The sequence below is a fragment of the Betta splendens genome, chromosome 24, assembly GCF_900634795.4.
Source record: "Betta splendens chromosome 24, fBetSpl5.4, whole genome shotgun sequence".
In the NCBI taxonomy this organism is placed as follows: Eukaryota; Metazoa; Chordata; class Actinopteri; order Anabantiformes; family Osphronemidae; genus Betta; species Betta splendens.
Genome location: NC_040901.2, coordinates 9,873,375 through 9,980,448, shown reverse-complemented (window position 1 = coordinate 9,980,448; position 107,074 = coordinate 9,873,375). Strand labels below are relative to the sequence as shown.

At 46.9% G+C, this 107,074-nt stretch overlaps 6 protein-coding genes across 13 annotated transcripts in view; 2 read left to right on the top strand and 4 right to left on the bottom strand.

Moving 5' to 3' along the window:
- Positions 1–9,051: 9,051 nt before the first annotated feature.
- fndc1 (fibronectin type III domain containing 1) lies at positions 9,052–31,176 on the bottom strand. 6 transcript variants are annotated; one of them, XM_055506175.1, is made up of 22 exons: positions 30,933–31,176; positions 26,144–26,338; positions 25,079–25,147; positions 22,896–23,141; positions 22,569–22,667; positions 22,357–22,474; positions 22,050–22,237; positions 21,478–21,585; positions 21,042–21,230; positions 18,643–20,952; positions 18,413–18,513; positions 18,228–18,339; positions 17,820–18,155; positions 17,033–17,107; positions 15,865–16,047; positions 13,245–13,481; positions 12,126–12,234; positions 11,172–11,251; positions 10,949–10,978; positions 10,689–10,850; positions 10,484–10,606; positions 9,052–9,745 (listed from the first exon to the last, which is right to left on the bottom strand). In XM_055506175.1, exons 1-22 carry the CDS (start codon positions 30,985–30,987, stop codon positions 9,630–9,632), a joined length of 5,241 nt encoding a protein of 1,746 aa, XP_055362150.1. In that variant the 5' UTR covers positions 30,988–31,176; the 3' UTR covers positions 9,052–9,629. The 6 variants fall into 6 exon arrangements, 5 of the variants coding, with proteins under 5 accessions (XP_055362150.1, XP_028997125.1, XP_028997126.1 ...); XM_029141292.3 differs by lacking the exon at positions 30,933–31,176 and adding an exon at positions 29,990–30,373; XM_029141293.3 differs by lacking the exons at positions 17,033–17,107; positions 30,933–31,176 and adding an exon at positions 29,990–30,373.
- A 629-nt stretch (positions 31,177–31,805) lies between these two features.
- On the top strand, positions 31,806–76,714 carry otofa (otoferlin a). Its single transcript, XM_055506174.1, is given in 55 exon segments — positions 31,806–32,168; positions 35,261–35,319; positions 46,301–46,389; positions 51,087–51,186; positions 52,510–52,709; positions 58,077–58,150; positions 58,228–58,354; positions 58,614–58,668; positions 59,560–59,691; positions 60,539–60,601; positions 60,758–60,842; positions 60,970–61,129; positions 61,222–61,408; positions 61,828–62,014; positions 62,137–62,360; positions 62,705–62,813; positions 62,921–63,057; positions 63,059–63,108; positions 63,292–63,412; positions 63,527–63,627; positions 63,856–63,946; positions 64,052–64,168; positions 64,306–64,413; positions 64,415–64,459; positions 64,785–64,826; positions 64,828–64,893; positions 64,895–64,958; positions 64,961–64,978; positions 65,126–65,250; positions 65,604–65,738; positions 66,253–66,366; positions 66,368–66,415; positions 66,766–66,786; positions 66,788–66,826; positions 66,828–66,887; positions 66,955–67,116; positions 67,203–67,365; positions 67,889–68,055; positions 68,194–68,223; positions 68,347–68,484; positions 68,563–68,638; positions 68,998–69,143; positions 69,224–69,358; positions 69,434–69,473; positions 69,476–69,570; positions 69,677–69,804; positions 69,887–70,057; positions 70,212–70,372; positions 70,458–70,600; positions 70,680–70,768; positions 71,305–71,403; positions 73,102–73,343; positions 73,471–73,649; positions 73,727–73,827; positions 74,911–76,714. Coding segments are annotated over 55 exon segments (6,081 nt in total). The 5' UTR covers positions 31,806–32,086; the 3' UTR covers positions 75,092–76,714.
- Positions 76,715–76,803: 89 nt separating this feature from the next.
- Positions 76,804–80,077, bottom strand: drc1 (dynein regulatory complex subunit 1 homolog (Chlamydomonas)). The gene is given in 14 exon segments (XM_029142105.2): positions 76,804–77,061; positions 77,149–77,493; positions 77,586–77,719; positions 77,792–77,863; positions 77,961–78,050; positions 78,149–78,306; positions 78,309–78,448; positions 78,523–78,657; positions 78,803–78,933; positions 79,039–79,158; positions 79,250–79,336; positions 79,436–79,573; positions 79,654–79,837; positions 79,923–80,077. Coding segments are annotated over 13 exon segments (1,701 nt in total). The 3' UTR covers positions 76,804–77,061; positions 77,149–77,336.
- Positions 80,078–84,030: 3,953 nt separating this feature from the next.
- ostm1 (osteoclastogenesis associated transmembrane protein 1) lies at positions 84,031–87,369 on the bottom strand. The gene is made up of 6 exons (XM_029141330.3): positions 86,879–87,369; positions 86,521–86,635; positions 86,313–86,407; positions 86,114–86,224; positions 85,663–85,828; positions 84,031–85,230 (listed from the first exon to the last, which is right to left on the bottom strand). The coding sequence occupies exons 1-6, from the start codon at positions 87,350–87,352 to the stop codon at positions 85,175–85,177; spliced, it is 1,017 nt and encodes a 338-aa protein (XP_028997163.1). The 5' UTR covers positions 87,353–87,369; the 3' UTR covers positions 84,031–85,174.
- A 9,299-nt stretch (positions 87,370–96,668) lies between these two features.
- nr2e1 (nuclear receptor subfamily 2, group E, member 1) lies at positions 96,669–103,917 on the top strand. 2 transcript variants are annotated; one of them, XM_029141328.3, is made up of 9 exons: positions 96,669–97,220; positions 99,695–99,840; positions 100,461–100,548; positions 100,821–101,056; positions 101,444–101,590; positions 101,776–101,872; positions 101,960–102,109; positions 102,206–102,311; positions 102,537–103,917. In XM_029141328.3, exons 1-9 carry the CDS (start codon positions 97,163–97,165, stop codon positions 102,697–102,699), a joined length of 1,191 nt encoding a protein of 396 aa, XP_028997161.1. In that variant the 5' UTR covers positions 96,669–97,162; the 3' UTR covers positions 102,700–103,917. The 2 variants fall into 2 exon arrangements, with proteins under 2 accessions (XP_028997161.1, XP_040925369.1); XM_041069435.2 differs by lacking the exon at positions 101,444–101,590.
- Positions 103,918–104,029: 112 nt separating this feature from the next.
- snx3 (sorting nexin 3) overlaps positions 104,030–107,074 on the bottom strand; it is a 10,396-nt gene continuing 7,351 nt past the window's right edge. For both annotated transcript variants that reach the window (XM_055506172.1, XM_029141344.3), the window contains one exon: positions 104,030–104,837. In XM_055506172.1, the coding sequence (XP_055362147.1) occupies positions 104,732–104,837 (106 nt within the window). In that variant the 3' untranslated portion in view covers positions 104,030–104,731. The remainder of the gene's footprint in view (positions 104,838–107,074) is intronic.

Below are 107,074 nucleotides of genomic sequence, written 5' to 3'. Positions count from 1 at the left end.
AGGAGAGCAGAGTGCTCTCCTTGTTGCCAGAGTAGCTCATACAGGCATTTAGTCTGTAAAGCTGGGAGCCCCGCGTTCACCGAACAGCCTGTAATCGCTACTTATGGATGATGTTACTTGTGAATTTGCGATAGTGTGGCTTCGACGCTTAAAAGTGAAAAGCTCTTTAACCTCGACACCTTGTTTAAAAGATGTTTGGATATCATTTCTTTGCCTGTATTTTCTCCTTCCATACGCGCTTGCCTCTTCCAATTGGCAATTAAGCGCGCTGGACTTCGACTCGGCGTTCCCACTGGATTTAATCAACAGCCTGCATGAGTTTCGCTGTCAGAATTTGGCCGTCTGCTCCCGCCGTTCGGTGAGAGTCGGCACTCAGCAGATGCTCCTTGGCTGCAGCCTCAGGATGTCAGAAGGAAAGAGACTATGAAGGAGTGGGGAGGCGCTGGACGACGCCCAAGGACCAGAATATTTTAGTGCAGTTTGGTGCCTCCGTGCGCAGACCTGACTTCCTGACGAGCACGGAGCCGAGCTCCCCGTGGGCCAAACTGACGAAACAAGTGGACGCATTCAGATGAGAGGCCGCCTGCCTTTCCAGGTGGCCTCTCGCACACAGATAATTTCCACGACCTCATAAAAACATCCTTCTTCCTTAATTTTTCAGGTATCCACGGGAGCGTCTGAAGCTGACAGACAGTAGCGAGGCAGGCAACCCTCTCAGGAAGCCAGGAAAAAGCCAGCGTTGCCATTAATCTACTGGTGCCTGGAGGATTTACTGCTGATCTGCTGAAACACAAGACTAAACTGGATAAATGAGCATTAAGGGGGAGACGTGTGTGTGACGATGCTGCATCTAAAAGGGAGATGTATGCATTCGGACACATCAAACCTGGTCACATCAGTCACGTCTGCGCATACAGAAGCAACTGACTCCCCTGTTTAACATTTGGCCATCTATTAATTCAGCTGGCTCACCTGATGCCAGTGTTGTCAGGAAGGATCAAAAACCTTGAGGAGGAAGACGCATAAATTGTGTCGGCAGCGCTGCCTGTGCCCAAACCCAGGGCTGCGCAGCGGAAAGCTGGCCGTTGGCTGCAGCAGACAGTGTTTTGGGGGGTTTAGGTGGGATGAAGAAACACGGCCCGCTGACAGACGTCTGCGATGGAGAAGCAAGCGGCCGAAGCCTCTGTTCTGGTTTTGTGAGTTTTAGAAGAGGCACAAATCTTCTACTTCACTACAACTACTGCTGTAAATAATAATAACTACAGGTCAAAAGCTACTTACAGGAGATTTTGCAGTGCTGGAGTTTTTATCTCTGGTCTTCAAGGTCTGAAACTGATTAAGAAAGAGATGTTTTCCATGATGGCACCAACAGCAGGTTTTAGTCCTGACTGAGGTATTTGGTGGCTATTTTACTCATTTCCTTTCTTATTCAGTGCTCACCTGCTACAGGCCTGAATCCTGTTTGTAATGGTGATTACACAACAGAGAATAATGCCTGTGTCTCTTTGAATGAATCTGTTTAAACCCTTTTGAATATTGCATGAACTCTTGGTAGGATACAGGATGCGGTGAAAGACGAGGCCTGGACGCACTCAGGAGGCAAATGTTCGGGTCAAAGGTCAAGGGATGTCAACCCAAAATGTACATCCTGAGAGACACGGGTTTATTGTTCATGTTTGTGCGCGCGTGAGACGGAGGGTTTCGCTGCCAGGGGATTTTCCATAGTCGCTGCTGTGTTCAGAAACAGATGCAACATTGGCAATCGGGCCAGTAGTCGGCTGGAGAGCCTTAGAAAAATAAGCCCTCAAAGCATTCTTCCTGCGCTCCCAGCTCGTTTTCCCACTACCAGCGCTCCTGCACTGAACCCAGCTTTAAGCGTGTAGACGCTGTCCGTGCTTTATTTGGATCTTCGTGAAGGGAGGACAGGCATTTCTCCCCCTCAGCTCCCTTACCCGCCTCCCCCCCCCTCTCGCCGCTCATGTGCGGCGATTAAGCATCGGTGGAAGTCTTCAAGGCAGCACGTGAGTGACTTCATCCCCTCGGAGGGGCCGAGGATCCACACACGAGCACGCACAGACGCAGCATTACGTCAGGGCTCCAGCTCCGCGTGTTGGCACGGGCCTGACCCGGTGGAGGCCCCGCCAGCCGACCCGGACGCCTCCCGCGGCGAGGCGACGTTTCCATCCAGAGCTGTGGGCTCGAGAAGAGCCCTCTGTTGTTTCACACCTCCTGGCTCCGCATTCAGGGATGTTTTTGAATGCGGCGTGATTAATAAGACATTATGTAAAATACGGCCTTGGACCCGTCCTCAGGAAACGCCACTCTGAATTTTCCATGTATGACTTCCCTTTGGTATGAAACGGCTTTTCAAGATGTTTTCTGGAGTCTAGATTTACTGGTGTGATGCCATCGCCAAGATAGGAGGAGAGCATATCTTGGGTCCCCTGGTTCACATGTCTGAGACGCTGGGACGTCTGGATCGAGGCCCTCACTTCTGTTCGTAGTCGCGTCTGCGCTCACGGCGCTCTGTTTGAGCTGTTTGCATTAGATGCCTCTTGCAATCGTATGGGTCGCACATGCCGGCGCACAGAAGTACTTGTGTTTTTGTTTATTCCACATCTGCTAGTGTCCCTCTGCGCATAAACAAATCCTGTCCCTGAAGTGCTTTCCAGTGGTTGTTAAATTATAAGTAACAGTGTCTATCATGCGCACAAGGCCCAGGCTTATTACCGATGGCACACACACACACACACACACACACACACACACACACACACACACACACACACACACACACACACACACACACACACACACACACACTGCTTGTAAATCCTGTTGTGCTCTGTGGCCGTCTGTTCTCCAGCCATTAGCAATAGGGTGTAACGTTTACAGCCCCGCAAAGACAGAGGAGGAGAGAGCTTAAAAGGCAGAGGAGAGTAAACTGCAGAGTTCACTAAAGTCTGGGCCACTTTGCAACTTGTCTGGTTGATAAGAACCGGGTTCGGACCCACAGGACAGCGCAGCGCTTCACGAGAGCGTCACCTCATTGGTATCTTTTGAGACTCGACGCTCAACAAGCACGCCGGCCGTACACGTGTTTTAACAAATGCTAATAATTATTTGCAGCAACTGCTTTGGATGAGGCTGATTGACCTCGAAGGATCACAGCAGCTGAGACGCGCTGTGAGAAAGCCCGGAGACATGTGGGGATGAATTCCAAGCGGCTAACGCACATATTCCCCCTTCATCTCACACATGGCAAAGAGGAATAAGTCAACTTGTCAGACTTCTCAGGTCTATAAATGAGCAGAGAGTGAGAGACATAATAAACCAAAGCAGTTTCCATCGCCTCACTTCATACAGAAGCATGTCTGCTTCATGTTACGCCGCTTTTATTGTGCGCTTATATTTAGCATACTCTGTCTCAGCGTGAACACACGGTTGTGATGTAAAGTCTAACCCCAGAAGGTTCTAACACCAATTTTCCGGGGAATTACAGAGTTTGGCTCACGTTGCCTTCAATGCATCAGAACAGGTCACCTGCTAGTTGCAGGGTTTGTTTTTTTTGGCCTCTACTAATTCTGCCTTCTTATATGCAGTATCCAGAAGGTAAAAGCTGTCCTGAAGGAAGAACAGACCACATAGAGATAAATTGTCTGATGATGAATTTCCTGGTTACCTGCTTTTGTACAAAACTAGATTTAAAACCAGTGCTGGTGCAGTTGTGACCTAGGATTCAAGTGCTTCATCCAGTGGATCTCTGGGCATTTACTAAAGTGTTCCTTCGTATGAACCACGGCTGATTGACAAGCTCAGCCTCCACGTCGTTAACGGTAGATTTTCACTCCCCTCAATAAAAGTGTTTCCAAACAGTTACAATGGGATGATAAATGTCTTAGTGATAAAGTTATGCTGGAATAAACTGGATGATTATGTTGAAATCACATATTAAAACCCAACAATAGAGCAAGTGCTGGAAATATAAGATGGAGAATAGTGACTTTTAGAACAATAAAGCTGTCAAAGGCTGAAACCTATGTCAGGGCTGTGTTTTGATTATGGAGACAAGTTGCCCTGGACTTGGCCTTCGCTGAACTTTTCCAATGACGTACTTGTATCTGCTGCAGCGGTGGAGGACATTAATGAAGCAATAGAAAATGTGAGCAGCTCAGCATCAGACAGGATCAGTGTGGGGTGATTTAATGCCGAGGTTCCGATATAGCTCTCGCTCGCAGACCCTCATGATCCAGCTGTTTCTCCTGGTTCCACCGTCTCTAGGAAGCGTCTGCCCACTTTTAGATCCAGTTACAGAAATGATAGCCTTTACTCTGTTTATATCAGTGCTCGTACATTAAAAACAGAGCAACCCGAGTCTCCAACGATGGCCTGATTGTGCGTTAGGTAGAAAGAACTTTAAACAAGCTGTTTTGGCTGGGTTTTGTTTTTCAGCTGTGTTTGTCTGAGCCGGCCTTTGTTTCGGACCGTCCGACCCTTTGGCTGTTTGTGTTTCTTGCTTTGTCAGACCTCTGGTGATGTTTCCCCTGCTCAGCAGTTAAACTGGTGAGCATAGTATCAACAGTACAGTGAACTCAGGCAACGCGCTGCACTAAAATGTTTTTTTTGGTGTAATTTAACATTATGGGCCCTTTTGGGCCTCATTAATCGACCATTGTGCCTAAAACTGTCTTCATCGGGGTTTAACACAGCTTGTGAAGATGCCACAGCTCACTCAGGCCTCTTTATCATCTCTAGTTTGAGCTGACAGTGCAAGATATAGTGACACAGTGGTTTAACTGGAGCCATGAAGAGTTACCCATAATGAACTGGGTCGCTTTGGCTTTGCTTTAGGGCCCCTGTTTGCAGCATGTGGGCACAGGTACAGTGTGTCTGACTCTCATGGACCGCACACACAGCCACCAAGTCTCAGCATCCATCATTAACCATCTGGTTGAGTGAAAAAAGTTAACGATGTCTTAAAATCTCCTGTTTTAGATATCCTGGCCATTAAATGAGCGTAGCTGTTGACAGCGCTGGGGGACGGAGCAGCGCTGTCTCCCAGCGTGACCCGATTACCTGGGAACTAGTTTGCCATAAAAATAAATCCTTATTTTACGGCCGGAGATTGTGACGTGCTGAGCCCATGAACAACCGCCGTTTACTTTCCAAAGACAAGTTCAGTGAACCTCCACTTATCCATTGTATTTCATCAGCGAATCTGCTCTTTTTCCTTCCACTTACATCGCACACCGGGGCGCGTATTTCACATCGGCCCTCCACACATCTGGCGTCGCCCCTACTCGTTAGCGTAGCGACGATAAGAAACCAGGCGCTGATGTTTAGCAAAGATTGCGATGACTTTGGACTCTTACGCTGACGTTTCAGTTCCCGCCGCCGATGTTTCTTAGGCTGGTGCCAGAAGAGTTACATAACCAGTGAGTTCATGAGCTCAGGCTGGTGCACGTAAAACAGCCTCGTCCAGAGCCCATTAAAAGAAGCACAACAACAAGGCTGTGTCTGTCTGTTATGTCATCTTGGAGTTCGGTAAATATTATGTCTCTGAGCAATGGATGATTGATTGTTATGAAGAGCTTGTTCGAAGGACAGGTCACTTGTGTTCAGAGCTCCTGTGTGTGTGATCTGGTCCTGTCCATTCTTTCTTCTGCCCCGACGGCTTCCTTTTCCATCCATCTCATCTGTTTTTACGTTTCCTCAGAGATTGGGCTCGACAGCTTCCTGGTCAATAGCGATTAGCTCGTAGCTGCTCGAAGCAGCAACAGAAGGTGGCGAGACTGACACATCAGATTGTGGGTGAAGTCACTCCCCAGGTTGTAAGTGTGTATCTGTCAGAACGCAGCATTTAAGAGGAGGATGCGAGGAACGGAGTGGAATGGAAAAGCATGTGGCAGCCGCCGAAGGAAGCAGCTGAATGTAGAAGGGGGAACTCGCTTTTTGTGCGTTCGCTTTCATTCTTCCTTCCAAGAAGCTGCACACAAACTCAAACAGTGCTCTGTGGTTGGAAGGCGCTGATGGTTCCCCTCCTGAAGGGACATTGAGAAAACAAGCAACACTCTCAAATCACGTCTCCAAATATTTCCATACGCAAATAGACATGACGTTGTTTGGAGCGTTCCTGGTTTCGAGTGAGATTCTCGTTTTCTTCCTCTTCAACCGTCGGCGGATTCTTCCTGCAATGATATCAGCTCTCCAGAATGAGGCCTAACTTTTTCCAGCCCAAATAGCCTGTGACCCACTTCTATCGGAGCGACACAAGCGAGGCAGCATGTGGAAAACCGCTAGGAGACCTGCATTCTTTCATCCCGATGAAATTTAGATGTTCGTGAAATTTAGCTTTTTTTTTTGCACAGAATTCAAATGGTGAGCACAATAATGAATGCACAGTGACGACTCGCTGGCAATAAGGAGACGGTTTGAAAGGTAGATGATTCTATAACTGAAGATCCACATGCAGATACTCAGCTGGGCCTGGACTCAATCAAGAAGATGTGGCCTTTTGCCCTTTTTATAAAAAAGATGTGCCGTTTGCTCTGCACACAGACCTGAATGAGAACTATTACAAGGTACCTGACAAAGTGAATGTAGCTGACGTGGGTGTGATCCCATCAGCTCGGCTCAATGAGCCCAAACATGAAAAACCATGCGTCTGTGTTATTTAGATGAGCTGGTTGTCATGGTTTCATCCTGACGTCAGCTTTTAGGGCCTGGGTTTAATTTCACACAAGGTCAAAAACACTTTTACACAATTAGAATGAGGAGGCTGTTCAGAGGCCTGAATTGGGTGTGTAGCATCGCAGGCCTTGAGTTTCAGGTGACAACTTGATCGGATATCATTTTAAAATCTTTAAACTTTATTTCGCGCCTTTGTCAGAAGCCCTTCTGTGTTGATGGTTGGAATCTGACTGGCTTCACTGGCAGGAGATCACAGAGCTCTGGTGAAGCTCACGCTCGACTGGGTGGAGGCGTCCAGGTGACAGATGGAGCAGTAGCAGGAAGGCCCCTCAGCTCCTCAGGGCCGTTGGAGGAACATGTTGCTACTGGAGGCCATTAGCTTTGCTCATCGCGGAACCAGTGATCAATCTCGCGGCTGAGGAGTAATATTAAAACACAGAGTAATGATTAATTAGGCATCCTCTATTTTCCAACCGTTTTTTTTCAGGCTGTGGAACCAGTTTAGATTTCTTTCCGTTGCCCGTCTTTAACTTGTCATCGCAGTGAAATCTGAGCACCGTGATGGATTTTGCATGAAACTGAAAAGATTTAATCAGATTTTTTCAGATTCATAAACTAACAAATCTAGCAGGTAATTGGATTAAGTCTTAGCTTCAACTGACCCAGAACACACTAGTTATTATTCTCTCACTACCTTTGTACTGTGGGTCCCTCCAAATCTAACACAACACATCTGGAGCCCATTTTAAACTCTGGTACGAGCATTTAGATTTCAACATGTACCAGTGTAATAAGTAACAATTCAAATACAAATTAATTAAATACATCAAGTTCAAACTCTTTTAGTTGCATGAAAATGATCAACAACATTTACTTAAGGCTTCATTTACTGCTTTCACCCACTGTTTTCCTTGCCTGTGTTGATATGCAAAGATCATTTGTCAGCCCCAGTATGAGAGTTGATCTTTCCATCGCGTGGACCTCTTTGATTGTTTCCATGATTCCCAGCCAGTTACTTACTGTGGGTGGGTCTAATTGGAGCCATTTTTTTTGATTAATTGCCTTTTCCTGTGGTGGAAAATATTGTCAAACGATATCTGTCATTTTCTATTATTTCACAAAATCTTCCAGACACTTTAATAAACATCTTGTATTTTTGGAGATTTTTGGGAGATTTTCCTCAGGATGTTTGATGATTCGGATCATCTGTATTAATAACCATATAATTTATCCAGCCTGTTAATTTCTGGTAATTAAGAACTTATCAAATAATGCACCGACATATTTATGTAATTTATTATTTATTAATTCAGTCATTGGTTTTTAAAATGCAGTCCAGCCACTTATTGACCACCACTTGCTTTTTTTCTGCCTTTATAGTTCTATTCAGAAGCAGCTATGCACGTCCCAGCTGTGACACGGCCTCCGTGATCCTCCACAGATCAGCTTGGATCCATTTGATCCTCGGCAGATCCTTTACGCTTTAGCTTTTCCATAACATTGGTATTTTGGCATGGCGGGAGTTCATAAAGTGTTTTTGGCTGGCGTCGGTTTGCGTCTGCAAATTCCAGCCGCGCTCTCTGATTCTGTGCATCTTGGATTTCTGCTCATAAAGCGGATGGTTCTACCTTCACCCTGCTCCGAAGAAACGCTTGGAGACGTCACGACTGTTGTTTCTACGTTTTTCATCACACCTTGGACCACGCCATCAACTGTTGTTGTTTTTCTTGGCCGTATGTTCTGTGCTTTTTGCTAAGCACACGGTGGTTTGCTCCTTTTTCAGGACATTACAGATCGTTGGATCTGTGATACTCATTATTTTTCCACATGTTTTCTCCTTATCGTTTCAATATGCTTAGCTCTGGTACCTCATGAAGGTCACAGAGTGCTGGAGCCTGGCAGGATAAACTGTGGACAGACTTTAGTTTCACAGGACCACTACTTTCATCTACCTACAGTACCTAAAATATATGCAGTATCAGTAACAACAGTAATAATAATTATTCTACTAATTATAGGATAATTATTCTCATATTTGTGACTTGGTGCCATTTATGCTTGCTCACTTTCCTAAAGCAGATAATAATAACGAGCAGATAAACTGTTTATATCCATCTTTCACTATTTTTCCACACCTGCTTTTTCCCCCAAACTATTATTCTTGACATTTCGTCACGTTTGAGTTGTTTCTGGCTCCAACACGTCTCACGTTACTCACTTCTTCCATTAGGTTGACTTTGACTGAGCACGGCAGACTTAGATCACGTGCCGAGGACGTTTGCTAGGAAACAATGTGGCAGAAGTGATGGTTTGATGTCACTGTGGCTTCCAATATAGCACCTTTATTTAGTGTCGCACAGATCCTGAGCAAATATTTGGTCATTTATTCTTTGTCATTGCAAACACAAAACTTACACAGTAACCTATGAATGAAATGAAAGAGTTCTGGAACATGACAAGTCTTACAAACACTAAAATAAACACTATATAGCCGCCGCTACATCATGAAACAGAACTTAACAGACCTGTACACACAAGTGGCCATTCTTACAGCTTGTTTTGCAGCTTGTTCCCTGGCCCAGCATCACTGGTTGGACCATGTGAGATAAATAACACAGGGCGAGGACCTGTCTTCAGGGTAGTTGAGAACAGCACAAGAACACTGTCAGACAAAAAGGTAAACTAAGCTGGAGCACACATGCTTGTTTTTTCCCTCATATACAGACTGCTTTATAGAAAAAGTGCATTGTAACGATATACATTGGGTTGTTTAAAAGTACTATATTCTCCTTCTGTGAAGCTGTAATACATTTGTAGTGGTGTCCGTTCAAGGTGGCTGGGAAGAGTCTGTTTATTGAGGGCAGGACCAGTGAAGGTGGGAGCCTGCAGCAGGATGCAGAGCGGTTGCCCTTGGAAACGATGTCTCTGCTCCCGCCGGGTTACCACTTCCCGGGGATGGGCACCCCGCATTCATACCAGCCCACGAATGGATGAGGTGTGCGTCGACCGATCACCCCGAAAGCAACCGGCTCCTGCCTGTAGGCGCGATAAAAACCTGCAACAGGAAAGAAAAGCGGCCACGCGCCAGGTTTCCGCTCATATTACTGCTGATTTTAAATGCATTTTCCAGAAAACAGGTAAAATAACATGTATGCTTCCACAGACTACCGTTACACAAATATTAGGATTTGGGGCCAGAACCATAAATTCTGTACTTGAAGTACTGACTAAGTGCTAATAAATTTATGTAAGTACAAAAGTACTTCACCAGGAAACCAGGTGTTTTTACAAATGGTAGTGTTTAAGGTGAAACCATGTTACAGAAACAGCACATTACTCCCCATCTATGTATGTTTGTTAATGAGGGACTAGTTCTGGCTCTGGGCTCTTCATTTAGAAGACAAGTATAAAATAATGCCAACACCCTTCTTTAATTAATTCTAACCGAGCACAAAGAGGCTGAACCTCTGGCCAGATGTCAGTAAACAATCACAACTTCAATATATCAGCGGTTCCAAATATTCTCTATTTAAACTAAAACGACCTGAAACTATTAATTCCCAGAAAATGGGGAGATTAATCTGTTATGGCCTAATTACATAAAGATGAGTGCAGTTATACAAACCATGTGTGACCTGAGCTAAAACTATCTCACATATGTGCTAAAGTGCATTATTAGAACATTATTCGTCATCTTTATTTGGCCTCGGTAAAACCAGAGCAGCTGCTACACTGAATATTTATAACAGGTCAGACTGAAACATCAATAAACTGTCTTCTTGTTCTTATTTACCTTGTGCTGAGGGCAGACTATTGGAGTGGTAGGCCGGGCCTGTCCTTCCATCCCTGTAGGAGTCCACAAACTGGCAGTGGTCCTCTCCCTGGCCCAGTGTGTCCCCTATGCTGTAGAAAGGCTCTGCAGGGAAATATACTTGAATTAATCCTTCATTTAGACCAATTAGCTGATAAATGAAGCTGTAAGTAGAGGAATATGTTACCTCGAAGACCATCACCCATGAAGATCTTGTATCGCAGAGAGTTGCACAGAACCACACCTACGAACTTCCTGTACCACGTGCGCTTGACGTACTGGCTGCCCTTACAGCTGCTGTGGCCGGGGTTGTACTTGAAGGTGAAGGGGATCCAGATCGGTTCCCCTCCTGCGGAGGACGTGGTAGGGATGAAAAATTCACACAGAATAAGATGAAGACAGGCTGAGCCCCCCCTCTGTTTAACAGTAACCAGTGGATGGACTTACCAGGTGGTCTCTCAATGAGGAGAGGATCGTCTGAAAGACAGGATGTGATCATTTTACCAGCGATGTCGCCGACAGCACAGGAATGAAAAGCCTGCCGGTCTCAGTGGATACTGAGCAAACATCTTTTTGACAGTTTCATTTGCCCACCGCACAAAACCATTTGGTACGGTACATAAAACCCCCCACTAGAGCCAGTTCATCCCTGCACCGACTGGATACGCACCTGATTCTGTGACATAGGTGAGCGTGTCGCTGACTGGCCCCAAGCCGAACACATTCTTGGCCTGCACTTTGAAGTAGTACCTGAACGCAACAATGCACAGCACAGCGTTAATAAGGGGCTGTGGGAGTCAGCCTGCCAGAAATGTTAATGCCTTTAGCAGACGACTGACTTAAGAATAGTCTGTTTTATATTTAGATAATTCTTAAGTGGGCGCAGCCCAATAAAATGGCTGTTTACATGAATGCACAGCCAGTTACTGCAGAGTGAAGCTGTGTGGTGACCTCACTTTGGCTCCGGCTGAAATTTCAAGAACTATACTAGAAGCACCTTTAATGCAACTTTGCAGGACTTTTCCACTATAGGTGACTGTAGTGTTCATTTATGTGCTGGGTGCGTGTATAGTTCGGTACGTGTGGCTGCAAGGTCACATACAGTAAGTTCACACTCTGTCAACTCGTAGCCAAAAAACTCATCATGTTCAGCCTTGAGGCCTGGATTTAATTAACAACAGTCACCAGCGTACGTATCGCCGCAGAGCGCGGACGGGAAGGCAGCTGTACAGTGATGATGTAATCGCAGACGAAATGGAAGAAGGCAGAAGAAAGAAGAAATGGCCGAGCCACTGAGGAGCAGCCATTAGTTATGTTGATTACTGAGATCTCGCAGCTTCCATCAGATCTGCGCATTCAGCCTTCATCTTTTAGTTTTCAAATGAAAACTATTGGCTGCTTCCAGATGGGCGCGGCCGAACGTACAGTATCTGCGTAAACCACCATCAACTGCAACCCTGAGAGAAGCTCTATCGTCAATACAAATCTCTGCCAGGACGGGAAATCCCTGTGCAGCTGTTCCACGTCGCCCTGCTGTTTATAGCCATCAGCAGGTGTTTGGCCATTCAGCCCGAGAAATAGCAATCGATTACAATGCCTCACAAGACTTTGACCTCGGGCTTACCTGGAGTTGGGTTTCAGGTTCTCCACAGCCAAGTGCGTCCCACTGGAGGACCTGGAGGACCACCGGTTGTTGAGGACGTCGTCATAAGAAGCGCTGTGGACCATGTAGCCTGGAAGAAACAATGCAGCGTGAAGGGCAGGGCTCCCAGAGAGACTCACTAATGCAACCAGCAACAACCTACTGTACAGTTTATCCTGTGCTAATGACTTGATCTTCCATCAAATATCCCTCTCTCTAAGGAAACACTGTACTACTGGTTTGTCCTGCTGTTTATCCTCATGTGTTCTTCTTCTTCTTCATCTTCTTCTTTATCTTCTTCTTCTTTATTTTCTTCTTTATTTTCTTCTTTTTTATCTTTTTCTTCTTTTTCATCTTTATCTTCTTCTTTATTTTCTTCTTTATTTTCTTCTTCTTTATTTTCTTCTTTATTTTCTTCTTCTTTATCTTCTTCTTCTTTATTTTCTTCTTCTTTATCTTCTTCTTTTTCATCTTTATCTTCTTCTTCTTTATCTTCTTTATTTTCTTCTTCTTCTTTATCTTCTTCTTTTTCATCTTTATCTTCTTCTTCTTCTTCTTTATCTTCTTCTTTAGGATCCAGTAACGTAGCCTGAGGTCCTCCATCATGCCCTTAGAGAACATGAAACTACAAACTGTTTCTATTGGACGGTGGAGTTTTAGGTTGGTATTTTCACTGGAGTCACACCAGCCCAGCTGGCCGCTGACAGGGGAAGGGAAATATCAGCTACTTTGTTTTTCTTCTTTTAACTTTTCATTCCTGAACAAGTCAGCTAGATAGAAGTTAGACTGAAGTAAGGTTGCATAGCACTGCCTTCGGTCTCCTACTCTCCCAAAATGATCCATGAAGTCAGTCAGTGCTTTCATACTCTTCTTAATGCATCACAGCAAAAGTCCTGCACGTGCTAAAAGCTCTTTCCATCTACTTGTTTTGAAACCGTGACCGATAACTCACAAGTCATGGAGAGCAATAACAATAGGAAACCGTGCCTCGTGACTGGATGTGTGTGTCGCCTGGTCACTTTTTCCCCTCTCTCTTTCTACCAATCCGTCTCTGGAGTGGGTCAGACCAGCGCACGGGGCGCGGCGGCGTTCGTGTCTCACCTGACACCATTTGGTTTTGCAGGGGCCGGGCCCAGTCCAGGATGATGAATGAGTGGCAGCCCTCCATGGCGATCACGGTGAGGTTTTTGGGCTTGTCTTTGGGCGGCTGCTTCTGGTTGGCTGTGGCACTGTCGTTGTTCATCAGGCCTTCCAGGATGTCCACCTGCAGGTATTCCAGAGCATCTGTCAAAGAGCAGGGAGCACCGGGATCCTTCTGGATGTAGTTCACATAAGGAGCTGATGACAGGAAAAGGTGGACTTCATCAATCAGGTATTATATATATTGATATTGATTTTCTAGTTATTTATCATTGACACTGTCTCCGTATATGTGGCCTCATCTTGTCCCCACTCAACATCCCTGTCTTTGTTCATTTGTTTTCATTGACTCTGAAAATCCCAGCTGGACTTACAGCTGTGAATACTTCAGTTATCCCACCGTTCCTGTTCTGACTTAGATCTGGAGGGAACCACTGAAGCCTGGAGTTGCTCCCACCTCTCCAGACGATTGGCCCCCTCTGCACAGGGTGCGAGTCCACACATCGACAGACAGACGTGAGGCTTTGTAGGTTTAGACTGCTACAAGCTCCTACTGTATGTGTACATGCAGTCATATATCTCACGCACAGACAACGGAGAGGACAGCTGTGTCTGTGAGCCCACTTGAGCTTTAATATCTGACTATAAGGCACACATTAGCATTTAAATAATACCAAACATCCTGCTACTAAGTTTTTTGTCTGACATGTCAAACTCCATCTGTCTGGAACTTAGCGTTAAATATATTCACACAACTGCTAAGAATTATTAGGTAATACGTTTGTCCCTCGTATGCCTCGGGCTGGTTTGGTTCAAACTAAACCAAACCCGGACCAAAGACACAAGGGGGAAATCTCTGTCAGACGGTTCATGCAAAACATATCTGTGTCCTGGCAAGTGGCTGAAAAGGGACCTGAGATATATTAAACCAATAACTGGGAAAGAGGATGTCTCTTCGTTGAGCCAGCAGTCTCCTCTGTCTCTGAGCTGAGATCAGCACCCTGAACCTTTATGATTTCCACGTCTCTGCTGCGCTAGGCTTTTATCTTTGAACACTGGAGACTAATGGCTTTCAGCTGATGCTAGAAGAATGGGAGAATATTATTGTTTAGAGAAATCCATGGTGTCCAGACTCATCCATCAACAGCAGATAACACTGATAAGGACATACTTTTGATATATATGCCTGTGCAGATGACAATGCTGTAGATGACAGAGGGATGTTGCATTTAATCCGTCAGTAAGTGATAGTGGAGCTATTATTCGGTATTTTATGGTAACCACATGGTTTAAAAGAACAGATCCCTCCTCATCATTTAAAATTAAAGGGCAAGCCACCGTGTACATGTCAAAATCAATTTTCCCGTCAGCAGATTATTATACAGCATGTGAAAACAATTGTCTCACGACTCTGGAGAGAAACTGTCAGCTTAGAAAATGACTGGAGAAGTCATATGTCAGGTATCTCGGCTTGTGAGTTCATAACTTGATTAATACAGCTGAGGTGCATTGATAGAAAAAGGCTCCAAAACACGGTTACAGCCTGTGCTTGTCACCTTTAGAAATACTTCACAGCACTGAATCGTGGTTGATTAAATAAAAACCTAAAAAAGGAATAGAAAATAATTAAAAACTGAGCGATTACATAAGAGGGACTGAAGCACAGTGGGTTGATTTCCTGACTCATTTGATTCCTTGACTCCCAGAAGTTTCATATTGCCTTCACACACTATCGCTTCGCTCCAAAGCCAACATAGTTTACTCCTCTTATCCTGTTAATACTTAAGCAATATTTATTGTGTTGTATGTTAACTATATGACAAATAGGCATCATTAAAGAAAGAAATATTAGAAAGACTTTTGACTTTCGGGTTTTAAGGAGCTCGGAGTCACGTAGATACTTATTTCTGTCAAGAGAATATTTCAGTCTGTTTGTGCAACCAGATGAGCTGATGGGCCAAACCAAGCACACGGGAACAGTAAAAGAGAAACAGGGGGCTGGGATCAAGCCTGGACAACTGCTTACTGTATGGTCAAGTAAAGGTTAGATGGAACCAGTGTGAATGAGTCTGGGGTTTGGCATCTTGTCATTTTCCACATCACAGCACATGTTTATTCATATACGATGGATTGGCCTTTGGCATTTTACACGGGCACCGTGCTCTTATGCAGCTGACATTTAGATATAGATGAACGACTGCACTGCAGGAAAGAATTATTAAGTGTCAGTTTTTCCTTTTCTTTTCTTGGCTGATTGTTATCGTAAAATGTTCCAGTTCGTATATTTTTGAGGTATTGCTGAAAAAGCCAACACGTCTGCCTGCAGCACAACAAAACTCCCATCAGCCCTTATTATTTATGACACAGGGAGCAGTCCATCACCCAGTATGTGAGACTCCAAAGCCAAGTACTAATGACCAGTCATGTTCTTTGATTCGTTAAAGGTAGATGCTGCCTATTATGCTGTCAAGTAGATTCTTGAGGTGTCCTTCTGCTACACGAGCAACAAAACCAAATCTCAGGTAATATGAGCTGCAGGTGAAAGTAAACATCACAAGAGACAAAACACAGGATTATTTACCTGTGAATCGCTTCTTCCCACTGAGGTCCAGCTCAGATGAAGGCACTTTGCTGAAGGGTATGTGTGGTCGAGGCGGGGTTGGGTTCTCTGTGGTTGTGGTGGTTGTGGTCGTGGTGGTCGTGGTGGTGGTGGTGGTTGTGGTGGTGATGGGTGCCAACAGGGTGGTCTGTTCAAAAAGCTCATCTAGCAACAAAACACATGTCAGTAAGCTTTTGATTACAATAGATTCATTGTATTTACATCCTGGCTCAACAACATGCTGTTGTGCTTCATTAATCCAGTGTAACTGACACCATGATCTGGGTAATAAGAGTGTCAAACAGATTAAATTCATTGTGGGCAGATGTGTGAGCTCACTTTGAAACCTCCCGACACCCGAAGCTGTGTTCTTTTGTAATGTCTCGCTACCCATATTTTCCATGTGAGGGTGAGAGCTTGAAGACAACAAACCATTTCACAATTCTCCAAGGCTGACAAATGTAAAAGGATGAAATCCAATTAGTTCCTTCCTCCCTTCCATCACTGTCTTTTTCCCTGCGATGCACCAGGGGACCATGTCATGACATCATGGTCCACACACATGCAAGTGAGCTGTGAGCCATCCATGGCAGGGAAATGATATGAAAAGCCCTGTAATGCTCTGTGTGAATGTTCTACCCCCACCCCCACCCCCAATAATAAGAGATTATTAGTCAATGCTGCAAACATGCATCAGGTTCCTACACCTGCAGTTAAGTGAAAGGGCTGCATGCTAACATCAACCACTTTTCTGTTTGGCTGAAGAACAGGCTTATTTATTATAACACAAAGCAACGTTGAGAACACACCGCATTAAATCATACGCCAGGGCATTCCCCTCCGCTTAGTAATGCGCATCACGTGCACTGTGGGTCCGGTCTTCTGGAATAAAAGCGATTAAAAACAGCCCAGACTGGAAAACATCCAAAACTCCTGCAATGAACCAAGACCGAGCCAAACAGACAAGAAAGGGAACGAAACAAAGTGAGGACCACAGGCAGTGCAAAGAGGACGACACAGGCAGAGCTACTAAACACATCCACCGACACACAAACATACAGTCAGTCAACAAACAGTAAGCATGCAAGGCGATTTGGTCCAATCCAGCCCGGTGGGGCTCGGTCGGTCCGAAGCCAAACTCAGCCAATACCTTCGTCAAGAGCTAAAGCATCAGGCACCATGGCCACTGTAACCATGTGGTCCAGTTCCATTCCTGAGGATTCCTCTGTCAGAGAAGCAGAACAAGCTGTAGCATCGATCTCACGGAAACATGGGCAAAAACACACAGCATGTTCACCCAGGCATCCACTCAGACAGTAGTCTAAACATCTCTTTGAGGCCTATTTAGTAACTGCATCCACCTAAAGGTGAACCATTATTTTTCTTCAAATCTTAGTGATCACTTTAATTTCTTGTTTTGTGTATGTGTTCAATGTTAAGTGTAAATCTACAAATCTCATCTTATAGGCTTTGGTTATCGTTATTGTTCCTCTCTGCATGCTAACATAAATATGGGCCGACCGCCAAGCTTTGACGAGACTACAGCTTGTGGTGTCTTCAAACCAGAGCCCAGATGTGGAGAAATCCATGTGGTTCATGTGGTCTCAGATACAGTAGATGCATCCACACTAACATACACACACAGACGTGCACAGACAGTTATAGAGTTATATGACTCTGTGGGCACAGACAGGAAACACTCACGGCCTTCGCCTTGATGGATATGACAAACAATACAACTTACAGACTTAGTGAAGTCATACTTATTTATGTTCTGGCTCAAATACGCTTCACTGAGCTTGACTTCAGTGCTGTGGAAAAGACATTTACTGAGCAATATTGCAGTATTTAGTTTCACTCCTGTGGAACGAATCTCTGTTTTGATCTGTTTTTGTGATACTGTCTGTGCTGCCTTATGAATTTCATGTCAAACTTACCTTCTGGATAACAGTCTAATATTCCTTCTGGGTCCAGCAGCGGATACCCGTATGCATCTGTTCTGGAGAAGGTTCCGGGTGGACAGCTTGGGTACGGCATGGCAGTGGTGTACTCCTCAGAGGCCCAGTCAGTGGTGGTGGCTACAGGTGTGGTAGTGGGATCCATGGTTGTGGTGGTGGTGGTGGTGGTCCGGACGCGGGGTGGGTTCAAGCCCAGTACCTGTTTCCCTCCAATCATCAGCACCTTGTCCTTGGGGTTGACCACAGGTTGGCTATCTCTGCCATGTCCGAACAGAGCCATACCCTCCTGGTTTACCAGGGGGCTGCCCATGAGGTCTAGTGGAGGGGTATGGTGAGTCAAACTATGTGCTATTAGTTTACTCTTAACAGTGAATTAAGCATAATCACCAAAGATTGTGTGTCCGTCCTCGCCAAGCACCACCCTCTTGGGTTTGCCCTGCGAGTCCTGAAGAACCTTTCCATGCTGGTTCATAAGAACTCCTTTCTCCAGGTCGACCACCTAAAGAGGTTATATTAAAATTAATATAACCAACTAAAGCTCACAATCAAACTAATTTTTGAATGTTATTTACCCATTGGGATCCATCAGGCCCAGTGATAAACTTTCTCGTTCCATGAGTTGTGGAGGACTCTTTAACATCTGTTGAGGTGAGGTTGGGTCGTCCATTTTTATCTAAACAACAGAATAAGTATATAAGTTACAGTATGAATAACTAAACTGTAGAGATGTTTTAATTAACCATTATCCATTATTTGATTGATCTTTTAAAAAGAACGCATGCATGTTGCCAACTGAATTTACCATTTGCGTTGCCAGGTTTCAGTGCTCGTCCACTGGTTGGTTTCCCTCTGATGAAGGGGTTCTGAGATCTGGCACCCAGACTCCTGTCTCTCGTTGAAAATGCCGATGTGGACCGAGAGTTGCTTCCAATTACTGCCCCTGTCCTTGCTACGGAAGTGCCAGACATGGCATCACGTTCTGAGGAGACTGGCGCTGACTGGGGAGAGGATGAGGCGGTATCCGAGGTTGAAGAGTCCAGTCTAGAATTCTGTACAGGCTTCGGTCTGATAGAAAACCTAGAGCTGCCAAACTGCCTCTTAGCCAGCGCAGGTGTGCGTATCCTTCCGTTTGTTCCCAAACCAGGTTGCCGGTAACTTGGACTGATCACAGAGGATGTGCCAGATCTGGTCCTGGGTGATGTTTCATTTTCATCCACATTCTCATTGTCCTCTGCGTTTCTGGGGTCGGATCCAGTACCCACAGGATTATTTTGGGTCACTCTGGAATCTTTATTATTCTTTCCACTAATCTCTGTGCTCCTTTCATCAACGTCATCTTTTTTAGGAGCGTTGTTATAGTTATGAGAGGTTGCTACATGGACGGACCCACTTGAGCCTCTATGTCCACTTGAGGACTGATGGGAACCTAAGGTGGACCGGGAAGAGGAAGTTGAAGAACCAGAGGACGTTGTTGGGCTTCTGTTGTGACTAGATGCTGTATGTTGATTGGTCAAATGTGGCTTAGATGAGCTGACCCCTGCCCCATTCTTCACTGAGTCATGAGAGGAAGCAGTCCTTACATCTTCACTGGTCTCCTGTATGGAGGACACTCCTGCAGCACCCATGGCCCCTGACACTCTAGTGGGTGTTTCCCTCAGGACGGGTCCATCGGCTCCTGCAGAGGACGAGGACCTGGACCAGGTTGTCCTGCTGTCCTGCCCCGAAGACGACGTTCTTGGCACTGGACTAAACCTGCCTGGGTAACGACTAGCGAGCCATGGGAACCTTTCAGCAAACGACGGGCTAATCTTTGTATGAGAAACCACAGGTTTTTCATTAGTGCTTGTAATTTTCTCATCCTCCCTCGTCTTCTCTTCTGCAGTTTGTCTTTTAGAGCTTGATGTAGGCTCCTCGGCTGTTGGTTTGCTTTTAATGCCTTCGTTATTGTCTTGCTCAGGTGTTGTGTATGACGTGTGTGTGTTGTAGGCGCTGGCAGAGCCTTGGGATGGTCTATGTGAAGCTGATGAGTCTGTACTTAATGACTGCTGTGAGCCAGTACGTGAAACAGAAGGACTTAACTTTGACATGCGAGACGTTGTGGATGCATGAGACTGAGACTCTGATGTGGACTGTGAGTTTTCTACACTGACTGCATCTGATGTTGATTGGCTGGTAGAGGCTTTTTCTAAGGTTGACCTGTGGTTTTGAGCAGACTGTGATGATGCTGAACTACGCGTGTTCATTGATGTTTGATCTGAAGTTCTGCTTGGTAAATTTGACCTTGGGTTAAATGCAAATTTGTATCCATTCAAGAAACGGGTTGAATTACCCCTAAACAAAATCCCCTGGTGTCGCCGGCTGTTAATAAATTTTGAACCACTGCTGCGACCAGCTAACACTGAAGCTCTATCAGTAGCCTCAGTGTCTTTTGCAACTGGAGTGGAAGGTTTATTCTGAGTGCTTGTGTTATTGTCAGTGTTTTTGCTTTGTGGGAATGTGGAAACTACATAGTCCTTTCTACTAGCAGCCAAATCCTGAATATTTGAAGATGAGGATGAAGAGAAAGAAGGGAGAGATGAAGAGGAAGATGATGAGGAGGAGGCCTTGGATATTGGTTTTTGATGGACTCTGATCTTAACAGGCCTTTTGGGAGGTGGATTGAGATCATTTAAGGTTGGTTTAGTTGGGGAAGAGGTAACTGCTTTGAGGATGGGTGCCTCCGTTGTTAAGGGCTCCTCTTCATATTCCACATCCTCCAGTTCAGGGGAACCATCATTGTCTGTCTCAGCCTTCATTGTGGTTGTCTCCTCCACTGGTGCTGGTGTTGTGGGTATTTTCCGTCTTTCCTTTTTCTCCCTATCTTCCCTTTCTTTTGCTCTGGATGAATAAGTTTTCCCTATATCCCTTACTGAGTTGAAGACGCTGTGAAAGGATCGTGTCTCAGAGAGTGGCCTCATACTTCTATTAATAGGAGCAGCAGGAACTGGTTGAGGAGGTGTTGGTGGCTCCTCTGGTTCCGTTGTCGACTCATTGTGATCAGTATCCTGTTTCGTGGGAGTGTGGCCAGTCTTGCGGTTGTCTTTACTCTTTGAGAACGCGACAGTGCTGCTGGCTGGCAATGGACAAAAATGATTACAATTATAGAACTAAATCATGTTCAGAACAAATTCAGATCTTCAAATTACATTCATGTGTGCTTACATCCCGGCATAGCTACACTGAAAGCTTTGCTCTGGGGTCCCTGTCCTTTCCTGTTGGTGGCTCTGATCTTGAAGATATATCGATCTCCTGGCGTGAGGCCATCGATGGTGGCTGTGGTGGTCCTGCTACTGTACGTCACACTTTTCATTCCAAATGGTTTTGTGGCAGGAGCATACGATAGGATGTACTCTGTTTGGAAACAATGCATGTGTGAGTATAGTAAGTATCTTTTGTGCCTTTTGTAATAGGTCTGCACACCCAAAATTAACCCAGCCAAGTTTCTATCAAGCCTAACATACTGCAGTTAGTGTTGATTCCAGACATAGAAAACATTTGTCTCCACTCAAGTAGCAACCACTAACTCCTAAAGTACCTAAAGTAGTTTGGAAACAGTACAGACACATTCACAGACATTGTTTTTTCCCCCAGGCCTTACCTCTTATCCTCCCATTAGGTTCTTCGGGTGGATCCCATGTTGCTATGACTGCGGTTCCTTTACCTCGTAGTGGCTTGACATCAAAGTTTTCGGGTGGCCCTGATGGAGCTAGCAAACGACAAGAGCACTGGTGAATGGAACGGCAGCTGTGGAAGGACGGGGAGCAGGACAGAAACCAGAAGCAGCACAAAGGGGAACCCGGTGAGGAAATTGCTGCTTAAAGCACATAAAAACTGGACATTTGTGCCAGGAGCCTTAAAATCAAGGAAAAGGCTTCTATTGTACATTTTCAAGAGCCTCCCCTTGAGATCATGTATGGAAGCCCAGATGGAGACCTGAGCTGTAAGCCAGGCAGTAAATACTGACATTGTTACGAACCACACGATCAACGCTGCAGCCAAGGCTAGAATCAAATGCGAAATTGGAATAATAGTGAGTGTGATGAAGTGTGGTATAAAAGGTTATGCAAGAGGTCTTTTCTGTGAGAGTAGATGTTGGCTTCTGCGATAAATGTCATAATCTGAAAAATGGACTTTTGTAAACAACCCTTAGCAGATGGCGGCGATACATACCTGACTCAGGAGTCCTCTGAAAAACGGAAACGCTCCACTTTCCTTGATTCTCTCCCTGAGAGATTCGGACAGAGAACTCGTACATGCCGTCGGCGGACAGCGTGTCTATCATCATTCTCCTCTGGGCGCCCTCCTTGAACTCCCATCGAGCTGACTCGCCCTTCTCCCTGTACCTGACTGTGTAGGATCTGAGTTATAGTACAAGGAAAGGAGGATATTTTATGCAGTCTCCTCACCAGTTCCCATGTTTTTCTTAAATGTGCTTTCTGCCTGTTAACATGCACGTACACATTTAAACAGATCACACCTGGAAGTTCCAGGGGCAACTTTCCCCATCTCGACAGCAGGGTCAATCCAAGAGATGAGGACTGACTTAGGAGACAAGACCCTGACACTAATGTCCCGGGCCTCATATTCTGGAGGCTCTGGACACACAAAAGAATATTAGCAACACTCATATCACCACCATCAGCTTGGGCCAGGCAGTAACGTTATGATGGCTCCAGAACATGCAGGTACCTGGTATGGTTGTTTTGACTCTGACTGCTCTGTTGGCGGGTACACGCTGGTCCTGGGCCTTCTGTGCCTGCAGTGACACCACATGAACGGACTCAGATGCTATGAACAGAAAGGGATACCAGGCACGGCCAGGGTTTACACTGTGGGCACTACACATAGTACAAACAAATATATACTAAAAGAAATTTCTTTCTTTTTCTTTTTTTGGAGAAGCTGAAAATATTAGAATGACAAAAGCATCTACATGTGATGTTGATGCTCATCACATGTGATCACACCTGATGCTTTAATCTGGCAGTTGCATGTGTACGATGTGGTTCCGCTTACTTAGTTTGGCTGCATGTCGGTTCCTCTGGTCAGACTGAGGTTTGGTGTGGTGCTGATGCCGCCGCTCCAGCAGGGGGGCACCGGCCTGGGGCCTCTCCGGCTGCCTGGGGCCTGAGGACGACTGAGGCGCCCTCCTGTGTGTCCGGGTACTGGAGACGCCTGACGACCTCGCCCGTCTGTCCTCCCGGGTGGCCCGCTGCACAGAAGACGAGCTCCTGGCTCTGGTTTGTGAAGTCCTGACTGGACCTGTTTGCAGATCGGCGTTTAGAGTGCCTTTAGCTCATTTTACTTCTATGATGCCATAGTTTCATAATCTGTGTATTGTATTTCCCAAACTCCAACTGCCAGAGACTGATTGCATGTAATTGCTCCAGACAACCGCCGATGTGATAAACACATAATTACGTCTCACTTTCATCTCACGGAGACTGTAATTATGCCAGACCGTCACAATAGTCACAATAGTCGGAGCCTGTGGCACCGAACCGTGGCCTCTCATCGTCCACCACCTCCACTGTCCTGCTTCTTCTTGTAATCCCACCCGAGTGGAGACTCTATTCTGACATCTCAGACACTGAGTCAGACAGTCAGACAGCTCCCTAATCTGCCTTCAGTGATGAGCAACAGATTTATAGGAACAGAACAAAAAGCCTCCTCCGTCCCTCCCACTGTTTGCCTGTTTTATTTCCTTTCTTCAGCCATTTTTCATAATCACTGTCAGATGAAAATGATCTGTCCTGTTTCCCTTCAATGCTGATGATCCAGTGTGTGGTGAAGTTCAAAGGTCACAAAGCTGAATCGGTACGGCGATGCCAGGACCAGCTATTCATTAATTCTGGCTTTTAAAAAGAGAAAGAGAGGAGTTGTGGAGTTGAGGAGCTTCCAGCAGCCACGGCGGAGATATGGAAGATGTTCAGAAGAGAATAAATGCTAGAAAAGCTTCCTGAATCTTCCTTCCTGAATCCTTGTCTGCCGGCCCCGTTGTCGCTCGGGCCTCTCTGTTTCCACAGCCCATCGTCCTCTAACCACGTGTCTGCCGGCGGAAGGTTTTAATCGTTTGGTGATTTAATCTCATCACATCTCATCACATATTTACTGATTTAACTTCCAGATACTTGGATATTAACCAGCTGGGTCATTCAGGCTCGTCAGCCCCTCTCATTGCATATGTACAGTACAATCCTACCTGTGTCTAACAATAACATGAAACAGAACCACCCCTGCTTCCCTCATTTCTTCTTCGATCTGGAAAACTGTCCCGGTGCAGAGCTTGGCTCGGGCCGTCGTGGCCACAGACCACTAAGCTGCAGCCTCTCCGCCGCTGCCAGATCCTCTCTGCCTTTTCCTGGAAAGCTGTCGCTGGGCCGTGCTTCGAGGCCGATAGCCGCGCTGCAGTAAACATCAGCGGAGTGTAAAGGCCGGGACGCCGCGACTCCTTTGACAGAGCAGGCTTTTATTCGCTCCCTTTCGGACGGCGGCTCTGACATAGTTTGGTATGTTTGGGCGGTACAGTGGAGCACATTGCTCAGTTTACCCACAGAGGAATTTAACAGCTATACAAACAGTTCTCAGCGGTGGAGCTTTTTGTCCCAACTGGCAGACACCATCAAACTACAATGGCCGTCACTTCGCTCTATGCACGATAACACAGGGATGTGCCTTTATTCATTCATTAACATTCAGCACAATGGAAAACAAATGGATTAGCGTGATCTAATGTCTAACTTAATATTGTTTGAGGGTTTGGCTTTAGATGTTTTCATTAACCATAGCGAAACCTTTTAAATGTGCCACTACGCTACTCGCAGGATTTAATAAGACACTGATATTTTAGAGGCTGAATTCTGGCAAACCCGATTGTGATTCTGTGGTTTTATTCACTGCGGTTCAGCTCGGCAAATAGTATTAGCTCCGTCTCCGGAGCAGCTCGGCCTCAAACAAATAAAAGTGAAACTCCAGAGCGGTGCGGTGGTTCGGTGACTCTTTCCTTTCCAGCGACATGAGTGTTTACAGATCCTCAAACGTCTCCTCACAGAATTAAACAGAAAACCATAATGTAAATTTGAATTCAAAAACAAAACATTGTTTTTAAGAGCATGAACACGAAAGAGGACAGACACTGAGTCAGATAAGTGTTAACTGGATTTAATGTATGTCGATGGTGAAGGTGGGCTCAGGTTTACCTGCTGATGAGTTGCTGACAGGTGCACCACCCAACACAGCGAAGCCATCCAGATTAACCCATTCAGGGTCTGTAAAAGACGCAGGAGTTCACATTGGTTGGTGGAAAACATTAAATGCTCACAAGAACACAGTCTCTGTACTTTTTAGTTTCCCTTTCTTTCCTTTGGTTTTGCAGCTGGACAGACCACCGTAATGATGTGAACGTGAGCGGCGTTGTGTTATTTACGACGCTGCTCAGGAAACACGCACGCGCACAATCTGTGAGGCAACGCCGACACGCGGCCTCGTTGCCAGAGAGATTTATGGCGAACTGCGCCGGAGCTGGAGCGGCCGCACACTCGCCGCAGCGCCCGCTGGGCAGCGCCAACACAAGAGCATCTAAAGGGATGGGAAGTAGACAACGCATGACCTCATCGCTTGGCGCCGCCCTCGGCTCCACCGCGGCCGCCACCAAACACACGCCGAGTGACCACAACACAGGGGAGAGGGTTTTAGGACCGGGGCCGGGCCTGGATGTGGAAAAGACGGCTTGGCTGCAGACCGGGAGCTGCTGATGAAGACCGGTTCGATGCCAAGGACAGAGGAGAGTGGAATAATGACAAAAGCAGGCGCGACTGTGGCAACCCTGCAAAACAGGACCTGTTGTACGGATGCTTTACAAGAATAAGGTCCTGAAATGAGTGCACCGACCTCAGGACGCCCTCTTTCTTTCTTTCTGGCACCTTCGCGTGGCCGCGCATCCAGCGATGAGCTAATCCGCTGGTAGCTATCGATCATACGTGCACACGCACGCGTGTCCGCACGCCTCACCTCCCGGCGTCTCGGCTTTGTACGCACATTTGCTCATCCCCCCTTTGCTTTTTTGGCGCTCGCCTTGAGAAAGTGCAGAACGCCGGGATCTCAAAGCTCAGCCCCGTAATTTAGATCAGGCCTCGTGCATTTGTTTCCCTCTGCTTTGTGGTGTTTGTCTCAGGTTCCTCACAAACACCTTCTCATCAGATCCCACTTTGTTGGTCAGCGTTACGCAACCATGGGACCTCTCACACTGTCTTACTCTCTCTTACCTACGTCCTCCGCTGGATGAGCGCGGCCGTCCTTGCCGGCTTTGGCGAAGCGGTGGGACCTGGTCGGTTTGCCGGCGCTAACGATGAAGCGGTCCACCGGTCTTCCATCCAGGACGATTAAAGGCTCCCAGCCATCCCTCGGGCCCTTTTCCACAGATGTCTGCTTCCCATTTTGTGGCCATAGAGGCTTCTCGGCTGCAAGACAAACGGCATCTGGTTGCTTTTTTTTCCTGCGTGAAGTTTATTTAAACAGCCTTAATTTTGAATTTAAGCATTAAAGCAGCATGCAGTCCTACTGTTGAGCTTACGCTGCCATCAAGGTCAGCCTCCTCTCTATTTATTGTACATGGCATTTAAAGAGAAGTTATGTGTAAGGCACAGCTAAAACATACAAACTAATTTGATTGAATTTCTGACTGTATAAACAGAGATTTGGTCGGATGCTGAGGGCTCGGTGCAGTACGCAACGCTCGTTTTCCATTCTGGACAGCTTCATCAGCAATGCTAACTACCGTCTGCGGGTTAGCATGCTAGCAGCTAGCGCATGAGACTGACAGCACAGTCGCCCCGCAGGTTAGCATCACACCCAGATAATTAAGCAAAGCATTGAGCGTGACATTAACGTACGTCATAAACTACACCCGAACCTGACGGTCCATGTTATTCCTATAAGACTAAATAATCCTGTGACATATTCACAGTGTTAGCTTCGCGCCTGACAGCACGAGAACGCTGGAAGCGCCGCTAAAATCAACAGAGCCGAAAGGACGCGAGCAGGGAAAGAAACCGCGTCCGATGGGTCCCAGTGGAACTGTGGCACGTTCATTAAAGGCCGGGTCCAAGTCCATTTAATCACGGGAGAAGGAGTTTACAGACCGCTCTACTGATATGTGCGAGTTGTGATGCTAAGATAAACTATTTACAACACGGGTGTTGACTCTGGACCACGTGTACGATAAAGACAACAATCCCGGCTTTGCATTTCTTGCTGCATCCTTTGTTGTCGTCTTTGAGGCCTAATTAAAATGAACTCATCCAAACTGTTTTACGTCTCAAGCTCCAAATGGTCTTTAAGCATCCAATAAATGGAAAATATAATGAAGTTAGTGCGAGGTTTGTTAGTGTGTGTGTCCATCTCTTGGACAGCTGCTTTCCAGCAGCAGTTTCTGTTTCTGCCGCCTCAGATTTACTTCATGGCTCTGACTTGGTGTCTGCAGGTGTTCTCCCTGCTGAGTCCTCGCTCCCGCTCCTCTCGCAGGCCTCTCACGCTGCACTTCGCACAGGGTCACGGCCCCTCAGACGCCGCTAATGTTGTCGCGGGTTTTTTAGTGCGTGCCGAAAGACGGCGGGATTGTTGCCTGCGTCGGACGGTCTCGGAAAGCGAAGAGTGTTGTTGGAGCGAAGCACGATCGCGGCTCATTATTTCCTCATTCTGCACAGTTACAGTGGAGTCGCTTGTATCAGCTGTCTGTGGCAGCCTCCACTGACACAAGTCTGGACACACTTCAGTCACCTGAACCCTGGTTCCAATAAGGCTGAGTATTATGTAGGAAGGGATCTGCTGCTCTGTCCAGACATCATTCTGTGATTTGGCCCCTTTGGAAATATACGATCCAAGGACGAAGCAGATATTTCTGATTAAATCAAGGCCTCCGAGCGCTGCAGATGTGTGATTGCCATCCAAGAGTAAACAGTTTGGGAAGCGTTAAGCAATGAAGTTGTCGTAACATCATAACCTTACGGAGGGAGCCTCGGCTTGAGGCTGTTGCCACGGGAACGCAGACCAATAATACAACATCATTCACGCTGTGTTTGTGAATGTGCAGTGGAAAGAAAGAAACACAGACAAACATGATTGAGTTCGACAGTGGAAAGTATTAAGTATGTGAAGAATGAGGGCAGAGCCTGGGGTCATTATGTCAGTGTTTATGTGCTAAACTGTGCACACGTGTGTTCGAGAGGCGCACACACGCTTGAGGGATTAACACACACACGTATGTGCGTGGGTAATATGAAAATCACATGTACAGGAGGAAAACTCTGGGGTCAAACGACTCCCGTCAAACCTTCCTGGAAAGGTTCTTGGACCCGAGCACCTGTAATGTAGTTTACACCGTGTCACACACGCTGTCACGCTGCTCTGCAGAGAGTTTGTGCTTTGTCCGGTTTCTTAGCAATCTGAGATTCCTGCAGCTTAAAGACCAAAATCAAACCATAAAAGTGACTCTGCACGAGCGACCGGTGCTGCTGTATTAACCACCACAGGTCACTGGCACCTCGAAGCCTCCACCGCCAAAGCCCCGCGGAGGGACCCAGATGTTGGGATTTCTTGCTGAGGGCTACAGAATTCCCAGCCTTTATCTCCTTCCACTCCTGACCCTCAGTAAAACGTCTCCGGCTTCAACCTGATCGTAAAACTGACAAAACGGCCCTGCGAGCAACATATTACAGGGCCACAGCGATGCGTCATTAAGCGCCACCTAGTGGTGAGCGGCGGTATCGCGCTCACGTCTAACTCCCCGAGCGACGGTAACAGAGTGCCTGTGATGATGATGATGATGGGGATATGAATGGAGGCTACTGCTCTGCGTCTGCCTGCAGCCCGGCCCGCGTGCCCACATCTGCTGTGCTGTGACAGGTGCACTCAGAGCCCAGGTGGCGCTTGTCTGAACGACCGGAACGGCGCCTGAACATGACGTCATGACACGAGACGCGCGGCCAAGCCCGCAGGAAGGTGGGGGTCCTCCCAGATCACACACAGCCAATAATGTGGATAATGTTATATATGAGGCGCACATGCCTGTTATTTGAAATCCATCACCGGGTGTAAATAGGGTCATTAACATTATTTATGATCTAACCACATTATCACTCCAGTTGCTTTGGGTCCAAATGCTCCCCTGTCTCTGTCTGCAGAACTCCGTCTGACAGCCTAATGACACGTGAGTGGAGAGAATTAACGAGTGACGCTTTCTCCTCCTTCCACGGCCGCTGTGGAAATGCCCAAGAGCAAGGCATTTAGCTCCACGCTGGGCCACGCAGCTCCCAGGCGCGAATGGGTAGAAGTGAATGAATGTTGCAGGAGGGGAAAAAATTTTAAAAAAATACACGCGTGCGGAAAAGAAAGCAGCAAAAGTGGTGGAGGAGAAGAAAAGGCCGTGCACAAACAGCAGCTGCTTGTGTTGGCAGAAAGCAGTGACCTCATAGACTTGACAACAGAAGTACAGAGAAATTGAAATTGAAATTGATTTTAAAAGCAGTGCCTCAGAGTTTAAAAACACGTGGACTGGGCTCGTCAGAAAAGTTATGTGCACGAGATTTATTGCTGTGCTGACGCGGAGCATTTTCTAACACATTCCTCCCAGACTTTATGCGACCTGAACCCTAAATTCATTTAACTGTCTCAGGCCCTTTTGACCCGTTTGGTGACACAGCGAAGAATGAGCCTGCTCCACTTCATTCCACCACCTTCAGTCACTCAACAGTCTGGTTAAAACCATCAAAACGCTTTTAGATCCTGATTCAGCTACTGTTAAATCAAGATCTACTGCATAAGAACTTCTTCAACGAGGCTGGCATCAGTTTCCCTCACAGAGAAACTGTCAATCAAGCTCAACTAACCTGATTTACGTCGGACAAACTCCTCAAAATAAATTAAATAACATTTTGATAATGACCGTCTGCTTCATTTTTAATGGTCAAAGTCACACGCTGCAACAACTCGCATCAGTCAAAGTGCAGCTATGAAATAACATGCGCAGATTTCAACGAGGCGTCCGGACAATAAGTAACTCAAAGCAAAACGTTCTGCACACCTGCTGTGGAATGAGTAAATCAACGCTTTACCTGTTCGTCCCCATGCGGGTGCGCCAATCGCGAGGAACAGCGCCAGGAGCGCCCTGCTCGCGGCCGCGACCATAGTGAGTGTGGCGCCGCTGCTGCGGAGCGACGCAGCTGGATGCGGAGGGCTGGGACACGGGTCCTGCCTCCTCCCCGCACGATCACGACAGGATCGCTGCTCTCAAAGTGCGTCTGCGGCAGGTGAAACCTCCGCAAAGAACCTCGCTCCGTTGCGTCGAGATCAGGAACTTCTCCCAGCTTTGGAAAACAGCTGTTTTACTCTTTAATAATGCGTCATAATTCACGTGAAATCTATTTGTCGCAGATAGTGGCACCGTCTCAAGCTCTGAACGGATCTTCAGTCTTACTCTTAAATGATTAAACTTTTTAACGACACCAGAGGCGGTGACTGAGACACCGAGCTCAGAATCCCACAGCGCGAAAACGACCGGTTTTCCACCGTGTCTCTCCACCACTAGATGGCGCCACACGCCGCATCATGTAATGCAAAGCGAGGCATGTATTCAATAAAAGCAGTAATATTAATATGAATGATGTTTTACAGTGTTGGCTTCTCGGTGTGTAGTTAAAATGACTGAGTATTAGTGCTGTATTTTATTTAGATTAATGAGGCTATGGCAATGTACATACAGCTCTGGACCTGAGGTTCTGCTCCAGCTAATGAGAAACATTTGTCAGGTGTCATGGCGTTAATTGTTTACATTTCAAAATTCAACAAATTAAAAAATGAAACTTAACGTTGTTCCTATCGTTTTTCCATTTTCCCACTGAGGTTTTCCAGGCCGCCCCACGGTTTTGCTGTAAATTCGCTTGACCTTTTGGTTCTATTAGCAAATGTTCCACAAGAGTCCGCTCAGGTTGGATGGTAATATTTCTGTGTTGGTCTGTTCCCCCTCAGTGAGACAGACAGAATGATTAAAAACAATACCTGTCGGTGGGATTCGTAACAGCACCAGGTCCAGATGGTCCTTCAAAATGGCCATAAACACAAGAGCAGCACTTCATCATAGGAGGATTCATGGCAGGACGGCTGCTTCCACTGCAGCTTCCTAATAAACCGACAGCCACACTTGTTACAGCGTGGACTCCAGAGGAGCAGCACTTTGGTCTTGAAGGGGCTCGAATCCGGACCAACGTCTCCCTCTGTTGGATCGATTCTCCATCTGCACTGGAACAAATGTTTCATTCGTCACTTCTTCTTCGGTGAGTTCATGAATGACTCAGAGAGACGGTGGCTGAGTACAGCAGTGATTCCACCACTGCACTGTGACATGAAGGAGAGGACATGAGATGGTTTTAAAGGCTGGCTGGAGGAGGATTTTTACTCTGTCAAAGGTGTTGCGTTGCTTTTTCACAGTGCTGCATGTTCATAATTGGCATTTCTGTTAAGACAGGATATATTCTAGGAGAACTGAGTGAGCAGAACATTTAATTAGCGGGTTGAAAATGGAGTGGCTCATTAGCCATTCTTACTGTTTGAGCCCATTTATTTCTGTCTGTATGATATTTAGAGCTGACTAGCAGCCTTATCTGTTATATTATCAGTTGTAATATTCAAGGGAATCTGTTCTGTGCTCATGTGAAAACTTTCCTAGTCCCATAAGTCATATATATATTTATATATAATGTGAGTGTCTATTACATTTACATTGAAATTTGTTAAACATATATAGTTTGCTTGGGACCTGACTCTGTACAGAAAGTAAATCCTAGAGATTTAGGCACTAAATGGTATTTTACAGTTAGAGCATCCACCATCCCCTCTCTGGAGCTGAGGATGAAGCCCCCTCCTCTCCGCCCTTCCTGCACGAAACAGGGGAAGCACCCAGAGCTGGCTCTGACATTCTCCATAGACCCAGTAGCCACGGAGCGAGAGAGTCAGTGATTAATGCTTGTTTTTTTTTTTGTTTGTTTCACTCATTTACCAGATTTAAATGATTCTCCGTGATGTCTGTACGACAAACGTGCGGGGGATCCAGCGCGTGAAAGCGCGGGGGGACGCTCACCCAAACGCGGATTGCGCCAAACCGGCTCAAGTTTGATCTCCGTGGAGTGAAATCGCTCCCCGACCAGTGCGGACTGATGATGGCTCTCGTGGTTCACCTGAAGACGGTCGCTCACCTCCGGGGCAGAGCGGACAGGGTCGCCAAAGTTACGTTCAGAGGTAAGACAGCGCGTGCGATCATCATTGAACGTGGAGCGACGTTTGTGCCCTGGTTTTAATGCGTGTCTTAGAACTATTTTATTTAGCAACAAACGCCTTTATTTGACATGTTTTGCAAGAAATAAAACCAGAGCAGCAAGAATCTCGGCTGAACAAAGGAGGAAGTTGAAAACATTCTCATTACTGTGTCTTTGTTAAGTTTTGATGCGGTATTTACTCTTCGCTTTTAATGCGCTAAACAAAGAGACCGGTGTCTTACAACCGACCAGGCTAATTAATCATCGATTACCAAAGTGTGTGGGGGGCGGAGGGCTTTCTGTGGCGCACCTTCCGGCTAATTGGGAGACCACCGGCAGCGTGATGACCACGGCCCCTGTTTAGAGGAAACACTGCGGGAGAGTTGGGAGGAGTTCCGTGGATTCATTCACCCTCGTCCAGCGTTTATTTGTGCGCGAGAGACAAAGAGGATGCGAGGTGTGTGTTTCAGCACCGTGGACAGCGACGAGTCCTCTCCGTCCGGATGACAGGTGCTCCGTCCTGGTCAGAGCCCTGCTGTCAGCATCTGGACCGGGTTATGGTCCTCCTGTCCCGTCTTATCGGCTGCTCTGTCAGCACGAGTGTCGGAATCCGTGCTGAGTAAACTCACCAGAGTCCTGATATCACACCAACCGTGTCGTCCAAAGGAGGGACCAGATTGTGTTCTCCTTCCACAGCGGTATAACTGTCACCGCAGTAGCTGTAGTTACTAACCTGCTCTATAGGAAATGTTGTCCAATAAATTTAGCTCCTGACCCCTTCAAAGGTAAAATGAAGTGAACTAGCAAATGTACAAAACAGTGAAAAATAGTTTTAATTAACCATGGATATTTTACTCTTTACTTTAAATTGATTCTTATTAGCATCTGGATGAAAACCATTTGGCACATTTGATTTGTTGTATTATTCATCTCAGGCATTAGGACGATGATTTCAGTCACACGTTAACTTACGTAAACATTAAACATAAAATGAACCCACGTGTTTTATAGTAATGCTGCCATAACCACTTCAGAGTGTCTTCAGACCTGTACTGTTGTTGTGTTGTTGTTGGAGAAAATGAGCAAAGGTGCCACATCTGACCATATCATGAGCATATCTGAACTCACATCTTAGTAATAAGGTTCACGCCTTGTAATCGTACCCTCATTCAGTCAGTTTTTGTTTGAAACACTTGTCAGATGAGCATTGTGACGCTTCTGCATCCATGACCCAACAGTGAACCTGCCTCCAAAGTGCGTTGGATCCCCGTCTCCTGCCGTCTGAATGTGCGCAGACAAACAACTCACCCGACGCCTGCGCTGTAATGTGCATTCGTCAGGTTTCACTGCTCATCGATGTTTGTCACCCGCACACATGCACATCAGCAATCGTTCAAGCGGTACTTTTTTATTAACAAAATCGCTGAATCCTCTGAGTGGCCAGATGCAAAGTGCACGTCACACTTTGAAATGTGTGCCTCATTAGAAAACAGAGAGCAGGAGTCACAGGAAGGTGGGTGAGACCATTGTTCACTGGTTCACCCGCCTCATTAGCTCATACTCAGCATGTGGTCCGTCGTATCATTTGTATGCGGTAGTTCTGTTATTCCAGCTGTGCGTCCCACCTCTCTTTGCTGCGGGTGTTTCCCTCACACTTGTGCCTGTGTGACAGGGCGAAGGACCCGATTGTGGTTTATTATTATCTGATACCAGTGAGAAGGAATGAAGCAAGTCTGCTTCAAAGTTCCCACATCAAAGCCTAAATTAATGTTCGTGACAAGTCTTTGATGATTCTTCACTTATCGGTAGCTTGCGGCTACGATAGCGTGTGACGTTACCCTGCCATGTCTGTGCACAACATTCTGCAAGGCTGCAATAGAATCAAATTAGAAAAGGAGGCTTCACATTATGCTCTTAACATGGATCCACCCACTATGCGACTTTAAGGCAGCTGATACACAGACTGCAGCTTGGAAAGTTCATTTCTTTGTCTTTTTAATATTCCTTATGTTCTGAGCTGGGAAAGCGCTCTGTGCAATCATCTGTGTCCTACAGACATCATTTAAATCCCTTTATCTTCCCGCAAAGTGCTTTTTTATGTGGTCACAGCTGGAGCAGACATTTACTGTTGGTTTAGCATTGAGACGTCAATTTACTGTTTGAGTCAGTCCCACTGTGAGACAAAAAAGAGGCATGTGGGGAGTCGCTGATTACACCACTGTGATGAGGCTCAGGCTCCTTGGTTCGATCCCTTCGGCCTCTGTCTGCAGCTGCATGACACCTACTTGTAATTTGTATTTGGTCGATTGACTCTTTGGTGTCCATTCGTTACCCATCCACTTGTTTCATCTGTCACAGTCCTCACAGAAGCCAACCCGATCATCAGGATCTTGTTTTATTTTTGGGTGGAGCACCTTACATAAGCTTCACGTGGTCTGCTTTCCTATACCCACGTCTCCACTTAGGTGCAAACACTAATATGACAGTGATGCCATGTTATGAATGATGTGGGAGGAAACTTCTCTCCCTCCGTCTCTCCACTTTGAAGTGGTGTTTATTTTCTAAAAATTATTTTAATGGATGTGGGTTTTAAGGGGTTTGCAAAGTGTAGACGAGTGGAAAACTAAAATAGAGACACTTGTGCCAGATTTAGAAGTAAAATGGTCACTTCACCCTCTCAGAATTAATTTATTATATTTTCTTGCTCTTATAATTCGTAGTTTTAAAATGGGGACGAGACCCTTTCAGCACAAATAGTAAGAATCTATTTTTTTTTATTAACATGGCAGGTTTTTCAGCCTATGTCTTCATACAGACATGTGTAAGGACACATTCGTGTGCTGTACACACGCCCACACAAAGCCTCTGATACACAACAAAGCACAACAAAGCCGATGCGACACCATTCATGAGCATCAGAGCAGCTGTTTCTCTTGTGGTAGTAGGACATAGCTCGTACCCTACAAACTAGTCTCATGATGCAAGAATGGTACAATAATCGTGAAAATCATAAACAATCTGACAGTTTCAGCCATTTGTGTGTTTGTAACCTCTTAAATCCTCCCCACTTTGCAGGCCTGCCCTTTCACAGCCGCGTGGCAGAGAACTGTGAGGAGGTGGCCCACTTTAATGAGGTCAGTATCTTCATTTCCTCCGTCGGACACCAAGCAGCGTAATAACCATCAGCAATTATCTCTTAACAGAAACTTTCACCTTCCAGATAACAATATGCTAACTTCAAGCTGCGCAGGCTTTGATAATGAACGAGTTAGTCATTAGCAGACATCCAATTCCAATTAAATGGAAATTGTCGCAACAACATTTGGGCACAGCTAGAGAGGATCTGGTTTGTATCTTGACTGACTGCCGGGGCCTTTTCGGTTTCGGAGCGTGGGTGGGCTTCAGAAGTTCACGTGTTTTGATGCCATGTCCTCCTTTGACCTGACAGCCAACATTAGCGCCGGCCGAGGACCCCGTCTCATCACCTGATTGCTGGTTCCATGTGCAAATGGCTGATGTCCAGCCAGGTGCCTCACGAGGACCCTCTCTCGTTCATCGCGGCCTATGAGGGAACTAGAAGAGCGCCGTTCACCCATGCGTGACTGGTTGTAATTAAAGTAGATGCTCAACACCTCAGTGCCTCCCTGCTGTGATGAGAAGGAGCTGGAATCTTAAATAATGTCTGACCTAAGTAAGAAATTAAAGTCTAGTTAATTACACTATTGTGAGCAAAGGCACAGACCTACAGACCCTTGTTAAATCCTGGGTGGTTTCACCCTCAGGTACCGGTTGGTTCAGTCCCTTCTCACATGGGCTGCTGTGGGATGCGGGGAAGCGTTTCCAGTACGGTCCCTCCAAGCTCCTGTCACGCGGAGGAGGAAGGATTATGAAGAGTTTCAAAGAATATGGTGGCAAAGGCTGAGGGAGAAATCCTCAAAGAGCAGAAGCCAAAGAGCGAGAACAGAGAACAGAGGTGGTGCGTGAAGTCGGGGAGAGAAGAAGAAGCCAGAGGAAGAGCCTCAAACACATACAGTACTTCCCCTGGGGAGCTTTGACTGAAGCGGGGTTTTTTTCACTCAGCTGCTGCTTTTACACAACAACATTTTAGCTTTGATGAGCTCCCAAGCAGAGCGCCGCTTCCTTTACTGATAACCACGGCTTTTGTTTCCATTCTAATCAGGAAAATGGCTTAACCACTCTGCATATTTGGCCTCTTGCCTCGTCGCGCACAGACACAGACACGCAGTCCTGCAACAATAACGCGGCATCACGGGAGAAACGGAGGCCAGGAGTGTTCATGATGATTATTCCCCACGCAGCTACAGGCCGCTTTCAGCGTAACTGGTATAGAATGGAATCGCTGATGTTGATATGTGATACCTTGTGACAGCCTTAGCCGGTAATCACAGCCCAGTCCTGTGGTGTTGGGGAGATTGTTAGCATTACTCAGCATCAATAAAATGTTCAGGCCTCCCCTGAGACGGCTTGTGCTTCCAGGAGCGTCTCTGTGTGTGTGTGTGTGTGTGTGTGTGTGTGTGTGTGTGTGTGTGTGTGTGTGTGTGTGTGTGTGTGTGTGTGTGTGTGTGTGTGTGTGTGTGTGTGTGCGTGCTTCCTCATGGCGTCCTCGCTGTCTGACGTCTTCATCCGGAGCGCTGGAACATTGGCTCGGCTCAGTGGGCTCGGCTCGGCCCGTGGACTCCACGGCCATTAGAGCGGAGCTGTGTGTGTTGTCGCTTTCTGCATGGACTAGCAGGATGCCTTTGAACTAGAGCGCGGGTAGAGTAAATGGGGAATCTGTATTCATTATTCATTCCATGGTGGGACCCCCCCCCCATTACTTAGCAATAACATAGACATAGACAGAACAGACAGCAGGAAGCCCTGCAGGTGCTGTGTGTGGACACAGGCTTCACTAAGTATAGATAGATTATAACATGCAGATTCATATGCCAATGTATCATTTGCATATTCATGGCAGAACGTTTGGCCACTGGTGTGATTAGTGGGAGCTTCAGGCTCGGGCACTGAAAACAGCAAACAGCCCGGCTCAGCGTTGCCGTTCGTACAGAGGCACAAATCGCACAGCTACAGCTCAGCTGTGGAGACTTTTCGAGTACTTTCCCAAACGCCTCCTGAGTCTGATCTCAGAGCCCAGTGCTGCGGCTGACTGACAGTCCACCAGACCACAGTGAGGTCACTGCTAATCGGGTTTGGGAAATTAGTGGGCTTCATTGAGGCGTGTCTGATGCATAAGAACACCGGGATGAACCGGGTAAGGTTTCAAACTAACATAGACAGGAGTAGTACCAGTAGTACAGCACTGGTATCCAGTGAACCACAGGAGGATAAAACTCTTAAAACATCACTTTAGACATTAGGCTGATCCACTTTTAGCGATCGGATTTCGGCTCCTGCTTCATTGACCACAACTAAGGAAACGTGAAGGAACAGTCACGTCGGTGCTAAATGCAAGTCAGAGGGATGCAGGTGTTAAAAATAGATTTTTGCCCGTTTCTTAAGATTCCAAGCTGCTCCAGGGAGGTACTTTCCCATCAGCGCGCTGAATAAATGATGACCTGAGCAGAATATTTTCATTCGCCTGCTCAGAGTTGGGGCGAAGCTGAAATTTAAGCTGTCCAAAATGAGCAAATCCAGCGCGTCTCAACTCATTTTATGACTCTATATTTGTTTGCATGTTATTTGTAAATATGAATCACAAAACTTAAGTGAACGTAACATGCACAAAAGACATACAGATCCCACTTTCTTTCTCCGGGGAATTCCATATTTTTAATGGCACTGTGCTCGTGTGCATCAGCTTGGAAATCTGCTATTTCAGGATTCTCTCTCAGTAGTGACAACACATTTTACAGCTTAGCTTGAAATAAAAGTTTTATTAAATTAACTGACTAAAGATCAGTTTGAAAATAGACTCCTGTTTCTATTTCATCATGATTTAAATATGTCTTCAGCCTTTGACACGTTCTGGATATTAGACACATGCAGAAACACTGGAGCGTGGAGGCGACGTGACATGAAGCGCGAAGGGGGAAAGGAAATGAAAACAGGGTCCAATTGGGAAAGGTAAAGTGAGACTGGGCTCGGGCCGAGGGTGGCGGGATGTGGACGGTGATAGCGGTGAATTGGAAGATTGAGTTTCTTTGCAGAACTTATCAGAGATTCTGTTTCATCCCGACTGTCAGACCCCTGCACCGTGTCCACACACAGCACGCTGCACCAGCACAGTCTGTGTCAGGGGGCGGCAATGAAAGGACCCACATGCGCAGCACGGAGGCAGGGTTATGATCAAAAGGAAGTTTATTCTCCAAAGCACGGTCAAACGGTCCAGGTCATACACGGGAGGGTTTAAAGCAGTAACAAGGGGAGCAGGCAATCTCGAGTCCAATGTCCAGGCAGGGTTCGTACACAAAGAGGCTCAGCAAAAGTACAGGCAGGGATGAGACAAACTCACGGTCAGTAGCAGTCCAGGGTCAGGCGATGAAACATACATACACTCATGGAACTCGAATACGCTGATGAAACTGGGACACTGAAGAAACACAAACAACGATCTGGCGGGGAACCGAGGACAAAGGTGGTGGTTAAATACAAAGTGAACTAATAGCCGATGAAGTGCAGGTGTGGATAATGCGGACCGGTACTAACAGGGAACAGCTGTGAGAAGAACAAAAACCGGAAGTAAAGCTCAAACCAAAAACAGAGACCGGGAGATTACCAAAATAAAACCGGAAACAACTAGACACAAAACCCAGATCGTGACAGTACCCCCCCCCCCAAGGGCGGATTCCAGACGACCAAACAAAAAACAACAAACCCGAGCAGGGCGGGCGGAGGGAGGACCGGCGGAGGGACAGAACCAAAAACAACCCGCACAGAACACCGACAGGGCGGGCGGAGGGCGGACTGGGGGAGGGCAGAACGGGAACCCCCATCAAAACAAAACTCACGCCCGAACTCGACAGACCAGAGGACCTAACAGAAAAACAGAACAAGACCGAGTCCCAAAATCAAGAAACCAACACGAATGTCCATGAAACAAGAACAGAGTCCATGAGAGAAGTCCAGGGTGCATGAATAACCGAAACGTCCCGCTGCTCCTTCTTAAGGCGGGTGGAGACGCGGCGAGATCCTGCCCAGCCGCCTCTGCCCCCTCTGAGGCAGAGGGGCACACCCAGCGCCCCTGGGCTGGGCCAGCGTCCACGGGGATCTCCCCGAACGGCGATGTCCTCCTGGCGGACGCTGATCCAGGCGGTTGAGGAGTCGAGGGGGACGGCGCCGCAGGAGGCAGCGCCATCCAAGCAGCGGGAGGTACCGAGGGCGAGGCCACCCGTCCGGCGGCGGAGCCAGAGACGAGGCAGGAACCGGAGGCGAAGGCAGACGTGGGGACGAGGCAGGAACCGATGCAGGTGCGGCCGTAGCCGCGACGCCAGGAACCGATGCAGGTGCGGCCGGAGCCGAGCCGCCAGGAACCGATGCAGGTGCGGCCGGAGCCGAGCCGCCAGGAACCGATGCAGGTGCGGCCGGAGCCGAGCCGCCAGGAACCGATGCAGGTGCGGCCGGCGCCGAGCCGCCAGGAACCGATGCAGGTGCGGCCGGAGCCGAGCCGCCAGGAACCGATGCAGGTGCGGCCGGAGCCGAGCCGCCAGGAACCGATGCAGGTGCGGCCGGAGCCGAGCCGCCAGGAACCGATGCAGGTGCGGCCGGAGCCGAGCCGCCAGGAACCGATGCAGGTGCGGCCGGAGCCGAGCCGCCAGGAACCGATGCAGGTGCGGCCGGAGCCGAGCCGCCAGGAACCGATGCAGGTGCGGCCGGAGCCGCGACGGGCGCGACCCCCTCCTGGAGGTCCGCCGGGACTGCGACGGGCGCGACCCCCTCCTGGAGGTCCGCCGGGACTGCGACGGGCGCGACCCCCTCCTGGAGGTCCGCCGGGACTGCGACGGGCGCGACCCCCTCCTGGAGGTCCGCCGGGACTGCGACGGGGCGCGACCCCCTCCTGGAGGTCCGCGGGACTCGCGACGGGCGCGACCCCCTCCTGGAGGTCCGCCGGGACTGCGACGGGCGCGACCCCCTCCTGGAGGTCCGCCGGGACTGCGACGGGCGCGACCCCCTCCTGGAGGTGCGCGGGGACTGCAGCTGGCGCGACCCCCTCCTGGAGGTGCGCGGGGACTGCAGCTGGCGCGACCCCCTCCTGGAGGTGCGCGGGGACTGCAGCTGGCGCGACCCCCTCCTGGGGGTGCGCGGGGACTGCAGCTGGCGCGACCCCCTCCTGGGGGTGCGCGGGGACTGCAGCTGGCGCGACCCCCTCCTGGGGGTGCGCGGGGACTGCAGCTGGCGCGACCTCCTCCTGGAGGTGCGCGGGGACTGCAGCTGGCGCGACCTCCTCCTGGAGGTGCGCGGGGACTGCAGCTGGCGCGACCTCCTCCTGGAGGTGCGCGGGGACTGCAGCTGGCGCGACCTCCTCCTGGAGGTGCGCGGGGACTGCAGCTGGCGCGACCTCCTCCTGGAGGTGCGCGGGGACTGCAGCTGGCGCGACCTCCTCCTGGAGGTGCGCGGGGACTGCAGCCGGCGCGACCTCCTCCTGGAGGTGCGCGGGGACTGCAGCCGGCGCCGCCTCCTCCTGGAGGCCGGCGGGCGCTGCGGCTCCGAGGGTGACAGGAACTGGAACGGCCGCAACATGGCCGACAGAGACTGGAACGGCCGCAACATGGCCGACAGGGGCCGCAACATGGCCGACAGGGACTGGAACGGCATCTACTTGGCCGACAGGGACTGGAACGGCATCTACTTGGCCGACAGGGACTGGAACGGCATCTACTTGGCCGACAGGGACTGGAACGGCATCTACTTGGCCGACAGGAACGGCATCTACTTGGCCGACAGGAACGACCTCTACTTGGCCGACAGGAACGACCTCTACTTGGCCGACAGGAACGACCTCTACTTGGCCGACAGGAACGACCTCTACTTGGCCGACAGGAACAGGAACAGGGACTAGAACGGCCGCAACATGGCCGACAGGAACGGCCGCAACATGGCCGACAGGAACGGCCGCAACATGGCCGACAAGAACTGGGACGGCGTCTCCTCTGGAGCTGGCATGGCTACTTGCCGCTGCCGAGCTCGACGGAACAGACGTCGGGCCTGATCGGGTGTGCATAGCACCTGTGCGACAGGTGGTGCCCTCTGGTTGGGACACGACCTGCGCGTGACTGAACTGAACCTGGACAGGAACGTGACTGGACTGAACTGGAACCTGGACAGGAACGTGACTCGACTGTACTGGAACCTGGACAGGAACGTGACTCGACTGTACTGGAACCTGGACAGGAACGTGACTCGACTGTACTGGAACCTGGACAGGAACGTGACTCGACTGTACTGGAACCTGGACAGGAACGTGGCTCGACTGAACTGGGGCCGGAACAGGACTCGACTGAACTGGGGCCGGAACAGGACTCGACTGAACTGGGGCCGGAACAGGACTCGACTGAACTGGGGCCGGAACAGGACTCGACTGAACTGGGGCCGGAACAGGACTCGACTGAACTGGGCTCGACTGGACTGAGACCTGGACTGGGCTCGACTGGACTGAGACCTGGGCTGGGCTCGACTGTACTGGGCTCGACTGGGCTGAAGACTGAACGGGGCTCGGCTGGACTGGAGACTGGGCAGCACGCGGCTGAACTGGGGATTGGGCAGCACGCGGCTGAACTGGGGATTGGGCAGCACGCGGCTGAACTGGGGACTGGGCTAAACACGACTGAGCTGGAGACTGGGCTAAACACGACTGAGCTGGAGACTGGGCTAAACACGACTGAGCTGGAGACTGGGCTAAACACGACTGGGCTGGAGACTGGGCTAAACACGGCTGAACTGGAGCCTGAGCGGCGCGCGGCTGGACTGGAGACTGAGCAGCGCGCGGCTGAATTGGAGACTGAGCAGCGCGCGGCTGGACTGGAGACTGAGCAGCGCGCGGCTGGACTGGAGACTGAGCAGCGCGCGGCTGAATTGGAGACTGAGCAGCGCGCGGCTGGACTGGAGACTGAGCAGCGCGCGGCTGGACTGGAGACTGAGCAGCGCGCGGCTGGACTGGAGACTGAGGACCGCGTGGGAGCAGGAAATCCTCCCAGGGAAACAACCATGGAGCTGGGCAGGTTGGTGCAGGCACGACGATCCGACGGGGCGGGGAGGAGGAAACCGAAACCATCGGCGGTGCGACCGGCGCTGGCGTGGTGCAGAGCGCGTCGCTTAGCTCGTCCGACTTCGCGCACAGTCGCTCATAGAGGCGACGAACACTGGGGTGATCTAACGCGGTGTCATCGTCCTCCAGCGTCAATATCGCCACCTCCACGGCGCAGCGCTGGTCCTTCGGGTTACTAGCCCGTCGGTAATCCTCCGCGAGGATCTCGAAATAAACATGTAGGTCGCTGGGTAGCTCGGCGCAGGTAAACTCCATACTTCCGCGGGAGAGTTATACTCGCCGTAAAAAAAAACAAGGAAAAACAGTCACTGACCTGACCGGAGGCTAAGTGCTGGCTGGGTCCAAGTTAGGCCAGATCGTTCTGTCAGGGGGCGGCAATGAAAGGACCCACATGCGCAGCACGGAGGCAGGGTTATGATCAAAAGGAAGTTTATTCTCCAAAGCACGGTCAAACGGTCCAGGTCATACACGGGAGGGTTTAAAGCAGTAACAAGGGGAGCAGGCAATCTCGAGTCCAATGTCCAGGCAGGGTTCGTACACAAAGAGGCTCAGCAAAAGTACAGGCAGGGATGAGACAAACTCACGGTCAGTAGCAGTCCAGGGTCAGGCGATGAAACATACATACACTCATGGAACTCGAATACGCTGATGAAACTGGGACACTGAAGAAACACAAACAACGATCTGGCGGGGAACCGAGGACAAAGGTGGTGGTTAAATACAAAGTGAACTAATAGCCGATGAAGTGCAGGTGTGGATAATGCGGACCGGTACTAACAGGGAACAGCTGTGAGAAGAACAAAAACCGGAAGTAAAGCTCAAACCAAAAACAGAGACCGGGAGATTACCAAAATAAAACCGGAAACAACTAGACACAAAACCCAGATCGTGACAGTCTGATGCAATGCAGCTTAGTCCATCCCATACAAACATCTTTAAGTGTCAAATCATTGTAATTCGCCTGTGCATGGTGCAAATGACAGGTTTTGCATTTTAAACATGGGGCAGATTTGTTTAATTGATCACAGAGAGCCAGAATTATTATAAAAGCAGAATAGAAGAATATGTCATCTTTTGTCTTTTCCAGCAAAATCAGAGAATATGCTGCAGTTTCTGCCTCATGATTCTAATTATCATCCGGCGTGTGGAACTCCTAAATCCTGCTTTAATGAGAAGGTTGCTGCTGCCGCCGTTTTCGGCGGTCTCCCTCTTTTATTCTTTAATAATATATCTGAGCCTGCAGAATCCCGAGCGCCGGCTGCACCGGCCGAAGACCGCGGAAAGCCTGCGAGTGCATCATAAAAGGCTGCGTGGAAAGCCCTCACGTCGTCAATATAACGCATCGCTCTCAGCCCTCGTGGCGGATCAGTAAAAGGTAGAACGCATTGTTCGTAGTCATCGAGGTGTTTTCATCCTCTGTGTCCATGGCAACAGCTATGAGACATGAAAGGACGGCGCCGGTCCGGTCGTGGCCGCGTTCGCTAGGTGCTCCGGCGTGGGATCACAGCAGTAATGGCTGCTCTTTAGGCCACGCGGCCTCACGGCTTCCAGTCAGTGACATCATACCTTTCACTTTTAATGAGCGGTCGCACGCCGCCAATTAGGCCGCGCGCCGTGCGAGTACACGGGGTTAAAGGGAGGATGTGGGAAAAGTGGTGATCTCTGCAGTGCAGGAACAAAAAGCAGTGGCTTCCCATCATGTCGGCGCTGTGGTCCAACTGAGATCTTATGATATAATACATATCATAGATAATAGGTTTACAATAAGCTTAAGAGTTTAAAAGAAAGCTGCCTGTTTGTATCAACTGCATCAACATTTGTCCAAAAACACCTTCAACGCTTTGCCCCACTGCAGAAAATATTGACTTTGTCACGTGGGAATTTTTGATATAACACGCTCCATTAACTGTATCCGCTTCCATCCGTGGCCCAAAGGTCACATCATTAGCGACCCGTTGGCAGGTCGGTCCATCTCTCTTCAACCACAGGACTCATCCTTTTACACTGCGTTTGATTTTGCTCGCGAAGCACAAGCAGCGCTGTGTCTAAATTTGAACTTAAGGCTCTTCAGACACATCTGATTAAATATAGATGTTTAGCTAAAACACTCTAATTACATAATCACGTTATTTATTCATGTTGGTTGTACCCGTTAAATAAGTAAAGACTTGAGTAAAATAAATCTGGCACAACTGTACTGGAGAACTACCTGAGGAATAATAAATAGCTCATTCTTCTGAATGACAAAAGACTATGAGCATGAATATATTTAGACCCTGCTTGTGTGAACCCTCTTTGCGCTGTGAGTATTTTTCAAATTGCTGTCTTCTAGGAACAATAGCACATTTTAAATAATGCATTGGGTGTTGTCTTAACATCTACAAACCTGCAGCCAGTTTGTATTTTATTGCTTTGCTTTCCTTCCACTTTTAGATGTGCACTCATAATAGATCTGGAAGCAGAAAGGCTTAAAGGTGGAGCACCAGCACCTCCATGGAGGTGTTTGTATTGTCAATGCATGCTCAGATTGGGAAGGGTGGTTTTCCCACTCTGGGGAAATTAATGCGTCTACCTAGTGCTGGTATGTGTGTATGCGCTGTCATTTCCTCCATTAGCTGCATGTGCTGTCATCCGTGCAACATTAGCAGCGCGCTGGGGCCTCTTCCTTTTCCCGTCTCTCCGAGCAGACGCCGTATAGGAGATTTAGTTAGAGATGAGAAGGTTGGTTCAAGAGCAGCTCAAATAAGGCGGCGTCGGGTTCGGCGCAGGCTGCCTTGCCCGAGGGCGGAGAACGTACGCAGATGGTGCAACACGCAAGCGCACGCATGTCCACGCATCCTGGTCCAACGCTAGCAGGTGGAAGCCCCAGGATCCAGTAATGGGGCTGTGTTGATGGACGAGCTGCCCGGCGCTGCCTGCAGCAGCAGCGGGGGCTGAATGCCTTTTAAATCACCTGAGCAACCTTTACCTGTCTGCCCTCATTTAATCTGCGTCACTTGATATTACATTACGATACGACCCCTCAGAAATGATTTACTGACTGTAAGAAATGTCTTCAAATAGTTTTATTTTTGCAGGATGTCATAGTTAATGATTATAATTAATACGCCAAACGTTGGGGATGGATTTTACTAATGTGCATGATCATCTGTGTAATTGGACTTTGGCACATGTAGAACTACTGGTTGTTTAGGATCTTTAACATCTAAGCAAACATGCGTAGAGATTAAAATATTTGAAAGTAAAGGTTTTTCTATTCCAACGAAAGCTGTAATGAGACATCTGAAATCTATTTAAAATGTTATTTGAGGTCTAATTAAAGCAAAAATGCCAAAGGAGGGTTATTTATCAAAGACAAACACTTTGCCCAGGGACACCGATCCGTTTTTAAGAATTCATTACCGCACAGCTTGACTGCTGATTTTCTCATTTTACCTCACAGCAATGAAAGTTATCGGTGTGTTTGGTCAAAGCCGGGTATGTTGGAAAGTTTCATGGTGATAAATAAAACATGGTGGTGTTTTGTTCTCTTCAGAACGGCACATCAGTGCTTGCGGCGGATCCTCTAAACCCAAGGACTCAGGTCTCCGCTGAGATGAGGCTTTGTTTTTGAAAATGTGCTTATTCGCATTCATGCTGAGAGCGACTGTACAGCAGATGAAGACGTCTGCCTTCATGTCTGCACATACTGTGAAAATCAACCTGCTACTGTTGCTAGTTTAGCCTGACGTATAGATGGAAACAGGCCAGAGGGGCCGAGTGCCTGAGTGTCATCTGCCTGTTGCAACTGGTAGCGTAGCTTTTACTGCACAGACGTGAGCCTGGTAATAACTCACGTGGATAAACTTTAAAAACCCACTGCTCCTAAATGCATCGCGCTGTGTCTCTTTCAGACGTTCCGGTGGCCCATTGCCAGCAGGCTGGACGGAAACGAGATGCTGGAGATACAAGTGTACAACTACAGCAAAGTCTTTTCCAACAGGTAGAGTAATGAGTACAACTCTCCCTAAATCAGATTCACCACAGCAGATATCAGGTAACAGGACAGTAGCTGTTCACTGGCCTTGTTGGGACCAGTTCCTACTGACACTGTGCTTGTTTCTCAGCTGGAGGAGAGTAAATCTCTCTGCTGCCTGAGAGCAGGTTCCAAATTGATTCAATTACTTCCTGTACAGTGAATGGGTTTAACAGAAGGCGAGCGGAGCTAATAACATAGCTTCACATCGCTAACCGGGACATCTGTCACTTCATACTCGCAAACAATCAGATCGTGGAAACCAATGGGTTGTTGTGGAGGATGAAGCAGCCGAGGCCACAAATCAGAAGCGTCTCGTTCTTCTCGACACGTGAGACGTGCAATTGAATTAGTGTGTTTGATGATCCTGGCTCATGGTTCCTACACGGGACTAGTATTCATTTCTAGTAATAAAATCGGGGGGGGGGGTTCACCCCATCCTCATCCTCTGCTGCTGTAGCTGCTGTTCCACAGGAAGTCCGTCAGTCACAAATCCATCAGTCGCCGCGTTAACTCACTGACAACCTGACGAGCCCAGACCGGGAGTCATTCCATCGCCCACGCGGTCGTTAACGTCATCCACTTTGTTTGTCTGTCAACCACTGTGTTCTCATGTGTCTGAGTGATATTCTTAGCTACTAATACATTCCTGTAGCATGTTTAGTGCTACAGAGGATGTTTGACTGTATCTGTGATTGTGTAATAGACAGCAGGTTTTCTGCCTGAATTAATCCTTGGGACGGCTTCGTTGTGAGTGAGCACATAATCGATAGAGAACAGTGTTTTCTGGGGCTTGAAGCTCGAGGTAATGATCTGTGGGCTCTTTTTCTGTGCTTTGAGAAGCCACTTGCTTATGAGTCGACCACGTCACTCAAACCTTTCCTCTGCCTCATCATTTTAGAGGTCTGTCTTTCAGCAAAGGTGGGTGTGAGTTATGCCGATATCGCATTTCTATTTCTTTTATTTCTGCATTTGTTTGCACTCAGATGCCTATTTTATTTTGAAAGGAGGGCATTTAGATGATAATCACCACAGCAGACACCTACACACGCTGGACACGTGTGGTCTTCCAAACAAAGGCACGAGTACACACAAACACGGGTGCGTAAATAATTCAGGCTGAGTCATAGCTTGTGTTGTTCTCACACCTGCTCCATATGTCCACACGCTGCGTTATTGCCAGCGTAACCGATCTGGTTCATCACTGTAGACACCGACACACTGCAAGGCCAGCGTGTCGCACCTCGTGACCCCGAGTGTGATCGCGTTACCGCAACACAAAGAGGAGGCAGCGGAGCGTCCCCCTGGTCTCTGTGCTCGGCTGCTCATACTTCAGACTGGCTTCATTATCAGTTCCCGTGTGGCTGAAAGATATGTTTCTATGCTGGAGGACTGCGTAATGGAAACACTGCAGCTCCACTACAGTATTTAGAATTCTACATGCACGCCACGTTATTAACTGCTGTGGATTGTTTTGCCCCCACGTGTCACGTTGTATTAAATTGAAAGCAAAGCCTTATTATGAAGGTACAACGTCTGAAATGGGCAAGACTGAATCGATTTGCATGCCATCGGAACTCTGTCTCTCCCCCGTCAGCCTTTGATGTGAACAGTCAGATGTTTACCGTGACTCGGCTATTTTAAATCGGCCCAGAGAGCATTTGGGTTCACTGAGAATCAGTCCATGAAAGGTTCTTCTAAATTAAAAGCTGCAGAATCAAAGTGGTATTTTCTTTGTGCCGGCTGCGTGCAAGCAACAACTCCATTAGTCTGAGACGCCGAGCTTCACCTCAGCAAATCTACTTCTATATGCAACCAGAGCTACGGCCCATTGAGGCTTGTGCCTTTAATCACAGCAGTGATTATAGAGGTGCATAGTTGTGGGTTCTAAAGGGATATGAAACGGTGGAACGAAGCCCATTGACGTTGTTGTTGTCTGAATTTCAGTCTCTGGTATTAAAATCTTTATCCATTCTGCCTCTTCAGAAAGAGGCTGTTCACCTTTAAATGACATTTGGAACCTTTGCACCACTTTCTGCCTTTACCGCGAATGTGAAATAATATTTGATTTGTGGTGGTTTTCTTTTTCATTGTTTGATCTTTAAAATTGGCTGCAAGTTGTAGAGGAGCTCTCTTCCTCTGAAATGAGATGAGAGTGTTTATCAAGCAAAAGGACACGCTTTGCTGAAATGAATCTTCTGTCTGTTTTCCTGACCTCAGCACTAAATCAAACTGTTCCCTCTCCCACTTTTTCATTTCCTTTCAGAGTTTTTGTTCATCTTTACTGTAGCTTTCTGGTTTTAATCTGGGTTTGTAGCTTTCGCTGCAAGCTCGTAAGCAAACACTGACTCGTCTTCAGACCTGCTGTGTTCTCCACCATGTTAGCATGCAGCTTCTGTGGCTCTGGTAATGGCATCAATGGTGATTGCAGTCATGTAGTTCACAAAATGTGTTGCTGTTGCTCGTGTTCGGCTCAGGCTTTTTTCTCCTCTCATCAAAGGCCAAATCACACACACCTCTAAGCTGTGACATTTCTATTTCACACTCTCCTCCAGCACCTGCACTGGATTAGTGTCACCTTGAGAACCACTCAATTCGAGCAACATTTTTTTTCTTACATTTCAAACTCGCGCTTGACTCCTCTCCAGTTCATCCGGGCCTGGAGTTTTGTCAAAGTCATTGCTGGATTTGCCAAAGAAACCTGAAGCGTGCAAAGCAAAGTAATACAAATTGAAAGAGAAGGGGGTTCTGAATTATGGAGGACATGAAAGTAAATTGTTTGCAGAACTAGAATCAATAATGAATGCGCGCCTTTGAAGTGCTAAAAAGTGAGCAAGAACATGATAGGCCCTGCTCAGGTCAATTATTTAGCACTTGTACACACGTTACAATGGCTGAAAGGAAATAACAGGCCATTTTCAAAGGAGGCCTGGACATATTGATCATCACTGTCTGGAGAAGGAAAGGGTGGATTAGCCTGTATTTCCATTCACAGCCACTCCATTCATCTTCAAAGAATACGTTTACAGCTTCATTCTCCTTGAAGATATTCTCTTTGCGTCACGTCTGTAAAGTTGCGCATCAGGCAGACGCGCACCTTCGCTGAGCCGGCGTCTGTCAGAGCCTGAGGGGAAGAACGCCCTTGTTTTGAATAAATTGGAATCAAAGTGGTGTCAAGTACTGGAAGTTTCAGTTACCTCACTTATGAGTATTCAAGGTCTGCTGACAGATGGAATCTCGGTTTCTGCAGCGGGTCGAACTGGGTTGAACAGGAAGTAAACGGGAGAGGTGAAAAGTGAAATAAGTGGAGGGAGAGGGGAGGAATAAAAGCAGGTGATAAGCAGCTTTTGTTTGCTCGTTGAAGCCGAGTCTCTGTTGTTATTATGTGGTTAAGGATTTAATAAGGGAGCCTTTTGCTCTCAGCACAGGTGTGTTTGTTTACAGGATGTGTAGTTTCTGCCTGATTGTCAGGCGATAGTGCTGGGGAAGAGCTCAGGGTATGCGCTCTCCGTGGTTTTGATGTGCCTGAAAGTGTATGTGTGCACACATCAACGCGTTAAAGTGATCGATCATGTACCGTTTTATGATATTGCAGGTTTCGTCCCTCGACTCCTGTTCAGCAGGCTGATTGTTCTGCTGTAGAGATTATTTTGTTGATTAATTGGAATATAAATCATTCTGCATACTGTGGATGAATATACAGTAAGGTAATATAACACCACTACAGTGTTTGCAGTGTATGGATGTCTGTGTGTGTAAATAGAGTTAGAACATCTGACTCTGGGCTGCGCTGTGTGTTCTTTAGTGGCCAATGAAAGGTTTCCTGCTTGTGTGATGTTTGGCCTCCAGCCTGGTGGAGGCGCCGTGGTTCGTCCGTCTGTCTCCTGACACGTCCTGTTTCCTGTTTCCTGCCATATATTGTCACTTCCTGTTCTTGTTTCCTGTTTTGTCTTCAATCAGGTCTATTACTTTCCCCCTCTCTCAGTATTCTGGACTCACTTTAGTCGTGTTTTGTTGGTTGGTTCTTGGTTCTACAGTCTTGTATAGTGTGTAACATTTCATAAAAAATACCAAAGCTTCTTACAAATAAATGCATAGTTGTAAAACTTTCAGCCATCATTTTTTTTCCATTAATGCAGTGCAACGTATTAATACTGTAACGTATAATGTTGACGCCAGGTTTCTAAATAAAGGCGGACTAAAAGTATGATGGTTTCATTTGGAGCATGGGGTGAATGATCGGTGTGTAGCTCTCCATCCATTTACCTGCTTGTCCTTAGGGGTATTGATGAGAAGCAGTAAAGAGAAGTGGCTGGCGATTTCATCCTGATGCTGAAATGTGCTGCCAGCTTTGATGATCTGACTGTGTGAAACGTTCTCACCCCTGAGTCTCTCATTGGGAGCTGTGTAAAATCCACTGCCATACTTTATGTGGTCTCATTAGTGGCAGCATTAACTAATAAGTAAATTTAAAACAATACTAAATTTCTAACGCTGACCTTTTTAAATCTTTCCAGTAGTAACTGCTAATCCCCAGAGTCAACAAGCCTAACAAATTAGTATTTAAGTGTTTAGCAAAACATTCAAAGGTGGCAAAACTTTTTTAAATATGTATTTAAATCATTTTCTGAATTGAATCAGTTCATTTTTCCCTGTTGGTGCAGGCTTGTGGGCACTTTCTGTATGGTTCTTCAAAAAGTGGCTGAAGAGGGGCACCTGGAGCTGACGGACACCCTCATCGATGACAACAACACCTCAATAAAGGTAAAGACGCTGCTCTCAAACTAGAACGCACAACGTGGGAAGACTATGGTGAATATTTCATTATTTATTTGTCAATCACAGTCTGTAAAGGATCAATTAGAACTAAGCATGTAACGTTGGATTACAGGCATTCCACTGATCACAAACATGCAGTAACTGGAATGAAAAAGCATCTCCAACGCTTTAGTGCAGGGCTTGTAACCTTGGAACTCTCAATGGAATTAAAATAGTTGGTAGAAACTAGATGTAAGCTCAAACAGTAGGCTCTGTTGAAAAAATCTGGCATCCTTATGTTTAACCTTGGTAAATATTGTCTGGTGCTGCGTGTGTATCTGTATTTTCTGAGGAGTATAATTGAAATGATATCTTCAATCTTCCTTTGCACCGTGAGTTATGGCAATAATAGAATGAATAAGCATCATCTCCCCCATAAAGGCCACAGCATTTACTGTAGGGCCTGCACATAAACAAGGCCCTGATGGAAATAAAACAGCCTCTTAGCAACATCAGCACATTAGGACAACGGCCATCAACATAGATCAGATTGTGTATTGATCGGACATTGTGTTTAAGACAGCTGATCCGTGTGGTGAAGATGACTGAGGATGATTCTGCTGAGGGTGTGCGTGCGTGGAGAAATGTGCGAAACTCACCCACATGCGGTTTGAATGCACCCTGGGGTGCGGAATCGTTTAGTGGCGCTGGGAGTGCTGATGTGTGGCGTTTCTGAGATGGTAACACTGACACACACTCACCGAAAACTCATGAGCTCATATTCAATTAGGGGAAACTCTGCGGCGCACACACCCTTTGGCTAAGTGCTAAAACAGAACCCAAGTAAAGCAGAGAGCTCTACTTTTCCGTACGGCTCGGCTCTGGCGCGGTTGCCATAGTAACAGCTGGATCTCTTAGCGATTGCCTTGCAAGGTTTTAAAGACCAGAGCGTGACACGGAGACAGACAGCGGAGAGGAAACGAGCCCCGTGGATGCTTCCGACTCCTCCATCTTTGTCAGTGGAATGAATTGGTCCTTCTATAATAAAACGTTAATTGTCAGGAGGATATTATTTAGACAAATACGCGTCCCCAACGGACGCCAGAGACAAACTACACTGTCACAAGCATTTCTGGGCTGCTTCAGAGTCGATTTGAACCTGGTTTCCTCCAGCAAGTACCAGGAAAACAGATGGACTCTAAAACGTTTTTCATCCAGCAGGAAAATTATGCTTCATCCAGATGTTTTCAAATTAACAGCTGCTCTGCGACATTTACGCTGGCGTGCATTGGAGAAATCGGTGCTTTAACCCGTCTGATCTGCTTCCAGACCAGTGTCACCATAGAGATCCGATACCAGCCGATGGACGGCACAGTGGGCGTCTGGAGCGACGGCGAGTTCCTGGACGTTCCCGATGACCGCGACGGGATGTTCGCCTTCGAAACCGACAGCCTGCTGTCTGGACAAAGCCCCGGTTCCGGGACGTCTCCAGCGCGGTCCTTACAGGGCTCCATACCCACCTTCAGGAAGTAAGAGCCTCATGCAGTAAAGCTCATCTCCACACAACAGACTGAGACACTGCACTAGATATGATTTGATGATCAATTGTTTTAATCCTGTGCTCCAGCGTTTAGGAGATCATTAGCAGTAATGACACAACTGAGAAGTAATAAACCTTGAACAGGGTTGAGTTTAACACAGGGCCTTAGCATTCACTCACTAACAAGGCTGAACAGACGATAAAACATCTGCCATTATTATGAAAGAAAACTAAGTGTCATGATCATAAAGGGACATTTTGTGACTTAAAGCAGCATCATATCATTTATTGACCTATGAATCAATGCAAGCCTTTAACTATGGAAAACAAGGCTGCACTGTGCTCATACTGTATGTGATCATCTATAATATTGGAGCCGCAGGGTGCACACTGTTGTGCAGTATAGATTCAGAGCAAAAAACTGAGACTGTCTGCCCTGCGAAATGCTCTCTGCCACTTTGCGCATCCTCAGTGGTTTGCTTATTGTGTTTTTGCTGAATAGCATATAAACCTATCTGTGGGTGGTATTGATTTCCTCAGACCTTCTGCACAGCCACACTTCTGAATTCATCAATACGCTGAATGGCCGCGTGAGACCAGTGTGTGTGTGTGTGTGTGTGTGTGTGTGTGTGTGTGTGTGTGTGTGTGTGTGTGCTACAGTACAGTCATCTGCATGATGTTTCATTAACACTGAACTTAAATCAGCATTAAGTCTGGTTTTTATTTTTCCCACGAATTTCCCTTTTCTCATGTCTTCTTCTTGATGAGGCCACCTGTCATGTCCACGTTGCTCCTGCGCTAGCAAAGAGCTGTCAGTCAGTCTTTGGAGCGCTGCCAGCCACTCAGGCCAACAAATCCACCTCTAATCCGCCCTATGCCGCTGTTGGCCAGACCCGATGGGAGTGTGGAGAGATTTTTAATAGCCTTGCCACTTCTTATCAAATCTTCTTTAACCTAAATTACCAACTCCTCATTTTATCTCTGGTTGAGAGCTTCCCAGAATTGGACTTTGTGAAGATGCTCTAGTGCTGTTAATGGTCCATATTCTGGTAACGAAGCACGAATGTGGCGCGGCTGATAACCTGGGGTGACTTTATCCTCTGTGGGAAACCAGCAGGAGCAGCAGATACGGGAGACTACCTTCCACCGGCCACTCTCTTATTCTTAAATGCTTCTACCACGCGTGTGTGTTTGCTGCCTTTTGCTCCTCATCGACTGCCGGGAGAGGTTCTGCAACTTTTGAAGGCTAGAAAAACCCCACATGGGCGGCGTGTACATGGAACACAGAGTTCTGCACAGCGCCTTCTCTTCCACCCTCACAGCCTGAGGCTCTGCAGCGCTCAGTGAGTTTCCAGCCTTATTATTTCTCTGCAGTACGGCTGTGATATATCGTAGCGTGTGTGGCTTGTTAAGGCGTATTGGTTCCTCATCATACACTTAATTGAGCGAAATTGCATACGGAGTTCGCCGCCCCGCTGCTGCAACGTCCCCGATCCCTCGCGCTGCGTCGTCTCCAGGCCCCAGGGGTGATTTATGGCGGTGCCAGCGGAGCTGTGATGCCGTTTCACTGCCATCTTTGCGGGGAATTCTGCTGCTGGTGATGCAGATGTGCTGAAGACAACCTTTTAAGTCCTCAGGTGTCACTTGATGATGATCTGGTGACAGCAACTGTCAAAGATACTGCAGCAGCAGAGATGAAGTGCTCCCTTTCAGGGGTCGTCCTGCTTTTGTGTCCTGCTGTGTAGTCGTTGTCGCTTTGGTTCCAAACAAAGCAGGTAAAGTCAGACTCGATTCCGAACATTTCTTGTTTCATCATACGTATTTTCCCGCGGGACGACTCCGTGTTCGTCGGCTCTGTTGTGGTTTGCAGGAGATTATTTTGCTATTGGAAACGATGAGCGCGGCTCGGTGTGAAGTGAAATAACGCGAGTGAAACATTCAGAGCAGCGTTTTCTAGGACAGTTGCTGCAACAACAGAGTAAAAAATGTAAGAGTGCTGTTTGTACTGAATATTAAAAATTAAAACCTGTCCATGTGTGTCGGTTACGCAATCAACATTTTGTGCGTTTATTTTCTGCACCATCCCTTTGTTTTGCTTGTCTGCAGCCAGAGTGGTGGTAAAACAGAGAATAAAGAAACAGCATAAACTACAGTGCAGATAAATGCACAGAGGCAAATAAACAGTCGGCCCTCAGGTGTCTGTTTGGTTTGTTTAAGTATATGGAGGCCATAAAGACGCAGAGGGCCTTTAAACTTGCATAAGCGTCTGACTATGTAACAATAATGATGGTGCTGCTGTGAGCAAACACTCATACAATAACAGTTAGTCCTGCATTAATGATTGAAGGCACACAATGTTATTCGCTGTCTAAACAAGTTCTTTCTAGAATCAAAAGTGGAACATTTAACTAACATTGCCCCGAACAGGGAATCAAATATTGAGAGAGGCCTGCAGTGTGTGTGAGTGTTCAATAGCTCCTCAGGAGGCGGAGTTCTGGTGGTTCTGTGCCGCCCTGTGGAGTCGGTCATTCTCCGGCTCCGGCACAAAAGATGCTGGAAACGAGAAATAATTGCAGGCGGGCTCATCTGTACATGTGTGAGAAAGTGCAGGTGTGCCTGGGGTGTCTCACCGAGCCGCATTCAGCAAAGCCCTCGGAGCAGAACGTCCTGAATATGTCCATGAATTATTGATCGCTGGCAGCCCATCTCACTGGTTTAGGTCTGACTGGGAGTTTGGTACCGGGGTTGATGAAATGAACAAAAAGGTAAACAAATGAGACGCTCTCACCGCAGTGGTGCTTATCACATTAGAACACAATGCATTTAAAGAAAACGCAGCACACGCTGTGAAGTTGAATAAATATCAGAGACTGATAATTAGAGCAGTGCCTCTAAACTTTTTAGCCCATGCATTGACTGTTACTGGAAGTTCTGAAACAGCCGCGTCAGCAAATATGAACTCCACAGCGCAAACGAGGCTTGAACGTGAGTGAACATGCCAACGTGCGCGCGGCCACAGGGTCGAGGCCGATCTGAGGCCCGGCGTTACTGCAGGTCGCTGTGGTCGCCTCATCATCCGCCCTGTTAATGGGCACAATAAAAATGGACGCATCGCTGCGGAGGAGCGGCACAGTTTATGCACCGCTGTTTTATGGAGGAGGCGGAAGCGCTGTCAGATACCAGCGCGTCACCTTGGGAATAACTCAGCATCGTTTGCCCTTCTGCCTATTTTCCCTTTTGTGAGTATAATTGGCCCAAACACTTCCCAGACTTAAAGTCTGTACATTATTTGTTGTAGGTGGGACTCATTTCTCAGCTTGGTGCCTCTTCAATAGGCTTCATTTTGCGTTCAAGGCTTTCTGTTTGCTCGATGTGTTGTGTTTAGTGCAGCAGGCAGTTACTGATGCGTTTATGGTCTTTATATTAGATGAAAGGTGAGAATGTGAATATTTTGGTGATGTCTTAGGTTGAGGTTTACCTGCAGCCGTCTATAAACCAACCATAGCTTCCACAACACTAGTCAGCCGCCCACCTGTGAAGTTACTTTGCTTTTTGAGTCGCAGCATCATTAAGTCAGCATAAAAGACTGGGTGGTTGAAAAAGAGGAATCGTTCAAGGTTTTAGGCTTTTTCTTTTAAACTTGAACACGACCTCCTGTTGGAGGAGTTCATGTGAGAAGCTGCTTTCCCTCTGTGTGCTGCATGGGTATGTGGCCCCACCCCTCCATCCCTCCACCCCTCCACCCCTCAATCCTTCCATCCCTCCACCCCTCCACCCCTCCATCCCTCCACCCCTCCATCCCTCCACCCCTCCATCCCTCCATCCCTCCACTCCTCCATCCCTCCACTCCTCCATCCCTCCATCCCCCCACTCCTCCATCCCTCCATCCCTCCACTCCTCCATCCCTCCACTCCTCCATCCCTCCACTCCTCCATCCCTCCATCCCTCCACTCCTCCATCCCTCCATCCCCCCACTCCTCCATCCCTCCATCCCTCCACTCCTCCATCCCTCCACTCCTCCATCCCTCCACTCCTCCATCCCTCCATCCCTCCACTCCTCCACTCCCTCCATCCCTCCACTCCTCCATCCCTCCATCCCTCCACTCCTCCATCCCTCCATCCCTCCATCCCTCAACCCCTCCATCCCTCCATCCCTCCACTCCTCCATCCCTCTATCCCTCCACCCCTTCACTCCTCGATCCCCTCATCCCTCCATCCCTACAACCCCCCCACCCCTCGTCTTTTCCTCCTCCTCAATTTGAATGTCTTTGCACGTCCCCCCACCTTTTCTGTCGCCGTCCAGTCCTCTGTCGTGTCTCACCCACTCTGTCCAGCTTGTATGAGCCTGGCTGGTCAGTGATACCAGCGGAGCAGAACCTAGCGATGTAGCGTAAAATAGGAGGAAGTTAGAGGTGGACTTCTGGTAATTTGAGTAGGACCACAAGACTTTTATCTGGTATGTATAAAACCATATGGATTGTGTGAAAGTTTTTTCTTTGACCTGTTCATAAATTGTAAGTAAACATGAAGATGGATTAAATTACTGCTAATTTACAATTACAGAAAAAGTAGAGCACATGTTCTTTATTATATTATAAAATATATATATACATATATATGTATCAAAATAAAGTGCATCATAATTTTATATGAGGCAGTTTAAGATCATATTTGCGTTTGTGTCCAGCTGTTTCTTTTTTACCTGTTTTACTTTGTTTCCTGTCTTTATACATTGGTTTCAGGTTGGTTTATGCTCCATCTGTCTTTGCCGTTGTCAGGACATAGCAGGTGATTTTTATAGGACAGATGGAGCCGTGGATGATGACTTCACACATACTGATCATTTTCCATACTCAGCTTTCAAACTTTAAAGGCTTCTCATGAAACTGAACTGTAATAGCCTCAACTCTGCTCGAGGAAGCAATCGGAAAACCTTCCTATTCAATGCTTCCCTGACTTGTATCAATATCCGCAGCCAACTGAATAGTCACACTCATTTTTAATTATTAAAGCCCCTCATTTGTCGACCCACATCGCAGGCCCTTTGTTGTTGTAGTGATATGCGATCCAGATAATATCTATGCGCAGACACTGGATACGCTTGTTTTGTGATTGAGGGTCTGGCGGACGGGCTGCGTTAGTGGTGAAAGGTGGTGACACGACTGCAGTTACTGTAAATGTCAGCAAAGATACAGACAACACATGAAGGCTAATGTGTTATTATTGCAGTTTGACTGAGTCCATGGTGGCTCGCATTTTAACTCCCTCTCTACTGGCCAGTTAATTAAGAAGACAACTACAGTATAGTACAGTGCAGTTTCACTTTAATGATATCGGTTTCTTTCTTCTCCATCAGAGCAGGCAAGGGAGTTTTCTCAGCCATGAAGCTGGGGAAGATCAAGCTCACCAAAGACGACCACAGGAAAGGAGGTGAAGCACCACGGACGACTGGTCTGCCTCTTCTCTCCACCTCTCTGTGTTTATTCTTGATGTGCTCACTCGTCCAGATGAGCCGGCGGTCCTGGACACGGAGGACCTGGACAGGAGGGCAATACGGCTCGCAGGGACTATGGAACCAGACACCATCTCTCTGGCCTCCGTCACTGCCGTCACCACCAACGTCTCCAATAAGAGGTGTTGTAGTGTGTCTCACATCCACTAGAGGAATGGCCTCAAATATGCACATCTGCATGCAGGGGGTAAAGCTCAGTCCTAATGGCTGTGCTTGTCAAACAGTAGAGAGCAGATCCACAGTACCACCATTTACAGTCACATGTGTTTTGTTCTGTACTGTAAAGTAAAATGAGAGTATTGGAATTGGAGGATTTGAACTTGGGTTTGTTGTGCTTCAGCAGTAATCCTGACGATCCCTGATTGTGTTGCTGCCCTTTAGGTCAAAGCCAGATATCAAGATGGAACCAAGCTCCGGGCGACCAGTCGATTACCAGGTGTGTGTGTGTGTGTGTGTGTGTGTGTGTGTGTGTGTGTGTGTGTGTGTGTGTGTGTGTGTGTGTGTGTGTGTGTGTGTGTGTGTGTGTGTGTGTGTGCGTGTGTGTGTGTGTGTGTGTACAGTACAGTACAGTATATAGTGCCTGCATCTCTGCCTACTGTATGTAGTGTAAACGAAGCTGGGTTTGTGTTGAGGTTAATTACTGTAGTATTAATGAGATGAAGACGCTAAAGAGTCGCCTCCCGTTGGCACAAAAACGCTGCAGTCATGCATATTTCGGTAGCAACACCCTGGAGATGTGCTTAATGAGACATTTTGTGTGAAAGACGCTTCCATGCAGAGTTAAGTGAGAACGCCACTGTCACTGAGCTGAAGCTGTGTTTTATTGGGTAATTATGTGTCACTTTAAGACAGACATTGATCCGACCACAGATGTTCTGGTAATCACGTACTGCATGCATTCACACCAGCACCACTGGAAGAAAGAAATAAGAGAATCAGGGTGGTCAGAGTGTTTACATTCTACTCCACGGCCAATTTAATTATGAAACATGAATATATTCATGCGCCAAACTCAAATCTTTAAGTCTGGTTCATAGATGAGACCTATTTTTTGGTCTTTTTCAGTTTCTGCTCCTCTTCATCATCCAAAGTCTAATTAAACCAGTGGGAATCGCTTTGAGTTACTCTGTCTACCAATTACTACATAAGGAAACAGTTCAGCTCAGAAGTTAAATCACAAGCTAAATTAGTTTAATCTGACAAAAGTCTTCACCGCCTGTAATCAGCATCAGCTGTCAACCTTTGAAATCTGCCCAGATTAATTTAATGTTGCATGATTAGTTGCTCCGCTTGTATTTAGCTCTAGTGTGTTGTTGTCCTGCTTCAGATCAGCATCACTGTGATCGAGGCCCGGCAGCTCATCGGTCTCAACATGGACCCGGTGGTGTGTGTGGAGATCGGAGACGACAAGAAGTACACGTCCATGAAGGAGTCGACCAACTGCCCGTACTACAACGAGGTCACACTTTAATATCGGGTTCATTCGTCCACAGGAATGCTTCTTTTCTGCATGTTCAGGATGTTAATCACAATAAATATGCCTCTTTTTAATGGTACAGATTGAACACAGATTTTATTTTACAAATAGGATCATCACGTCAATTCCATTTTTTGGTACTGACATGTAAAGTGCAGGTTGAAACTTGATAGTGCTGAGGATCAGGAACTTGTGTTGCATTCCTGCAGGCAGAGCACAGTTTGACGGGTTGGCCGCTATTGATTGTTCCTGTTTCTTCTTTGAAACGTCCCCGTGTACAAAACCGTTAACTCTCGTATTAGCACGCCTTCCTCACACACATATTGCTCCCAGTTCTTCGTATGAGCGCGGCGGTGGCAGGAGACTGTTATCTGTAATCTGAGGTTTACTAAGGAAATTGGAAAAACTAGATCATCACAAGAACCATAAAGTCACAATGATTTATGTTACTTTCTTCAATTAGAGCAATAAATCACTCTCATGTGCCTATAGTACAGTAGGTCTATGTACATTGTTGTATAATCCCTTGTTTTCAATGCTGGACGCTACACAACAGCCCTGTGTCTCTATCATAGGCTCCACAGGCATTGAAAACATTAGACACATGTGTACATTAGCCATTTCACCTTTGCTTCACATAAAAGTGAATAGTCTCAGCCAATGTCGTCCTGTCCTGAGCATCATCAAAAATCTCCCACTGCTCTCAAAGAATCTCCTGTGACATCATACCGATGTTCACTGCCTCTGCTCGCTGGTGATAGTTCAAAACCACAAATGTAAAATATATCAAAGCGCAGCAATTTAATTTTTTCTTCTTTTTTCTTCTTAGTATTTCGTTTTTGACTTCCACGTCCCCCCTGATGTTATGTTCGATAAAATCATCAAGCTCTCAGTAAGTAAACAGGCCGAGCAGCCAGTTTTAAGCTAAAAATATTTTACTAATTTTAAATGAATTGATTTAAAAGCACCTTGCTGAATATTTGTGCATGCCATTCTTAGCATGTAAGAGTTTTTTAAAGTAATATGATGATGAATTCTGCCTCAATAGGTCATTCACTCTAAGAACCTTCTCCGGAGTGGGACCTTGGTGGGGTCCTTCAAAATGGATGTTGGGACTGTTTATTCTCAGCCTGGTAAACTTCAAGCTGTGACTCTGATAAGAACAAAAGAGTTAAAAACAGCTAATAGCATGCAGGCATTCATTAAAATGTGATTATGAAATATATCAGGCATTGAATTATCTAATTGTATTTATCCAAGAACACCAGTTCTACCACAAGTGGGCCATCCTGTCCGATCCAGATGACATCACAGCTGGATGTAAAGGATATATAAAGTGTGACATCGCTGTGGTCGGGAAGGGCGACAACATAAAGACTCCACACAAGGCCAACGAGACGGACGAGGACGACATCGAGGGGTAACGAGCCGTTAGCAGTCAATGTCCAAGATAAGAAACGGAAGCGTGTGTATGTTTTATGAGGCGTAAACACGTTGGCGGTTTGTCTTCAGAAACCTCCTGCTTCCAGAGGGCATCCCGGCAGAGAGGCAGTGGGCCAGGTTCTATGTGAAGGTCTACCGCGCCGAGGGCCTTCCTAAGATGAACACCAGCATTATGGCCAACGTGAAAAAGGCCTTCATAGGAGAAAACCGAGACCTGGTGGATCCCTACGTTCAAGTGCAGTTTGCTGGACAGAAAGTAATTTCCTCCACGTCCACTTGTTTCTAGCTCTAGGGAGGAAAAGGGGGGTTTTGTAGCCTTTGTTCAAAAAATGTTAATGGGGGAACTGACTAACAGCCGGTTTGAATGTGATGTCTTACAGTAAGTCCTCTGGAACCACACTGACTATAGCGGTGCAAAGGTTAAAATCCATAACTGTGCCTCATTAAAAGCACTCATCCAAAAATCCCTTTGTTGTCTTTTAAATGTCAGCTAGAACAAAAGTATACTGGAAGAAAGCTGTTCAACCCTGGATCTGTACAGAAATGCAAAGTCCAAGTCTGAACGTCTTGGGAAACTGACTGGACTGGTTGAGGGCTGCACATGTGAGCTCTAGTTTCCTGCAAGAAACTCATCTTCTTGTTCTGAAGACCTGTGTCCTTCCTGTGTGTCGCCAGGGAAAGACTTCAGTCCAGAAGAGCAGCTATGAGCCGATCTGGAATGAGCAGGTCATCTTCACTGAGCTCTTCCCCCCACTTTGCAAACGGATAAAAGTCCAGATACGAGACTCGGATAAGGTCAATGACGTTGCCATAGGAACGCACTTCATTGACCTGCGCAAGATATCGAATGATTGTGACAAAGGTGCGTCCACACGCGCAGAGCAACATTGAACCAGTTTATTTGATTCATACATTTGATTTTATTCAGCCAGTCTGACCTCGGCCGACGGCTGGATGGATTTAAGTTGTTATCACCGCCTCCAGGGTTCCTGCCCACGCTGGGCCCAGCCTGGGTCAACATGTACGGCTCCACCCGACAGTACACGCTGATGGACGAGCACCAGGACCTGAACGAGGGACTTGGGGAAGGTGTGTCCTTCAGAGCTCGTCTCCTGCTCTCCGTCGCCGTGGAGATCCTGGACACCGCCTCGCCCGAGATCATGAGCTCCACCGAGGTCCAGGTAGAAACTGTGTCCAACATCTCAGAGGTGAGGATCATTAATTGTTTTATGGGATGATGTTATGGAAGCATTTAATATTTGGCTGTTTCCATTAGAGACAGAATTACAGTGAACTACTGTAAAAAAGGAGTAACATTTCATACAAAGTCTTCTCATCAGCATGTCATAGTATTAAATTTGGGACCTGCAGAGCTCTTCCACAAGCTGCTCAGTCAGAACTGTGTGGTTAGAAAAGGGACCTCGAAGACATTGCAGCACAAATGAGCAATGTTTGTCTAAAGGCCAGAGGCGCTGACTAATCCTGCGTCCCTGAGTTAAGGAGAGCTTGGTCACAACAAGGATTGTTGTTCTCCTCTTTCTCTCTTTCTCAGAGTGCCACAGGGAAAATGGAGGAGTTCTTCCTGTTTGGTTCCTTCCTGGAGGCCACAATGATTGACAGGAAGATTGGTGACAAGCCGATTAGTTTTGAAATCACAATAGGTAAATAAATCTGTTTATATTGACCAGCAAGTTTAAACATAAAGATAAATGTGAAAGCATATGCAGTATGAATGGGATTTATTGTAGCCATGCACGCCTTCTATCAGGTAACTACGGCAACCAAATAGATGGCATAAGCAAGCCGTCGTCAACAAAGAAGAAGAAGAAAGATGGAGACAATGAGGAGGAGGAGAACGAGCTCATTCAGAACTCGAGTGAGGATGAGGCGGATGAGGATGCAGACCCTGGCCTCCGTCTCCTCCACGCCGCTCATGAAGCCCGTCGTCACTGACAGGTCAGAGGTCGAGGATCCTAGGAGACGGTGGAATAGAAAAAAAATTTGTAAAAATATCAAAACTCATCAACTGAATATATGCACGGTACACAATGTCGGCGCATATTTTCCTTTCCTTTCGAAGGAGAAAAGGATGCAGATAAGACAAGACTGTAGATTACAGCTTTCAGATGTTTGTTGCAGGAACTACTTCCATCTCCCCTACTTTGAAAAGAAGCCATGCGTCTACATAAAAAGCTGGTGGCAGGACCAACGCCGCCGACTCTACAACTCCAACATGATGGACAAGATCGCTGACAAGTTGGTCTGTATATGTATAACATATACAGTATAATAGTATCAGTGAACTGTATTCATACTGACACAGTGAACACCACTGGAAGCTTGTTTTGTGCTAAGCTTTTTTGTGTCCTGACAGGAAGAGGGTTTGAATGATGTTCAGGAGATCATTAAGACAGAGAAGGCCTTTCCAGAGCGCAGACTCCGGGGGGTGCTGGAGGAACTGAGCGTTGGCTGCAGGCAAGCAACACGATCATATGTATTTGTCTTGTATAAAATGCTGCACCTCCCTCTGCAACCCTCATCAACTCATCTGCAAACACAGCGGCTCTCTGCAGTAAATCAACACTAAAACACTCCTAACAAACAGATGTTGTGGTCATTGGGCCAAAAGGAGCCATCGGTGTTTTTATTGTTTGCTTTTAGCGGCTTTAAATAATGATTAGCTGCGTTTTTTTCTATTCACAGTCGCTTCGTGACGCTGGCCAACAAAGATGTCAGCCAGGCAGGAAGAACCAAGCTGGACCGAGAACGCCTCAAGTCCTGCATGAGGGAGATGGTACGGAGCCGCTCCCCCGTTTTCCGCAGCGTTTCTACCCGGCACCCGTGCATTTGATGCACCCTCTGTTACCTGAGCAGCAGATTCACTCTCACACTCCTGCAGGACAGCATGGGCCAACAGGCCCGGCAGATACGGACTCAGGTGAAGAAGAACACGGTCAGAGAAAAACTCAAGCTGGCGCAGAACTTCCTGCAGAAGCTTCGTTTCCTCGCTGACGAGGTACTTACTGTACTGTACAGTATATACCGTCATATGATATAAATACTACACCACCAGTGGAAGAGTCTGTATTACACCCCATGGGAAGTTCGTGTTGAGGGAAGAACTGAGAATATTAACTCATTTCTCTTGCACAGCCTCAGCACAGCATCCCAGATGTTTTCATCTGGATGATGAGCAACAACAAGCGCGTGGCTTACGCCCGGGTTCCCTCTAAAGACATCCTGTACTCCATAGTGGACGAGGGAAACTGGCAAAGACTGTGGCAAAGTCAAAGCCGTCTTTCTTAAGGTACTTTCGCGTTTCACTACTTCAAAAGGATAGAAAAGCATTAAATTCATAGAAGCTTGAAGGGAAGGTGCCTACAGAATGAGTTCATGTAGGGCCAGGTATTTATTGTTCTCCTATCGGGCAAATCCGGGTTCCACAGTAGTACAGTAGAACATCAGAGATGAAATTAAAACACACTAGAGCTTAACGTTAAGCACAGTAATAAAAATGGGGCAATAGCTGTATTAATAGTGTTACTACGGGCTGCTGTGTTGCTTAATGCTTTATCAGTCGTCTATGAATGAGGTCAGTGGTCTTGACAATGACTCTCAACCTGCGCCTGCAGCTTCCTGGTAAGAAGGGCTTCGGTCCCGCAGGCTGGACAGTTTCAAGCCAAGCTGGAGCTGTATCTGTGGCTGGCGCTCAACAAGCAGCGCAAGGACTTCCTCAGCGGTCCTGCCCAACGGGTTCGAGGAGGTCAAAGCTGCTAAAGTGGGCCCCGGCCTCCAGTCTGTGCCCCCGTCAGTCTCGTCTACAACAGTAAGTCACGCACGCGCCGAGATAATACTAGTGACATTCAATGTGTCTTTTTAGATTCCTCCACTCGCTCACTTGCCTTTTTTTTAGCTACCTGGGTGTGCGTTTGCTTTGCAGCTGAGGTTGTGTGTGTCTTTGTGTGTCTGACAGTGAAGCAGGTGTTCCAGCTGAGAGCACACATGTACCAGGCCCGCAGCCTGTTTGCCGCTGACAGCAGTGGCCTTTCGGACCCGTTCGCCCGCGTGTTCTTCTCCACACACAGTCAGGTGACCGAGGTACGGCCGCGAATCCCATTATCCTCTGCTGGAGCTACGTCGAGGCTCCCCTGACCCCGGGAGGAAGGATTTACTTAGCCGCATCGGCAGCAGCGTCTCGCTGATATTTACTGAGCCCACTCCTATTAAAAATTTAAAGCCCGCTAGTTCAACCACAGCCGCCCTGGTTCTGTGAATTCCAGTTGCCACAATTAGGTCAACGTCTCTGCACCAGGAAAAGGAGCAGAGCACAGATCTGACTCTGTATAATAAATTAGTATGAGGAGAGTGTGGTGGAGTGTATATATCATATTATAAGCCTCTCAAACAGTGAGACAGGACAACTATACGTGTTGATTGCATGTGTCCTTCAGGTCCTCAGTGAGACTCTGTGTCCAACCTGGGACCAGCTGCTGGTCTTTAATGATGTGGAGCTGTTTGGAGAAGCCAGTGAGCTGAGAGATGACCCTCCGATCATCGTAGTGGAACTCTATGACCAAGACACTGTGGTAGGACCCTCCTCAGCCCAACTCATGCTGCTCATCATGATCAGAAGAGTTTGCTAATACAATTAAATGTCCTTTGCTTCTTCTCCGTCCCTCTTGTTCTTGTCCACCTATGTCACACTGCAACCTCGTCCCCCAACACTGACTCCACCCTCACCACAGCTGCCTTCTGACCACACAGAGTGTGACAGCTTTACTGTCAGCTTGTGCTGCATAAGACGTTTAATTATTAAATGGCTGTTGAGTTGCTTCATGTAGCTGCTGATGAGCTGTTGGTGATGCATGTAGTCAGCTGCAACATTAGAGATTGTAGAGAAATGCAAAAAACCCACCAACATCTCTGTTTGACAGATAGAAAACACTAGGATTCTCTAGTATCTTTCACTTTAATAGCAGCGACTACTTTGACTAATACTGCCACCAAGCGGCTGTCACAGGAACTGCACCTCCTGCACTCTAACTCCCTTCACTTGTTCCCTGATTGTCTCAACCGGCTGCGTCGCGTGGCGGCGCTCAGGGCAAGGCGGAGTTCATAGGTCGCACGTTCGCCAAACCCACCATCAAGATGTGCGACGAGCACTACGGCCCCCCCAGGTTCCCGCCGCAGCTGGAGTACTACCAGATCTACCGGGGGAAACTGCACCGCCGGGGAGCTGCTGGCGGCGTTTGAGCTGCTGCAGGTGTGATGTGCTGAATAGGCACACTCAGCTCTTACATGCTTTCCTACTTTACCACACATACCAGTATCATGAGATCCACCTTCCACCTCCCTTCCCTTCTTCTACTGTCGTCTTCCTGCTCTTCTACCCACTCCCCTTTCCAATAGGTTCCTTTCGAGCTGAGGAGATCAGACGAGCTCTGATTGCTGTTCATAACTTGCTGTTCCTCAAATAAAGGTGCCCCCCTTCATTCTCCCCCTTCACCCCCACTTCCTTGTACTCTCTGGCTCCTCGTCCGCGTTTGTACCAACTTCCATTCCTTTGGATTTTAGAAATGTAGTATGTGCAAAACCCTTGTGTGGTTCTCACAGATCGGTCAAGGAGGCAGAGCTTGACCTCCCGCCCCTCGAAGGGCCGACGGACTCGGAGCGAGGGACCCATCCTTCCTGTGCCTCTGGGCATCCGGCCTGTGCTGAGCCGCTACCGCATAGAGGTGAGGCTTCGTCTCAGGATTCTTTCTCCCTCGCTGCTTTTTCACTCTCTCGTTATTTCCGATGTAGGTGTTGTTCTGGGGCTTGAGGGACTTGAAGAGGATCAACCTGGCTCAGGTGGATCGGCCTCGCGTGGATATAGAGTGCGCCGGCAGAGGCGTGCAGTCCGCCCTCATCCAGAACTACAAGAAAAACCCCAACTTCAGCACCTTGGTGAAATGGTTTGAAGTGGTGGGTGCAAACGGACACAGTCATTAAAACTCTGCTTCCTGTTACAAACATTGAACCCATCCCTGCGCTCCGATCTCGGGCCCCAGGACCTCCCAGAGAACGAGCTCCTCCACCCTCCTCTCAACATCCGGGTCGTGGACTGCAGAGCCTTCGGCCGCTTCATCCTGGTGGGCTCTCACGCTGTCACCAGCCTCAGGCGCTTCATCTACACTGCACCGGACAAGAACTCCAGCAACTGGGCCACAGCAGGTACTAAAAGGACAGGGACTCTTCTAGAGCACTTATATAAGGCTTCAAAATCTTGTTAAATAGTTAAAGGGAATTCAAATTCTCGCTCACTCCTTTGTTTGCTTTATTTCTCATAAATATGTGTGCGTCTTCAACAAACATGGGTGAAACAATATGTGTAATCATTTTTAGCCTTTTCTCTTTCGACTTTGTTTTAACCTTTTTAAAATACAAGAACAATGTATGTTAAAGAAGGTTAAAACAACATACTTTCTGGTGATTAAAGAATGGGTCGTCATTCTTTATTAACGCTTCTTCTTCTTCTTCTTCTTCTTCTTCTTCTTCTTCTTCTTCTTCTTCTTCTTCTTCTTCTTCTTCTTCTTCTTCTTCTTCTTCTTTTCTTCCCCTTCTTCTTCTTCTTCTTCTTCTTCTTCTTCTCTGCTCTGACCACCTTTCCCTGGATCCTCCCTCCTCCGTCTTCTTCCTCCCCATCTTGCGTTTTTTTCTTGCCTGCCGGTGTCTTTCCACCTTGGTCTCGCTCCAGCTAAGCTAATGAACGGCTACATGGTCCTCGCCAATGGCGGCTCGCAGCCTCGCTCCTCACCCAGCCTCTCCTCCCGCACCCTCTCTCGCTCTGCAGGTGACATCATTGTCAACGTGGACTCGGAGCCTGCGATTCGAAAGATGGACACCGTCGTCAAGTTAGATGCTGTAAGGTTTCCTGTGTTTTATATATGAAGCACATGTCCACTCCCTTTTATCTGCCTTTGCTCCTGTGTTCCGCTTCTGCATCATCCATTGTGTGTATTAACCCTTTGTGCTGTTTATGTGACACCCCCCCCCCCATAGATGTCTGACGCTGTTGTGAAAGTTGACATGGTGAGTAACGCTTCCTGCAGAAATCTGTCAGTAAACAAAAAAGTGCTACAGCAGTTTAATGGTGACTCATTGAGTAAGAGGTGATGATGGTGAGACTCACCGGTGCTGTCAATGTTTTAACAGACCGAGGAAGAGAGTGACAAAGAGAAAAAGAAGAAGAAGAAGAAAAAGAAGGGAGGAGTGGAGGATGAGGAGGAGACAGACGAGCGAGTGCTGGACTGGTGGTCCAAATATTTTGCTTCCATAGAGACGCTGAAGAAGGTTTGTGTCTAGTTCATCCTTTTTAACCTTGCAAGATTTCGCCCTATCGTCAATATTGCTCTCCCTCTGTTTTTCCAGACCATCAGAGCCCAGGAGGCGGCTCAGGCAGAGGCGGAGGAGAGGGAGGACCTGGAGATAGCAGCAGAGATGGCAGGTACTGAGCTCCTCCAAACTACAGCATACACAGTGAAAAAGTTAAAAGGTGTTGATATCAGACCCAGCCTTCGGTCGTGCATGCAGTCCTTCCTCAATTAGCCCATGGATCCATCCTCTATCCACAGCTTCCTTCATTAGTTTGATCTCCTTCTCAGAGTTTATAGAGTCACTAACAAGCATCGTGAAGTGAGATGTTGTGTTGTGTTGTGTTGTGTTGTGTTGTGTTGTGTTGTGTTGTGTTGTGTTGCGTTGCGTTGCGTTGTGTTGTGTTGTATTGTGTTGTGTTGTGTGCAACCCCACCATCCATCCTCACGACTCCAACCCCACGTTGTCTACCACCACTCACCTCCCAATCAGATCTCAAACCCGATGACCTTCTCCTGAAAGGCTCCAAGACAAAGGAACGAAGTAAAGAGAAGAAAAGCGCGAAGGACAAGAAGAAGGGTCAGACGGCAGACGGGTCCGAGAGAAGACCGGCTAAAGCCAAAGTAGATGAGCTGATGGTGAGAACGGACAAAAAGCAACCAACCAACCATGAACAATGTGCACGCAGGCGTGTTTATGTGTCTGTCGACCTGTGCAGGTGTTCAACAAGGAGCTGGAGACGGAGTTCGGGGACTTTGAGGACTGGCTGCACACCTTCAACCTGTACAGAGGCAAAGCCGGGGACGACGACGAGCACGCTCTGGATGACGACAGAATCGTAGGAAGGTTCAAGGTGAGCTGCGCGGCGTTCTTCTTCTACAGCAGCATGAACAGCTCGTCTGTAGCTCGTTGTTTCTCTGCGACCCAGGGATCCCTGTGTATGTACAAGCTCCCCCTGTCTGAGGAGATCACCAGGAGGCGGGCTTTGATCCAAATATGGGCATGTTCCAGAGCATCCCGCATAACGACCCAATCAATGTCCTCGTCCGTGTGTATGTGGTGAGGGTGAGTAGCTTTCCTGCAACTAAACCACAATCATTATGGCTATTATTAATTAAAAACCCACAATAATGCCTATTTACATGTACTTACTTGTTGTCATTCACCGCAGGCTACTGATCTTCACCCTGCTGATATTAATGGTAAAGCTGATCCATACATCGTCATCAAGCTGGGAAAATCAGACATTAAGGACAAAGAGAACTACATCTCCAAACAGCTCAATCCTGTATTTGGCAAGTAAGTGGAGAGAAAACCAGGTGAAACCTTTATTTGCCCACTTCTCTTCTGCCGTGTGTGCCACTGACTTGTCTGTGAACAGAGCATTTGACATTGAGGCCACGTTCCCCATGGAGTCCATGCTGACAGTGTCGGTGTACGACTGGGACCTGGTCGGCACCGATGACCTCATAGGAGAGACCAAGATTGACCTGGAGAATCGCTTCTACAGCAAATACAGAGCCACCTGTGGCATTTCCTCCACCTACTCTGTGTGAGAGCGGATGTGTCATATTGTTTGTTATGGTCACAGGTTCAATTGAAGTGTTGATGTGTGAATGTATATTTTGCTATTCCATGCATTTAGCGTTGACAGTGACTCACTCACCCAAAGGCTTCCCATTTTCAGTGTGCTCTTTGTTTTCTAGCCATGGATACAATATTTGGCGGGACCCCATGAAGCCCAGCCAGATCCTGGCTAAGCTCTGCAAGGACGGCAAGATCGATGGGCCTCATTACGGACCTGGAGGCAAAGTCAAGGTGGCAAATCGAATTTTCCACGGACCAACAGAGATTGAGGATGAGAATGGTATGACTAAAACATTTCTTTAGGCTGCGCTACATGTTGTAAGCGCTGCTTTCCCTGTTATTCATGCTCCCCTTGTCTCACTCAGGCCTGAAGAAGCAGACGGAGGAGCATCTGGCCCTGACGGTGCTGAACCACTGGGAGGAGATCCCGAGGGTGGGCTGCAAGCTCGTCCCTGAGCACGTGGAGACCAGGCCGCTGCTGAACCCTGACAAACCTGGCATCGAACAGGTGCGACCGGGTCTCTGTAGAACCACGATGAACGAGCTTTACAGCTACTGTATAAGATGCCGTCGTTCGTCTTCTCCAGGGCCGCATCGAGATGTGGGTGGACATGTTCCCCATGGACATGCCTGCTCCTGGACCTGCCCTTGACATAGCACCACGGAAGCCAAAGAGGTACAGTATGAATTGGCTGGAGCAGAGAAGGGAAGATATTAATATACGAACGATGACTTGTGAACATGACAAAGGCATAAATGTTCTAACAGTATGTAGTTCAGCCCCCAGGTTAAAGCTGGTGAGTCTGTCAGAAATAGCTGTCCCACTGCTACCAGATGTAAGTCCAACTGTGTGTGTGTTTCCTTCCTCCCCCCTTACCAGATATGAGCTCAGGGTGATTATTTGGAATACAGACGAAGTAATACTGGAGGACGATGATTACTTCACTGGGAAAAGTCCAGTGACATTTTGTCAGGGGGTAGGTACAGCGGGACGTGGCGAGCCAGCCGTGTTCCGTGGGTGTGAGCTGTGTGTGGACTTCTTTTTTTTTGGCAGTTAACCATTCTTTTGTTGTGTTTCCATTTTTCCGTGTGCGTGTTTGTGTTGTTCCGTGTTGTGGTGTGTCTTCTGTCTGTCTCTGTGTCGTCCTCTCTCTCTCTCTCTCTCTCTCTCTCCCTCTCTCCTCGCCCGCTCAATGCTCTGCCGGTCCCTAGCTTTGAGCTCCGTGTTGTTATTTGGAACACTGATGACGTAATTCTAGAGGACGATGCTTTCATGACAGGAGAGAAGATGTCTGACATCTATGTCAGGGGGTAAACACACGATCCCATCGCATGGCTCGTCCAGCTAGCTCCCCCACCTCCACGCTCTTTCCTCCCCCCCACTTCCATTCATTCAGCACGCTCCCTGGCTTGTCTTAGACTCTCCTATTGGCACCACCTGAGACCAAACCACACAAACCGTTATTACTATGATGCATAATTCTACAGTCACAGATACAAACCTTTTAGGCTGCAACGTCTGCGCTTTGAGCCATAAAACACTCTAACACTCTACAACTTTACAGTTGTAACTCAAATGTTGACCTGCTTTTTCCTCAGTTTATTTACTTATTTTTTGGCCAAAGTATCATTTCCATAGTCCAGAACTTGTTCGTCAGAGCGACTTTACTCTCTGTTAAATGTTTGTGGTTTGGTCATGTATTGCAGACGTTACTGGATTTTGCTTTAATGTAGAAACATATTTGGAGTTAAAACAGTTTGGAACCTCTTGCATGAATAGATGCATGCTGGTAAATCAGTGCTGCAGTTTAACAGCATTGTCATGTTGTAGACTAATCACAATCCTGGACCTTCTTCATAGCAAGATATTTTATTGCTATACAGTAAAACAGGTAGTGTTGCCTTTTAAACTGTGAAATTGTCCCATATTCCGTAGCCATTAATGCATCAGTTCCTGTACTGGTACTAATAAATTATATCAGTGCACTTTGACACTCACTCCTAAACCAATTGAAGGCGTAATGTTTCAGCTACATGGGATGTTTTCCGCGCATCACGTGAGCAATGAAATGTCTTTGAATGAAGAAGGTCTGTTACATCTTTGGGGTTATTTTTCTGAGGAAATGTGTTTGCATCTGTGTTATGCAGAGCCCTCTCATTCCTGCGCCTGCAACTGAACTCACCTTCCTCAGCTGAGGAGTCACCCATGGATCTGTCAACGTCAAAAACAACTCTAGTGTTCAATCATCCAGAACGTTAAAATCTAAAACAAGCCATATTCTTTCCGTTGCTCTCAGTGGCTTTAATGTTGATGGCTGATTGGAGGAGGTTGTTTCTGGTGGATCCATTGATGTGATGCAGTAGTGGTGATTCAGTTGTTGGGTCACATGAGATCAGATCACATGTTTTAGCGATGGTGTGTCCTCTGAAGCCAAGCTAAAACCTCTCAATATGGCCTTAATGTTGAATCCCAGCCCAACGTACGCCAATGCATCTCAGTTACCAAATCATAACATGTTTATTTATGTTTTGGTATTTACCAAGATGCTGTTTGCCACAGTTTTATGTTTTCGTGTGATTTGGGAACTGAAAGGGCAGCTTTCTCCTTTCCTCCTGATTAGATGAAGTCAGCCTCACTCTACTGTTGATGAAAGAGCTTTAGACTAACCTGACAGGCTTTGAACCACTCCTCTCTGAACCCAGACACTAAATATGGGAAACAATTAGGGATTCCTTCCAAATACCGTCAGCTTCTGTTCATGGTTTATTGAATGGTTGGGTCACAAAACAACATTCTCACACACCCATGAACATGTATCTGATGTGCGTTTAAGTCTGAGCACTGAGCACAGTAAACATTAACCCACAGTACAGTCACCTACACATGTTAAACCCTAGACGTGCATGACTGTGAAAATCCACCTGAACAAAGTCTCCCCTCATCTCATTGAACCGTGACCCCAAAGGTCAGACGTCCTCGCTGACCCTCCGTCTGCCACCGTCCCACAGGTGGCTGAAAGGGCAGCAGGAGGACAGACAGGACACGGACGTGCACTACCACTCGCTGACGGGCGAGGGCAACTTCAACTGGCGCTTCGTCTTCCCCTTCGATTACCTCATGGCCGAGGAGAAGATCGTCATCTCCAAGAAGGAGTCCATGTTCTCTTGGGACGAGACCGAGTACAAAATCCCTCCCCGCCTCACGCTGCAGGTTTGGGACGCGGACCACTTCTCCGCTGACGACTTCCTCGGTGAGGACCACTCGCCGCTTGGTTTTGCATAAACATCACCATTAAAAATAGTCAAAAATTTGTTTTATTCAGTATTCAGTTTTGAGTCCAGCATCACTCTTTGGCGTCTGACTGTCACTGCTTCCAGGTGCGATCGAGCTGGATCTGAATCGGTTCCCGCGCGGCGCCAAGACCGCTAAGCAGTGCTCCCTGGACATGATCCGCAACGAGCAGGAGCTCCCCACCATTTCCATCTTCAAGCAGAAGAGGGTGAAGGGCTGGTGGCCGTTTGTTGCCCGGGACGAGAACGATGAGATGGAGCTCACGGTAACGTGACAGACGGCCCAGATCCACAGCGGTTCCAAACATATGATCATTTTGGTATTTCACCATCAACATTTCAGGGCAAAGTGGAGGCTGAGCTGCACCTGGTGACTGCTGAGGAGGCAGAGAAAAGCCCCGTAGGCCTGGGGAGAAACGAGCCGGATCCACTGGAGAAACCAAAGTAAGACCATCTACCTCCCACAAACATGCACAACTGGATGCGGAGCCTCCTAAACCATTCTCACAACAAAACACAGGAAATTTGATTCACTCTTTGAAGATGTGCTTAGTTTGTTGGTTTCCTCAGTGTCATAAGGCCACTGTTTCTTCCCCACTCGTTTCTCCTCCTTCCATCTCTTCCACCGTCTCCCTCTGTCTCTGCCTCCCTTTGTGTGTGTGACTCCTTCTTTCGTTGCCCTCCCTCCTTCTTGTTTACCTCCATCTCCGCTCCTTCTTCTCCCCACCCTCACTTCCTCCCTCTACTTGCTCCCACCAAGTCGACCGGACACCAGTCTAATGTGGTTTCTGGGCCCTCTGAAGTCTCTCCGTTACTTCATCTGGCACAACTACCGCTGGCTGATCCTCAAGGCCCTGGCCCTGATACTGCTGCTGCTCATGCTCGGACTCTTTCTCTACTCGCTCCCTGGCTACCTGGTCAAGAAGATGCTGGGGGCCTGACGCGCTGGTAGCCTTCACCCCCTCCTCACTCTCTGCTTCTCTATTGACCCTCTTGCTTCCTGGGTTCTCCAGTTCTACCTGTAGCACCTCCTCCTCCTCCTCTGTTACGCAAACCTCGTTTATTTGTAGCATCTTTACCGTCTCTCTCTCCTTTGATGTATTTGCAGTAGAATAGACACTGTGTATTTGTGCCATTAATGCAGAAATGCCTCATATACACCATGCTCTTTGACGTCTACATCAAAATACAATTACAGCTGAAGTTGCTGCTTAGTCAAAATGAAAACTATACAGGTCAGGTGCAGTGTTTGAATTTGTTGGTCTCTCATTCATCCGCTCATTTTTACCAACATGCCCACATGCATATGCTTTGTACTGTAAAGCCTGTGGCGATATCTTTGTGATCGAACAAATGTGGGTTGTGAGCATGCTGCATTAGAAGATAATACTCATATAACATGTCTACTAAGCACTAATGACAGCTTGTCCCCTCTCTCTTTCACTCCTCCATCCCATTATGCCCTCCCCTCATCCAACCCACCCTCACTCGGCTCGCTCCCCTGAAACCTACATCCTCCCCCTCCAGTCGCCCAGACACCACCTTCCTGTGGTTCCTGAGCCCGCTGAAAGCAATTCGCTACCTGGTGTGCAACCGCTACAAGTGGCTGATCATCAAGATCGTGGTGGCCCTGCTGCTGCTCATCATGCTGGGCCTCTTCCTCTACAGCATGCCCGGATACCTTGTCAAAAAGCTGCTGGGGGCCTGAGGCTGCTGGGGGAAGCGTGGATAAGTGGAGCAGAGGAGTCTCTGTTCATTCCAAAAGCAAGCGGTGCGAGGAGCCTCGTCCACAGGAAGAGAGGCAGATGGAAGGAAGGGGTCAGACCTGCTGCGTTTCCATTGTGACCTTCCACCATAACGCAACCCTGTACCCTGTAACACTGGATCCGATCCGCAGCAAGCCTGACGCTCAATACCTGGACGCCATCCTTGACCTGAGTGAACAGCAATCAGATGTCACAATGTACTGATTTAACTAACCAATAGTCCTGTATTTGCTTCTACAATTTTTAATTCGATCAATTCAGATTAGTTTGTTGGGTTAGTGGGTCAGCTGATTGCTCACACGTTCATATCAAGAGATGCTAGCAGCTGATTTAGGTTCACAGGGAACAAATGCACAGTAACTTTGCTTTTATCCTCCCGTGTTCAGCCTCTGTAAACACTGTTAACACGTTTAAAAAGTTTATGTCGCAGCACATTAACAGTAAGAGCTTCTCCTTCTTGGATGTATTGTAAGTTACTAGAAACAAATAATTCAATGTCTGATTGTACAGCTGCCTGCATTTCTCTGTGCCCACAGGAAGAATTTTATTTCTACTTGCAACTACATTATAATATTCTAGACCATGAGAAAGTTTATTTAGTGCTTTAAAAATGCAGGAGGGTAAAAGCAAGCGTTGCTATGTTGTTGTTTTGTTTTTTACCATTACAGCACTTGCAGTCTTTGCACACCTTTAAAATAATAATAATTGAGAAGAAAGAAAAGGTCTATTTTACTAATGAAATGAAATGACACCGAACAATGAATACAATAATAACTAATAAGTCTTCTACAGGTTTTAGTTGAACATTTATTATGTGTAATTTGCATCAAAGCAAGCAAAAACAAAACGTGCAAATATATTTTTTCCTTTAATTAATATGTATATATATCATTAAGACCAAATTCAAACAGCTGAATCTGTCTTCTCGCAGTGCCCTGTCAGTCACCATCAATGTGTAAATGAACACATTTCTCACTCGCTGTGGACAAAAACCTGTGCTCTTCACTGTTCAGTGTAACAAATGCAGAGACTAAAAGAGAATGAAATCAATTATTTGCAAACGTCCTCACATCAGATCAAAAGTAACCAACTTCGGGCTACCGCTGTTTTCTACCAGCTGTAGACGTGTGTCAATATGCATGCATCGTTGTGATAACTGACCTCAGAGGTCGTGTGTGACGGCATGAACTGTTTTCCAGCTCGACATGAGCTAAATCACTAGCACTAGTTGTCTCTCAGCTTTACTGATAATGTACAGATGACCTCACTGGAGTAAAGTGCACTTGAGGGAGTGGTCCGATGGGCCTGTGTTGATTCTGAAAACCCTGCTCCTGTCTCCATATCACGTTTGCAGTGTCCAGTACCTGTTTGGAAATTTGCCTGCGCTAGACCTCATTTGTGTTGCGCTCTTTGTGATCCTCGTTCACCACCTACAGAGTTCTTGTTTGCACTAAGCTTGCCTGTTTTTATGAAGAACTTGTGTATTTATATATCTGTTACAATATATGCATTATTTATTTTTCTCTGTTTTGGCAACTGGAAATTAAAATTGCTAGTTATAACCATCAAGTGTGTTAAAAAAAGTGGATGTCCTGTATTGTCTTGTGGTGACAAAGGTTTCTCTGTTATATGCTATGAAAATATGATTGACATATGATTTTGACAATTGACAATTTATTTATCAGATGCTGTTCAGGTAAATACATTGTACAAAGGCATATTTTTCACTACATAGTAGAGTAGGACATATTTTTATGACAAGCTATAAAAAGGCATGTTTTGGACCACATAGTATATTGGACATATTTTTAAAAACATGGTCTTGAATTGCAGTACAGAAATGTCCTGCAGGGAACAGAGAGAGTTGTGCTGGGAACACTGGTCACTTGGAAATTTCCAGTCCTGTATTGACCTATTGAGGAACAAGAGGTTTCACAAATGAGCATGTTTACTTCAATTCCTAACGTAGCCTGTTAAATTAAATCAATTCTTTGCTCACTTTTGAATTGAGAGACTGCTGCAGCAGCATCCGCAGCTCGGTGTTCTGCTGCTTCAGGCCCTCAGTCTCAGGGATGAGCTCGGAAATCTCTGTGAGGACGTGATGGAGCTGAAATTGCAGAACGAAGCAGAACGTTCACATTAGACCTCAAGCAGAAGCGCATGGGTGAGTCTTCATGCAGTTGATGCTCACAGGTGCTGCTTCAGTACGTGTTCAGCCGCCTCCCACAGCTGGACTCTGTCCTGGGGGATAATGTTGCCCATATTCTCCCAGTAGCTTTTATGCTCTGAACCATCCCAGGCCTCAAAATCCAGCAGGCTGCTTTGTTGGTGGGATAAGGTCTCCCTTAAAACGCAATAATGGAATATTAATCACATATTCACTGAGGAAGGTGTAAGTACTGACAGTGGGAGCCAGTCATAGTACAGTGGTCTGACCGGGACAGCATGTGCTCCTCAAAGAAACATTTCAGAGCAGGTATGATGTGATTGGGGTCGATGAGGTCAGACGACAGATTAGTCATAGACTCCACTGCCTCTGTCGGGTCACTGGGGGCGGCCGGATGAGCATCCTGCAGGCAGAGAAGAAGAATAATCATCCATTTACAAGCACCTTGTGTCAGATCTGAGGCGGCGACACTCACCTCAGCCTGCTGTTTGTACTTTAATAAGAAAACAGCCAACCTGGGCAAATCCTCCTCCTCAACGCCCAAAGACTGCAAAGGGAAACGTGTTGGGACACAGCACAGGCCAACAGCTCCTTAATACAAAAGTGTGGGTCAGTGGTGTATTTGTGTGGGGGCACGAACTCACAGAAATGAGGGAGCCCAGCTTCACTACACTCTGTTCTTCTTTGTTTAGTGGAGCGAGCAGCTTCAGGAGTTTGTCTTCCATCAGGAAGCCCTGGGGCAGGAAGGAGATTCATTTTCATTCTCATTATTATGGACAAGCTGAATCACTAGAGTTGCTTAATAAACTGCTCTGATGCGGACGTTTCTTACTGCCTCATCACACAGCAGCTCCAGCACTTCCTTCAGCGTCTCCGCCGACACCTCGCTCCGCGCTCCGGCCCCGTCCTCGCGGTCCATGGCGCCGGCGCTCGCAACCTGAGTCTCCGTCGAGCCCCGTTCCCCCCGTAGCCCCCCGCGGAGGTCACGCGAGGCCGCTCCCAGGACAAGCCCAGGTGCTGCCTGCAGATCAGCGAGTCGAGGAGCAGGGCCCTGTCCGCCAGCTGCTGCACCTCCGCGTCCATCATTGACCACATCTCCTTACACTTCCTGGCGTCGGCGGATGCAGAGGATCTGCAGGGAGTAGAGCAGGGGTGAGGGTGGAAGGAATCGAACCCCGTCCCCGATGCTTCAGACCAAAGACTCACTTTGTGATCTTTTGCATGCGTTCATATTGCTGAATGTTGCGGCTGTGGCCCTCCGACAAGTACCAGGTCCTCTTTGCAAACTCTTCCTTCTGATTAACATACTTCTTATTGAGGTTCGTCAGCTTGGTCCTCAGGCTGAGGAACAAAGGCAACAAACAGGAAATGAAAATGATGGTATTTAAACTCACAAAAGCTGACAAATTATGGCATTTGTGCTCCTAAAATGCATAAATATGAATCCTCCCTCGCGGAGGAGAACTCGACCCCAGGTCATCCCTACCTGACACTGCTCCTCAACCTCTGCTTCCAGTTGCTCTGGTGCTCCATCACGTCGTACGACGGCTTTATTGCTCTCAAGCTCACAAGCACGTTGGCGCCCTTCATCTCCTGCTGCTCCCTCTCCAGAGCCTGCGGAGGTAGAAACCCGCCTCAGGCCGCGTCGCCGATGAACGCTCGCGCCTTAAGTGCTGCTGAGACGCGCGTTGGGCTTCATGAAAAGCCGTGAAACCTGAAATGAAATATCTCGTTGCGCTGGACGTGGTGGGCTGCGGTCATGTTGACAGCCTCCAACATCAGACTGTGAATCGTGTTTTCATACTCCTCCACTTTCTCCTTCCTCTGCATCAGCCTCTCCATCTGGACAAAGGTCGGGTGAAAAATATGAATAAAGATAAAATACTGAAAGCTGACTTTGCATGGGTGTATTTTTTAGTGCAGCGGTTCTGACCTCTTTCTCCCAAAGTTTACTTGTGCGCTCTTCCCATTCAGCTTTGTCCGCTTTAAGAAAGACTTCGACCTCCTGCTGATAAGTTCTCTGCCAGCAAAACAAGTACAACCGTTAATGGGAATGTGACTTTTTTTTGTTTTCGATATTATTATTTGTTATATAAAGGTGCTTCTGGTCGTACAGTACCTGAATCTCAGTCATCTCCTCCCTGTAGGCTTGGATCAAAGCCTTGTTCTGTTGCTCCATCCTCTCCATCATCAGGTCCAGCTCCTCCGTGTGCCTCCTCAAATCCTTCACGTAACGATCGTCCGCAGCTTTCAGCTCCTGTTCAGGGACAGATTCCATGGAGGAAGTAGTAGGAGTTCGTGCCATACGTTTAGCCGGGGGGGTGAATGAACGACTACCTGTTGCAGGTCGCTGATGAGCTTCTTCTTATTCGCGATGAGAGCGGAACACTGCTGCTGCTGGCTGTTGAGCGCCTCCTGCAGCTCCTGAGGGATCACCTCCTCCTGAGCGATGGACCACCCTCTGATGAGCTCCTCACACTGCTCCTGACTGGACCGGACATCATTTTCCAAGCGCTCCAGCCTGGCAGAGACAGGGATTCGGATCAGGGTTGGATTCTGTGCTGTCGGCGCGCTCATCGACCAGAGGACGGTGCTTTTTGAATTGCCTGATTCTGCGAGCCTCCTCCAGCTCTGTTCTTCTCATCAGCTCTTTGGCATCGGCTGCAGTTTGAATGTTGGTGACCAACGCTGTTAAATCCTGCTGCAGGTTCTTTATCTCTGAGGAGTGACCTGATGGGATGAAAGTTTGGTTCGTGGTCATGTTATGGCTGAACAAGCCCGACTTCTGTACTTTCCTTGCAGGAGCTTTACGTGTTACTACACAGCTGTACCAGTGGCTGATACCTGTTCACCTCCCTCCATCTTCTCCTCCTGAGGCCTCTTCTCCCCGGCTCCTCACTGAACTCATTCACCTCGGCCACTGTGGAGAACCTGACGGTTCATAAAGCAGCTGAATTCAAGCACAGATCACATGGAACGATAACAACACTCCTATTAATGAACAGAGCGATAAATTGTATGGTTTAGTTTGTGCAACGGTGTTAAACCTGCGGGAAGATAGTGACGTCATTACCTCCGCTTAACGTCCTGACTTGTTTCATTTGGCTCCACGTCAACTTCCTCCATCATGTCGTTTAGTTGATAGGTTCCTGGGGAAATGTAGCTGTGCAACTTATGAAGAAGTCGAATAAAGGTATGAAAAGCAGCTGTTGGGTCCCGTCGCTATTTGTTTGGCTAATGTTGCTATGGCGACCCCGTTGTCACAAGTGTGACGTTCAGGGGCCTCTTCGAAAACTTGAAATTCTACGGCCATGTCAAAATAAAAAAATAGATCTTAAAAACTTGGTTCTAGATTTTAAACTTGAGACTTGACACTCGCGCTCTTCTTGTTCAGTTTATAAATTTGTGTCCACTTAAATGGGTAGAAACACCTGCAGTCACTACGTGGGTCATTTGAGTGGTTCTGCTGCCGTCTAGCGGCAGGGGTATGACACAACCTGCTTGTTCACAACAAGACACATTAAGCGCTGAGGTTTGCCGTCTCACTGTTATTTTTGAATTCAAATGGTTTTGACGATTTCTTGTAATGATGACTACAACCATTCATGCAATAAATCAACAAAAAACAAAACCTAAATTAATTAATTAAATTATTATTCATTATAAATTATTAAACTTACTAATTAATTAAACACAATATGCCATGTAGATTATGTATTGAATTAAATTGCCAAAAAAATAAAAGCGTTGCTACTTTAGAGCCAGAAGACCCGTCAGCTTTGGTGTCATTTTCACATCCTGACCTCAGATGGCGCTGCTGCCTCGTGATCAAAAGTCCACTCGGGCTCCACAACTAACATAATTATTATGGCATTTCTGACAAAAGGCACGTTTCAAAAACATGCAGATGAGCAGCCAACACTCTCCCGCAGCTCACATGTACTCAGCCTGGACCTCCGATGAATAACGTCTCCTCAAGCTGATGGCAAGACGGGGGCGCTGGCACAAGAGCGAAACCAGACGTGGGTCAGATGTTCTTGCCCTGAAGAGTCCCCCCCCCCCCCCCCCCCCCCCGTGTTCCCTGTCGGCTGCCAGTCCTCACCCCGACCCTGACCCCCCGCGGCACCTCGCCGCTCTCCTCGGCCTCAAGTGCCCTCAGTCGCTGCTGCCACAAGGGATGCAAGTCATGTAGCAAAGGTTTCTGACATATGATCCAACATCTGTGATGTCACCAACAGCTGACGTGTCATAAGACCTTTGTGAAGGAGGGGGGGTGAGATGAATAAGGGAGAAGGCCTTATTTTCAACAGGCCCTTAACAGGAACGCTGAATAGTTTGCATCAAGCTGCTGAGATTACCAACTGAATGACTGCCATTAGAGAGTGATTCTATAATCTATCATAATACCATAATCTTGGGATTGTCAGACTTTGACCCCACTTGCAGGTGTATAATAAGCCCCATTCACTTCACATGTGCTCCGTGAGAGAGGCTGCATGTGTGTGTGTGTGTCCGCTAATTCCTGCCCCCAAGAGCATATGTTTACTCCTTGTTCAACAAAGCATCATATTCATTGCTCGGGGGTTGAGAGGTGCGTAATCTAAGCCTGACCTTCAACCAGTTAACTAACTGACAGCTTAGCGAGTTGGTGCCGGTGCTTGCGTAACAATTTAAGCCCTAACTAACAGTTTCTTAATATTGCCCTAACGGAGGAGACGTGTGCTGATTCATAACACGGGCTGCACTGGAGTGAACACAAAAGAGAAGGAGGGTTGGACAAGACGGCAGAGAATTCAAAGGCATTTAGTCTAGAGGAGCCGGTGACCTTGTCAAAGAGCAGCAAAATAGTCATTTCACAAGAAGTAGATTTATTAAATTAACAGAAGGCCAGATTCAGAAGCAACATAATGAGCATCCAACTACGCTTCTATCAAATATGAAATGTTTTGGCCTTGTCTCAAGGGAATTTGCGCAAAGAGAACTGTTTTTGCCATCTGCTGGAGCATCTATTGCAAACAGGGACAACATAACCCTGTTGCCTCTAAATCTTCCACTCAACTATTTGATCCTTTAAATATTAAGTAAGAGTGAGGGACGTTGCAACATTACTGCAGCAGGAGAGAGAGGGGAAAAAAGAAAACCTCTCGCTCGATAATTGTTGTACGCCTAAATAAAATGAACCCAAGGTCTGCGCCCTGGATGCAGAGAAGGTCCCAGGAAAGGTGGGTGTCGCCATTAACCACTAGAACGTCAGCGTTCCTCGGTTCCCAGCGTCGCTCCCACCTGGGTTTTAGAAAAGTCAGCCATAAGTTCACACACGATGAACGCTGCACAGCTCGGGTGGAAGAGGTGAACGAGAGCACGGCGTTGCTCAGAAAGGTCCGTCTTGGGTCCACGCTTGCTCAGTGTGGTAGTGAGTTAGTGATAATTCAACTTTGTCATTTAGAATCAGACTTTTCATAGCAAACACACACACATTTACCAGAAAGCTTTCAGTCTCCCATAAAACAACACAGCTGTGATCGACAACGACTCCAACACAAACTGTGGCACATTCTAACACTTTAATCCAGCGGATAATATCCCAGCCTGGACATGAGTCAGTTTACAAAATCATATTAATTTCTTCCACATAAACTGTCATACTTACTGTAGAATTACTTCGCTCAGTCATTTTTACAAATCAAAGCTCTTTGTGGGTGGATTAGCAGCACAATGGATTTCTGTGGCATTAGGCCACCGTTACTAGAAGACTGCACATGTCAGGTCAGCGAGGAAGGAAATCAGCTGCCTGCGTTTATTATACTGTGAGAGAGGATTCGTGATTTCATCTTTTTTTGCCATCAGCCATAAAGCTGTGTAAAAGATTCAAATTCCAACATGTTGCCAGCAGAAACATAGCTTTGTGGTTGCAGTTCACTATGCAGCATATTTAATTGATTTGTGCAAAAGGATCAGTTAATTAATAGATAAATATTGAATTCATTTATTCGCCATCACCAGAAAATGTGTGGTTGAATACGTGTTCGCTCCAGCTTCATCTTCCACCTCCTCCCACGGGAGAAGCCGAGGCTCAGCAATCAAAGCTGTCATTCCTGGAGCCCGGACAGCGCCGCGCACGAGCCGCTCGACGCCCTTCTCCGTGTTTCCATCCGGATCATATGACTCGGCGTACGCGTAATGCGCTTAGACCCGCTGATGGCCAGCGGTGGCTGCGCTCCACAAGACCAAAAAGCCAGGGGAGTTTAACGGATGTGTTGCTGCGATTATTCGGCCAAGTATCTTTATCCCACATTTAGATTAGCCGCTAATGACGGAGGGGGAGCCTTGTTGCAGGGAACACAGGGCTGCATAAGCTGAGAACAAGGAGCGTGTGTGTGCAGGAGCGGCCGCGGCCGCAACACGGGCTCATTAGGCGCAAGGAGGGCGCGCGCGCAGCGCAGCTGACGGACAGATGTTCGGCTCCTCAAGTCTGTGCTGCAAATTCATAGACTCTAGGTTTCTGTGGAGACTCATATTCTTGTGCAACTGATCATATTTGTATTTATATGATTATATCTTATACAATCCATTCACAACAAAGTGTACTTCATAAAACAAAATTGCTGTGTGCATTAATTTTAGTTAACATAAAAAGACATTCAATGCTTGTTTCTTAATATCATGGATACAAATGCAAATGTGACAAGCTACAAGTAGACATATTACACTCAGTGATTGTATAAATATATTTATTTGCTTTGAATAAACTAAATTGTCGCCGGCAGAAAACCTGTTGTGATTAAATTACAGCACATGAAGCTCCGCGTCGTGATAAAAATACATATTTGTGCTCGGTCCGTCCAAATTAAGCTTTTACGTGACTTCACGGCGAATTTGTTTCGAATAGGCAAATTCATCAATGCATCACTCAGCTCATAAAGGAGACTTCGCATCATGAGCCATTACAAGCGCTTAACAAATTAAGTTAAACATCACTGGAGGATGACAACAAAGCGCATTAAAAGCTTTATGCAACCACAAAAACTGACTAGAAAACAGGCAGCGTCACAGTGTGCTACTTTGGAGTGCTCTTACATTATGTGCGTTGTCTTTATTTACTCCCCCACCCCACTGATGTGCACCCCCCTCTTCTTACAGCAGATACATGTCACCACTAATGGACATCAAGTGCTTCCTCTTTGCAGCTCTCTTCTGGACATACATTAGAGACAGAAAACCCATTTATCAAGCCATAAATAGAGCACATGCACACACACACACTCACTCTTTCTAGTGACAGCTGTGTGTCTCGGGCTCTGGGACGCGCTGAACAACCTGAAGATTGGCAACGGGTTGAAAGGAAGGAGAGACCTGACTGAAGATTGAGAGCATAATGTGCAGCAGCACGAAAAACACATGATTAGCTTATAAAGTTAGGAGGAGGCTGATGCCGACGTGTGTCTGGAGTCATCAACATACAAATCTGTGTCAAATTTCACAATACAAAGCAGTTTAATAATTATTGCAGTAAAGTGCTGACTCAAGTAATTAGTACACAGTATGTACGCAACGGAAAGCTGAATTCTCAATTTAAATAACAAAACTGTTTGTCAGGAATAGTTGGTCACGTACAAAAGAAAATGCTTAATGTGCATTAAAAAACTCAAACATATTTCACTTCCAGCTTCATTTACTTTGATCCTTGAAGTCCCACGAACACTGACGGGTGGAAGAGCCCATAAAACGTCTGCCGAGAGCTCAACCTTTAATTTGAGGTGGGTCAAACCTCTGGCTTGTGGCGGCGAGGAGTCAAATCTCGCCCCAGCTTGTAACATTCATTGACAGAACATCCTCCAGGTGAAACCTCTCCTCCTCCTCAGTTCAGTTTGTCCTGGATGTTCATCAGACTCGCGTACGACTTCGCTCGCTTGGCTGTGAAGAGAGAATCAAATATTACTATAAATGTTCAGCAGCACCGTCCTCCATTTGTATGGAGTTTATTAATCATCATCACAGCAATGTGCACTTGACCATCGCAGGAGGTTCTTTCACTGGCTACTTACTCTGCCTTGGGAAATGCCCTTTGCCACTTCAAGGTTACTTGTCATTCACCAACACTGAGAATAATCCTCAAACCTTGTCTATGATCCAGAGGTTTGCTCACTAATCTTTAGAACAACCTAGAACAGCCCCACCTCCGGCCAGATCCCAATATCACAGTCAGTCAAACCCCTCCCTCCACAAAGAAGCCCTCAAAGCCCTGTCAAAAAATCTGTGTGTGTGTGTGTGTGTGTGTGCGTGTGTGTGTGTGTGTGTTTGTGTGTGTGTGTGTGTGACAATGGCCAAATTAAGCTGGTTACTCACGGTGTATGAGCTTGCGTTTCTTTTGTTCGGAGTGAAGGAAGCTGCTCAAGTAGAAGATGATGGGCAGAAAGAGCATGAAGCTGGAGACCGCGATGACAGGCACCGTCTCCTCGCGACTCAGGGAACAAGCAAAGCTCTTACTCCACAGTCTGCGGGTCAGATTCATCTGAAACACGGCAAAGAGACACACGCAACACAAAGCTCAGATCAGACCACCAAAAATATGCAACAGTCCTACTATTATACACTATCAGGGTCAGTTTTCAACTAAGAAGAGGCCACACAGACTAAGTTCTAACCACAGTTTGTGCCTTTCTCAACTGTAGCTCAGTCTAAAGCTCAACTTTAGGTATGACACAAACACCAGTTAGAAGTGGGTGATCACCCTTTGGCTATTTTTTTATTTTTCCTGTAGGGGGTGCAGGTTTATCTCTTCCCATTCAATACTTACAGCATCTTCTATGTCAATGCACAGAGACTGGTTCTTCTCCATTCCGCTGTAGAGTGCATTCAGCCCTTTGTATGTGGCCCTGCAGTTTTTACACAGCTCCGTGTGATTCCCCTGTGAGCAAAAACAGAGAAACCCAGAGCTACTGCACCTTCTGAGCATGAACCCTGATGCATGCATCATCTCCTAGTGTGTAACGAACCTCCTGATACTTCTCAAAGCAAGTGAGGGTTTGGTTGAGCGCGGTCGTGAAGTACAGCGTGTCGTTGGTCAGGCTCCGATTCTCAGTGACACATTCTGCACAACAGAAAAAGAAAACAGGTTAAAAGTATGCAAGTATTTAAGTGGGATTTTTTTTTATTTGCCTGCAAAAAAGCCCAGATTCTGTTTCTATTTCATTGAGGACTTACTGTCACAACGAGCCTTCTCCCACAGGTCTTTCAAGCTGCTGTAGAGGGAATAAACCACCATCACCCGGTCACTGCGCAGGAGACTGTCCCTGCAGCTCACGTTACCAGGACCCGTCTGAAACAGCAAAGTTTGACTTCTTTTGAAAGGGGAGAGAGACCGGACGATCACGCGAAGACAACGATTAAACGTGCCCCGATGCGTTCACGGCAAGTCAAGCAGACGAATTGAGTTTCCTCAAATGTCACCAGCGGTCACATCACAAGACTCGTGACTCATGAGAGGATTGTGAAAAAGGCCTCTCCTCTGTGTGGAGGCAGACTGGACACAGTTTAATGGAGACTACAACACAGATTGTACCTTGTCTGTGATGTTAGCGTAGATGTCGACGACGCTGCCGTAACTCGAGAAACAGTTCTGGCACATCTTGACGGGTCGAGCAGCGGGCACCAAGCAGTTCACGTAGGCGACGTATCGCTGTCCAAATGCGTGAAGCAGCTCGATGCAGTAGTCATTGATCTCCAGGCCTTCTGGGAACGAAGACAGTAAACTGGGGGAGAACGACGAGTCCAAACGAGGTCCGACACCAGAGCTGCGCTCCGAGGCAGCGGACGGAGCTGGACGGCTCGACGGAGAGATCCGTAGAAATTGGTCCGCTGGGCCTGAAGCTGTGATGACTGTTCCATCGCCGAACACAAGAGAGTAATAAGTTAACGAAAATAAAATAAAATACCCACAGTTTCTATTAGGAGACATGGTTGAAAACACTAGTAACAGCATTTGTTGTTCTTCTTTCGCTCTGCACAGCTGATTTCCTGGTTCCAACGTGATCATGTGACTGGGTCTGAAATCTCGCGAGATCTGGTAACTGCATCGTTAGTTCAGTAACAAGAATTATCAGTATATTAAATTGCCTAAATATTAATATCTAAACAATGTACAATTTAATATATTTACATAATTCTGTGATCTATATTATTATAATGATATTAAAAATAATAACGTCGTTTTTATATTATAAACAAGGTAGAATGGATGTTATTTACATTATATTGAACGCCACTGCATCCTTTGTTGAAGGTAAATCGGTAGTGTACAGAGTAGCCGTTCCTCCTGGTCGACTATTTGCGGGTTTTTGACACCATGCAATTTTGCAATGTGCGCTCGGCTGAGAACAAATAATCACAGAGTCAAGGTAAACGATCTGGGCTCCAATCCTGATTGTGATAATTGTCAAAAAACCCCTCGAATCAAGCCACCGCAGTCAATGGTCGTTAATGCGAAATTAGTGGCTCTTGATAACTTGCAGGCCGCATCAATTCCGCAGTCATCAGAGCCTAATGAAACAGGGGGAGGGAGAATATGCGCAGCATTAGAGACCTATTCTGATGCCTGCGCACAGCTCCAGTTGTAAATGTGGATTCTGGCCCCTAATGCTCCTCTCACTGCACATGGCAGCGGCAGCTTATTAACTCTTCTTCTCCTGACCAGAGTTCACCTAATTGTTCAGATGTTCCCCACTCCTTTATTATATTTCCAGCGCGTCTTAGAGAAAGAAGAATGATTACAAACCAAAACCTTTTATAATAGTCTAGTCCCTCTTTAACGTCTTGTGTCTTGTGTGTAGCTTACAAAAACACATTTAGTATATTTTTGTAATTATTGTTGTTATTATAGCCTAATTCATGCATGCAGCCATAAAACGTATAGTTCCAACTCTGACTGAGCCCATCGCACTGATCTGCGACTTAATCAGCATCTCACCCAGTAAAATCGGCATATCATTAGTGTTCGAGCTGACCGTTATTGTCAGATGGCGGAAAAATGCCCTCATTAGCATGTGATAGATAGAGAAACCAAAAAATCACTAATTAGGCGGGTAAATTAGATGATACTGATGACGAGAGCCCTTCAGAGGAAAGACTCGTTCCCAGAAGTCCTCTTGATTTGGAGCACGATAACCACGAAGTGAAGGAACTGGTCAGAGGACGATGTGTATCTATTGATTAACACTCAAGCAAATCCTCAAGTCCTGTATTTTAAGTCCTACTTAAATTCCTCACTCTGTCTCAAACGAAAAAAAGCGAGACGTGTGTGTGGAAATATAGACTATTGACATGATCCGCGCTTGTACCTGTAGCTATATCTGCGTGTTTGCGCATTTTGGAGCGCGGGTGCGTTCCTGCTTGTTAAAGTCTGAAGCGGGTCAACTATAGAGGGGTTAACTCCAACCACTTTAGCCTTAAACTTGGCTCTTGGCGTGGGGAGAGAAAATAGCTGTAAAGTTATGCAGAAGTTATTCTTCATCCCTTGGGCCGTCCCTAATCCGCCAAAAACCTCATTCATTCATCGGAGAACTGTGCCTCCTTTCTTGTCCCCTCCTCTCTATACAACATAAAGTCAGACTGCATTTAATGGTTATGTCGGGATGGGAGAGGGGCTTTCTTCTGCCCCTTTTCTCCAGAATATTGCCCTTTTCGTCGTGTGAGTCTCCCAACCCGCGGGGACCCCCATATTCTTCCCTCCGCGTCTGACTCGAATCACAAACTAACCCTGATTTTCACCACTTTGCTGGGAATTGCGGGGAGTGATAATAGAGATTTCGCTTTCATTTTATACGCTTGACTTGGTTATTGTTGCTTTTCTCCTCTCCCGTGATTCTCCCCTTCTGCAGGGATTAGCCCTGACTTCGCCGCTATACTGGCCGCCGAAGTGCCCCCGAGCCCCGGGATGACAATTGACGCAGATCAAGGCCCGGCCTATTCTGCGCCTTTGAAAGGAACCGATCTGAGTCGGGTTTGAATGAGGGAGTTTTAAAGGAAGAAACGGATGCTCCTCGTTTTTTTTAAGGCATTTCCCACAAATGAACTGTTCGAATCCAGATCACAGTTGTTGGGTTTGTTATGGGATGTTGATGAAAATGCTTTTGGTGCATGGCCACTTGTTCTTGTTCCTGCATATAATAATAATTTACAGTGTCATCATCACCAAACAGAGTAATGAAAGCAACTTTCCTTCTTTTGCACCATATTCTCAATGCATTTGACCCAACTTGCTTCGGTGTCATGCATCAAAGTGCTGCAGAGACTTCATACGTTCCGCGCTGGTGATGTGGGTGGATTCAGAGGTCGTGTCGGGTGCAACAGGTGTCTCGGTGTCTGTCAGCTCCACAGGCGTCAGATCCGCTCGCCACTTACAGGTCACGGGGAGCACGTCACATGCGTCCGCCGCGTCTCCCTCGGCGTCCGCGCGGCGTCGCGAGGAGTTAATCCGCGTTGCCGCTGCGTTGTGCATTCTTCCGTGGGCCCGAGTCGGAGTTGCGCTGGGACCCGAGCCGTGCTCGAGTGGAGGGGGATAATTAGCAAACGGACCGCTTTGACTTCCTCACCGCTGGCTGGCTGCAGGGGACAGGCCCTCGCCCCCATCGGCCGGACCACTTCTCATCACTCCTGAGAGGCACAGACGTCTTGTTCCATAACAAGACACAAAACTGACTTCTTTCAGCTCCAGTGAACTGGACATAAACCCCGACTGACAGCCTCCAGTGCCCAAACAGAACAGAGGGAGGACGGGTGGGCCGGGACGGACGACAGGAGAAGAGAGGGGGGCGGCGCAGGGCGCACTAACAAAGTTTTAATTCACAGATGTTGGCCAAGATTTTATTTTCCTGGTGAGTGAATTCCTCTTGAGGCCGTCTATCACTTGTGTGAGCTCGGCAGTGAAAGCGTGAAATGCTGTAAACGTAATGGGCCGCGGGTGATTGTTTCTGACAAGCAACTAAACACATTGTCCCTCCCCTCAAATTAGTCCCCCAGGGGGAGGTGGGGTGAGGGGTTCATGTCCCAGGAGACACACAGACAGGACGGCATGTGACTCTGAGCAGCTCATCTGGACCAGTGTGTTCCACTGGAGCTAAATGTGTGAATGTAGTATAGAAGAAGCATGAATCAAGTCTAAAATCAAAGTAATAAAAAAAAATGCATTAAGATTTAGTAGACTTTTATCTAAATTAATTCAAAGTTTGTTTCTTAACAAATGTCTGTTGATATTAATAGTTTACTGCTTCCTAATATAACATTTTAGTCTTTTCCATCATGTGCCTTCACTGCTTTTTATGACTTTAACTGTGTTCAGATTTTAAATTTGCAAATGATGTTGAAAATTACAGCCAAACATCTCATTAAATGAGTTATTTTACATGAGTGGTGACTCAGTGGACTACGTTAATATGGTAATAAATTGTCTTAAAGTGAAGTTTGTCCACGCTCTGACACCAAACTAAGTCAGGGGCCGTGTGCTAGTCGGCCATGTTCTTCACTGTGGGCCTGTGAATAGGCCGTTAGCTAGTCAGTCAGGGAGAGGTTAGCTTTACAGCAGGCCCTGATTTGTGAACGACGCAGTGGGAGGAGTGGCGGAGAGCTCGGCGTTCAGGAAAGCCTCTCGTGGGCCACAAGAAAGGGATTTGGCCCAGATGCAGGCAGAGATGTTAACTTTGAGTGGCCCCTGTGGCTCGAGCTCAGCACCCCCCCTCCTACTTCCCAAGCCCCCAGGTTGCCTTTGCATGACATCATCCCCAAACTATGCCCCCCATACCCATGTGAATCTGAGCTGTCACAATCGGCAACCCCCCCCACCACCACCACCATTAAACTGTACTGCAGTGCAAACCCATACGTTCCCCCCCCCCCCCCCCCCCCCCCCCCCCCCTCACTCTCTCACTCTCTTCTTCAACCAATCTCCTCCCTTCTTCTTCTTTTTTAACCCCCAGAAAGGCATTGTTTGAGTCAGGGCTTGATCAAAAAACTGTTGCCCGCCAACCACAGGGCTTTCTGTAAATTCAATAAGGCCACCTTAAAGATTTTCCTAATTAATGGATGACATCTTTGGCTGGAGGAGAGGCGAGGCATTCTGCTCCAGCTCGCTCTTTGTTCGCCTCCTAATTAACTTTCCTAGGTCACTCAGGTCCCCGCAACCTGAGAGTGAAGAGCCCCCATTGAGGAGGGAGTTGTAAACTTACTTTTTTTGCCTCGGCACTTAAAAGGGGAAAGCAACTATGGGGAACAGAAAATATCCTATTTAAGTCCTTTGTGAGTGAACTGCTTGCACATGTTCCAATAAAGGAAGTCTTCTAAATAAGCTGCCATGTTGCTCTCCTCTCCCCCTTTTTCTCCCTTATACCACCTCTTTCACTCCCAGCTCCACAGAAAGGTTATGAATGATAGCTCTGGGTTGAGGGGGGGTAAAGGGCCAAAGGACAGCATCTGGGCATTGTGCACCCGTGAGCATCTGAAACATTGAGGGAATTTGAGGATGGGAACTGAGCTGCCGGGCGGCGCGGCCGATGACTGAGAACATTTGGTGAATATTTGGGGGGAAAGTGCTTCTTTGCCTCCGTCATTGTTCGGGCGTTTCTAAAGGATCCTGTGTGTCCCAGCTGCTTTCGCGGCTCCTCGTGTTGATCCAAAGGTAAAACAGGTTCTGTGGAGCCACATCTCGTTTCACTGGAGACAAGTAAGGCCGTTTTAAATGCTACAGTGGCATGAACATCTGGCTCCATCACCACATCTGCAGCCTCTCACTAAATGAACTGCATTCTCATTTGCTCCTCGGAAAGAAAGGACGACTTCAGGTTTGCACCACAACTGTGTAGTATTCCCACGACGCCGCCCGACACACGCTCACGCTCCGCTGCATCGCACAGACTACAGACCGGGTCACATGCCCCGATTAAGCAGTGGATCTCCCGTCCCCCGTGCGTCTGGAGCTGCGAGGTGCGTGTGACGCTTCGGCTGACAGCTCCTAATAGCGGGTGGAGACCGTGACCCTAGACTGTGACTGCTGAACCTGACCCGTGGAGCCGGGCGGCACCGGGACAAAGGACGGTCAGACTGGGTCCAGGTGAGCGTCCGACGCCGTCCACCTCTAGGTGCACGGCTGCAGGAGCGAAATCTTCAGTTCTGAGCTGCTTCCAGAGACTCGGCTCCACGTCGCTCCACTTCTTCAAGTCAGCGTTGTGTTCACTCGCAGCCCCCAGTCAAACAAAGGGTTCCCCATCATATCGTGATGGTTTCAGCCGCTCGGTCACCTCCGCACGGAGCTGAAGCGCCGTTTTTCAGCGCCGGCACTTTCACACACCACAGGCGGAATATTCAATGGAGTCCAGATACATTGATCACGTTGCGTGTTGCCCGGCGCTCACATGTTTGTCTTTGCGGTGTGAGCAGACTAAGCCCCTCTACTCAGCTGTCATAATTTGTTAACGAGTCTTTTCAGGGAGGGAAAAAAGAAACGGAGAAGACAGAAAAAAAGAAAAGACGCCTCTTCACGAGTGACTGAAAGCAGAGGTCCATCCAGAGAGGGAACCCAGGGGCGACATCAGACCGATTTTAGACCAGCCCGTGATGGCATCTCTGTATATTTTAATATTAATGACCCCGACCGCAAAGCCGGCTCTAAGCCTCAAACAGGTGCCCCTGCCCCACTCCAGCCTGAAAACCCAGGATCACTCAACCTCCACCACCACCAGGCAACAAAGCCTGCAAATGAAGAGGATGGAGGCAAAGAGGAGGAAAAAAGACATAAAGAGTGGAAGGGGAGTTAGAGTCAGCCATCTCTGGCAAATAAGTTTTTGAGTCACTTTCCCCAGCTAAAACACGGGTCGATATTTTTCCCCCCCTTGAGAAAGAGATTGACTTTTGTTTGGAGTTTGTGAGAAGTGGGAATCAGAAGCGGGACAATGGGACTCCCCACGGTGAGAGGCTGAGAGGAGCCATCTCAAATCAGTCAGCCAGGGGACTGACTAATCCGTCCATTGTCCCTCCCCAGCCACCGGCCGCACATCAACACATTCGCCCCCCATTGTCCCCCACCCTCATGCAGCGGGATTTGCTCTCCCCAACAGCCAGTTTTGTCCACGGCAGTTCGAGCGGAAGTTTCTCACTGACAATTTGCCCCAAATAGATTTGTCAGAGCGACCAACTGCACCGCACCAACTTGTGGGTTTCTGGGTTTGGATCCCAGGTCTGTGCTTTTTTTAGGGGGGCAGGACTGATGTGTGCGAGTGTGCATGCAGACGTGGATTTGGATCTGGAGCTGGTGGGACTCTGTGAGGCCAGGAGTCAGACGGGTCAGGTCCTGGGGGGTTTGGACCATGTTCTGGACGGTACCTGTCCAAGCTGTTTTCCTCCTGGGCGGCAACAGACAAAAACTCCTTGACGTGAAAGTAGTACAGGAAGCAGCTAATCGTCCAGCTTTTGACTGGGTCGTCATGACTCCAGTGACTCATGTGTTCCTCATGAGTCTGATAGATTTGGCCTTCTAGGAAAGTCTGCACTGCTTCAAGTGTAACAAATGTGAGGGTTTGATAAGTTTATACCCATGATGAGTCATGGTTTAAATGCTGCAGTAGCTTTACTGGCATTTCTCTGTGGTCCCTTGCCTTTAGTGCAAATATTACAGTACTCAATAAATAAAATAATTATTGGGCTTCAAGCTCTTTAAATTGATGACTGAAAATAAGTTGTAACTCAGTTGATTCGAATTTGTGCACCGTTAATTGCTCCTTAATGGAAGTGAGACCAACGCTTGAGGCTTAAAGGCCTCGGGGAGAGAGCGCAGTCACAACCTGAATCCTGTTTGGCTTCATTTACTTTTCTGACTCAATGTCGAGATCGGAGGCGCAGCATGAAACCGTGACATGCTTAAACATTTAGCGACACATAAAAACCAGTTGTCACATATATGTTAACCTTTGATAATAAATAAATTAAGCTGCAGAATAATGAACAGGTAACTGCAGTGACTCCTGTTGTGGAACTGTCCGAGGTGCTGAAACCAAGCTCCGCATTGGACTCTAATCACAACATGTTAAACATCTTTTTATGCCCATGTTAAAACAATCTAGCAGGCGTCTTCTTGGCGTCTGCTGAAGTTTTTTTCTGTTCTATCTTCAACCCAGAGTGCATCATATATACTTTAATGCCTCTTCTCACAACACCTGGCGGGACGAGCCGTCGGTGCTGGACGTCACCAGGTTCTGTGGCTGGCTATCACCTCCCCAGTCGCTTTTAAAGGCTGCATGGATGCATGCGCCTGTGGCTGCTGGAGGCTGCCTATTATTCGCCCTCTGGAGCTTAGTGACTTCTCCCTGAGGCCAATCTCTTTACGCCTGGTCAATTAGGGGCCGGCAGCAGTGACAGCGGCGTATGAAACCGGCAGAGCTGTGGCATCCAGTCTGTGCACGCTCAGACTTTACTGTACATCCAATATTTCACAGTTGAAGCTTTTTACAGGCATTTTCCCGCTGGTCAAAAATCCCACGACAGACTTTCCGGCCTCAATTGTCTTGCAGTGACTTCTGTGGGACTCTCTCCTTGTTAAAGTCGATCCTATAGTACGTCAAGTATCCGCATACTGATGCAGAGCCCCCGAAATACAGATACACAATCCACTGGGCCTTTGTTAAAGTCATTTCATTGACTGCTGGATGAGAAGGGAGTCACTAATACAAAAAAGCGAAAGAAGGCAACCCCGGCAACCATGATGTTGGTTATATTTGTGTAAAGGCTATCAGTGAATGACGAGGATTAGGACGAGTTAAGGAGATTATGTCACACATTCACCATTCACCCACCCCAGCAGCCACCCACCTACACACACACACACACACACACACACACACACACACACACACAGGCTACAAATAATTGAATTTCTTCTTATTTTAAAAAATCTACATTTTCTTGTCTGTGTCTATTTTGACGTTTTCTCAATGAATTAGAAATTATACACGTTTGTTAATTATTTAAATAATGTATATACGTCGCTATAATAAAGGCATTGTAGCCTTTATTACGTGGCCTAATTGTGGGAGATAAAAACACGATATGTGGCGTTAAACTTCCCACTGAGGACCCGAGCCTTTCTGTGGCTCTCTGCAGCAGCGGCTAAGGAATATTACGGTGGTTCCTCCTCAGGCTTGTTAGTCTCCAGCCGTAGCTGTTCAGCTAAAGGGCAGGTTGAAAGACACAACAATGGCTAATTGCAATTAACTACGCCTCTCCGCCTCGCCCATGTCCGTTTAAATCGACACTTTGTGCGTCCATATGGCCTCCAGTGTACCGTGGGAATGAACACAATTAAAAACAGAATATGGATTTCTGGAGTTACCCGGCAAAACGCAGCAAGCTGTCAAGGTCAGGGTGTCAGTGCGCGGGCCCTGCAGGCCGACCCATGACCCGGTTCGAACCTCACAGAGAGGATGCTGGAATATTATTATTATATTATTATTATTATTATTATTATTATTATATTATTATTATTATTATTATTATTATTATATAAATGACTTTAAGACAGTTTTGTTTTAGCTTTAAAAAGCAAAAATTTTAAATGTTTTATAATATAATAATATTTAATAATAATATTATTTTATACGAGCAAATAAATAGAAGATAATCTTAATGTGTATAAACTAATAAAAATCAATAGTTTAATGGCTAAAACTAAGCCTTTTAATTGCATTCATTTTATGTGGTCCAGAGAAAAACACATTTTATTAACCAGCTTGACTATGACAGAACGTTTATTAATATTAATGAGTCTGAATATGTTTAATCCAATTAGCTCATTGAATCTTTTTGGTTTTTCAGCGTCTGCTGATAAAAGACATCTCGAGTTCTACGTTAGTGACACTCCCACCTCAGTTAACTATACATCAATGCCCTCTTCCTCCTCTTCCTCCTCCTCCTCCTCTTCGTGGACCAACATACCTCTGCACCACGTCTGCGTTTTTCTACGCTTTTCTTTTCAGCTTCGTTCTTCATTCGCTACGAAGTTTTTGTTTATGCAACAACAAACACTACAAATCTTTAAGTTTTAAAAAGCTTTTGGAGTTTCAACCACCAGTTACCGTGAGATCATGAAACAATTTAGACGCGTCGCGGATGTGAACGTTGCCGAAAATACGCGAGCAACACGTGTTTTTTTGTTTGCCGAGTCTGCGGAGCCACAGGCGCAACACTTCACGTCACTTGCGCACACATTCACACGATCGGCCTCACGCGCGCGCGCGCGCGCGCGCACGCTCACGCGCCGGTGACGTCAGGCTGGAGTTTGGAGTAGAAAGCCAAGTGGATGAAGGAAGTGGAGATCTCCACCCTCCAGCCTCCCACTGACACTTCTCATAAATATTACCAAGGCTTATTGGGGGAACTCGCAGCACAAAGTCACACCGTGCGCCGCTTTCAACCATCTGTCAGAATAATCGACAATCGATTTTTCGTCTCGCACCGGTTTGGCTCCGGTGGATGCGCCTCCGCAGCGTTTCTCTGCGTGAACTTTCCGCACCGTGAGCTGCGCCCGCAGCCGCAGAGCCGCTGTCGCCGGTAACCAGCCGCGGTCCCGGGGCTGCAGCTCGGTTGCGTCCTCTCTGGAGCGGGAGCGTTTCTCCACAGCAAAGACCGTCCGGTGAAAAGCGAGGGGAACCCTACTGTGTCAAGTGGGGGAAGTGAAGACGTGAGCCGGTCGCTGGTCGAGGAAAGTGGTGCGGTTTCACAAGTTTAGTTGATTTTTGTCATCAAGATTAGAAAAGAAGAAGGACTCGTTCATTCTGAACTTCGTTGATTTAATTGCCGAGTGTCCACGATGAGCAAACCCACGGGCTCAACAAGTGGCTGTTTGGATATTCTCAACGTGAAATCAAGTAAGTCACGTTTCTCTTTGGTCTCCCCGAGTCACACACAGTGTTGGCACAAGCGAAGCACGGAGGCCTGCGCGGTGGTGGGGAGGAGCGTCGGGTTAAATTAAACACGGAGCTTTGTCGCCCGCAGGATTTGATGCGCGCGTCGTTAGAACAAGAAAGAAATCAGCGCCTTTCTCTCGAATCTTAGAAACACGTGTGCGTTTGTGATCTTTATCGTCTCACGAGGGGGACGAACTTCGTAAACTTGAACGCGCGACGGATAATTATAAATAAAGTAGATTCAGGATCTTTGGAAAAACACCAGACATGTAAAAACGGCTGCTTAATCACGTCCACAAGGCGTAAAGGTGAAAAAACAGACGTCTGTCCGAACATTCTTTTCAGGGCCTCCATTTAAAACCACTTGTTGCCTCTAATTTACTTTTAGTTAAAAAAAAATAAAGAAAAAGAAAATATATATATATATTTAAAAACGAGACATATTTAATTGCAGATAATTTAATCGATTTTAAACAAAAAAAAGTGTGATTGTGCCTTAATGCGCGCGTTTCTGGGCGTGTGTGAAACGCGTTCACCGTTTATTTATTTGTTACTTCTCTTTCAAAATAAATTATTCCTATATACTTCTATATATTTTGCGCTAGGATCCGGTGAGAGTTTTTTTTCACAACTGCAATTTAATTTAAATTCAATAACATTGTGATAATAATATGGTCTGAGTTCGACTCTTTTGTTTCAAATATGAGAACATCGATTAACCACATTCAAATCTGCGACCATCGCGTTACTTCTCTTCAGGTATTCGGACGTATTGATTTTCTAGGAGAAAACCAACTTGTTCTATTAGAATAAAACATCTCACAATACATTAAGACGACTGTCGTTCAAGTTCATACCCACGTTATGGGTGGTCAGTGGGAAGCTTTCCTTCTCCCAGTAAAACGTAATTTCCAGTTCTCTTTGCAGGTTCTCGTCTTGATGGTGATTACGTTAATAGAATATGCCATATATCTTCAAGCAATTAGTCCACACAATGGAGCCGAATTGGACCCCCACAGCGGGAAGTTAAATACATTTCCCCCCTTCACAACAAAATTGTGCGTCATTTTATTTAATTGACCCTCAGAAAGCAGCGCTTTATATGTTTAGGCGCTGCTTTTCAGCGCTTTCTTTGATCTTTCACTTAATTACGCTTATTTCAATGTGTAAATGAACTGGACGTGCACCGTTGCTATAACACGGTGAAAAGGAGACTCTTGTGCACGGTGCAGATATTATATCATAGTTAATGGTCTATAAATAAATATGAAGCAGGACATCACTTAGTGGACACCGCGTTTCAAATGTTTATTTCTAGTAACCAGGACATGGCGTCCAGGCCATGTAAACTTAATACTCGCTATAAAGGAACTTTCCTTTTTATCTTATAGTAATTACACGGCTGTGGCCCACTGTTAAATAGCCCATAGCCTTCTGCTCCTTAATAATCTGGTCACTGAAGTCCTCCAAGTCTCTCCTGGAGTCATTGTTTTTCTGCTGAGTAGTTATTCCCATGCTACCCTTTTTGACGGGTCACTGGTGAATCAATGAGCAGGTGGCAAAACGTCAGTGTAATTACATAGACGGCTTTTCCCTTCAGGATAAAAACGACTCCCTCATATGCATACAAATATAGCCCCTTTTACAAGATTTGAATACAAAACCTTCACCAAAAAATCACATTTTTCATCTCTACCGAGGTCGATTTACATACACTTCATTTGAGTTGGTGAAACGAGTTGGTGCGTATTATTCTCATGGTGCAGTGTCACTCCCTAATCCTGGGGCCTAAAGACCTGCGGGATAAAGCAGCTGTCGAGTCCCATTATGAAGGGGAGTTGGCAGCTTGTCGAGATCCAGGCAGTCAGACGAGGTTCAATGGGGGAAAATCATTAAGTTAACACTTTCCCCTAATGTCTCCATTGTGCGCCCTCGGACCATTGTCTTAGAGAGCCCAGATATGACGCTTCCCACCGGACTTTATTCCTGAAATGTGCGCATTGAATTCCCATGGTCAGGACAGGGCGCGGGGCGCTGTCCACTCTGTGTGTGTGTGTGTGTGGTGTGGGTGTGTGGGGGGGGGGGGGGGGGGGGGGGGGGGGGGGGTCCATTTTGTGGGGTGCCCCACAAACATGTATTTTGTTGGGCGGTTGTTCCCTGGTGTATTTAAACAAGTTTGTTATTATTTACTGTACTTCTACAAACCAAGTTAACAAGTTACGAAATTAACTTCAGTGCGTAAAATATCTAAATTGAATCAGACTGAAAACCGTTTTGCACCTTTTGAAGTAACTTGGGAAATTGTTTTTAAAATGTATCCATATATTTATTCTTCATTTTTGGGCAATATTCACAATTTGCGTCTGTAGTTCACTAATTTAAACTCGGGTTTAACACCTTCCGTCACTGAGCACATTTCTAACTGACATTTCCAGGTCGGATTCTGGACATCCCATGCAAAGTATGCGGTGACCGGAGCTCAGGGAAACACTACGGCGTTTACGCCTGTGACGGATGCTCCGGATTCTTTAAGAGGAGCATCCGCAGAAACAGGACCTACGTCTGTAAATCTGGCTCTCAGGTGAGGCCTCCTCGGAAATTATTAAGACACGTGTTTTTCTATTTTTCTTTCCACCTGTTTCCACCTCTTTAATTCTATCTTTTTATGCAGAACAGACTTTCAATTAAGTCGATTAATTTAACAATAACCTAAAATATGTAAGCAACGAGCTCTGCATTTGTGCCCAGAGAGATAAACTCTGGTTTCAAGGCTCTGGTTCTCATCCAAAAACCCCTTAATGACAATTACGCACAGAAAGAGCATTTTACGCGCAGATTACTTTTACCCACTTGGCGCCGTGTTAAGCCTCCCATGATGAGCCTAATTGGTTCATACCTTAAGTTTTGGGCTAAACAGCGTGTTGCTGTAATTTGTCAGGTGTAATCCAATCTAATATGATGACTCAGAGGCGAGGATTTAGGCAGCAGAGGGCGGGATGGAGTACTTATCCTGCGGGATGAGGCCGCGCGCATGAGCCGCAGGGGATCAGGTCTGTAAGTGCGCTATAATAGCACGATCTTTCACCTGGAGAGCGGCCTCACAGGGAGATTAGAGCGCGGAGTCTGTCGTCGTGAAAGCGGGGAATTTTTCAGCTGGCAGCTTTAACCCTTTTTTCCTCCCGTCTCTTCCGTGCTGAACAGGGAGGGTGTCCCGTGGACAAAACGCACAGGAACCAGTGCCGAGCGTGCCGTTTGAAAAAGTGTCTGGAAGTGAACATGAATAAAGACGGTAAACGGGCTTAATTGAATTACCAGTTAGGCTATAGACTGGGAGGCGGGTACTGTTTTAAGGGTGTTAAGTTGATAATTACTTCTTTACTTGCTTTAAATACTCAGTGGGGTGCTGATAGATTACGGCTAATATGCATTTTTAAACAGACAATTCTTACTTTGAGATTGATTTCCAATTAGATCGTTCTTTGAAAAATACTTTTAGTAATTTAAACAACAACGTACTTCATTTTTGCAGCGATAACTCTTTTACTCGCACCCGTTTCACAGCTGTTCAGCACGAGAGGGGGCCCCGGACGTCCACCATCCGCAAACAGGTCGCCCTATATTTCCGAGGTCACAAAGAGGTGAACGGATCGTCGACCCACTTCCCGGGATCCTCTCTCCCCGGGCCTCCGTTCTTCACCACAGTCACGCAACTGGAGCCGCACAACCTGGAGATGAGCACGGTGGCGACCACACCTGAGAGACAGGCCATGGTGGGTCTGGCGCAGCCCACCCCCAAGGTACACATTAGGATTCCATTTTAATATTCCACGATTCATCACGTAAAAGGGTGAATTCGTTTAAAGCGTCATTTATATTATGTTTTTACCTAAAAAATGAATACACCTTAATACATCTCATAAATAATGTGTGATATTCCTTTGGTATTTGTAATACGGTCTTATAAATGTTATTATAGGATTAGTTTTTTTCCGGAGGGGTTAGAAGTTGACATTTTTGCCCTGATTTAGCATCTGTAAGACCACAAATCCGCAAATTAGATTTCTCGCTGCAAATCCACCACAAGCAACACTAATAATTGTGAAACCGGGCTCAGAACGACCTCCGCTGCGCTCCGTTCTCCGAACCCGAACCCACGGTGACCGTCTCCTCTGCGTCCCCCCCAGTATCCTCATGAAGTCAGCGGCACCCCCATGTACCTGTACGAGGTGGCGACGGAGTCTGTGTGCGAGTCGGCGGCGCGCCTCCTGTTCATGAGCATCAAGTGGGCAAAAAGTGTGCCCGCGTTCTCCACGCTGCCATTATCCGACCAGGTACCGTTTGATTCGATGGGCTGCGGGAGCCGTTTAAAGAAAAGGACTCTAAATGATAACTAGAGGGCCCTTAATGAGAGCAACTCTCAAGAAAAGCGCTTAGGAATATGGGCCATACGTGATTAAAACGGCGCTGTTGTGTTACTGCTGCGCTTGAGGTCAACACTGAGCATTTGTCTCCGCAGCTCATCCTTCTGGAGGACGCGTGGAGGGAGCTTTTTGTTCTGGGCATCGCGCAGTGGGCCATTCCCGTGGACTCCACCACGCTCCTCGCCGTTTCCGGTACGTCCAGCGGCCCCGCGTGCGCGCGCACACCTCTCGACTTGGCGCAGTCCCGCGCAATGACGCAATCCTCCTGTGCTCCGACAGGGATGAACACCGAAAACACGGAGTCTCCGCGGATGAGTAAGATCATGTCTGAGATCCAAGCGCTGCAGGAGGTCGTCACCCGATTCAGACAGATGCGTCTGGATGCGACAGAATTCGCCTGTTTGAAATGTATCGTGACCTTCAAAGCTGGTGGGTCCTGTTACGTTTCCGGGTCTATTTACGTCACTTAAAGAACATCTGCTTGAGAGTGAAATACTACAGCATTGCACATGTATGTATTTGTAGTTCCCACGCATGGCAGCACTGAACTGCGAAGTTTCCGCAACGCCAGCGCCATCGCGGCTCTACAAGACGAGGCGCAGCTCACTCTCAACAGCTACATACACACCAGGTGAGATCCGGCCTCGCGCACACACTCGCACTCATTATGAAGTTAATGAGGCAATAAGCCACTGCGGTCTGCTGTAATTGTGCGCAGGTGCGTGGGGTAGCGCGCGCGTTTAATCAGCAGCTATTTGTCACAGGTGCGCTTTAATTAGCAGCCAGGCTGCACGCGGCGCCGCCGCAGCGGGGGGGCGGTGTTCGTACGCGTTCTGACCCGTGTGATGCGTTTCAGGTACCCGACTCAGCCCTGTCGCTTCGGGAAGCTGCTCCTGCTGCTCCCGGCGCTGCGCTCCGTCGGCCCGTCCACCATAGAGGAGGTGTTCTTCAAGAAGACCATCGGGAACGTGCCCATCACCAGGCTGCTCTCCGACATGTACAAGTCCAGCGATATATGACGTCCAGCAGGCGAGGGGAGAATACTCGAGCTCGAGCCCCACGGACCCACCCGGCAATGGACCGAATGTCAAACAATAGCAGGTGCAACCAGGGGCTGGACTTTGGCTGAGCACAAACTTTCCGAGGCCACCTCAAAGTAGCCTATTGAGGCCTGGGCTCCACTGGAACAAAGACTGCAGCACAGCCTGAAATCAACAGTAGCTAGCCTGTTACCAGTCGCTCTAGTTGAGGATTAGCCTGTAATTTCCATTATAGCATTGGTGTGGGCACGTGCTGCCTGCAGTGATTAAAACTCGCCCGAAGACTCTGGAGGGCATCTGTCTGACGGGAACGTTACCTATTAATTAGTTATTCGAGTGTCTGTGAGACCAATGAGCTTGACGACCAATTTAATCTACTATTGCTGTGTTCAATCCAATGGAGGAAACCAAAAAATGAAAAAAATAAAAAAAAAGATGACGCATGCCTAATGGGGGATGCGAGTCGCTGTCCCTCGATCCGGTGCTGAAACCAAACGCACGGGGCAACGACGAGGCGGCGCTGAGTGGGAGGAGACGCGCGAGGGACGCGCTTGGTTCGCATCTGACCATAAAGCAACATTCATCCGACGACGGCGTTTGTATTTAAGTGGTTTCTGTCCTGTTTTTGTCGGTGTGTCCTGTCTGAGGCGCGGCATTACGAAATGTTTAGGTCGACTGTGAAGTTAGACACTAACACTGGATGAAACCATATTCAGCACTTGGAATATGTTTGTGTGGCCCGTGATGTTTTTATTCTGTTGTAAATACTTGGAAGTTATAACTATTTAGAGTTGTAACCAAGAGAATAAAAGACGCCGAGTTAATCTGGTTTCATAGATTTTAAACTACCAGATGCCAAGTATTTGTATCATAATGTTACTCTTATCAGAACAGTTATCATTAAGCGCTGTTTCAAAGGGTCTGCTTAGCATTTTATTATAAGGCTATAAAAAGTAAATTTAAAAACGAACCTGAGTCGTTATTTGAGAAGGGCTTGGTGGAAAACCAAATGGTATCTCATCACATTATTCACTTGTAAAGCAGAGGGTGTTTTACAACCTAAGTCATGCATTAGTTATGAATTGCTGTACTTACGTTAAGTGTTTCCAACGTCCCATTCACAAGTTGTCCAATCGATTCTAAAGCAAACCTCAGGACAGTGTTAACAGATTAAATCAACCTTGTAAAAGAGATAGATTATGCATTCAGTTAATTAGCACATTTAATAAAGTTGGGACAGCCATAACGCATGTGGCAACTTGATTAACCACATCGACGCTATAGTCACACAAACATAATTCTGCACCGAGATATTTCACCTATTTTATTGGAAAATCTTCAAAATAAACAAAAATGGCACAGCAGTATACAAATCTCAAAATGCATATAGCCAGTAGAAATACTGCAGTTCTCTCTGTGTAAATTACTTCTCTGTTGCTAGAAAATTACCGTGACAACTGGGCAGGTGCTGGTCGATGTACACACACACGCGCACGCACACACAATTTCTCTTGAGAAGAGAATCAGCTAAGTGAGATTTGGAAGTCGAGCCTCATCAGATAAGTGTGAGTGAGTTTAGTTATGATGAGCAACATGCCGTGAATGTGTGTGATAAAAAGACTGAGGATCTTCACAAGAGCTTTGCATACATAGAACGCTTATTCAGTGTTGATATATAAATGAATATATTCAAGACATGGCTAAATGATAAATACAGATAGACCCATGTTAGTGGCATTTAGACACAAACGGAAGTTACGATAAATTACTTTCAACCACTTATGTGTCGAACATTCTTGACTCCAATCAGAAAGTGAAAACAAACACCAATCAAGGTCACTAATTTAACTAAAAGAAGCAGTGAACAATATAATTTTAGGGGACGCGAGGAGGGAAGTTGTCCTCAAAGTGTTTATTGTCTGAGAGAAACCTGGAGCAGTGGCGAGCGCTTCGGGTCGGCCAACTGGGCTGTGCAGAGTGAAACCGGGCCAAGCAGAGCCGCCTTCGCTCTTTAGGCTTGTCTGACTTTGGAGGGGGTGTAGTTCTTGTCCACAGACTCGTCCTGCAGGAACATGTGCAGGCACCGTTCATTCTGGGCTAGAGGGTGTCCGGCCACTCTGAAACAACCCAGAGCAGAAGGCGGGAGTCAAAGTGGAGAAAACATTCATAGTTCATGTATGAAATGCAAGTGCACAGTTACATACTAACATTTTGATGTCACCGCTATAATACAGAAAATGCCTCAATAGAAACTCTGAATCCCAAGAGACAAAGTCAGCAGCAGGTTTAAAATTCATGGTACAGCATTAAACCTTCCTGAGGATAAAAGAAAAAGCTATACTTGTTAGAAAAACCTGATAAGCAAGAAACTGAACAAAAGAAAGACTGAAGGAAGGAACTAATTCATCAGGTGACTATGAAATTAACACTATGCAGGGACGCTGTGCTCAGACACCCTGATGCACTCAATTCCTGAGCAGAGCACCTCTAATATAAACAAACAAGGAGCTGTCGTATTTCTGTACAGGATTGTTGAGTTCTGGGGCAGAACACAATCACACGGAGTTGGGTCTAACCTGCGCATCAGTTTTTTCAGTTCATGTTTGTTCTTATTTATTAGAATCTCCCTTTGCTATACTCCTTGCACACGTTTACGTCCCCATTAGCTTACAGGGAAGCTAAATGCCATCATGTAAATTTATCTTCATAGATTTTTGCATGTTGTAAAAGAAAAATCTACAACCAAGAATGACTACAATTGTCAATTTGTGACTGACCGACCACACAAACGCCACATTTTAATAATCACTAATCACAGTTACTCTACTCGACCTATTACATTGGTTTGTGTGTAGCTGTGGTTACAGGCTCCTGTTACTTTGTAGTAATGTAGTAAAATTATGGCTTTTTCTTTCACTTCCATTAAAAAAGGAGAAGTGTGAGTTAAACTACAGAAGGAGGACACACATCAGGCCAGGGCAACGAGTCACGTGAGAGCAAAATGTGTCTGACTTCCTGACAATGAAGCCTCCAAACCATGAGTTTGGGGGGCTTAAAGCATAGGGGCATCTAGTCCTCATTGTTTTGTCAAGTACAACTATTACGTATGCATTTTGTGTAAATTTCAATCTCAACATGCTCTGTTCACCTCCTGATTCTATGCTCCAGATCTCCTTCATCACCACATCTACGTAGAAAGTCCTGTATGCTTGTGACTAACGAAGGCACTTTGACATCAGGTTTCCCTTAATATCTTTCCAGATGACGCAAGGCAGATAACGAGAAAAAGCCAGAGCACCTGAGACCCTAAAACATGGCATTCTTTAAACGGCAAATTCTGAACGGATGATGATGTGATGACACAGTACGTACGCAGGTATCTTAACCTCTAATGGGAAATATTTCTGACAAATTAAGATGCTTGGGGGAAGGATTTTACAGGTCAAATAGGAGGACGAATCAAACAAAACTTATTTAATAGATTTTTTTTAAAACTGTTGACATTGAAGGCAAGGTGCAGCACAAGAACGTTAAAATCTCAAGGTTGTTGCTTTTTTGAAGTGGGGATGTAAAGTCCTTCTCTTTTACCCAAAGCATGAATTATGTTTGACTAGGCTAGTCAACAACTGATGGGTCTCTCTTCTCCGCCTTCTCACTTGTTTCCCAGCGACAATCGTCTTTAATACTGCAGGAGATTTCCACTTTACAATGCTCTCAATTACAGATTAAACAATGCCGCCAGCCACAACGGCCAGTATTAAGTCTGAACAATGATCTGATCAACAGCAGTGTTTCCTTCATTGAAAGCAAGGCGAAAAATCTTAATTACCAACACACTCATCTCCTTAAAAAAAAGCATATTTATGGATTTTAATTTCCTCAACTGTTTTAGCGCACTCGATATTCCGACAGGAAACATTGATGCATTTGCACATGAAACAAAGATAATGGCCAAGTCTGCAATCAAAGCAAATAATTACAATCACACTGTAACTTTTATTGTTCTGCAGCTGAAAACGAGCACATGCTGGATCAAAAATAAGCAGAGGTGCACACACCATCCCATGGAACCATGTGCTGTAATTTGAGCTGCAATTATCATAAATTACACATCAACAATAAAACAAATGTGGAAAAAATGATGTTGTGTGGGGGTGCGCACTTGAGTCCTCTTTGGTTGTTCTTGTCCTCAGCAAGGTAATTATAAAAGAGAATTAAGGAGGATAGTGAGAAAAAGACCTGCCTGTCTCAGTGGGTTCAATTTGTTAACAACATGAAGAGAAGTGAAAAAGTTGAATCTACTTATTGCACAAAGTGTTTCTTTGTTCTTGAGAGGTAATAATAGCACGCTAAG

Coding starts and splice junctions, on each gene's coding strand:
- fndc1 (XM_029141292.3), bottom strand. CDS start 30,062: ATGGTCGCGGCCGCGAGCAGGGCGCTCCTGGCGCTGTTCCTCGCGATT. Junction 20,953..21,041: donor CAGTGTAGCTATGCCGGGAT/GTAAGCACACAT, acceptor GTCCATTGCCAG/CCAGCAGCACTGTCGCGTTC. Junction 12,235..13,244: donor GCAAAACCAAATGGTGTCAG/GTGAGACACGAA, acceptor TGTTTCTTCCAG/GCTACATGGTCCACAGCGCT.
- ostm1 (XM_029141330.3), bottom strand. CDS start 87,352: ATGATCACGTTGGAACCAGGAAATCAGCTGTGCAGAGCGAAAGAAGAA. Junction 86,636..86,878: donor ACGCTAACATCACAGACAAG/GTACAATCTGTG, acceptor TTGCTGTTTCAG/ACGGGTCCTGGTAACGTGAG. Junction 86,408..86,520: donor GGAGAAGGCTCGTTGTGACA/GTAAGTCCTCAA, acceptor TCTGTTGTGCAG/AATGTGTCACTGAGAATCGG.
- nr2e1 (XM_029141328.3), top strand. CDS start 97,163: ATGAGCAAACCCACGGGCTCAACAAGTGGCTGTTTGGATATTCTCAAC. Junction 101,057..101,443: donor TGGCGCAGCCCACCCCCAAG/GTACACATTAGG, acceptor CGTCCCCCCCAG/TATCCTCATGAAGTCAGCGG. Junction 101,873..101,959: donor CACGCTCCTCGCCGTTTCCG/GTACGTCCAGCG, acceptor GTGCTCCGACAG/GGATGAACACCGAAAACACG.